This window comes from Mus musculus, chromosome 10 (genome assembly GCF_000001635.26).
Source record: "Mus musculus strain C57BL/6J chromosome 10, GRCm38.p6 C57BL/6J".
Taxonomy (NCBI): Eukaryota; Metazoa; Chordata; class Mammalia; order Rodentia; family Muridae; genus Mus; species Mus musculus.
The window spans coordinates 31,324,383-31,446,278 of NC_000076.6; the positions used below are offsets into that span (position 1 = coordinate 31,324,383).

At 40.4% G+C, this 121,896-nt stretch overlaps 3 protein-coding genes across 13 annotated transcripts in view; 1 reads left to right on the plus strand and 2 right to left on the minus strand.

Moving 5' to 3' along the window:
- Positions 1-3,822, plus strand: part of Hddc2 (HD domain containing 2) — a 14,875-nt gene extending 11,053 nt beyond the window's left edge. For 2 of the 5 annotated variants that reach the window (XR_003948793.1, XM_030245252.1), the window contains one exon: positions 1-1,633. This exon is cut by the window's left edge and continues 2,844 nt beyond it. Coding sequence is in view for 2 of the 5 variants with exons in the window: in XM_030245251.1 (XP_030101111.1) it covers positions 1,640-1,778; positions 3,499-3,596 (237 nt within the window). In the remaining 3 variants the exon portion in view is untranslated. The other 3 variants (XR_003948792.1, XM_030245251.1, NM_027168.2) reach the window with 3 other exon arrangements.
- Positions 3,823-7,990: 4,168 nt separating this feature from the next.
- Tpd52l1 (tumor protein D52-like 1) lies at positions 7,991-121,605 on the minus strand. 7 transcript variants are annotated; one of them, NM_001359364.1, is made up of 8 exons: positions 121,330-121,576; positions 54,833-54,948; positions 33,490-33,638; positions 22,229-22,330; positions 18,630-18,644; positions 16,758-16,796; positions 13,803-13,863; positions 7,991-8,587 (listed from the first exon to the last, which is right to left on the minus strand). In NM_001359364.1, the coding sequence occupies exons 1-8, from the start codon at positions 121,346-121,348 to the stop codon at positions 8,459-8,461; spliced, it is 630 nt and encodes a 209-aa protein (NP_001346293.1). In that variant the 5' UTR covers positions 121,349-121,576; the 3' UTR covers positions 7,991-8,458. The 7 variants fall into 7 exon arrangements, with proteins under 7 accessions (NP_001346293.1, NP_033439.1, NP_001346294.1 ...); NM_009413.2 differs by lacking the exon at positions 18,630-18,644; NM_001359365.1 differs by lacking the exon at positions 13,803-13,863.
- Positions 89,344-90,053, minus strand: Supt4b (SPT4B, DSIF elongation factor subunit). Its single transcript, NM_011509.2, has one exon. The coding sequence runs from the start codon at positions 89,781-89,783 to the stop codon at positions 89,430-89,432; it is 354 nt and encodes a 117-aa protein (NP_035639.1). The 5' UTR covers positions 89,784-90,053; the 3' UTR covers positions 89,344-89,429.
- Positions 121,606-121,896: the final 291 nt, after the last annotated feature.

Consider the following 121,896-nt stretch of genomic DNA (forward strand, 5'->3'; position numbering starts at 1 on the left):
GTAAGATTCAGCTCTTACCAAATTCAAATGACTGCCTTTATAAGAATAAGGCTTCAAATGCAACTAGGACGCCTTTGAGTGATTTGTTTATCGTGTCTCACTGCCAAGAAAGCAGGACTAAATTATTATCTGAACACATCTGTGGTGGAATTACACATGGGAATTCTGTGGGGAACCAGTTGGGGATACTTTGGTCTTGATAGTGAAAGACTCTGAGAGGAGCCCCTTGCTCAGGCCTCAGGACAATAGCGGACACCCAAGAACTCATGATAGACGGAGCTTGTTGCCAACTACATGAGGCTTTATTCGGGGAAAGCCAGAGCTCTGGGGACAACTCATATCCCATGCAGGGGTAGAGGAGTCAACCTCGAGGGGAAAGAGGACCCAGTTTTTATAGGCCCTCAGGGGGGAAAGGAGAAGTGGGGAGTAGGGGATTTCCAGATCTAAACAATATCTATTCTAAAAGGATTGATTCCTCAAGAAATGGGTATGGGAGGGAAACAAGGAAAGAGTCTAATGAAGGTGCAGCAGTTGGCCCCAACTATGGTTGCTGGGGTGATTTTCCCAGCAACCAATATCACAAACACCTGGCAGTGAGGTGCAGCAATGGGCACACACCTGGTCAGAACATTGGCAGACACACAGGTTCGAGGAGTGGCCAGAGCATTGTGCACCTCTATTTTTCTAAATCAGTGAAGCTAGTTCTGCTAACAATGAAGTCTATTTTGCCAATTTCAGGGCTTCTGTGACCTTTTATATTCTGTCAGGATCTTTCAATAGAAGAATGATTCTGTACAGCATTAATTGGAACTTGTTGTGGCAGGTGATGTGTTCTGCTCTGAGAATGCCCCTGGAACTCCGTTTCACTCAGAAGGGACAGTGGGAAAGAAAAGGTAGAAATGTTCCTCCCCTCCCACCAGATTCACCATCTCCTGCCATAAAAATGCATACACAGTAGTGTCTGTAAAATTCATAATTCTCTCTAATGTCCCAAGTAGTTGTAACCCAGAGGGTCTTAACTAATTATTCTAGATGGACCACAAGGAAGGAAAGAAGGGAGGGAGAGAGGGAAGAAGGGAAGGAGGGAGGGAGGGAGATTAAAACCAAGAATGGTGAAATATGCCTGTAATCTCAAGTCCAGGGAGGCAGAGATGGGCAGATCTCTGGGATTCCCTGGCCTCCTCGCCCATGCAGCAAACCACAGGCTGATGAGAGATCCCACCTCTGTCTCAAACATGGTAGACAGCAGTTACAAACATGTTCATCTGCACATGCATACACACCACACACACACACACAGGCACCCATACATATAATTAAATTTCTTTAAAGGAAAAAAAAAAAAACTGTTGACCTTGAAACCAAGACAGGAAGAGAATTTGGAAGTGTCTGAGACTTCCCCCAGGGCACTCTGTGGTCTTTGTGGAGTGATAATGAATGTCCTTGCATGGAGTCCTAGTGCTAATCTGTGCCTGCAAGACACGTGTCTCTAAATATCTGTACAGTGTGGAGAAATGCAGTTGGGATTGAATATTCGTTCCCTAAGCTATGATTCTGACTCCATGTACTCAAGTAGGAAATTCCCTAGAACCCCCTACCTGGCAGCCTAATCATAACCTTTAAATGTCTCTTTCCTTAGGAGTATGAGACTCAGTCTAGCGAAGAAGCCAAATTCGTGAAGCAGCTGGACCAGTGTGAAATGATCCTTCAGGCCTCAGAATATGAAGACCTAGAGAATAAGCCTGGGAGACTTCAAGACTTCTATGATTCCACAGCAGGTACTCATGCGCGTAGACTTTTTTGATTGGTTGGTTTGGTTTGGCTTACTCTTAGTGTGAGGACTGATGATGGGATGTTATTGAGCACATCGGTTCCCTCTTCTGACCTTTCAAGTAGAGCATCTGGAAATGGAAAATGGGAATGGCGGGATGGTTGAGATGCCAGTGGCACTTGGGAGCACTGTAACATTGATGGCTGAGCACCATTTTCACATTCTGCCCTGCCACCTGCCAGCTGCTGGTCTCTTGATGTCTCACAGCCCATTGCCTCATCTGAAAACTACGAACCAAAATTCCTTTTTCAAGTCCAAAGTTGGTTTTCAGGGGGAGATAATGAATGTGAAAGGGCTCTTGTCTGTTAGTGCTTTAGACCTGTAAGGTTGGAGTAAGTGATTTAAATCAGGTCTTCCACCTCCTTGCTCCAGGTGGGCATTATAGTACCTCATAGCACAGCCCTGGCCTCCGAAAGTGTGGGTTTGAATCTTCCTTATGCCATGTATATCTGTAAATCTCCATAAACACTTAGGCTCTTGGAGCCTTTGTTTCCTTTTCCTTGCAGTGGGGATAGCTAAGTCTGGTGCGGTACATGCTCACACTCAGAAAGTCAATCCAGAAGGGTTGAGTTTGAGGACGGCTCAGTTAAATAGTAAGACTATCTTTAAAAGGAAGAGCTAGGGATATAGTTCCGTAGCAGAGCACTTGCATGCCATGTGCAAGGCCCCAGATTCAACCATCCAATATAACCTGGGAACACTAGAAGGACTTACGTTATAATATTGTGTCTAGATGTTGGCGGATAATTCTTGTGATCCGCTCAGAGCAGCAGCTGGCACTGTTAGCTGTCTTCATTTTGATAGTTTACAAAACAAGAAGTTACACCTACCGTGTTACAGATGGTCATTCCTATAGCTTCAAATATGACTCCTTGTTCGTTTCCTGGGAGCCCTTTACAGTCAGCTCTGTGTCTATTTCTTCTGAGAGGGTTGTAAGGACAGGCCTTTCTCTGGTCTGCCATGATCCTTGTGTGGCCTTAGCAAAACAAAATCCTGGCTCACAGACTAATCTCCAAATTATTATTTGCTTGAAAATGAAACCGGTTCAGTTTTCTTTTTCCAGCTCTGTTTCCTCTAGACAGGGCTGTCATTATTTTATACTGAGCTATTGCTGTGACTTCCCTTCAGCTTTTCTTCCTCCTCCTCCTCCTCCTCCTCCTCCTCCTCCTCCTCCTCTGTGTCCTCTCCCTCTTCCATTTTCTTCTTCTCTCTCCCACCTTCCTCTCCACCTTCCCTTTTATCTGCCCAATCATCAGCTCCCCTTTATTTTACAAACTAAGGTGGGAAGCAAGATTACAGGAAATCACCTGAGTGCTGACTCATTCCTTGTTCGCAGCCCCTCACAGGAGAATGGAATTAACATCAAATATAATTAGCCCCAGGCTATCAACAACCCCCTCAACTCTCACCCAAGCTTCCCCTACCGTTCCTGATAAAGGCGCTCAAGGGCTGCTGTGTAGTGTTCCTCCAGTTCTTCCTAACTCATGACTCTTTGATTCTCATCTTTGCCCCATCATAACTGTTCTCCTTTACCTTTCCTTGATGTAGAATCTCCTGCTTGGGGATATGGTCCAGCTCAGAGAACAGGGCCCCTGAGAGCCATGGGGTCAAGCTGAAGAAGTGGGTGTCTTCTCTCATCAATATGGAAATGTCTTTTTCCTCCTCAGGAAAATTCAGTCACCCTGAGATAGTCCAGCTTGTTTCTGAGCTGGAAACAGAAAGAAATGCCAGCATGGCCACAGCCTCAGCGGAGCCGGGCTCCTGAGATCGCCTTGCTGCTCCACAGTGCTGCTTTCTCTGTTTCCTGGGGTTTTCCCCAAGATGAGAGTCTGTTTTCTGTGATCTGGTCTTGAACAAGAAAGGTGAGATAATCCAGACCCTAAAAGAAGCCACTGAACTGGAAATGCACAGGAAGATGCCGTGGATGAAGACTGGAGAAGAGAATGCTTTTCTGTGTGAATTAAAAAAAAAAAAAGCTGTTAAACACTCCAGACTCTGTCTTCTGTTTTGCATTTCTTGAATTCCTTTACTCAGGCTTACTACTAGGCTATATCCTTGAAGGTCAGATTCATTGTAATTTAGGCTTTTTAGGTATAATTACTTGTAAGACCTGATTCTTCTTCAGATGTGGCAGGAAGCTACCACTGTGCACGTTAATCCTGTGTTGTGTCCCCCAGGTGAGAGGCTCATACCACACCGTCTCTAAGCTAACTTTTGATGCTGTTTAAGAAAATGTTTCACTCTGGCTGGTACAGGCCACCCTAGATCCTCTTCTCACCACGCCCAGCTAGAGCCAGATTTTGAATTTAATTGTGTGCTGCTTTAGGCCCCTGACTATAGATTTCTAAGCCTGTTAACAGGCTTGCACTGTTTCCCAGTGCTTCATCATGTGCGGATTTAAATTGGGGCATAATATTTCCAACACCATGTGTCTTCCCCTTTAGCTTTTTTTTTCTCTGATTTCATGGCTTGATTATAAAAACAATCATGAGTGGTGATAAAGAGTGTTACTAGAGTATTTGCACCAAAAGTAGATATCTACCAACTTCAGTCTCCCTCTTATTTCTCTTTGGTGGGAATTCATTCCACATGCCTTTGCTTGTGTACTCCATTGAAGAGTGTGGAAGGGATGACCATCCATGCAAGTCTTCCTGGGAGGTAATTCATTGTGGAGTGATGAGCCCTGTCCCTTTAAGACTGATATGGAACATTCTAAGCAGCGCTTCTCCAGAAACTTTGCAGTATCCATGGATACCCAGGTGCAAGAAGCAAGGTGCACTATCTCTTCAAAAGTAACTCATGCGTATGTGTATTTACTGAGTGGAAAGGTAAGGAATGTGAAAACACTGTTTTTGAAGGTTTGATTAGTAGAGAAACAGTTCTGCCTGTTAGTATTATGGAGCCTTTTCATTTGGTTTGAATTTGACACAAAGTACTCTCAGATTCAGTTCAAGTGTTTGTAACCAGAAACTTCTCCATGGCCCTGGGCTTTGTTTCCTTCATGACCAGTTAGGACCATCTCGAGGTGTTTCAAGCCTCTGCTGACTTAGACCCTGCACTCTGGGCTTCATTGTTCTCGCAGGTTTTCACTTTCCTCCCAGTAGCAGTTCACAAGGAGACTTTAACTAAACTTTATTTCTGAGCAAGAAATAAATGTGATAGTACTGCTAGTAAAAAGCAGAATAAAAAACACACCGTAAATAAGAAAAGATAACTGTAGAATCCACCAGTAATGTCTACAAATATTGGAACATTGTTGCTTAAAATACTTTTTTCCTTGGGGGTTCTTGCAGCTTGGCCAGATTGGTCTTCTGAATAAGTCCTGTAATTATGATGTACAGTAAATATCCTTGGGTTGAATTTAACAAAAAATATTTTCATCAGTGTTTGCCCTGTGGCTTGGCATTTCTCCAGCTGTGACAATTCTCTGTGGCCTTGTGCTTGGAAAATGTCAGTTTGTCTCAAAGACTTGTGGGTGATATGTGTTCTGAGGCCAGTGACTGCTGAAAGGTGTTCATTGTGAGGAGGCAGTCCTTTGGACTCTGTTTTTTTATGTATATAATTTTACAGTTTGAAAATGGAGAGCAACGATCTTTATGGGGGACTGGCTGCTGCTGCAGGGTATACATGTGCCTGGGCTAAAATGCTGGGAGCCCAGGTTAAATACAGTGTAAGTGTCCAGGTTTATGTGCTAGGAGCCTGGGCTTGATACAATGTATGTATCTAGGCTCAGGATCTAGAAAGCTGGGTTCAATAAGTAGTGTGTCCAGGTGTGTGTCCAGGTTTCAATGCTGGGAGCTTGGTTCTCAATGTGAAACCTTTAGATTCTGAATTTAACATAAGATATGTATGTCATGAGAGCGTTTCTCTCTAGTAGTATTAATGCTACTCTTAGTGGAATGAGTTGTTTTTCAAGAAGTTATGAAAGAGCCTGGCCCTCTCATTTTGATCACTGTGTGATCACTTTGTGACAGCTTCTCTTATCAGCCACAAGGCCATCTCCAGAACTAAAGAGATATTCCTGAATTTCCAAAATTAGGAGATAAAATACACCTATTTTTTCCTTATAAAGAATTCAGCCTCAGATATTTGTTTCATCAGCAACAGAGGACAGGCTAAGACATTTATGGTTAGTTTTGGTTTGCCATGATATGAGCTAAACCCTCTACCATATGAAACAAAAGTATGAATGAAGGGCAGCAGGATAGCTCAGTGGGTAAAGGAGCCTGCTGCCAAGCCTGATAACAGGAGTTCAATCCCTATGGCCCTACATGGTGGAAGGAGATAACCAACTCTGATTAAGTGCCTCTGACCACACTGTAGCATGTGTGCCATCTCACCTCCCCCAAGCCCTTTGCAAATAATTTGTGGCAACCGAAATACATTATTGGTTTAGGTATTCTTCCTTGTGTGTAAGGTTTCATGGAATCATTTTGACTTGTTAGTAAAAGGTTCTGTCATTGCGTACACATTCTTCTTTAGACTTGTCAAAAGATTTTAATGCATGTGAGTGAGCCCAGCTGGGCATTACTGACAAACTCAGCAGACTTCCAGATCAGGATGAGCTTGTACATGCAAAGCCAGATAGAAACAGGCCAGTCCTACTTAAGATGCTCATGGGGAAGGACGGAGATCTGGAGGCTGGATTACCCATCTCATTTTATTAAGATAGCCCACCTACATATGTCAGGTATGGTATTCTGATCCAAGTGCTGTAAGTTGCTCATGGGCATGACAGTGTGCAAGGATGCTCACACAGTCCATTGGAAAATGTCACTCCCAGGTCAGAAGGAATAAGCAGCTTTAGCTTAATAGAGTTGTGCAGATATGAGCATAGAGGAGTGTGTTTCGTTTCATTGTGAGAGTGGGTCTCAGGTATCCCTGGCTAGCTTCAAACTCACAATTAGGGCAAGGATGCCCTTGAACTCCCCCTCCTCCCACCTCCACTTCCTGAGTTCTGGAATGATTATGGTTTATTAACAAAATTGGTAAACTTAGAATTTTGATGAATACATTAAGTGCTGTGGTTGTTGTATTAGAAAATTTGAGATATTAATATATTAAGTTTTTTTAACACTTTTCTATGCAGTTTTAAATTCCATGTTTTCGAATTGTAAGGGTATGAGAACGCTTATGGTATGAGAATGCTATGTCTGTCACCGTTCAGTGTGCCAACTGTAGTTTTAAAAAGAAAGGGAGAGTCACAGAAGCTGAACACTTGGAACTGACTGGCAGCCAGAAATTGGGTGGGGAGGACTGTGTCCATCATTTTGTGGCTGGAGAGCTGCCTGCCTTAATACCAGCTAGACAGTTGGCTTCCTGCCAGAGACTGTGGGCACCACTGCCAGAAGTGCTGGGTGTCTAACCTGCCCACTGTGGATCAAGTATACAGACCAGTTCCCTATGCTAATGTGCCTCAGCAGGTCATGTGACCTTGAACCAGCTACATTTTCACTTGTATCTATGGTCTGGATAGATTGCCGTGCTATGTCAACTGGAAGAGAAGACTTTCAGGTTAGCTTTGAACTTACTGTGTAGCTGAATTTTGCCTGGAACTTTTTGGTTTTCCTGTCTTCATTTCCTGGGGACTGGGGTTGCAGGTGTGAACCACAATCCCTAGTTTATTCAGCGTTGGGAGGTGAAAGCCAGCACTTTGTGCATAGTAGATAAGCACTCTACCAACTCCTGGAGTTACATCTCCAGTCCATTGTATGTTTTTATTATTATTATTATTATTATTATTATTATTATTATTGTGAATTGTTTTAATTAATAGGTCTATTGGTATATTTTAAAAATATGTCATAGGTTTTAATCCCTGATATCAAACAACAACCAGGTTACCATTGTAAAGAGAAGTATATAATATAATATAAAGGATAAAAGTCGCTGCTGGAAGCTCAGGATAGCTTTATATGTGTGAACAACATATAAATTGAGGATTTGTTATAACCCAGCTTCGCCTGTGGCTCTCTTCTCAGACACTCTACCTGAGTATTTACTGGACTAGGCAGTTCGGAGGGAATTTTAGAGTCAGAGGCTGTTTCAGTATCCTTAGATGATAATTGGGCTTAGAACTTCCTGGTCATTGGGTTAAAAATTGATTTAAAAGTATCTCTATAGAATTATTGCTTCCAACAAAGAAATAAAAGATCCAGCCATCGTTAAAATGAATTATTTTAATGACTTAAATAAATGCACATAAAAATCACAAGCAATTTGGTGAAGTTTGTAGGATTTGCGCCCTGCTGGAGACCGTCATAAATAGTGTCACCTGTCGATCTACAGACTGGCAGGTGCACTCTGAGACATGCATATTGGTTTGGAGACCAAGTCAAAACCAAAGCTAATAATCAGTATCTGCATGATTGGGAAATACATTGAGTTCCGCAGACAAGAATTCAGAACAATTATGACCCTGCTCCAGGTTGTCTATTTTTAAAGATGACATTTGTAAATACTCCAGAGTAGTGGTCATCAACACAAATGCAAAAAGAAATCATTTTATTAAGCTTTTTGGAGACCCCATTTAAATATCAATGTCAAAACTTGGGGTTCCCAGTGGGATTTTGGTCTTCATATCAGAGGATGAGCAGGCAGATTGACCAGCAGCAGCCCAGGCGGGACCTAGCACTGCAGCTCCTCGTCCTTGGTCTGCCGGGAGCCTGCTGAAGCATTCTGTGAGCTGGCGTGTGCTGTGGAGTTCAGGACCTCCTCAAAACTGCCACCACCGTGGTTTGTCCCACCTACTTTCGTCTGAAATGAACAGGTAGATGAAAATCCAGTTAGTTTTTTTCATTATAATTTTTGTAATACTTTTTAAAAATAAAAGTGCCAAAAGTTTAATTTCCTTTGAGTTTAGACATAACCAATTTTCTTCAGAGGCACATGAAGTTAGCCGATGTTAGTTTCCTTTATTTGTCAGAATAGTATTAATCTCGGTTCTGGGATAAGATTTCGAACTTTAATTTCACACAAGTTTGGCATTCTTCTCTTTATCCCTTCTACTTGTAAAATTCCAATCCCTGTATGAATATAATCAGATCTGCAGATGTGCAACATCTGTCCCTATTTATCTAGAGAAATTCATTCAATCAAATTGAAATTGGATCTTAGATTAATTCTTTTACAAATGTATAAACATCCCTATGTGACTTCTACTTAGGTTTCTATTTAAGACATAACTAGAAGCCAATCCTAATTTCTGAAACTGTCTTTCCTTTGTTTGTATGTGTGTATGCATCTTCATGTGGTCGTGAATACAAGTTGTGTGCAGGTGTGCATGTACATATTGTGTGTATGCATGTGGAGGCTACAGGATAACCTCAGGTATTTTGCCTCAGGTACCATGCCCCTACCCCCTAACCCCATCCCTTTTCTTTCTGACAGTCTTTCTTTGGCCTGGAATTCTCCAGAGGCAAGCCTGGCTGTCAAGAAACCCTCAGGGATGTATTCGTCACCACCTTCCCTGAGTAAGAATTATAATTGTACATCACTATGCCCTGAATTATTAACAGGAGTTCTTGAAACTGAAATCTGGTCATGGTACCTGCAAAGTCAAGAAGTACTTTATCTACTGACTTCTCTCTCCAGCCTACCTCTGACCCTACTTTTTTTTTTTTTTTTTTTTTTTTTTTTGAGGGTCTGGGTTTTTGTTGTTGCTTTGTTTTGTCCTAAGCAATACGAATTTCATCAAAATCCTTGAGAATACTATATGCGGTGGTTTGAAAGAAAATGGCTCCAATAGAGCCATAGGGAGTGGCACTATTAGGAGATGTGGCCTTGTTGCAGTAGGTGTGGAGGAAGTATGTCACGGGGGGGGGGGGGCAGTTTATACTCTTACACTCTAGAGTAGAGTAGATAGAGGGCTCTTATACTCTATACTCAGTGTGACGCAGTCTCCTGCTGCCTGTGGATCAAGATGTAGAACTCTCAGCTCCTTCTCTAGCACCATGCCTGCCTGCTGCCATGCTTCTCGCCATGATGGTAACCTATGACTAAACCTCTGAAACTGTAAGCTACCTCCAATTAAATGTTTTCCTTTATAAGAGTTTCCATTTACCACCAATTATGTGGCTTATAAGATCCTTTATAAGAGTTGCCATGGTGTCTCTTAATAGCAATCCTAACTCAGACACTATGTGGTGGGCCTCTTTTTTGTCCTTTTTTAATGACCAAGTAGAAACAGAAGTCAATTTACATTTTAAATTTGTGCTTAAGTATTCTGAATTCATTAAAAAGCTCTTCAGATCAATGTTTTATATTCTAAAATATGTAATGCAAGTCTCAGTACTCACACTGGCCTTTCCTTATGCATCCACAATGTATAAAAACATCAAGGAAAAGGAAAGTAGAGAATAGATAACTCTGCTATTGCTGACTCATTGTCTATGCCAAAGTAATACAGACATGTGCACAGCATGGGAAGGGCTCCATGCTGTCTGCCCTGCCCTTGCAGAGAGATTGCTCAGTGGTTAGGAGCACATTACTCTTGCAAAGGACCCAGGTTTGGATCCCATCACCCACATGGCAGCCTATAACCATCACTAACTTCAGTTTCAAAGAATCTGAAGCACTCTTCTGACCAACAAGGGCACCAGGCATACTTGTTTGACATATATACAGGCAAAACATTCACACATATAGAAGAAAGTAAAATTAAAAGGACATTTATAAAAACTTAACCAGGGCTTAAAAGCAGTTCACTCATTAAAAACACCTCTTAACTCAGCATAAAAATCATTTTGCCTTTTAAATTCGGTTATTAAATTGAATTGACTTTTCTACATTGCTTAGATCATACTTTTTATTTATATATTTATTTTCCCCAGACTATGTACCCCAGACTGGCCTATCACTCTACACAAGCCAAGCTGACCTCAAACTCTTACTTCCTCCTGCCTGAGCTGGTAGTACGGTTTCTTTCCTAAGAGGAATAAGTAGGATTAATTTAATATAACCTACTGTGTTAAAGTACTAGTTGCTTTGGGGTTTTAAAATTTTGAATTCTCACCAGACCTTGAAGCACATGCCTTTAGTCCCAACACTCAGGAGGCAGAGGCAGGTAAATCTCTGTGAATTTGAGACCAGGATGGTTCATATAGTGAATTCTCGGACAGTCAGGGCTGCATAAATAGATGCTGTCTTAACCTCCCACCCCCAATTTAAATTTTCTTCTAGCTTCTGTTTAATAATAGAAATCACATAGTATTATGTCAGATGAATTTTGATGTTTCCCCTTTAGACTTTTCTTGATATCTAGTTTTTTTTTCTTTCTCAAATCAACATAGTAAGATTAAAAAGGTGCTTTTTAAAAACTCACTCTGGCAAACGAGTGGGCTGCAGGTTTCCTAACCAGGTGTTTTTAATGCCTGCACACTACCATGCTCTGGGTGGCAGACTAATTCTTAGTTTGAACAAAGACTCAAACAGTAAACCTCTTTTGTACCCCTCTATGGTATTTTTTACATCTAAGGATTCATCACTTTGTCCCCTGAATTATAATTGCTCTTTGCAGCCAATTTCATTTGAACTGTAGGGTTGGGCTACTACTCTGTCCACATAACTGTCTAGGAGAACACAAGGCATCAACAAGCGTCATGTACTGAGTCTGTCTTCAGTTTTTGAGGGTCTGACTCAGTCCATGGGATGTATTCATTAAGAGTAAGCACACTAAAGCCATGGTCTGCGCCACAGAGAGGAAGGGTGGGCTGGGTGTTGGGGTTTGTGATGAGACAGAACATGGTTGGATACACAAAATATGCTTTCGCAGACACTGGCTCTGCATCTGTCTACTTAGGGTGGAATAGCAAGAATGCTGGCTGGACATACAGGTGACACCAGACAAGGTGTCCTCGAGTAATATACATTGCCAGTATGTTGGCAGCACTAAATTCTTTATGATTATAATGAACTGGAAAGTTCCCCATGGAATATCAAAGTGTTCATTGAACTGGAGAGAGGAGAAAAACTGGCTTGGAATAATGCCCTGTGGAGTGTGCAGGTTGCTTGTATCCTTCACAGTAGGACATTTTATTCTTCCTAGACCATAAGCATGACCTTAATTCTCTGTCAGGAGTTTAAAATCCAAACATAAAGTGGAGTTTGTACCTGGAAATGCAACAGAGACATCCATTCTTCCTTATTAAACTACTCAGTCCCTCCAGAGAAAACAGCCTCAAGGCTCATAAGTAGAGACTGATATGGAAGCTTAAAAGATTTAGAACGAAAAGAAGCTATAGACAGGAAGTAGGCTATAGGAAAGGAGACTTTACGATATCTATTATTTGGTATGAGTAGCGGGAAGTGAATGAGAAGTTTCTGTTGATGAAGTGGGAGGCTTCATGCAACACCTGGTGATGCACTCTCCTCCTCTGCCTGGCTGGGCAGAAAGAGCTGATTCATCTTTGGCTGTGAGAGCGCAGATATGTGGGTGTGAGTATTAGTAAAGCCATGAGCAGTTGCACAGGCACAGACTCTGCTTTCAGGAGGTCTCAGCATAGTACAGCCTTAATAGGTTATGTGCCTGTCTGAAGGAGGAGTGGAGCAGTATGCCTTCTGGCTCCATGAGGAGGAAACAGTAAGAGGCTGAGATTGTGAACTCGGACCCTTTCACTGCATGGGAACCGTGACCTTACCCATTTCCTAAAAGCAAAAGAAAGCAGGTTGTTCTTGATTTCTTCCTTGGCTTCTTTATATCCCCTTCTGCTAGAGGAGATTGAAAACTAGAACTCCTCCTATATCAGAATTCCTCTAACAAGAAAGAGAATCTGTACTTATGAGCTGATGTGAAGCTTAAATGCAAGTGTCGAGAAAGTGACTTGGGATTTGGGGGCCTTTTATTTTGATACAAGATACGTAAGATACGTACACAACACACTGTACTTTTCTTTTTAAAGGCCCTACTTTATGGGACACCGTAATGGCTCCTTCTAATCCTTAACAAAGAGAAAAAGTTGGCAAGTTCTAAACAATGCTGACATGTGAAGAAGCCAATGGAGGCATAACCATCACTGAATGATGAGAGTTTATTCTTCAAAAGCTGGTCAACGACCTAGGAAAGTAGACCTTGTATAAGACCCTGGTTTTAGAAAGAGCCTTCAGATCTAAATCATTGAAAATACCCGGGGCCTGTGGTTAGGAATAATGGACATCCTGTCAGCCATGTAGCAAATGTGAGATTGATGTGGTGAGGGTCTGGAGGCAGCTAAATCATTACCATTTGGATCTATAGATCCCAGTAATAGTAAAATATATGAACGGAGTGCCTACAAGATAGTAATTATATAAGATGTTATTACATATTTATTTAGGTGGCACTTCCAAAAGATTCTTGTAATAACTGATTTTCCTGTTTTACATTTATGCGTTTAAAGTCAAGACTAGTTTTTCTTTTGCCGCCCCACCCTCGTTCTGTAGATTAGCACATGTGCTTGGACAATTTATGAAAGTTTATCACCCAGCATGAAATGGGCATAATTTCAGTTACTACCCAGAGAGCAAATACATTATGGGAAAACAATGCATTTGCTTAATTTTCCCACTGTAATCACCATACTGTGCTGTGGTCAGTATGTAAGCTTAGTAAATAGTCTGGGAGGTTGATGGTATACGGTGGCATTATGACACATGGCAAACTGTTTGACTTATGTCCAAATCAGAAGATCTGTGAGTTATTATAGAAACTTCATTAAGTGATATGAAATTAAGTGGTGACTGAAAACCCAATTCACTTTCATGAGCACTCTATCCCTGAGTGGCTTATAATCAACTCTAAGGATGCAGGAAGACTCGTGGCTGCTGACTTTATCAATAGATCTCTATGGGAGGAAATGGCCTGTCTTTAAGCACATCTACCACCCTAGCCACACAGAAGGGTGATGGCCCTACCTTGCCTGTAGCAATAATGGTGCTAAGACTAGGCTGTCCTGATGAAATGGACCCAATCATACATAAGTCACTGCATCTGTACCTTGAGGCTTGCAACAGTTGTCTCAACCCTCTCCTCAAATGATTTGAAAGTAGAAGAATTCCTAAAATAAGAAAACAGAGGTCAGCTCTTAAGGCTCAGTGCCTTAGCTACCATGTTGTTTGGTTTTCAGCTCTTATTTGTAAATAAATAGCACTTCTGCACCAGAGCTGGCTCTCGGCTTGTGACCTGGACCAACTGTGTCTTAAAGTGTTTATTCCTGCTCATGAAGGTCCAGAAACAGCATAGCATATTTCAAAGTAAAATGGTCAGATACCGGCCTGTGCAATAAATAACATAGCACATGGCAATGATCCAACTGTAATAAGTTCATATATTGGGGGAGGGGAGTAGTGTTAGGAAATTAAGTGGTGAATGAAAACCCAATTCTCTTTCATGAGAACTCCATAGTCCTCCTTAAGTTATTTTCATGGAGTCAATGGGCTGATAGCTAATTTTATATTTGTTAATGTATTGTTTTCTGCCACAACAGTCCTTTTCCTAACTCTTCTCTTTGTTTGTTTTAATGGTCAGTGGAAGAGCTGTTTACATGTCATGCATAAGATTTCCAACTTGGAATGTTAAAGTGTTGTTTGTTTGTTTGTTTGTTTGCTTCTAGTAAATAGGAGACAAGAAGGACAAAAAATAGCTCAAGGAGAAAAAAAAATGTTCCTGGCTTTTCTCTTTCTGTGCCTTAAAAAATAATGATGTTGACTAATTGTAGGAAATAGCATTTCTAAAAGTTGATATTCTTCTTGTTATATGGTGGATGCCCCATCTCCACCACCTCTAAATCATTTCTTTGTTAGCTTCATATATTATTTTCCCATCCTCTTAGGAGATAGAGCCTTCCTACCTGATAGGCATTTTATTTATGACTCAAATATTGTATCACCTGTCTTCCATCTTCTGGGTTTCAGTCATTTGGTGCTTTCTTTGTTGCATTTGCCCACAAAAGTATCTCTACACCACACTGATTACACTGATACTACTAAACCTAATTAAAGAAATAGAAGATAAACTAAAAGATATATCTTAAATGTTGCATATCACATTTCAGTAACAATTGTCATTATAGTCAAGTCAAATATTTCAATTAGACTTTATTATATTTGATAAGCTGCTTGTTCTTGAGTACAGAGGATAATAAAGTAAGAGGAATGACTTAGAGAATCTTGATAAGGGAGTGTGGCTAGGACATTTGGGTTTTGCTTTAAGGTGTGGGATGAGCCATGGCTCTAAGATGGTCAAGAGGCAGTCATCGTACAAAATATATTCTCTGGGTCTTTGGCTTTGTTGAGGATTGTTTCTGCAACTTTGTCAGTCCCCATGGCAAGAAATGTACCCCCATTCCAGCTGCAGGGCATAGCTTTGTACCTTGCTCATGACTCAAATATTAGTCAAGTTCCTATAAATAATTCTTCATAATAACCCTGTTTCATGGTGAAATTATATTTGTATGGCTCAAAATTATATAGTGTGGCACTTCATTTTCTCTTTGGGTTTTATTTGGCTGAGCCTGCCTACATGATATCCATCAGTTATGTGGTCCTACAGTGGGTAGGCAGGTAAGATGGATGTTTTGTGGATCTAAGTTAGATTAGTAAACTTAATTTCCTCTCAAACCTAACTTCAGGAAATTCATGAGATTGCGTTTGCCCTTTAGGCCACAAGATGGATTTCTGATTTGATTCACAGAGTGGGACTTTTGTTTTCTCCAATCCTCCTTCGGACACCCAGATGTAAACTTAGCCTTTCCAAGAGCTACATGCCTTGTGTTGGACTAATCAGCCTGGGTACCTTATGGGAGCTGCTAACAATTTGGTTGAAGATGAATTAAGCAATCTTATTTCTACCAAATATGGAAAACCAAACACAGTGGTTAAATTTCCCAACCAACTAATTGAAAAATATCCCCAGCATAGAAGAGACTTCATCAGACATTAAAGAATAAACATTTCTCTAATTAAATTATACCAGAATGCATGCTAAAGGACAGGGAGAGCTGGTTAAGCAAATTTAATTACCCATGTACAACTATAAACTCTTGGTACTACAAATGACCCTAGGAGAATTTGGTTCCCAGGGTCTCTGAAACTGAATTCCCTCCGCGATGACTCTAAATCATAATGTACACTATGAAGCAAAGGGTGTCCAGATTCCGACTGAAGTGTGGGAAGGTCCTAGAGGCTTGATGTGCTCCTTTATGCCACAATGACAGGAGCCCAGGCTGCTGGAGCATCCCTCAGGGGCAACATGGGAAGAGCAGCAAATCTGGTTCCTGCTTCCTTTTTTTCTATACAGTACAATTGATCAGTGAAATGGTTTTAGCAGGTCTGTAACATTGATTGTTGTCAGAACTGTGCTACAGCCTGCCTTTCTTCATTCCCATGTCTCCAGACTATTACCACGAGGAATTTTGTTTTAATCATAAGCCATGTTTCTCATCAGTAATCTATCCAGGATTGTAGTCGTCTGTCATTGTTAAACTCTTGACAGACAACTGATCTCAAATTTTAATGACATCTTTAACAGGAATGCCACCCTATGAGTCTCCCATTCTCTTTCTCTCTCTCCTTTTTCTCCTGTGTTTGCATTTAATTATGCAAATGTGTTTAGAATGTTCCAGGCCTCTTGTTAGTGCTTATATAGGTAATTATGTTTTGGCCTCATAAATTCATGCAGAGCAGCTCTTAATACTTTATAGCATGTGGTAAGGAAATGGCAGTTGATATAGATGAAGCCCTTGTCTCTGGTCTCAAGAAGAATTGAATTTAAGGCCGAGTGTGTCAGAAACCCAAGTCCAGAGCAAGATAGTCGGAAAGAAACATGAGACATAATAGGTTACTTCAGCTAACTCCTTTCACATAAAGCAATATGGGGAAGGAACCTACAAGTAAAAATAAGTGCTTCAATACATTCTGCATTAAAGTGATGTCAATATTTTGTGCACATTACCTCATGGCAGGCATACTTATGGAATGGCGGATGGAGTACCTTCAGGACAAAGCACATTAAGAAGATAGCATAATTTAGGTTTGTGGAAAAGTCCTGGTTTAACAGTTCTAAAGCAGCAATTTTAAATATCCACAGTATTCCTTGCCCACCCAACCAAGATGGTATTTGTTTTCCCTTGGCATAAGTAGCCACAGTCAGCTTCTGAGGGTATAAGGAAAAATAGGCGAGCAATGGCCAAAGCCTCCCCTCTTTCCTAGGGGCCCTGCAGGAAATCTGAAAGGGTTGGAATCCCTCAGCCTGACCCTGGTCTCCACTTCCTTCTCACACTGGGGAAGAGTGAAGAGCAGCAGCCAGGAAGGACAGCCAGGTGGGTAGATGCTAATGATCCATTGTACAGAAACTGTCCAGAGGGATGCAGATGGCTAAGAAAAGGCATCCTAGGAAGCACATGCTAGGCTAATACAGTTCGCCCCCACAACGAAAACACACACACACACACACACACACCTCTGCTGGAAGGAGAGGACTTCTACATCCATTCTAAACTAACTGTCAGGAACAACTGGTATAAATATAACCACACCTGGGAGTTTCAGGATCTTAACCTTAGAGTAGCTGACTTGTCATCTACCCTCTCATTGTGTGGTATTATCTACTGAGTTTTCTCCAAAACTGGGGTGAAGGCAGTGGGAGGAAGCAAACTGGATTCCGTTGTCCTGGGCTAGGGATTGTTCTCCAGCCACATTTTAAACGGATCCTGCTTTCTCTTCTCCCTAGAACAGTGGTACTCAACTTGTGGGGTTCAACCCCTTGCTAGGGTCGAACAACCCTTTCTCTGGGTTGCCTATGAACATCCAGAAACAGACATTTATATTATGATACAAAACAACAGCAAAATTACAGTTATGAAGTAGCAACAAAAATAATTTTTGGTTTAGGGTCACCACAACATGAGGAAGGTTGAAAACCACTGCCCTAGAAGCTAACAGGTTTTAGATCACGTATCCCAGAAACTATCACCTAAGGTCATTGGGATGGGCAACCTTCTACTGAAATGTCAAAAGTCATTCAGGCAGATTTGTAGTCTTCCAAAGACCATATATAGAAATTGCATTTAAAACACACTGCTTCAGGAAATCAAGTATTACTGATCTGCTCATCTCATTAAATACAATCTAGGGTGAGGGCTGCGGTGGATTGGGGGTGCATTAAATTCATACTGTGATTCCAGAAAAAAAGGGGGAGCTTATGTTGAAGTCCTCAGTGATAGGTTTTCTTCACTGATGAAATCAGCCAATTCAAGCTGAATTTAAAAGTATATAAAAGCAGGTTTTTGGGGGGCAGCCTGTCACTCAGGCTGAAAGCCACTAACTTATTAACATAAGTATTGTCCAGTAAAAATATGGGAATGGAAGTTCAGACATCAGTGTGTCAAATTAAAAAAAATACTCGAAGAACCACTGTTCTCCGGAAATATAGGTGGAAAATGGTTCTCTGTTTCTCAACTCTGTGTTCTGCAAGTTTTATTCAAAACAAAACAAAGAACCTCAATTTCTTCACGTCTTTGTATTCTAAGGACCAAGTCAATGTCAGAAGAAATGGTGCTTACAGAAGAGATCTCAAGCTAAGAGACTGTCCAGAAAATGAAACTGATAGGGAAATTCACAAGTGAGATGAATGTGTGGTTGAATGAACACTAGTGGACGTAGTGCTGCATAACTGGCCTCTTCCTTGTTAACACGCATGCTAGAGAAAATGGTCTTGTTTTTCTGGTTGTGGCACAGAGTGAAGGGAGCTGAGGGCCATGAGTAGAACGGATAGGCAGGGGAGGAGGAGTCACACAGCCTCACAGACTCAACATAGTGTGCTTACCCAAAAGAGTGAGACCTGCAGCCAGGCAGCATGGGAGAAAAGAAAGGGGCAGAGTTAGCAGACTGTGAAGAAATGCCCCCCCTGTGGCTTTCACTCCTTTGTAAGAGGCCAAAAAGAGAGGTTTAAGCAACTCCTTTTGCTGTTCTTTTGAGTACGCAGTTTGCCTTCTGAGGGGAAGGGTCCCAGGACTGAGTAGATATGGAAATCACAGGATGTTTAAGTCCTTGAATAGAGTCCTTCAGTATTTGCACACAGCGTCTATACTTATTACTTGCATTACATGTGATACCTAACACAGGGTAAAAATCATATAGCATTTGCCATGCCTTGTTACTTAAAGAATGTTAGTACAAAACTTTGCACATGTTCAATAAAGATGAATTAAAACCTTTTCAACCTGTGGTTGGTGGAACCCACCAATGTAGAAACAACAGCTAATAGTGCTGACTTTTTAACTTGTCTTAAAGATTTTTCTTTAACACTGTTAAAATTTTCTTCAAGTTGCATTTTGCCACAACAATATATTGATGGCAAGCCTCCATCATATGCTTCCTCTTAACGTTTGGCCCCCACTGGATCATGGTTTGGACAGATTCACTGAGAACTTCTGAGAGGATTCCAATGTTATAAGAACTATCCGAACGGGTGACACTTCCTCAGACTTCACCTCATGGATATCACATGACTTTAACATACACGTGGGCCAAGCACTACTAATGCTGTTCACAGTTGGAGAAAAAGACTGACCATGGTCATGAATTTGGTCCTAGAACACACAAAGGAATTTTATAGTATAATGGATACAAATATAGGGTAACAGCATACTTTAAAGCAACAGAAAGTTTAAAGGAAAGTACATTTTAACATTTCCTTGGATTGTTTTATAAATTGACACATTAGTTTGAACAAAACATAAAGACATTTTTTTTCTCATTTGAGGGTATTAACCTGAAGAAACTTTTAAATGGCATCTACACATTACTTGTTTAGTAAAACTTAAAACTAAAAAGTCTTTCTAAAACTTGATAAAACTAGAAATATATCTCTGACTTTTTCTAACTTTATAAAAATTTTCAGAATTATATTTGAATCTCTAGAAACATATACTACGTGTCCCAGGATTTTTAGTCACTATTCGTTTGAAAGCAATGAGGCTAGAGTCCCAGGGCTCACCAATGCAATTGCTTTACTACTGACATAACTCTAGCACATGAACAGCCACTTCACAATGAAAACTGTGTGTCTTTATGTGAAGTTGTAATTAATGACTAGCGTGGAAGTCCTGGGTCAAGAGTTAGGCACTGTGCTAAAACAAAACACCTTAAAACAGGAGAAAAGGCAGTTGACAACTGGTTATCATATCCTGTTACAATATGAACCAGAGTATACCAACATACTCTCGCAACAGCCTTTGTTTCTCACTATTTAGAGAAAGATGATGATAGATGAATACTGATTTCCTTCATGTTAAGGACCACCTTGAGATGGTCATATAATAAACTAACATTTAAATGCACAGTACATGCCATGCTCTATAATACCCTAATGATGCTGCTACTTGGGTTTCCCTCACTTTGATTTTATTGGATGAAACCCAAGAGCTCCCTCATGTATGTAAAGTAAACTGTCCACTACTGAATTACAGCCTTAGCCCACCCTCCTCTCCTCCTCAGTTCATGAGGGAACACATCCAGGTAGAAGATGGATCAATTACATCTGAAGCAGTCACTTCCCCACGTGCCTGATACAGAGGCAGATTCCTAACCTCCACCCAAGCCCCTCTGAGCCCAATCTTGAAGAAGTGCAATTTGGAAAAACATATTTTTAAAACGCTTGAGAGATGTTTATATGGACTCATGGAGATGGAGGGACACTACTTGGCAGTAATGCTCTAGTGTTCAAGAGAAAGATTTCAAGTGCACATGTAAAGACCAAATTTCATAAACATAGCCAAATATATTTTCTCATATACAATGGGCAGAAGGATCTTTCTTGTATAAGAGATACTTGTTCAAGTAAATAGTTTGAATCCACTGATACAACTTCAAACTTAATAAAATTAGAAATAACTAAGAATACAAAAATCACATGCTGCCTCTGAAGATGTCAATGTCTTTTGATAATGTGGTATTCATAAAAATGAAGACAAAACACTGGAGAGTGTCCACATCCATACCTGTAATTAACTATCCGCATGAATACTTCACTAAAATGGTTCCTGACTATGATGCATAACCCAACCACCTTTGATGTAAAACACTAAATACAAAGACATGAATATTTGTTTCTAGGTATCAAAGCTTCAAAGAAATAATAGTTTAAGAAATTTATGACATAAACTTTTAAGAGGAGAAACGTAAAACTTTCCAACTTAAAAAAAATAATTTGGCCTGGGCACTGGTGGTACATGACTTTAATCCCAGCACTTAGGAGGCAGAGACAGGTGGATCTCTGAGTCTGAGGCCAGTCTGGTCTACAGAATGAGTTCCAGAACATGCAGGGATATACAGAGCAACCTTTTCTCTGGGAAAAAAAAAATTGGTCTAAGAGAAAAATAAAATTGATTTCTAAAGAAGGATCACCTAAGCCACATCAGTCAAATTCCAAACAAGTCAACAGGCATTTAAACAATACAAATAGAACAGTAATAATATTGTGAAACCTTTCCCATACATATAATATAAAAAAGTAAAAATATCCTATACAACAGGCTTCCCTTGTTCTACAGTAAGGATGTTCGGTGTAGTCCTCCTTACTGCTCTGTAAACTGGCAAATGTCCCATGGAGGGTAGTTACTTAAAGTTTTTACTGCTGTTATGACATATATGATGATTCAGTTATTAAGCATGAAGGTGTAAAAATGATTAATATATCTTGGTATTCTGGTAAAGGAAAGAAAGAAAACTACCAGAAGTATAAGACAAATAATACCATTTTATAATATGAAATAAGCCAGATGGTTGAATAAAAAATGTAACCTATAATAATTTACCAGAACATATCCCACGGAATATTTTCCTGTATCATTTAAATTAAGAGATATGATGCTTAATATGTATTGTCAATTTGATTAGATTTAGAATTACTATGGAATGTGTCTGGATTACTGTGTCTCTGGTTGCATCTAGAAGGCTGTTTCTATTCACTAGCCCATGGGCTCCAGGACTAAAAGGAGAGCTTTGGCATTCACAGCTCTCCGCTCCCTGACTACAGTTGCCTTGAGACCAGCTGCCTCAAACCCGTACCGCTGCCGCCATGACTTCCTGATGGGGATAGACTACACCTTCAAACTATGAAACAAAATGAATTCTTCCTGGCTTTATCTTTTCTGTTCACAGTAAAGGGAAAGGTTAATAAAATCAGTCAGGTTCTCTGTGCACTGGGTTGTTTTGAAATCCCTCCTCATTCCCTCTGCCTTTTGCTTTTATTGGTAGAAAGAGTATGGTTGGAGCCAGGCTTCTAAATCAACCTTTAGACAGAAAATATCCCAACACGAAAATGTATTTCTGTCATCAATGTCATTTAACCATTATAGAAAAAATACCCTCCCTACACACAGTGCTTTTTGGCAGCGTTCCCGTGTTTTTCTGCCGAATTACCTCATATCTCCAAACTTCTTGCTGATGGCAGTTCCCACGTTATTGAAAGCTGCTGTTGCCTTCTGCCCTGCGTGGCTCAGGGTTTCGTGCGTTTTCTTGTACCTAGAATGAAAAGAGAATCATGGTAAGAGTCAGAACACAGTCCAAGAGTGGAGTCATGTGAGAATTCTGAGTTCCTGTGAAAAAACTCCAAGATGACAAGAGATTCGTGTGGTGGTTTGAAAGAAAATGGCCCCAGGGGCCTATAAGGATGTGTCACTATGTGGGGGGCAGAGGCAGGCAGAGATGGGATGAAGGGTGTTCAGAAGTCCTATGAGTACTTAAGGTAAATAAACCACACCTTGACCAGCTATCAGGAGGCAAATCAACTTTACTTTGAGTGACTCAAAGCTTTTTAAAGTTTTGAGGGACTGACGGTAGGAACATTGAGGATGGGCAAAGGTCATTGGTTGGGGGCTTAGGGTACCTGAGATGCCTTATTGGCATGGGGAAGCACTTCAGGAATCTTAGGTGCCAGATGAACAGGTTTTGTCAGAAGAAAGGAAATTGATCTAATTGAGGCTATGTGACATTCCTCAGGTAGAGGCATAAGTGTGGGTTTAGAATTCCCCAGGCAAGGTCAGAGAAGGAGAAGCCATGCTAAGGAAGGGAGGCAATCAACCCATGATGGTGGACTTCAACTGTAATTAGAGTTTTACTACCAGGAGGTGTGGCCTTGTTGGAGGAAATGAGTACCTGGGGATGAGCTTTGAAGTCCAAGAAGCTCAAGTTAGGACAACTGCATCTCATTCTTTGCCTGCTGCCTGTGGAACCGGATGTGGAACTCTCAGCTACCTCTCCAGCACCAAGTCTATCTACATGCCACCATGCTTCCCACCTGGATGATAGACTAATGCAAGCCCCAGCTCTATATTTTCCTTTATAAGAGTTGCCATGGGCATGGTGTCTCTTCCTAGCAATAAAACCCCAAGTCAGTGTTATAACCTCAATTTCTTCAAAACACAGAATTGTTCTTCGAATGTACTTTCATACTCCTCCCAGGTGTAGTGGATTGGAGTGAGTTTACTCCAGCTGTTGTTATTAATGTTTCTCTGTGGAAAAACATGTTTTTGCCATGTACAGCTTGTCCTTGTGACTAGTACACTTTACTCAACTTACTCTACTTAACCCTCAGAGTATAAGTTATCTGATGCTGAGTAAAGCTGTCTCATGCTCTGATTGCATGAGACTTTAGTCTACCTCACTTTTAGCTTCTCCACTTTCCCAGGTGCAAGCCACCAACTAGAGCTGTAAATGATAAGCAATGAAACAGAATTGAAAGGCAAGGTTGAAATTGAAAAAGGGGTTGGAGAGATGGCTCAGATTGTTAAGAACACTGACTGCTCTTCCAGGGGTCCTGAGTTCAATTCCCAGCAACTACATGGTGGCTTATAGCCATCTGTAATGGGGTCTAATGCCCTCTTCCAGTGTATCTGAAGGCAGTAACAGTGTAGTCGCATACATAAAATAAATAAATCTTAAGGAAAAAAAGGACAAGACGAATTATGGGGATGTGGGAAGTGAAAGGAGACCCCTACTTCATCCTAGAGTTCGGCTGAAGTCTCTTGCCAGCTTGGAGCCAAAAGTTCTTTCACAATTAACAAAATTCACTGTGAAGGTTGCTATGTGGAGACAACACTCCTTTTAGATACTTATATTTCAAGGAAAAACATTAAAATAGCAACAAGCCACACTTAAGACCTTGGAGTTTAACCTTACTTCTTTCCTGGCTGTGAACCTGTAAATTTCAAAAGTATTTCACGAGTAAGTCATTGACTTGGAGTTTATGTCTCTGAAGAACAGATTGTGTGTATGGTGAGCCCTGGCTGGTAACAGGTCACACAGCTAAGGAGTAGTCAGAAGATGGAAGAAAGGGACGTCCAGAAAAATCTAACTTTATTTATTTAATTTCTGAAAAGGTCTGAAGATAGCATATTCAAAGTCTAATTTTACTTTCTACATTTTACACATATAACTTTTTAAAAATTGTAGTAAAGCTATGACCAATTGAAACCAAACATAAACCTGGCAGTTTATACTTGAGATAAAATATTAAAATACAAGTTGCTGCTAATAAGGCAGTTAGCATAGTATTGACTATAAAAGATTAGTAATAAGAATGTTAAGCATTGTCACATGATTTTAGAGCTCTCCAATCACCAAATGGCATGAGCTGAAATTCTTTAGAACAAACTAACCACTCAAAAGGATCCAGAAGTAGTATACTGAACACTAATGGACTGGACTCAGCAGTGTTGAAATGTAACACCGTTGGCCTTAAAAATAAAGAGTCTGGGGCTGTAGATAGCTCAGTGGGTAAAAGCATGCACTGCTCTTGTGGAGGACCACGTCAGGTAGCACCCACATCAGGCTGCTCACCACCGCCTAGAAGTTCTCCAGTTCTATGCACACACACACTTGAAAATACTTTAAAAAGAAAATTATGAAAATAAAGACATTCTATGTACCAACAAATCAAAAAATCTGAAATTCCTACCCCATTAGATTTCTAGGATGCTGATAGACTTTTCATAATGTAGTAATTGGGTCATGAAACCATATCTACAAAAAGTAGATTAAAAGACAGAATGGGGGCACCGTGGAGGAAAGAAAAGCACAATATGTATATGAGACATATCCATGCACTAGAGACTAGGATTTAGAGTTAGCTTTATTGGAGAACTCTGTACTAATACTGATAACACAATTCTGGGAAAAAAATCGAGAAGCAATTTTTTTCTGTGCAAAATCTCTCATGCACAGTGGTGGGGAAATGAAACAATCCATTAGAGGATAGGCCAGCATCACTTTTGACCTTTGTTCCTCTGCCTCCAATCCAGCAAGGAACCCTTGTGTCTTATTTCAATTTTCACAGCAGAACTAGAACCTGCCAATTCTCTCACCACCTCCACTCTCTACCGGGCACCAGCACATACCTGGGCTCTTGTAGCAACAATGTCCTAACTTGTCTTCCCATTTCTACCTTTCTCTCCCTACAGAGTCTCTTCCACACACCAGCCAGAAAGAGCCATTAAAACATCAAGCCAAGTCTCAATTTTCTTGACACCGTTCACTAGCTTTTCATTTCATGTATAGAGAAGTCCAAAGCCCATACTCCCAGCCCCTCTGGTCTTTCAGCCTAACCCACTCACTCGGCCTCTTTCCTACTTGCCCAGCTTCAGCTGCCCTAGCTGCCCCACTGCTCCCAAGGATTCCAGGCTCTGTCAAACCCGGGGTACTCTGCTCTACTTTTTCCACTTTGTGATATCTGTAAATTTGGCAAGGAAGAGGTCAGGTTAGTGGCAATGTTCTATTTGGAAGGAATAAAAAGCCTGTACTCCAAGGAAGACTAGAACCCACCTTTCTCTATTCAATAGGGCCATAGCTTGTTGGAGCCTTGACCATGTGAAAGGCAGTATAAACAGATTAAGCCCTAGTCAGGAAGGCTGGAATAGGAAAGAAAAGGCAGTCCTGGAAGGCTGAGAAAAATGTCTTTGGGAAGCCTCTCAGCCCCGACTTGAGTGGCCCGAAAGATACTTCAAAGGACACAGAAGAAAACGGTGACAAGGGTGATCATCACAAGGAGCTGAGTTAGCCTAGATGATTCCTTCTGATGTGTCAGTTTTGCATGCTTTAACAGCTTCTTGCAATTATCCTGCATTTTTACTACTTCTATGGGCTGGTCTATGTAGTTTAGCCCTGTGTGTTTGAGAGGGCTTTGAATTGTGATATAGACTTTTTTGCATATATGTATGACACTGAATTTGATGGCTTAATTTGAAACTGGCTAGAAATAAGGTCATTGTCTTAGTCAGGGTTTCTATTCCTGGACAAAACATCACGAACAAGAAGCAAGTTGGGGAGGAAAGGGTTTATTCGGCTTACACTTCCATACTGCTGTTCATCACCAAGGAAGTTAGGACTGGAACTCAAGCAGGTCAGGAAGCAGGAGCTGATGCAGAGGCCATGGAGGGATGTTCTTTACTGGCTTGCTCAGCCTGCTCTCTTATAGAACCCAAGACTACCAGCCCAGAGATGGCCCCACCCACAAGGGGCCTTTCCCCCTTGATCACTAATTGAGAAAATGCCTTACAGCTGGATCTCGTGGAGGCATCTCCCCAACTGAAGCTCCTTTCTCTGTGATAACTCCAGCCTGTGTCAAGTTGACATAAAACTAGCCAGTGCAGTCATATTGTAAACAGTAAGTATTACATTGCTTTAAAGTCATTTCCAATAATGAGAGTTAGGTGCACATGAAGATCTGTGGACTTCTGTGTTAGTCACACTTATGTATCAACAATGAAATATGCATATCATTTATTTCCACTTTTAATTTCAAAGTCACAGTGCAGCCTATGCTTGTCTCAATGCAGTATTAAAGATTCCAGGACTCATTATTTCTGAGGAATAACTGGTAACTCCATTTTGTTCTTTTTATTATTTGTTTTTCTTTCCTTGTGCTCATGTGTAGTACTGAGAATTGAATTTTGGGCCTTGAGCCCTTAATGTTAATTCTGAAGGCCATTAGAACCGAGTCCTTCAGATTACACATGATGAATGGTAGGATGGAAGAGTGTGGTAGCTCCATGATGACAGAGTTGGTGACTCCCTTCCCCCATAATGTCCTTTCACCTTGGAGATGACACGGAGATGAGTTGGGCCAGCTTTTTATAGCAACAGTTTCATGTAGAGAAAATAAGACCATGTTTTAAGAATTTTATGATGTGCAGGAAATTCTGTCTCAAAATAAAGGTGAACAGGGCCTGAGGAACACCACCTGAGGTCTTCTGGCCTCCACATACAAGTGTAAACATGCACACAAGCAATTATGCACACAAATGCACACATGTGTGTATGTGCGTGCACACACACATGTGTGTATGTGCGTGCACACACACACAATTCTAAGATGTGTGTATATGTATGTGTGTGTGTTTTGTTTTCTATCTCTTCATTAGGCAAACTGTTTCTTAAGAATAGTTAGTAGTCATTTACATGGTGCCTAGAGTCAATAACCAAAAAAGATCTCCAGGTGTAGGCAGTGAGAAGAAGTTATATGTGGGAAGTGATTACCAACACCATAGCAACCAAGGGCCTATGAGAAATAGGTCATTGAACTCCCAGTACTTAGAAGCTCTAAGGAGCACCACTTACAGCATAGTCTACATGAAGGGTACCTCAGGTTGTACATTGTTCACCCCCTGTAATTTTATGTGGAGTCCTGGTTGAACTTGATCTCAAACTGAGTGAGCTCTGCTGAAATGTTAAGCACTTAACAGCCAGGTGAGCTGGTTTGCCGGTACACAGGGCATCCTCTGTAGAACTTTTTGAAGACCTTCTCCAAGACAAATACAAAGAATTTTATTGGCTTTTTACATAGATTCCCTTGGTAGTTCACATAGATCACATGATTTATGATTTTAAAAGGCAGTGCTAATAATCAAAAGGACAAAACAGTATGTGATTTGGACTTAAGCATTTTCTACATATAACTAGAAGAAAGGACTACAACATCAACTGTTTTCTTACAAGGTATTTTACAGCATGAACATATGTCTCCTAAGAAGAGATTTAAAACACTTCATTCCCTTAATGACTGTCTTTTTAACATCTCACCAAGGACTTACAAAATTATTTAGGATAATTTTCTTTCAAGGCATCCTAAGTATGTTATTAAAATATTAATTTAACACTTCTGTCTGGAAGAAAAGAATCTACTTCCAGGTTTGTGTAATAAATAGCACCCTGAAGATAAAGAGAACTAAAGCCAAGGGAGATTCGGCATGCACAACTTTTAAAATAAGGTTTTTAATCTTCATTGATACATCTGAATGCAGCAGAGCTACAAAGTGCTCCTCACAAAGAGATAATTGTCATTCAGACCATGGTGACCCAAAAAAATCAAGCCCAGCAGCAAAGAGTAACTAAGTCCTAAACTGAACCTCACTTTTCAGGCACTGTGAGTCTCTGAAAGGCTGCAGGTTAGGCTGAATTCTTTCTGGGTAGCTTAGTTCCTGTGCTTTTCAAAAAACAAAAAACAAAAAAAAACAAAACAAAACAAAACAAAAAAACATGGAGGAGTTAAAATTCCTTTTGAAAACCTCCTACCTTCTATGGACCTACCATTAGGCCTTTGGTACAATGCACAGAGGTTGATTGGTGGAAGAATTTCATGGGTTCACAAAGCAGAACATTGAATAAATAAACAGGTTTACTGGCTCTAAGCCACCTACATGTACCCTGCCTCCTTGACCCTAAAAGACAATAAAAGAAGTCTAGATATGAACAAAATGGGCAAGAATGAGAACAACTACCCCTGCCATTGCCCCCTCCCTCACACATATACACAGATAACCCCTTGTCCTGCTTCTGTATTCCTGAACTATTTCTATAAAGGAGATGATCTGAGTCCATTATGTAATTATTCTTACTCACTTGGGACCTATGGCAATTTGAATCCTATTGCTGAGGAAAACATGCCAAGATCTTTCATTAGCATACAAGGATTTTTCTTTTCATTATTAATCAAATTAAATAGACTGTGATTGCCTAATCATTATGCAAAGTATCACCTCTGGGCATCACACTTGTTCTCTGAGAGCTGAAACCCTTTGCAGTGCTTTGAAGTCTAATTTTTCCGCAGCTAACTCACCACAGCTCATCATTCTCTCATCTCAACATTTGTGTCCAACAGAATGTGTGCTAGGATGGGAGTCATGAATACTAAAGAGTGGTATTTAATTAATTCAGGGTAAAAAATATTTTTGTTATTTCTCTTCCCAACATATTATAAGCTCCCTCCTCAACTATCCCTCAGCAGCCAAGGAAATAGGGTTAGTCGAAGACTTTCTCCTAAAATTATACAGTTGATAAACTTTTTGCTCTTCACTGGTAAGAAGAGGCTCTGATAAGGTTGGCTCTTCTCTACTAAGAGGAGTTCATCTTCATTCTTAAAGGTTAGTGAAACCACAGACATTGGACTTATTATATAATCTCCAAGGCCAGTCTAACAATGATACCCATGAGCAAATAACTAAATACACACACACACAGACACACACACACACACACACACACAGACACACACACACACACACAGACACACACACACACACACACACACACACAGACACAGACACACACACACACACACACACACACACACACTCATGTATGCACACACACATCTCTGGCTTTAACTTTGGTCAAGTTATCCTCTCTGTCTGAAATTTGCTTATGGGGTAGTTCAAACATTACCAAAATGTTTGATACAATCATTGAGTGTCAGATCTACCTCTGTGTCTCAGTTTTCCTAATGATAGCATAGAGTTACCACAGGCCTACAAAGCATTGGACATCATCTTCCTACAATATTTAACTTCATTAAATCCTCACTCCATATCACCCTGGTACTGACAGGGTCTCTTTCCCTGTGTACACAGAATCCAAGCTGACATATCTGCAGCCCATGAGAGCAATGCTCTCCTGACACTGAGGCAAGTGGAATGGGTACTGTGTAATCCAAGAATACAAGAGGGTCTCATTTGACCACTGCTTCCCTCCGCATTTACCTCCAAACCATTGGGACTTCTTGTCAGACTCACCTCCAGATCCTTCCCCTGCTCCATGCCTCCCTCTTACAACAGTCTCAGAAATGATTTCCCAACTCCCACCCACTGTTGTAAATTATGCACTCTGCCAACCTGCCCGTCAGTGACTCAGCAGCAGCAGTTTGTGTCATCAACTGCCATTGCCAGGTGAGGCACATAAAAGGCCTGGGTCACCTCAGTCTTGCTCATGTGTTCCCACCCTCCCTCACCCTCCTCTTTTCTTTGTCATGTTTGCTCTCTCTCTTTCCCTCTAGCTACTCCAAGGCACCCTTTAGTTCTCCCCTTCCCCCCATAAACCTCCTGCTCTAGGTCTGTTGCATGGTGTGACTGACAAAGGTACTTTTCCATCACTTTATCCTAACACCCTTACCCCTCCATGATCTACTACATAATCTAATGTTAATGATCCATACATGTACATCAACCTAGGTCATTTCCTGTTCCAAATCTTCCAGTAGCATCTAAAGCCCTTGGCATTAAATTCTCACTCTAGTCTCAATACACTACAGACATACTGTCTAGACTTTTTAAGAGACATTTTTTTGACTCACTAAAACTGAAAAGCTAGTTCCTGCCTCAGAGTCTTTGTATCAACTTTTTCTCACCCTGAAAGTTCTTCCCTAGAGCATTTAACACTGGGCATTTCCAGTCTTTCAAGTCTCAGCTGAAATCAGGGTCTCAAGAAAGATTTTCTTGACTGGGACTCCATCCCAGCAGCTTCCACCCTCTCCTCTGTCGCTCACTGGCAAATCACCGGATGCTGGCTTTGTCATAGCGCATCCTGGCAATTCCTCCCGGGCAGCTCCTTGCTTGCTTATTTCATTACTTGTTCCTTGCTCAATTTTCTTTTCCCCTTTCAACACTGAATTAAAAGTAGGCACCATGCCACTCCTATTATCCTGGAGTCTAGATTAGCCCGTAGGTAATATATGCCTAACAGTAGACATTCATTAGCACTTGTTAGATAAATGACTGGATAGGACCCTTTGACGATCTCTATTCCCTGCAGAAGGAAGGTAACTCTATTAACTGAGCAAGCACACTAACTAGATGCTCTCCCTAGGGGTAGAACCTATAGTTCTTCTGAACCATAACCAGTGTGTGTCACTCTCAAGAGCTACCACCTGCCTCTCTCAGACTGATTACCTTTAAGGACTCCTTGGAAACCCTGCTTTGTCCCTAGAGGGGTATTATCGCCAGGCAAAACTCCTATCCCAATTCACATCCCCACAGTGCTCTGTATTTATTATTCATGAAAAAACAAACAAACAAACAAAACTCTTATCTCTTTGATTGTATTGTAAACTCCTTAACCCCAGGCACTGAATCTGTGCTATTCATTTTATACACCAAGTAGACTGCTTGGCTACACCAATTTCTTCTTCAAACTCAAGAAACAGAGACTACCCATTCTTTCCCATATGACTAGGCTAGAACAATTCTCTTACAACCTCCCTGCTGTAATTCCACATTCAAGATACATATGCCTCTCCCTCTTGCTGCCTCCATCACAGCTTGACTCTATGGATACACCGTACACAACTATTCCCTCCTCTTCTTCCTCCCCATCTTCAGCCACAAAAATACTCCGTCCATATTTGGTTATCTAACCCCTGAAATGATTATGGAGGTCAGATGAAACAATCCTTCCTATACCTCAGAAGGAAGTTGTTCAGACATTCACTGTCAGGGCAACTCGGTGGTACTGGTCACCAAAAGGTGAAATCAGAAGCTCAGATTACTGACTGATTCCCACAGGTATCAGACATAGATGAAGACAGGATCTTTATATTTCACTGAATGGAGCAGGCAAGAAACGTATAAGTCAAAGACAAAGAGTCTCAGTGGCTGAACTTGGGGTTAAAGTTAAGGTTTTGGACAGGAAGTCCCTCTGATTGCCTATCATTTATTAATACTCAATACACAGAAAAGAAGAAAAACCTCTTAGGTAACAACCTTTTTCATATAAGATCACCTAACAAGAAAAATAGTTTAAATAACAAGAAGTCCCATCCCAATGCCAAGTCACCTGGTCTTGCCAGCCCATGATAATTAGCAAACACCACGGTTATAGGCTCAGACAGAACGGTAACAAGTGTGCAAAGGGCAGCTCCTGATTTCTTGGGAAGCTTCTGCCCATTCCCAGAAGATAATGAGCTACCAATTCCCTCCAGTCAGAATGGCTAACATCAACACATCTGACAGCAGATGTTGGAAAAGATGTGGAAAGATAAGAATATTTATTCACTATTGGTGGGGTGCAAATTAATGGGCCATTGTGAAAATCTGTTTTGATATTTTCCAAATATTAAAAATAGAACCAGGAGTGGGGGGGGTAGGGGAGTGGGGGGTAGGGGAGTGGGGGGGGGGAGTTTGGGGGACTTTTGGGGTAACATTGGAAATGTAAATGAAGAAAATACCTAATTAAAAAAATAATGAAGAAAAAAATAGAACCTACATATGACCCAGCTATTTCATATCCAGAGAACCCCACTACCTACCACAGAGATATTTGCACCCCAGGTTTATTGCTGCTTTATTCACTATAGCAATGAGTTGGAATTAAGCTAATTATTCATCAACAGATAAATGGATAATGAAAATCTAATACAGACCCATGAACTAATGGAATACTATCTAGTTAACTCTAAAGAAAATGTAATCAGAAAATTTTCAGAAAAATAGATGGACTTAGAGTGTGTAATATTAAGTGAGGTTCCACAATGTCTGAAATAAAAATATTTCATACTCCCCTCTTATACAAAATCTACCCACAAATAAATATGTGGGGGGGGGCATAACATGTAGAAAGACGAACAAGAAAGGCTGAATGTTAGAGGATACAGAGGGACTGAATTTGGATAATGGACACAATTATGAAAGAGGATATAAAGCTACTTGTTTTGGTAGTCCTAACTCTGTCACAGGATTTTGGGGTTTGGTGGTGGATATGTGTATAAAAATATATTTGATAGTGAAAGAATAAAATCCAGTGTACACAGCATCTTTTTCAAATGACTATTCTAATTGGATAGAAGGTAACTGTGATATATAGACTTTGGATCAGGTTAATTTCAGTATAATTATCTTTTGCAAAATTTTTATAATAAAATCTAAAAATGAAACAACAATAAAAGTAGTCTAAATTGAGTTGTTTGGTTGGTTTTTGTGGCAAAGTCTGGTGTTTCTCAGGCTGGTGTCTAAATTGGTTGTAGCTGAGGATGCCCTTGAATTTCCGATCCTCCTATCTCTACTTCTCCAGTGTTAGAAGGGAAAGAACGCCCATCACACCCTCATGCAGCGTTAGTGACTGAGCCCAGAATTTCCCGTATCTAGGCAAGCACCAGCTGAGCTACATCCATCCTTAGCTCCTGGAATTAAGAGTTTTGATCAACAACGGTTTATTGAAGGGAGTTCTTTTATAGTTTACTGTACACGCAATATATTTAATAATCACTCATACTTCTTTACCTTGCTCCTAAAGAAAATATCATCTTCATGCTACAAGCACCAAATCAACCTTGTAGGAGAAGCCAAAGAGGAAACCCGGAAGCGGAATCGGGGCGGGACTGAAAACTCCCTAACTTAACTCAAGTTCTGGAAGATACTCACGCAGTCGTGGTCTGCATGTCGTGCCAGCTCCTGCTGAAGTTCTGCTTTAACTCATTCATCAGATTCATGCCGAGTTTCTGTTTGATCTCAACCAGATGTCTTTCTTTTGCTGACAAAACTTGTCGTAATGTTGTGATTTCGTCTTCTAGCTAGAGGTGAGAGAAAAAAATGGTGGGGTGAAAACATCAGAGAGGGTGAAAAGTGCATTTCCACAGATTGGAATGCCTCGGCTAAGTGACCTCAACAAGCAACTCCATGGAGTGACCTCGCGGATTGACTTTTCAAAGTGACCTCACCACGGAGTGACCTTAAAGAATGACTGGTTATAGAATGCTTAGGTTTAACATTCCCAGGGTACTCAGTGTCCCTTCTGAATGGTTTAGATTGGGCACCAAGATATACAAGAAAATAAAAATCACCAGGAAGCCTACTAGGAAATTGGCATTTTATTAGATTTACTAATGTGCATATTTGGAGAACTGAGCTGTATCCTGTGGGTGTTAACATGCTAAGGCTCGTGTGTGGAAGTCAGAGGATTATTCATGGAAGTTGGTTCTCTCCTTCTAATATGTGGGTCCTGGGACTGAGTCTGGTTGTCACCTTGTAGCTGGTGCCCGTGCTGCCCTTACTGATGGAGCCACCTCACTGCCCTACTATGATGTCTTGTTGTAGCTCTCATACTATTTAACAAAATAACTTCTTTTCATGTGTTACTATCTAATGTTTGCTTAGTTTTGCGAGACATGTTACCATACTGGTAATATAAATAAATCTGGCCAACACTGTGCTTTTTCCAAGCCAGTGCCATATAAACGGAGGAACAAGAAGGATAAGAATGCATGCAAGAACATGATTCAGGTTATGTTCTCTTTAACGATTTATTGGCATGGAGCTGACACACAGTAAGCTGCATGTATCTAAATACGCAATTTATGTCTATGTATAAGCATATATATACATGTAATATATGTTTACATATATATATATACATATGTATATATGTATATACATATGTATGTACACATATGCATATATGTATGTTTGCATGTTTGTATGTATGTACGTATATATGTATCGACGCTGTCATCCCCTACTACTGGCGCCTGAAAAAAAAATATATATATATATATAAAACCTCCTAGCCATTCTTTGTAGTTCCCTTTCCCCATTATTCCCAGTCCCCCTAACTCTTGGCCTCACTAGGCAACTGCTAACATTCCTTCTTTCACTAGAGTTGAATTTGCAGTTTCAATAATGTTATAAAATCACGTTATAATGCTGTGCTTATTCATTTTGTTTGGCTTCTTTCACTTAGCACAATTATTTGCTACTGACCCATGTTGCTGCATTAGCTACGGTTCCTTTGCTTAAATAAAACCACTACAAAAGCTACCTACATACAGCTTTGTATGGAGAACATATTTCTTCTCCCCCCCCACACCCCCCAGCTGTGCACAAGTAGACCACTATAAAGTTGTCTTTGCAAGTTATTTTCTAGCAACAAAATTACTTAAAATACTCAGAGTTTGGGGAATTACAATATCCTATCACATAAATTTAAGCTTCCCAAAGTCTGACTTAACTACATGCTATACTTTGTATTACAACTATGGGGAGAGCTCTGATATTAGTGATTACTCTCCTGGCTCTGCATTACTCTCCCGGCTCTGCTTCTGGGGTGCACAAAACTGTTTGTGCTTTCCTTCAGCAAGGCAAGTCTTCTTGAGGATGTCCTCAGTCCTCCACGTGTACAGAGGTAACAGATCTGCCAGATCCTTAGAGTTCTGAATTTTTAAAATGGGGAGCTTCATCTCATTTACATTCAAAATATTGCTGAACCTCTGACCACAACTTGTGGCTAGCCCTGCCAGGCACACTGCAAGCACATTCATTGCATCATTGGAGAACGAGCTGTCTTTTCTCTGGCACAGGAAGACTTTTTCCCAGTGCTAAACGGTGGGAATCATGTTCTGACTTTCTTCTTCTGTTTTTGCCATGGTGAGGATTGAACTTGCAGACTCATGCATGATAAACATGTACCGTCCTACTGAGTTGCTCTGCCTGATAGGAAGCCGCCTGACACAGATAATCACTTCAGGAAAAGATGCACAAGTACAGATTAGAAGCATCTTAAATAGCACACTATGAAAGAGCAATAGCTTGGGGCTTTTACTATCAGGGAAATGTTCTTGAAGGGTTCATTTCATGTTATCCAATTGACATAGTCATTAAATGTTTCTGAATGTTCTTAGAAACCTTTCCAGAAAAGAGACTGAATCACACATTTCATATGTGTTCATAATCAGTAGCATGTCTTTTTCTTGATGATTGTGTCTTCTGTATGTATGCATGCTTAGGCAGATAGCTACAGAAGGAGGATGCTCAGGACCCCCCCCCCCGGGGGGGGCATATACTTTATTCTCCCTGTGTCTTAGAACATGCTGCTATTTCAAAACCATATTTCTCTGTTCTTGATTATCATGATATATTCTACATCTTCATCTTTGTCAAAGTGCCTTCCTGTATGTCATCTGCTGCTTAAGAAACTACTGTTCTTTTACCAGAGAAAATGCTTGAGTGCCATGTCTTCCTTGACTCTTTGAGAGCTTCAGGTGTCCTGCTCTTTTTTGTTTTGAGTTACTGAAACTACTGGTTCTTTCTTGGGGTGGGATGATGTGTAGGATGTTTCTGTAGTATCTACTGTGTGATAACAAATCTTGGGGAACAATTGAACTTGCAGAAATAAATTACCAGTGTAGGGAAGGAGAAAGGGCTAACCTCTCGCTATTTCAGCCTCCCATAAAGCTGCAGAAGCACAGTGAATTACTATTGTGTGGTAAGGGAGAGAAAAGGGTAAAAGAAAATTTGCATTGGAGTTCTTAATAAAATTTGGACCCTTCTCACTAGTTATCACTCACAGTTTCTATAGTTTGGATCTGGAGCATGCCCTCAAAGGCCCATATGTCAGCATCATGATTTCCAGCCAGGGAGAGGATGGAAAATTTGTAAGCCTATCGGGAGGGAGAGTCTGCATGTGCCCTCAAGGATGATGGAATGCTGGCTTCTTCCAGTGGCTTCTAGCCCACCATGATGTGAGCAATCTTCTCTTCCACTATATATATAGGAAGAGAAGATTGTGTACACACACACACACACACACACACACACACACACATATATATATATATATATATATATATATATATATATATATATATCACCATAGGCCTATAGCAATATGGTCAAACAACCATGGATTAAAATTTCTGAAACTATAAACCCAAATAGCATAGCCCTGATAGCCCTGAGGATTGGGGGTTCAATGATAGCAGTGACTTAACAGCAGCTCATAAAAATTACCCTGAGGGCATATGTAAAATACAGGATCCCATGTATGTAGCCCACTTTCATTATCTCAAATATCTTGAAGTAAGTCAAGCAAGGTCAGACATTTTATATCTAATAAGTACCCGCAAATAGTCTGCTGCAGGCGACATGTACAGTCTACATTTCTGTTTGTCACATAAAATAAAGATTAAGTGAAGGTAAATCACTTTGACCAAAGCATTTAGAATATTTTCTCGCCTTCCAGTCAGCGCCAGCACCAGGTCACCTTGGGCACAGAGTCAGCGGACACCAGTAGAGTACCAGTCCAGTAGAGGACTCTCCACGAGATCTTAAGACCACTACAACTTCTGTTGCAATCCAATTGCACAGGACCTGAGACAGCATTAGGGAAGCAGGAAACCCGGTCTGACTAGGGTCACAAGTTCCTTCAGGTCTGCACCAGCACTGGGTCACCTTGGGCGCAAGGTTGGCTGACACCCCCAAGGTCCCTAGAGGACAGCTTCTGAGACAGACCCCTTTTTGAGCTTCAAACATCCAGGCACCTTCCCTGCCAGAGGAGAGGAGTCTGCCCTGCCCGGGAGGGCTTGGCCAGAGCACCTGGGGGAACCACCTTAGTTCCCGGATCCCTCTGAGACTATTCTGTGCAGGTGAGAGTGTGGACTACAGAAGCTAACAGCTTCTGTCACAGGCCGAAGCAACACAGCTTATGGGACAGGTCCTGTTTCAGGCCTTCATCTTCTGCCAGGAGGGAGGTCCGAACGCCAGATATCTGTGTACCTTATCTGTAAGAGGAGAGCTTGCCTGTAGAGAATGCTCTGACCACTAAAACACAGAGGAGAGAGCTAGTCTCCCAGGTCTGCTGATAGAGGCTAACAGAACCAAGAGAGGAACAATCTCTAACCAGAGACAACTATAACAACTAACTCCAGAGATTACCAGATGGCGAAAGGCAAATGTAAGAATCTTACTAACAGTAACCAAGACCACTCACCATCATCAAAACATCAGCAGCACTCCCACCTCACCCAGTCCTGGTCACCCCAACACACCCGAAATGCTAGACTCAGATTTAAAAGCATATCTCATGATGATGGTAGAGGACATCAAGAAGGACTTTAATAACTCACTTAAAGAAATACAGGAGAACACTGCTAAAGAGTTACAAGTCCTTAAAGATAGAGGAAAGCACATCCAAACAGGTGATGGAAATGAACAAAACCATACTAGACCTAAAAAGGGAAGTGGACACAATAAAGAAAACCCAAAGTGAGGCAAAGCTGGAGATAGAAACCTTAGGAAAGAAATCTGGAACCATAGATGCGAACATCAGCAACAGAATACAAGAGATGGAAGACAGAATCTCAGGTGCAAAAGATTCCATAGAGAACATCAGCACAACAATCTAAGATTATGCAAAATGCAAAAAGATCCTAACTCAAAATATTCAGGAAATCCAGGACACAATGAGAAGACTAAACCTATGGATAATAGGAGTTGATGAGAATGAATCTTTTCAACTTAAAGGGCCAGCAAATATCTTCAACAAAATTAAAGAAGAAAACTTCCCAAACCTAAAGAAAGAGATGCCCATGAACATACAAGAAGCCTACAAAACTCCAAATAGACTGAACCAGAAAAGAAATTCCTCCCTACACATAATAATCAGAACAGCACAAGCACTAAATAAAGATAGAATATTAAAGGGAAATAAGTAACATATAAAGGCAGGACTATCAGAATTACACCAGACTTTTCACCAGAGACTATGAAAGCCAGAAGAGCCTGGACAGATGTTATACAGACACTAAGAGAACACAAATGCCAGCCCAGGCTACTATACCCAACCAAACTTTCAATTATCATAGATGGAGAAACCAAAGAATTTCACGACAAAACCAAATTCACACATTATCTTTCCAAAAATCCAGCCCTTCAAAGAATAATAACAGAAAAAAACCAATACAAGGACGAAAACCATGCCCTAGAAAAAGCAAGAAAGTAATCCTTCAACAAACCAAAAAGAAGACAGCCATAAGAACAGAATGCCGACTCTAACAACAAAAATAATGGGAAGCAACAATTACTTTTCCTTAGTATCTCTTAATATCAATGGACTCAATTCCTCAATAAAAAGACATAGACTAACAGACTGGCTACACAAACAGGACACAACATTTTGCTGCTTACAGGGAACCCATCTCAGGGAAAAAGACAGACATTACCTCAGAATGAAAGGCTGAAAAACAATTTTCCAAGCAAATAGTCTGAAGAAACAAGCTGGAGTAGCCTTTCTTTTTTTTTTTTTTTTTTTTTTTTTTAAAGATTTATTTATTTACTATATGTAAGTACACTGTAGCTGTCTTCAGACACTCCAGAAGAGGGCGTCAGATCTTGTTACAGATGGTTGTGAGCCACCATGTGGTTGCTGGGATTTGAACTTCAGACCTTTGGAAGAGCAGTCGGGTGCTCTTACCCACTGAGCCATCTCACCAGCCCCTGGAGTAGCCTTTCTAATATCAAATAAAATCAACTTCCAACCCAAAGTTATCAAAAAAGACTAGGAGAGACATTTCATACTCATCACAGGTAAAATGCTCCAAGAGGAACTCTCAATTCTGAATATCTATGCTCCAAATACAAGGGCAGCCATATTCATTAAAGAAACTTTAGTAAACCTCAAAGAACACATTGTATCTCACACAATAATAGTGGGAGACTTCAACACACCACTTTCATCAATGGACAGATCATGGAAACAGAAACTAAACAGGGACACAGTGAAACTAACAGAAGTTATGAAACAAATGGATTTAACAGATATCTACAAAATATTTTATCCTAAAACAAAAGGATATACCTTCTTCTCAGCACCTCATGGTACCTTCTCCAAAATTGACCATATATTGGTCACAAAACAGGCCTCAACAGATACAAAAATATTGATTGTCCCATGCATCCTATCAGATCAACATGGACTGAGGCTGATGTTCAATAACAACATAAATAATAGAAAGCCAACATTCACATGGAAACTGAACAACACTCTTTCTTCTCAATGATACCTTGGTCAAGGAAGGAAGAAAGAAGGAAATGAAAGACTTTTTAGAGTTTAATGAAAACGAAGCCACAACATACCCAAACTTATGGGACACAATAAATCATTTCTAAGAGGAAAACTCATAGCTCTGAGTGCCTCCAAAAAGAAACTAGAGAGAGCACACACAAGCAGCTTGACAACACACCTAAAAGCTCTAGAACAAAAGGAAACAAATTCACCCAAGAGGAGTAGACAGCAGGAAATAATCAAACTCAGGGGCAAAATCGACCAAGTGGAAACAAGAAGAACTATTCAAAGAATCAGCCAAACGAGGAACTGGTTCTTTGAGAAAAATAAAAAACATAGATAAACCCTTAGCCAGACTCACTAGAGGGCACAGGGACAGCATTCTAATTAACACAATCAGAAATGAAAAGGGAGACATAACAACAGATCCTGAAGAAATACAAAACACCATCAGATCCTTCTACAAAAGGCCATACTTAACAAAACTGGAAAACCTGAATGAAATGGACAAATTTCTAGACAGATACCAGGTACCAAAGTTAAATCAGGATCAGGTTAATGATCTAAACAGTCCAAATCCCCTAAAGAAATAGAAGCAGTCATTAATAGTATCCCAACCAAAAAAAGCCCAGGAACAGATGGGTTTAGTGCAGAGTTCTATCAGACCTTCAAAGAAGATCTAATCCCAGTTCTTCACAAACTATTCCACAAAATAGAAACAGAAGGTACTCTACCCAACTCATTCTATGAAGCCACAATTACTTTGATACCCAAACCACAGAAAGACCCAACAAAGATAGAGAACTTCAGACCAATTTCCCTTATGAATATCGATGCAAATATCCTCAATATAATTCTCGCTAACTGAATCCAAGAACACATCAAAACAATCATCCATCCTGACCAAGTAGGTTTCATCCCAGGGATTCAGAGATGGTTTAATATACGAAAATCCATCGATGTAATCCACTATATAAACAAACTCAAAGACAAAAACTACATGATCATTAGATGGGGAGAAAGCAGTTGACAAAATCCAACACCCATTCATGATAAAAGTCTTGGAAAGATCAGGAATTCAAGGCCCATACCTAAACATGATAAAAGCAATCTACAGCAGGCCAGTAGTCAACATCAAAGTAAATGGTAAGAAGCTGGAAGCAATCCCACTAAAATCAGGGACTAGGCAAGGCTGCCTACTTTCTCGATACCTTTTCAACATTGTACTTAAAGTCCTAGCCAGAGCAATTAGATAACAAAAGGAGATCAAGGGAATACAAATTGGAAAGGAAGAAGTCAAAATATCACTTTTTGCAGATGATATGGTAGTATATATAAGTGACCATAAAAATTCCACCAGTAAACTCCTAAACCTGATAAACAGCTTCAGTGCAGTAGCTGGATATAAAATTAACTCAAACAAGTCAATAGCCTTTCTCTGCACAAAGGATAAACAGGCTGAAAAAGAAATTAGGGAAATAACACCCTTCTCAATAGTCACAAATAATATAAAATACCTTGGCGTGACTCTAAGGAAGTGAAAGATCTGTATGATAAAAACTTCAAGTCTCTGAAGAAAGAAATTAAAGAAGATCTCAGAAGATGGAAAGATCTCCCATGCTCATGGATTGGCAAGATCAATATAGTAAAAATGGCTACCTTGCCAAAAGCAAACTACAGATTGAATGCAATCCCCATCAAAATTCCAACTCAATTCTTCAACGAATTAGAAAGGGCAATCTCCAAATTCATCTGGAATAACAAAAAACCTAGGATAGCAAAAACTCTTCTCAAGGATAAAAGAACCTCTGGGGGAATCACCATGCCTGACCTAAAGCTTTACTACAGAGCAACTGTGATAAAAACTGCATGGTACTGGTATAGCGACAGACAAGTAGACCAATGGAATAGAATTGAAGACCCAGAAATGAACCCACACACCTATGGTCACTTGATCTTTGACAAAGGAGCTAAAACCATCCAGTGGAAAAAAGACAGCATTTTCAACAAATGGTGTTGGCACAACTGGCGGTTAACATGTAGAAGAATGTGAATTGATCCATTCCTATCTCCTTGTACTAAGGTCAAATCTAAGTGGATCAAGGAATTCCACATAACTGCCTCAGTACAGGGGAACGCCAGGGCCAAGAAGTGGGAGTGGGTGTGTGGGGGAGTAGGTGGGGGAGCAGATGGGGGACTTTTGGGATAGCATTGGAAATGTAAATGAAATAAATACCTAATAAAAATAAAATAAAATAGTCACAAAACTAAAAAAAAAAAAAAAAAAAAAAAAGGAACTCCTCATAAAACCAGAGACACTGAAACTTATAGAGGAGAAAGTGGGGAAAAGCCTTGAAGCTATGGGCACAGGGGAAAAATTCCTGAATAGAACAGAAATGGCTTGTGCTGTAAGATCAAGAATCGACAAATGGGACCTCACAAAATTGCAAGCCTTCTGTAAGGCAAAAGACACCGTCAATAAGACAAAAAGGCCACCAACAGATTGGGAAAGGATCTTTACCTATCCTAAATCAGATAGGGGACTAACATCCAATATATATAAAGAACTCAAGAAGGTAGACTCGAAAAAAATCAAATAACCCCATTAAAAAATGGGGCTCAGAACTGAACAAAGAATTCTCACCTGAGGAATACTGAATGGCTGAGAAGCACCTGAAAGAATGTTCAGCATCCTTAATCATCAGGGAAATGCAAATCAAAACAACCCTGAGATTCCACCTCACACCAGTCAGAATGGCTAAGATTAAAAATTCAGGTGATAGCAGATGCTGGAGAGGATGTGGAGAAAGAGGAACACTCCTCTATTGCTGGTGGAATTGCAAGCTTGTACAACCACTCTGGAAATCAGTCTGGCGGTTCCTCAGAAAATTGGACATACTACCACCGGAGGATCCTGCAATAACTCTCCTGGGCATATATCCAGAATATGTTCGAACTGGTAAGAAGGACACATGCTCCACTATGTTCATAGCAGCCTTATTTATGATAACCAGAAGCTGGAAAGAACCCAGATGCCCCTCAACAGAGGAATGGATACAGAAAATGTGGTACATTTACACAATGGAGTACTACTCAGCTATTTAAAAGAATGAATTAATGAAATTCCTAGGCAAATGGTTGGACCTGGAGGGCATCATCCTGAGTGAGGTAACACAATCACAAAAGAAGTCAAATGATATGTACTCACTGATAAGTGGATATTAGCCCAGAAACCCGAGATATAAGATATAATTTGCAAAACACATGAAACTGAAGAAGAACGAAGACCAAAGTGTAGACACTTTGCTCCTTCTTAGAATTGCGAACAAAACACCCATGGAAGGAGTTACAGAGACAAAGTTTGGAGCTGAGACAAAAGGATGGACCATCAAGAGACTGCCATATCCAGGGATCCATCCCATAATCAGCCTCCAAATGATGACACCATTGCATTCACTAGCAAGAGCTTGCTGAAAGGACCCAGGTATAGCTGTCTCTTGTGAGACTATGCCGGGGCCTAGCAAACACATAAGTGGATGCTCACAGTCAGCTATTGGATGGATCACAGGGCCCTCAATGGAGGAGCTAGAGAAAGTACCCAAGGAGCTAAAGGGATCTGTAACCCTATAGGTGGAATAACATTATGAACTAACCAGTACCCCGGAGCTCTTGACTCTAGCTGCATATGTATCAAAAGATGACCTAATCGGCCATCCCTGGAAAGAGAGGCCCATTGGACATGCAAACTTTATATGCCCCAGTACAGGGGAACGCCAGGGCCAAGAAGTGGGAGTAGGTGGGTAAGGGGGACTTTTGGGACATCACTGGAAATGTAAATGAAGGAAATACCTAATAAAACTTTTTTTTAATTTAAAAAAAGAATATTTTCTCCCTCAGTTTAAAATTATTCTTCATTAGAAATGGATAATTTGTTCTTTGATTTCTTTTTAAATATTTAAATATTTATTTATTTGAGACAGGGTCTCACTATATAACATTGGCTGGCTTGGAACTAACTATTTAGGGTTCTTTGATATATACATATACATATATATACATATACATATTCATATTCATATGCATATACATATATATGTGTGTGTGTATATATATTCACATGAATCTCCATGTGAGAAGCATGTACGACTAAAATGAGTAATTTTAACTGATTAAATATGGTTAGCAAGAAAACCATAAGCACTAGTGAATGAATGAATGAATGAATGAATGAATGAAAACTTTACTTGTTGCTGATAAAATACTAAGAGAGTTTCAGCAGAGAGCTGATCCTATGCCACAGCACTCCATACCCAAATACCACCAGGAGAGAGCTGGCCTCCCAGGAATGCTGACAAACCTGTGAGTGCAGGTAAGACCACCACTTCTGCTGAGGGACCTGCTCAGAACTCTCAGGACACAGGAAAAGAGGAACAGCCTGGGACAGGAGCCTTCGGGTTTCCCTCTGCACCTGGAGCTGATCCTATACCACAGTGCTGCCTACTCAAATACCAGCAGGAGAGAGCTGGTCTCCCAGGAGTGCCAACACACCTGTAATCATAGGTTCAAAATCTTGGCCCAAGATGGAACCTCCCAGAGCCATCATGACACAGGAGCCAAGGAACAGCTGGGGACAAGATCCTTCTGGTTTCTGTCTACAACCTGGAGCTAACCCAGGAGTACTGACACACAGGATTGCAATAGGGAAAAGTCACAGTCAGAGACAGCAAGACCACATAACACCAGAGATAAGCAGATGGCAAGAGGCAAGGACAGGAACATAAGCAACAGAAACCAAGGCTACTTGTCACCATCACAAGCCAGTTTTACCACCACAGTGAGCCCAGGACTTCCCAACATACCACAAAAGCAAGACTCTGATTTAAAATCACATCTCATGATGATGATAAAAGACTTTAAGAAGGACATAAATAACTCCCTTAAAGAAATACAGTAGAACACAGGTAAAGAGGTAGAAGCCATTGAAGAGGAAACATAAAAATCCCTTAAAGAATTACAGGAAAACACAACCAAACAGGGGAAGAAATTGAACAAAACCATCCAAGATCTAAAAATGAAAATAGAAACAATGAAGAAATCCCACAAGGAGATAACCCTGGAGATAGAAAAATCTACGAAAGAGATCAGGATTCATAGATGCAAGCATCACCAACAGAATACAAGAAATAGAAGAGAGAATCTCAGGTTCAGAAGATACCATGGAAAACATTGACACAACAGTCAAAGAAAATGCAAAATGCAAAAAGCTCTTAACGCAAAACATCCAGGAAATCTAGGACACAATGAGAAGACCAAATCTAAGGATAATAGGTATAGAAGAGATTGAAGATTCTCAACTTGAAGGGCCAGTCAATATCTTCAACAAAATTATTGAAGAAAACTTCCCTAACCTAAAGAAAGAAAGAGATGCACATAAACATACAAGAAGTTCACAGAACTACAAATAGACTGGACCAGAAAAGAAACTGCCCCTGACCCCGCAAACTTTCATATAATTGTCAAAACACCAAATGCACAAAACAAAAAACAAACAAACAAAAAAAAAAAGAGTATTAAAAGCGGTAAGGGAGAAAGGTCAAGTAACATATAAAGGCAGACCAATCAGAATTACACCAGACTTCTCACCAGAGACTATGAAAATCAGAATATCCTAGACAGATGTTATGCAGACACTAAGAGAACACAAATGTCAGCCCAGGATACAATACCCAGTAAAATTCTCAATTACCATAGATGGAAAAAACAAGATATTCTATGACAAAACCAAATTTACACAATATCTTTCTATCCCGAGCTTATCCCCGTCCCGCGGGAAATAAACACAGGACACACCAGATTCTTCCACGGTTAACTTTTACTTCTATATCATATTGAGGTAGACAAAGAAAGCTCAGAAAGTGTGTGGCTTAAATACTTTTGGTGACGTGTCTAAACTAGGACTGGTAGCAACACCCATGATCCTCATGCACCCTGGGGATAGGTTAAAGCCCCCAGGGGTTGGGCAAAAGCCCTGGAGATGGACTGGTGACTTTGGCTGGCTGTGCTCTCGCAGCTGCGCACAATGAGGTTTAGAACCATCTAGTGGCGGCACGTAGATTGCAGCCCTTTACATCTTTCCACAAATCCAGTCCTACAAAGGATAGTAGATGGAAAACTTCAACACAGGGAGGGAAACTACACCCTAGAAAAAGCAAGAAAATAATCTTCTTTCAACAAACCCAAAAGAAGATAGCCACACATACATAATTCTACCTCTAACAACAAAAATAACAGGAAGCAACAATCACTTTTCCTATGGACTCAATTCTCCAATGAAATACATAGAATTACAAACTGAATACGTAAATAGAACCCAGTATTTTGCTGCATTCAGGAAACACACCTCAGTGGCAGAGACAAGGACAGACACTACCTCAGAGTAAAAGGTTGGAAAACAATTTTCAAAAAAAAAAAAACGGTCCCAAGAAACAAGCTTGAGAAGCCATTCTAATATCAAATAAAATACACTTTCAACCAAAAGTTATCAAAAAAAGGTAAGGAAGGACACTTCATACTGTTCTAAGGAAAAATCTACCAAGGTGAACTCTCAATTCTGAACATCTATGCTCCAAATGCAAGGGCACCCATACTCATAAAAGAAACTTTACTAAAGCTCAAAGCATACATCACACCCCACATAATAATAGTGGGAGACTACTTTACCACTCCACTCTCATCAATGGACAGATCATGGAAACAGAAACTAAACAGAGACACAGTGAAAACAACACAGGTTATGAAGCAAATGGATCTAACAGATAGCTACAGAACATTTCATCCTAAAACAAAGGAATATATCTTCTCAGCACCTAATGGTACTTTTTCCAAAATCAACCATATAATCAATTAGTCACAAAACAGGCCTCAACAGATACAAGAAGATTGAAATAATCCCATGCACCCTATCAGATCACCATGGACTAAGGCTGGTCTTAAATATTGACAAAAACAATGGAAAGCACACATACACATGGAAGCTGAACAACACTCTATTCAATGATAACTTGTCCAAGGAAGAAATAAAGAAAAGAAATTAAATGCTTTTTAGAATTTAGTGAAAATCAATACACATCATACCAAAATTTATGGGACATAATGAAAGCAGTGCTAAGAGAAAAACTCATAGCTCTAAGTGCCTCCAAAAAGAAACTGGAGAGACCTTACACTAGCAGCTTGACAGAACACCTGAAAGCTCTAGGACAAAAAGAAGCAATTTCACCCAAGAGGAGTAGACAACAAGAAATAAACTCAGGGCTGAAATTAACTAAATAGAAACAAAAGGAACTATACAAAGAATCAACAAAACCAGGAGCTGGTTCTTTGAGAAAATCAACAAGATAGATAAACCCTTAGCCAGACTAACCAGAGGGCACAGAGACAGTATTCTAATTAATAAAATCAAAAATGAAGGGAGACATAAAAATGAAAAATACATTAAAATAATTATTCTTTGTTGAATATTAACAGTTGAAATATTAAAATTATATTCTACAAACAAAAAAAGGATGGGCTTTGGTGACTAGCTTTAGGAATGTAAGCTAATGATATTTTAGCAAGGCAGAGGAAATGGCAAAGAAGGGCAAGGCCTGCCAGAGCCATGTTTGCCACTCTTGGGCTTCTAGAGTCATTTTAGTCTTTCCTAAGCATCAGAACCCTTGCAGAGTTATCTATTCTTTATTTCTTTCCAGGTTCTGGTAACTGCTATTCAACTATGTATTTATATGATTTCAATTTTTGACATTTTTAAATTTTTATTTGTGAATAAGCATGTATGCAATTGTGTGTGTGTGTGTGTGTGTGTGTGTGTGTGTGTGTGTGTGTGTGTGTGTGTGTGTTTGTGTGTGTGTATATACACTTACAGAGATCAGGAGATGTCAGATTTTCTGAGCTGAGTTAGGCAGTTGTGAGCTGTCTGCCATGAGTGCTGGGAACTGAATTTAGGGTCTCGGCAGGAGCTGCTCATGGAGCCACTTTCCTAGTTCCAAGATCAACTTTTAAACTTCTGCACATAAGTGATAACTTGTAGCCTTCTATATGTTCATACTTTCACTTACAACAATATCTTCCAATTTCATCTTTGCTGCTGCACACCTTATTTTTACAAATGAATACTATGCCATTGTATGTACATCACAGGTTCTTTATCCAGTCACCTTTGTATACATAGCTGGGACAAATTTTTGTTGGTTTTTATTATTTTTTAATTATTTTATTGTGTGTCAATTTGATACAAGTCAGGGTCATCTGGGAATAGGAAACCTCAGCTGAGAAAACTGCCTCCATAGATTGGCCTTTAGTCAGTTTTATAGGTGGTTTTCTTGATTAATGATTAATGTGGGAGGGGCCAGCCCACTGTCCGTGATGCCACCCACTCCTCAGCAAATGGCCCTGACTTGTATGAAAAAGACACCTAAGCAAGCATGAGGGGCAAGCCATTAAGGATCCCCCTCCATAGCCTCTCCTTCAGTTTCTGGTTCCAGGTTCCTGCCCCAACTTTTCTCAGTGTTGAATTATGACGTGGAAATGTAGGCTGAAATAAACTCTGCCTTCTTTAAGTAAAAAAAAAAAAAATTCGACAAATGGAAACTCATAAAATTGCAAAGCTTCTGTAAGGCAAAGGGCACTGTCATTAGGACAAAACAGCAACCAACAGATTGGGAAAAGATCTTTACCAATCTGACATCCGCTAGAGGACAAATATCCAATATATACAAAGAACTCAAGACATTAGACACCAGAGAACTAAATAACCCTATTAAAAAATGGAGAACAGAGCTAAACAGAGAATTCTCAACTGAGGAAACTCGAATAACTGAGAAGCACCTAAAGAAATGTTCAACATCCTTAGTCATCAGGGAAATGCAAATCAAAACAACCCTTAGTTTCCACCTCACACTAATCAGAGTAGCCAAGATCAAAAACGTAGGTGACAGCAGATACTGATGAGGATGTGGAGAAAGAGGAACACTTCTCCATTGCTGGTGGGATTAGAAGCTGGTACAACCCTCTGGAAATCAGTCTGGTGGTTCCTCAGAAAATTGGACATTGTATTACCTGAGGACCCAGCTATACCACTCCTGGGCATATACCCAGAAGATGCTCCAACATGTAATAAGGACACATGCTCCACTATGTTCATAGCAGCCATATTTATAACAGCCAGAAGCTGGAAAGAACCCAAATGTCCCTCAACAGAAGAATGGGTACAGAAAATGTGGTACATTTACACAATGGAGTACTACTCAGCTATTAAAAACAATGACTTTGTGAAATTCGCAGGCAAATGAATGGAACTTGAAAATATCATCCTGAGTAAGGTAACTAAGTCACAAAAGAACACACATGGTATGTACTCATTGATAAGTGGATATTAGCCCAAAAGTTCAGAATACCCAAGATTCAATTCACAGACCATATGAAGCCTAAGGAGAAGGAAGAGCAAAATGTGGATACTTCAGTGTTTCTTAGACATGTGAACAAATTACTCACAGGAGGAAATATGGAGACAAAATGTGGAGCAGAGTCTGAAAGAAAGACCATCCAGAGATTGCCCAATCTGGGGACCCATCCCATAAACAACCATCAAACGCGGAAGCTATTGTGGATGCCAGGAAGTGCTTACTGATGGAAGCCTGATATGTCTCCTTAGAGGCTCTGCCAGAGCCTGACAAACACAGAGGTGGATGCTCACAGCCAGCAATTGCACTGAGCTCAGGGGTCCCAGACGGAGGAGTTGGAGGAGGGACTGAAGAAGCTTACAAGGTTTACAGCCCCATGGAGGGAGCAACAGTATCAGCAGGCCAGACCCCCCCACCCCCACCCCTCAAAGCTCCTGGGAAATGGACAACCAACCAAAGATCACCAACAACACATGGAGGACCCATGGCGCTGGCCACATATGTATCAAAGGATGGCCTTGTTAGACATTAGTGGAAGGAAAGGCCCTTAGACTTGAGGGTGTTCGATGCCCCAATGTAAGGGAATGCCACGATGGGAAGATAGGAGTGGGTGAGTGGGTGGGGAGCACCCTCATAGAGGCAGGGAGGGGGATGAGAGAGGGGACTTCCAAAGGGGAGACCTGGAAAGAGGAAAACATTTGAAATGTAAATAAAGAAAATATCCAATAAAAAAGAAAAAAAGTGAGAAAAAAAAAGATGGTTTCAGCACTGTAGAAAACTGTCTGGTTTCTTGAAACTAAATAGTGAACTGCCATTTGGTCTAGTAGTGCTATTTCTACACAGATACCCCCAAGAAAATGAGAATCTGTATGTTCAAAGCAGCACTGTTTATTACCATGAGGGAAACAACCCAAATGTCCCACTCTGGGCGATTATCTCTGAAGCATCCAGAAGTAAAACAGAAAGTATTAAAGGCCAGTGCACAGTAAAGGATGGAACCATGAGACCCAGTAACATGAGCACAGTTACAAAAGATTTGATGCTACCATCAGGATTCTGAAACCCAAAGTCTTGGAAATGAAACTTACTAAAAGCTTACTGCTATGACCAAGAAGACAGGGAATTCTGAGAATGTTGTTGCTGGCAGTTTGCATTCAGGAAACATCCTTCTAAAAATCAATGCTTATGGTTTCCTTGCTAATAAGAATAATAAGAATGTCCACTGTCAGATTTATAGAACATAGTGATTTGATAGATATATGAATGCACAGCCCAATAATCCCAGAACCCAGACAAACCAAGGCACTTTACAATGGTCGCTCTGGTACAGAAGCCTTCTTGAACTGATACTGAGAGCTCGTGTAGTGAAGGATGTATACACATAAGAAGCTTCAAATCAATTAGCCTATCCCAGTTTACAGAAAGTAAATTTTTGATATTATACTTGACACACACAGGTTGTGAAACAGACTCTTGAGTCATTAAACTGTGTAAACTTAGCCTGTTATCCACTAAGGCCACCTGTGTTCTGCACTCTGACATGTCTGATCACTCAGTGGCCATATACAGAACTAGCAAAGACAGCCAGAATATTCTGTTTGATGAGGCACAGCGTATACTTGCTGAAATACTTGGCAGTTCTGTTAGAGGACCAAGTTGCTCTTCTATTTTGAAATGAAATTATTTTGAAGGCAGGCACACAGAAACAAATACTACATGATCTCATCTGTATTTGATCCAAAAAGCAAAGAGGCAAGAGTAAAAATGTTTTTAGTGGAGGCTGAAGAGGGAAATGAAGACAAAATGATCAAAGGGTAAAAATTATTTTAGGTAAGAGTTAAGTTCTGATATCCCACTGGGCGATAATACTGAAATAAGAGACTAAATTGTCTCACCACAAAGAAAAGCTAGGTGTGTGAGGTAGCACATATATAATACATCCCTACTTGACTACCATGCACTATTTACATGGATGCCATATATCATGCTGTACCCCATAAACATAAAATGGAAACTTATAGCAGGGTGTATTGGTAAACATCTATACACCCAACTCAGAAAACTGGCCAGAAGGATTATTAATTCCAGGTCAGCCTGGGATACACAGCAAGACTTGGCCTCAACAAAATATAATGTAAATAATGAAATAATAAAATTGAAAGCAATGTGCTTCCTTCCCTGTGAACCAGATATGGAAGGGATGGAGGGTTGAATCTCTCCTATCCTCCTGCCTTACTCTGCTCCAGGAGCCCTTCTGTAGCCCTCTCCAAGAAGAGGCACCTCTGTCTTAGTTAGGGTTTTACTGCTGTGAATAGACACCACAATCAAGGCAAGTTTTATTAAAAAAAAAAAAAAACCATTTAATTGGGGCTGGCTTACAGGTTCAGAGGTTCAGTCCATTATCATCAAGGTGAGAGCATGGCAGCATCCAGGCAGGCATGGCACAGGCAGAGCTGAGAGTTCTATGTCTTCATCCAAAGGCTGCTAGCAGAAGACCGACTTCCAGGCAACTAGAGTGAGGGTCTTAAGCCTACACCCACAGTGACACACTTATTCCAACAAGTCCACACCTCCAAATGGTGCCACTCCCTGGCCCAAGAATATACAAACCATCACATTTCACTCTCTGGCCCCCATGGACTTGTTCAAACACATGAGTCTATGGGGGATCCATACTTAAACATAGCATAATGCAAAATGCATTTAGTCCAACTTTCAAAGTCCTCATAGTCTATAACAGTCTCAATGATAAAAGTCCAAAGTTCAAGGTATCTTCTGAGATCCATCCAGAAACTTACTTAACTGTCATCCCCAAAGCAAGGCAGAAAACCAGCTGGGCAAACTCCAAACTCTGCATCTCCATGGCTGATGTTAAAGCGGTCTTCAGATCTCCACTCCTTTTTCATCTTTGTTGACTGCAACAGACTTCTTTCTCCTGGGCTGGTTCCACTCCCTGTTAGCAGCTTTCCTCAGCATGTATCCCATGGCTCTGGCATCTTTAACATCTTTGCGTCTCCAAGGCAATTTCAATGTTACAGCTTGTTTAAGTGTCTGAGATTCCACTTGATCTTTTCTGCTCCTCGTAAGGGCTGGCATCACTTCTCCAGCTCTGCCTTCTGTAGCACTCTAAGCTCAGGTTGATCCACTCCACTATGGCTGTTGTTCTTGGTGATCATGGTACTGACATCTTCAATACACTGGGGTTTTTCACTCCAACTTGGCTTCACCAATAGCTTCTAATAGGCTCTCTTCATGGTGGCAAACCTCCTTTGCATGACCCCTTCAGTCCTGGGCCATCAACTACAGCTGAGGCTACACCTCCAATGGCCTTCCATGACCTATCACAGTGCCAAGTCTCAGCTGTTCTTCATGACACCTTCATGCCTTAAAAACCAGTACCACCTTAGTGACTCTTTCCCATTACCAAGTACAGCTGCAGTGGGAGGTACAATCTTGGCTATCTCTGGAACACAGCTTCATTGTGCTCCCAGAAAACAACTTCTAGAAGATTTCACCTTAGTGATGCTGGTCTCTTCTTAATCATTGCTAGTTTCTTAGTTGCAGCAAACCAGCATCAATTGTCCCAGTAGTTCCTTCCATTCTTAACTCTAGAGCCAGAGCCACATGGCTGAATCTGCCAAGTTCAGCTGCTTGCAGGAACTAGAACATGACCCCCTTGTACTAATACATTATCACTGGCTTTATGTTTTCCAAATCCCTCACTGCCTATGCTTGGCTGTCCTGGATTTTGCTCTGTAGATTGACCTTGAGTGCAAAGATCAGTATGCCTATCTCCTGGTATTAAAGGTGTATACCACCATGCCTGGATCTAAATTTAGCTGGATAGGATCTTACCCCAAAGTCCCACTTCCTTAATCTGTTATCTCCTAGAACACAGTATTTTGGTCCATTTCACTTCCTGGTACCCCTTTAATACTCGAAGCATATATTTTACATTTTTCCTTTCTAAGCTTGATATACTTGTTCAACCTTCTCTTCATAAAATTTAACCAGAGAACAAAGTCTCTGCTGGGCTTTTTTTGAAACTTCCTTTGACAATGCAATTAATCTGAGTCTCTTCACCTTAGTCTCAGACAGACTTTTCAGACAAGGGCAAAAAGTAGCCACATTCTTCACCAAAATACCACAAAAACAGTCTTTATGCCACGTTCTGAAATTTCTCTCCTTTGAAATCTCTTGGGCCAGGTCAACACAGTTCAAATTACTCCCAGCAACAAAGTCTTCTATATTCCTACTAGGATGATCCATTAAGTCCCATTTAAAGCATCCCACTGAGTTCCAAATCCAAAGTCCCAAAGTCCACATTCTTTTAAATAAAATCATGGTCAGGACTATCACAGCAATACCCCACTCCTTGTATCAATTTCTGTCTTAGTTAGGGTTTTACTGCTGTGAACAGACACCATGACCAAGGCAAGTCTTTATAAAAAAACACCATTTAATTGGGGCTGGCTTACAGGTTCAGAGGTTCAGTCCATTATCATCAAGGTGGGAGCATGGCAGCATCCAGGCAGGCATGGCACAGGCAGAGCTGAGAGTTCTATGTCTTCACCCAAAGGCTGCTAGCAGAAGACTGACTTCCAGGCAACTAGGGTGAGGGTCTTAGGCCCACACCCACAGTGACACACCTAGTCCAACCAGGTCATACCTATTCCAACAAGTCCACACCTCCAAATGGTGCCATTCCCTGGTCCAAGAATATACAAACCATCCCAACCCAACGCAGTGAGTCAATGGTTGAGAAGAGACCACCCACAAAAGGCCCGCTACAGACCTGTATATAGGATGAGCCTGGCATTTTCTCTAGGATGGGCTCCTACAACAGCTGCTAAAGTTCTAATTAAACCCTAATTAATTGTAGCTTATTTCCCCACTCCCAGAACCTTATTCTTGTGCAAAAGAGCCCAACTAGATGCTCTCATGATTGGAATTTTCATTAAAATAATAAAAATTTTGAAGAATTCCTCTTAAGGAGATTACACCTATGTTATGGTTACTTTGGTTGTGTTTTTTGAGACAAGGTCTGATTATGTAGCCCAAGCTAGCCTAGAATTCATCCCATATCCCAAGCTGACCTCCAGTTCTTCATGTTCTTGCCCCAGATTCCTGAAAGCAAGATTAGCAAGCATGTGCAACCACACAACTGATCTGTGCCATGGTTTTCAATACATTCCATCTGGTTCATAAGTGATTAACATTCACACAACATCTCCATACTAAGGAAAACAAGAAGCACATACTTAACACTAACTGTTATTGTTAGTATAACAATATGAAAGCAGTATAGCCACCCACTTTACTTTTAGCACATGACCAGCATTACAAAAACACCTTGGGAAAATGAATCATTCTGCAGTGTATCCATTTATTATACTTTATTACAGGAAAGATAGCACAATTGCAATATGGGTCCTGTTGTGAACTAAAGATAGAAAGAGAAGATTGCTAAACATACCTGAATTAACTCTGCCTTTAGCTCTTCCTTCTCCTCCTCAGAGAGCATGCTAGAGAAGTCAGCACTGCCTACTGCATCCCCATCTCTTCCTTGTAGCGGTTCCGTCTCCAACAAGCCTTCAGACAAAAGTGACAACGCATAAAGTAAGGATTATGCATTCAGCCATTGTCCATTTCTGCAACCCTAAAGACTCCATATACTGATTTACCCTCACACTGAAAACCAACCAAAATTCTGACACCGACCCCCGCCCAAAACAACCAAAAACAAAAGAAAACAAAACTAAACTAAAACTAAGAACAAAGCCCTCATCCTAAACTTGTGATGATCTCCAAGAAAGCAAATATTGATAAGTCTAAAACAAAAGAAACAATTTTCTTAAAAAATGTGAATTAAAAGGGGTATCCAGAATGTAAACAAGGGGCTGGAGAGACTGCCCAGCGGTTAGTAACATGTACCACTCTTATGGAGGGCCTGAGTTCAGTTCGAGTCAGATAGCTCACAGCTCCCTGTAAACTCCAGCTTGAGGGCATCCCATGCCCTCTTTTGGACTCCCAGGGTACATACACTCACATGTACACACCCCTCTCCAATGCATACTTATACACATAATTCTGAAAATAAAATACATGATTTTAAAAATGTGAACAAAGTAAGCTGTCATAGAATTTGCCTGTGTCATATAAGTTCACCTTTCACTGTCTCATGGATTCAGAGAGTAGAGTCTGTATCCCACTCAGGGAGAGAGACATGATGTGAGACTTCAGATAAGCCTTCCTTCCCAGCACAGTCTCAAGGCAACTTGACTATTTTTCAAACTCAGAGCTGAATGACAGACTACATAAATAAATATGAATGGAAAAATGGATGAAAGAATACAATTAAAACAAAACCTTTCACTGAGAACTTATAATCTTTAGTGGGAGGCATGGGACCTGACTGCTTAGATGCACTTTGATTACAAACACCCTGAGGCCAGAAAATATTTTCTATTTTTGGTCTGATAACATGCAGAGGCTAGAACAGCCATGCTTCAAGGAAACACAGGAATACATGGTTCTCCAGAGAAGAAAAGGTGGGAAGCATTTGGGGTCCTGATGCTGTCCTTGTACCACAGATTAACCCCACAATAACTCAATCTATAACTTTTTCATGTGATAAAGAGGCCTTCATGCTTAAGATGCTTAATACCTGGGAGGGCCTTGAGCCATCTGGCTGACACTTTCACTGGCCTGTGGTGCCTGGAGAACCCAGAGCATACACACAAATATGTTCAGAAACTTTACTTATTTTTGAAATGGTATGTGGCAGAGCTACCATTTATACATCTGCAGTAATAGGAGAGTCTTGTAATAACCATCCTGCCAATAATATTATCCCTGTGGAAACAATAATATACACATTCTACATGACTCACAGGACAAAACTGAAAATCCCAGAAGACAACCAGTTCATATATAACAACCTTTGGAAAGTACAAGATTTCTCTAACAAGACACAGAGCAAAATATGTAAGAGCGATTAAGAATGTCTCTCCTAAACACTACCAGAGACAGAGAGGCAAGTCACACATCAGAATGTATCTTCTGTGTAAATGATTAATGAAAGATCAGGTCCTAGAATATGTAGATCAGTTTGTTTGTTTATTTATTTATTTATTTTAGAAAAAAATGGGGCTCAGCAGTCTTCACTGTCTTTTCTGTCCTACATTTAAAACTCTCCAGTCTCATCTCCAGCCCTCAAGCAAACTCCTTAGAGGGGCCGGTATCTCCTGTCTGACTGCACTCTCTGGGGACTCTGCCAGACCTCATGGCAGACCCAGTTTTCCTCCTTCCTGTGGACCATTTCACACAAGCTCTTCTGGCCCAGTCCTAGTCTGTTATGTAAGGGTTGGATGCATAGAAATATATTCCTTCCAGGAACCCCAGGAGACACACCTGCAGGGTCTTAGAAGTACTGCTTACCAAACAAGCCACAGCCAGTACAAGTTTCTAAGATCTAGAAAGGGAAACAAAAAACAAGGAGCAAAAGACCCATTCAATATAGACAAGACCATAAACCAACACATAGAATCACAATCACCCCAAATCCAGATGCCTAGACACCAGCACAAAAACATAATCATTTATACCCATGACATATGTCTCCAGCAACACTACTACAGTAGGCCCTGAGAAATGCAGTATAGCTAAAGCACAAGAAAAGGACATCAAAATAGCTATTAAGGATATGTTCACTTGCCAGATCCCTATCAATTACTCACCAGATCCCTATCAATTACTGTAATAGACCCAAGCCTACTTACTGTATATAATTAGATTGGGGGAGGGGATAATAAATTCCAGCTGCAGGCTGGTTTGGTTTTAACAGGCTGTCAACCCAAACTGGCTGTTAGCACACCAAGGATGTGGATCTCTCATCGCCCAGAAGCTGATATTACAGGTCTGCCAGTAATGTGCATTAACGCTAAAGGTTCATGTTTGCTTAGTCCCCAGTTGAGGAGGAAATAATATTTCTAGCACCATGCCTGTGTGCTCTGGGTAAAATGGATTAGCCTTCAAATTGTAAACAATTGTTAGATCAATGCTCTTGGGCTTCTTTGGTTGTGGTATCTCAGTAGAACCAACATGGCCAGGTTAGTTTCCCTGTTGGGCTGGCATACAAGAAAGTGCCCAGGGCAGAGATGCCTATCTAGGGTCTCCAGGCATCATTGCTGGTTTGTCAAGCACAGTTGACTTCATTTTTTCCTTCTTGTATGTGTGGTATGTATGAGTACCTTTGGGATCCAGATGAGGCATCAGGTTCCCTGGAACTGGACAACATGAGCTGCCATGTGGGTACTACTGAACCAAAGTGCTATGGAAAAGCAACCAGTGCTCTTAACCACTGAGCCATCTCATCTTCCCAGCCCCCAAATTTTTAAACCTAATATTTCAATAAAGTCTTATTCTCTTGAAGAAAAAAAAAGGATACGTTCAAAGATATGTTAGAAGAAATGAATAATCATTTAATGAAGTCTATAAAAATATGACCAGTGGAATAAAATGATGAGAAAGATGAAGATACAAAAGAAGGAATAGAATCACAAAGACAAAATCAAAAACATGAGGAAAAATTAGAAATAAAAACTTGAAGAAGCCAAACAAAAAACTCACAGGTAAGACTAACCAAAAGAATATAAGAGATGGAAGATTCAATATACAGAAATCTATCAACATAATCCACTATATAAGCAAACTCAAAGAAAAAAAATCACATGATCAAATTATTAGATGGTATAAAAACCTTTGACAAAATACAATACTTCCTTATGTTAAAAGTATCAGAGAGATCAGGAATTCAAGGCCCATACCTCAACATAATAAAAGCATTATACACCTAGCCAATAGTCAACATCAAAACAAATGGAGAGAAACTTGAAGCAATCCAACTAAAATTAGGGACAAGACAAGGCTGCCCACTCTCTCCCTATCTATTCAATAGTTCTTGAAGTTCTAGCCAGAGCAATTAAATGACAAAAGGAGGTCAAAGGGATACAAACTGGAAAGGAGGAAGTTAAGATATCACTATTTGCAGATGATATGATAGAATACATAAGTGACCTGAAAAATTCTACCAGAGAACTCCTAAACCCGATAAACAACTTCAGCAAAGTGGTTGGATACAAAATTAACTCAAACAAATTAGTAGCCTTCCTCTACTCAAAGGATAAACCAGCCAAGAAAGAAATTAGGCAAACTATGCCCTTCACAATAGTCACAAATAATATTACATACTCTGGAGTTTATTATAATGGAGCCATGGCTCCAGATATGTATGTAGCAGAGAATGACCTTATCTGATATCAGTGGGAGGGGAGGCCCTTGGTCCTGTGGAGGATAGATGCCCCAGTGTAAGAGATGCTAGAGCAGTGAAGCGGGAGTAGGTGCCTGGGTGGAAGAGTACCCTCATAGAAGCCAAGTGGAGGGCAGGGGATGCAATGAGGTGTTTGTGAAGGGGTAACTAGGAAGGGAAATATCATTTGAAATGTAAATTAATAAAGTGATTAATTTTTAAAAAGAGATGGAAGAAAATCTCGGACAGCGAAGACACAATATAAGAAATGGATACCTCAGTCAGAATAAATAGAGTACTGTTGGTCATGTGAGAACTTTGGAATCCAAATAGACTGTAAAGCAGCAGTCAAATGGCTGTATGTATGCTTTTGAAATACCAAAAACTAACCTGAGATGTTACATTTAAGTCACACATATAAATGAATCCTGATCCAGCTGAAGAGTTACTGTTTTGGCCCCACAGTGCCAAGTTAGTGGCCCAAATTAAGGTTAGTCTAGCTACAAAGCCTATGTACTTGTCTGTATTTTACACTTGTTTGTGCTCCAACAGATCATAGATGTGGTAGATGTTGGAGTGGGTCAACTCAAAGCCCTGGACTGGGGCCTGGGAGGTAGCTGGGTTAGTAAGTCCACTAGCTTTCCTACACCTGCACTACCAGAGTGAGCTCTCCAGGACTGGCTATCTCAGCCAATGCCATAGGGCCCGCTCTCCTCAGTGCTACAGCTAGTTATGGATAGGACCAGCTCTCCAACTCTCCAGCTCTCCTACCTGCTGGGGCAGCAGGGGATGTGGGGAGGGAAGTAACTAAATTAATTTATGAAGACAGAGGTTTATGTCTTATGGTCCTAAAGGCTGAGAAATCAAAAGCCAATGGGGCTCACATCTGGAAAGCATCCTTCTGGCAGCATTATCCCATGAGATAGTGAGGGCAGGAAAGAGCAGAATTCAGTAACACATGTACTAAACTTCTTCAGCAATAGCAGTGTATGATGACAGAGCCCTTGTGCCCTCACCACTTCTAAGTCCTATGGTACTAGAATTAGTACTATTACTACTACGACCACCTCAGGAGACCAGTGCTTCCATGTATCTGCTGGAATAGGAGCCATCAATCTGTTGGTAGTTTTAAATCAAGAGATGAGATTTAGGTTAAAGTGTCACCTTCAACACCGTGAGGAAATTGGCTATTGGCACTCTCATATTCTGAGTATCTTTTCAACCACCCCTGTGGATTTGGTACTGACTTTGTGGCCTCCACTGACTGAAGCTCTGCAGACAGTAGATTCTATGATATGGTGAGATGATCATAAACTGTTTTTGAATCAGTGATACACTGGTAGCAGAAATTAGGGAATTGCAGATTTCTTTGAAATACAAAATAACCTTGTACTATATGAGTGAAGTGAATATATCTAACTATATAACCAGCAAGGGAAGAAAGGTATAGTCTTTCAGAAAAAGCACAAAATTGTCCCAAGACTTAATAAAAGAAGGAATGCAATAAAACAGCTTAAATGAAAACTTACTCTAGGCGGTGGTGGCACACGCCTTCAATCCCAGCACTCAGGAGGCAGAGGCAGACGGATTTCTGAGTTCGAGGCCAGCCTGGTCTACAAAGTGAGTTCCAGGACAGCCAGGGCTATACAGAGAAACCCTGTCTCAGAAAAGAAAAAAAAGAAAACTTACCATGTCATAAATAATAGATTTCAGACTGTAATATTTATTACTTAATTATATTTTCTTCATAACAGTGGTAAAAAAAAAACTAAAATATGTTTATTATCAAAGGGATAAACTATCAAGCTAATCTCATTACTATAGAATTTATGGTTGCATTTAAATGTACAAAGAATCTAATATAAAGTGATGCATGGAAATTAATGATATAAAACATGTTTATTTATTAGTACCCTACGCTCTGCACATTTACTTAATTTGTCCCGCAGACTGAAGTGTTATTTTTCATGGACCTCCATAACTCAACTGCTTTTCTTTCATCTGCTCATAGCTCTTATCTAATCTGCTCCTGTATTGTGTTTACTATTGCCCTGGAGTTCTGGCAGAGGCTTCAAATGCCAGGAGAGGTACAATGGTTACCTTTAGCCTCACATCCTGAATTCAAGGCTTGAAACCTGATGCAGAAAATGCCAAGAGGTCTTAAAACTGGTACTTCTGAAGCTGAGAATCACTCACTCTGGCCTTTGAGACTGGGGTTAGAGTCGGGCAGAGAGACAGGGTCATATGGGGAATTTCCACTCACACATAAGTAGCCAGAATAAATAAACCAGAGCCTTGCCTCTCAGAAATCTTCAATAATATCACCATATCTTTTCCACATACTGTACAGTGTGCACACTCTTCCTTCCCATTCAGATATCCGAGTGCCTTTTAATGGCAGTGTGTTAATTGATAGCATTCTAGTCTTTCTTAGTGTGTATAAAGTGATAGATGACCTAACATCTTTGACATTTTAGATCTTACAAATCATGCAGCACTCATGCAATCATGGGGCACTCTTTGTGGAGTTATATGTTCCAGTGACTTAGTATTTGCATGTAACCAACGCAGTTCTCCCTGATACGTCAATCTCTGAATAACCTATAAAATATAACGCAACGTACGTGTTATATTACCTATAAAATATAACACAATGTAAGTTTTTACATTGAGTCATTGAGGAAATAATAATAAAGGGGATGGTTTTACATGTTCAGAACAATTAAAAATATTTTAAATACAGTTTTTATCATTTACTTCTTTTCTGGGATAAAACTTCATGCCCAATGTGACATAAGAGGACTTATTTAGGTTTATGGTTCTAGAGAGATTAGAATCCATCAGCGCCATAGCAAGCATGGTGGGAGGAGTGCAAGGTGAAAACTCACAGCTTGAGCCCCAAGTATGAGGCAGAGAAAGGAAACTAGAATAGTGAGAATCTTTAACGCTAGACTCTACTGACTTCTTCCTCCAGCAAAGCCATACCTCCTAACCCTCCCGCAAACAGTTCCAACAATATGGGGACCAAGCATTCAAATACAGGAGCCCATGAAAAATATTCTCATTTAAACCACCGCACAGATGGTTGAATCTGTAAGAAACAAGCAGACATAGAGGGCAAACTATCTAAATCCACAACTGTATTGCAAAATGAAAGCACACTGTTCTATAATTTGATCTTTCTTTCCATATAACTTTCTCCTCTCATTCTTAGTCATCTTGCTTGAAAACTGACCATATCAGTGGTGCTCAGTTGGTCCCACAATGTAAAACTGACTTTTCTCAACCTTGTCACAACAATATATTCATCTGTTTGCTATGGCTTTTTTTTTTTTTTTTTTTTTTTTTTTTTTTTTTTTTTTTTTTTTTTTTTTAGGTATCTCTGTGGACCTCTAATAAGTCCTGAATGAGAATTGACTCAGTTCTGCAGATTTCATCACAACATCTTAATTAATGGTTTATTGAGTGACTACAAGTCAACAGAGTAACTGGAAAGAGTCTATGTCCGGGGAACACACTGCTGCAAAACAAACTACTTTTCAACTTTGTACCATAATGTTTGAAACCTGCCTTTTCATCTGGAACATAAGGATAATAATGTTATTCATGAGGGTAGCTTATGAGGGATTACAGGTTTGCCAAAGGTCCAGTGCTGTGCCTGGCACATGATAATCAGTAAGTACATTGGTTCCAATTTGTTAAAATAAAAATATATATTATGTTTATTTGAATCATTGTAAAAAGTTCAGGTGTTGTAAGAGTAAAAATGGAGTTCTTGCCATGACTTCAAGTTACTTTAAAAATTTTTACTATGGATATAGGTTACTAACATATTGTCCCTAAGTAAAATCATTACATAGTAGGATCAATGAATTAATTCACAAATCAATGCCCTCATCCATCACACTGTGCTTCATCATCTGATCCTGAGAAGGGTGCTCTTTGTTCATTGCGTACTACCCTTCCTGGTCATTCATTGCTTCCAGAACTAGATGGACATTTAAGTAGCCTGTGGTATCCATGCTTGGAGTTCTGAACTAAGGTGGAAAGGCTAAGTAAACAAGGTTGACTCTGGTACCAGCACAATGCTAGAATTCTCCTATGGTGGAAATCTCCTGCAGAGCTGCCCTGTGCCCTTTCCTTTGAACAAAACATTAGAGAAAACTAAGCTCACAGGCTGCTCCTTTCACTAGATGTACTTACCCTTCCTTGCTGTGAGGCCTGTTTGTCTAACTTCTAAGGGTCTGAGGGTTTTTCCTTTATCCTTAAAATAAACCTCAGTTTTCATTTGAGCTAGTCACAAAGACTTAAAAAAAAAAGAAAAAAGAAAAAAAGAAAAGAAAAGAAAAGAAAAGAAAAGAAAAGAAAAGAAAAGAAAGAAAAAGCAACACTGAGTTAAACAGAGGCATAGCATCACAGAATCTAGGAAAGAAAAAAAAAAAACAACATAATCGTGAACTCCTTTCTGTATTTAGCTCTTTACTGCCAATGTCTAGCCATGACCTCAAATTAAATTAGTTAATCAGGCAACAAATTGGCTTTTCCACAAGCCAGTTAGTCATTTTTATAGACTTTAAGATCTTTTCTAATATAATGGCCTATTTGCCTAAACTACTCTTGAACAACAAACAATATTTCTCTTCTTTACTCTCCCTGAGTCCATCCATCCCCCTTGACTTTGCATGAGATAAGCAGTCAGTCACTGCCCTGTCCCACAGTCTCCAAGGAAGCAACATTCCAGGCATTTTAATTTTCAAAGACAGACGGGGCTGCAGTTGCCAGTCATTGATCTGTGGTCAACATGTGAATTGTGAAGGAAGATCTTACCATTAAGGATTTCAGCAGTATATCTGGAAACATCTAATTCATGCATAGTAGAGAAATCCCAGTGTGGAAGATAGAAAGCCAGTGGCCCCCATAAGCTCATATATTTAAATGCTAAGTTCATAGTTAGTAGAACTGTTTGGAAAAGAATAGAAAGTGTGGCCTTATTGGAGGAGATAAATTAATAGGTTGGACTTGGAGTTTCAAAAGCCTACACCATTCCTAGTCTGTCTCTGTCTTTCTATCTCTATCTCTGCCTCTAAATTGTAGATAAGATGTAAGCTCTAAGCTACTGCTCCAGTAACACGCCTACCTACCTACTGCCATGTATTTCGTCATGATGGTCATGAACTCACTCTCTGAAGCTGTACATAAGCCCCCAGTTAAATGCCATCTTTTATAAGTTAAGACAACTTATGGTGTTGCTGCACAGCAATAGAGAAATAACCAAGACATCCAGGTATCCTGACTAACTCAGAATGGAGGCAAAAACTTTTGCAACCTTTCGGACTGCTTGAGAGACCAACCAGGAAGTTACAGGATAGATTTTTTGGGAGTTTCTCTGGGGAGTCTCTATTTGGGAAAATTGGTACAGACTTCACCAATGAGGACTTTGCCTTAGGAATTGTGATTCTTCTTATCTTGTTCTAAAATGCAGCGTGTGAATACTCTCTCTTTACCATTTTGTTGTTGTTTGTTTGTTTTTCAAGACAGGGTTTCTCTGTGTAGCCCTGACTGTCCTGGAACTCACTCTGTAGACCAGGCTGGCCTCGAACTCAGAAATCCACCTTCCTCTGCCTCCCAAGTTCTGGGATTAAAGGCATGAACCACCACTACCTGGCTCTCTATACCACTTTTGAGGACTCAGCTTATCTTGCCTGCCCATTCATAGTGGGGGCTACCTGATAGCACAGGCCAAGTCAAAAAACAAGGGTTCAAGTTTGGTTATCTTACTGTAAGTGACAGCTGATAGTTATATGTTCAAGTTGTTGCCAGGAGTCATTCAGGATTAAACCTTGAAGCTCAGGTCCTCAAACAATTTTTTTTTTCTAAGAAACTAGTTAGCTACAAGCAGATCATGTCTGGTTGTAGTAGCCTAAAATTGTTTGTAGGGAATTCATAAATAAAGCTTTCTGAGCAATATCATTATCACCCAGCACCTGTACCTCTCTCGAGCCTTTCTTTCTACTTTCTTCCTTATGCTGTGTGTAATTGATTTCACATCTGGCACCCCTCTCTAGATTATAAACACCTAAAGAGCAGAAACCTGCTTTCCTGCTCAAGCATCACAACACATTAGTTTAGCATGGTGATCTTTCCTCGAACGACAATAAGAGTAGGGGACCATAGCTCCCAGCAGCAGCTTCATCCACTGATGGCAAAAGGTCTCCAAACACAGTAACCTAAGATCCATACCTAGATGTCACAAGGAGACAATAGGTGCCTGTAGAATTTCAAGATACCCACAAAGGTGAACGTCCTCTTCCACCAGTCCTTTCTGTAACCTTCTAGAATCTCTCATGAGAATAGTTTCTGCCATTTTACTGAGAATGCTAGGAGATGGTAGCTTTCTTCTCTTCCCTGGGTTTCCCTTTCTTTTCTTATAAAGACATAGATGTCTATTATAGTGCTATCAGATTGTATTTCATGGCTTTCTACTGATAATGCACTGGCCTTGAGAAAAGTTAGTGAGAGACCCCAGAGACCCCAGCCTGTCAAATGCAAAAAAAACAACATGGCAATTTTTGTTCTTAAACTTTAGGGGGAGAGTGTTCTTTCTCTGAAGCATGCCCAATTTACATACACACACACACACACACACACACACACACACACACATACATATGTGTGTGTGTGTGAGAGAGAGAGAGAGAGAGAGAGAGAGAGAGAGAGAGAGAGAGAGAGAGAAAAGGGAGACCAGAAAAGATAAACAACAAAACAAGGCAAACAATAAAACAAAAACAACTCCATAAGAGAGAGACTATATAATATATAATATTAATATATATTATAAATGAATATGTAAATGTATATAAATATATAAATGAATATAAATGTATACTACATATTCATTTATAATATATAAAACCAAAGTCCTCCCTCACCCTTGAGAAAGCTCCAGGTAAGTAAGAATATTAACATTAAACTAAACAAGGCTGTACACCACATGACAACCTTGGAATTTTAATTCCATTCAGTAACAGGAGACAGGCACAGCAAGATATTATCTAAGATCCTAACAAGATGCATCCTAGTATTTGTCTGGAACCATTTGCATTAGAATCATTGTATATCTTAAGACCACAGTGTATTAAGCTTTCAACCCTTATTTATCATTTATGTCAATGATAATCTATCCATTTCTTTTAAAAGCTTTAATTGACTGTGAAAACTGTTGACATAAAAAAAAAATAAAGTTTTACAATGAGGTCAAGGGAACAAGTATAGAAGAATCAAATTTTCTAAAAATGAAAAAAACAAAAGTCAGAACAGATGACTTTCAGTCTCTTACAGGTAGTGTGATGGGTGTTCGTCCAGGAAGTGCCTCTGACCTTCACTTTGGTGCGACTGACTTGACACACAACCAGTGGAAGCTCCTGAACTCTAGCTTTTATGCCTGATGTGAGGTCACGTGACCTTGTCTGCTGATGTTAGTATTCCAACAACCACACTCAAAACCAGGAAGACACACTGAATCAGTTTTCATTAGGAGGTATTATAAAATATTTATCAAAAACCCAAGCTTCTCTAATCTCCCACATTTCAAAGGCAAGATTAAGTCATTTTAGACATTGTTTTTTGGTTTTGAAGTATTATTTGCTACTCTGGAAAGAAATCTTTGACATCCATAAAAATAGAAGCACACTAGATTAAACTACAAGTCAGACCAAAACAACCCAAAAATAAAGTCATAGGAAGACAGCAGCCACAAGTTGATGACTAAAATGTAAATACACAACTGTAGAAAAAAACTATTTAATGCTCCTGAAGGATAGACTCCAGGAACTTCCTTCTGAATGAACCCTCATATTGCCCCGGGGAAAGGTTATAAACTATTTCAGGAATGAGTACTAAGCAATGCAGAACAGATGACCCCGAGAAGCCTGTACATCATGTGCCTTCTCTCTACATCCCACCCGAATTTCACAAAACCCACCCTCCACAGTCAAGATCAGCTAATGGGGCTGGAGGGGTGGCTCTGTAGTAAGAGAGCTTGCTATGTGAGCTTGAGAGCCCAAGCTCAAATCTTTAGCAGCCATATGACAGTTTGAGCTTGGCTGTCTCTGTGCCTCTTACCTCTCTCCACTGTGGGAGTGAAGCCAGGAATCTCATTCACAACTGCTGGCTGCCAGTTTAGCTCTAGGTTCAACAAGAGACCTTGTCTCAAGGTGACAGAGCTAAACTCCCATAATCCTTATTTGGCCTCTGCACACACACACACACACACACACACACACACACACACACACACACACACACATTTGAGCCTGCACCAACACACCCGCAGTCACACACAGGTCTATACCACACACACACACACACACACACACACACACACACACACACAAAACACTTGCCCCCAAACATACCTCTCTACCAGCTAATCATTTCCCATCAAAGCTAGAAAGGGAAGTCAAGCCTGAAAGAAGATAAACCTCTGATTTCAACAAGCCTTGTAATTTTACCCCAAGCAAATATCTTATTTATATTCTAAACGTCTCCAGGGCAATATATATATTTTTTTAATTTAAACTCACTAATAAAAGCTAGCACCTATTCTACTTAAAAAAAGAAATCCCTTCTTGTCTTTCCAATTTCTTCCTTTACAAAGAAAAGTATACCAAATGTAGACTTCAGAACTGGTCTTCCCATTTATAAATTTGATGATATGAGTTTTTCCAAGATATCCAGTCAACAGAAATGGGCTCTGGGTATTTTTTTTAATCACCTACATCCCCTGAGGGAGCGCAGCAGAGACAAGCCTATGCATGGACAGGCTACATTCCACCCTAGGCCATTACTTGAATGTTCTCTCACCTTTTTAACTGTGGGGTCAACTCAGTTCAGGAAAAAACAATAACAGCATTCCATTGCCCATGGAAGATAGCCATTGTAAGCATAAGGCAGGATAAAATATAAGTTTCTTCCATGATCTAATTGAGGAAGGGATAGGTAGTAAGGGAGACCTTCTTAGATGGGCCAGGCTTTCTAAAACTAGTTCTTAAGCAACGGCATGGCTGGGAAAGGATAAAGGAGCATAGCACTCCATGATGATGGATGCTACTGAGCATGTCCACGTGATAATTCCTTTCACCCCTTTTAAGCTACACAGAAAAACCAATGTGAAAGGACATGAGAATAAACATTTCTACACTGTGCAATGTTTTGCAGGAATAAAACATGCAAGAGTTAGAAAAGTTTACGGCAAGTCTTAGATATGAGAATGCAATGGACAAGAGACAAAAGACAATCCACTGACTAGAATGTTAACATCAAAAAATATGTGAATTTACATCTAAGCCATTATTAAATGTTCAAAGCAGGACAACAGGTTATACTGAGAGGGCTCTGTGCATCATCTGATTCTGCACTGTGACAGGGCTTAAAGAGCCTTTGACCTAACATTCCTGCTTTTGAAAAATGAATCTGTTAGTAAAAAGGGAATAGATCTAAGAAGATGGATATAAAATATTAAAGTACTGCCTGTAACTGTGAAAGAAGTACAAAATTAAACCAAGCACCTTCCATTCAATGGTTATTATTTTTTCAGTTATTGGAAATAATGTATTGAGGGGCTGGGGGAACAGCTCAGTGGTTAAGAGCACTGGTTGCTCCTGCAGAAGACCCTAGTTCAATTCCCAGCACCCACATAGCAGCTCACAACTATCTGTAATTCTAGTTCCAGAATATCTGGAGCCTTCACACAGACAAACATACAGGAAAACCACCAATGCATATGTACCATCAATATATATTTATGTATGTATGTATGTATGTATGTATGTATGTATATATATAGTATATATAACTATATACTGGATGCAAAAGGGGGAGTTACTGGGTTGTTTGCATATGACCTATTTCTGGGAGGAATGAAAATACCTTTGATGTGTAAACATGACTCTCTATAATTACTAATCTGTATGAAAACAAGGAAGGTTAGTGTTGTAACCCCCAAATTACTTCAGTGTTGTGTACAGACAGTTTGCCTCTGCGTGCCCCCACCCCCACCAGGGGCTCCCATCCTCCCTCCAGCCTGGCAACCAAGATACAGAGACAGCTGGTTTCTGTGCTGCCTTCTCCTATAGCAGCCTGGGGCTCCCTCCCCCTCCCCTAGGGTTAGAATGACCCTACCCATAAAACTCCCTCTTAAGGAGGACATTCTGAGGAGACAGGAAGAGACATCCTCCCCACCTTTGTGTCTCCAAAAACCAGCACTCCTCCTGATAACTCTCCAGGTGCCTGTCCTAGAGACTTTAGAGAAATAACAAGCTCAAGGGAGACTAGGGGCTTGTGTTTAAATCATGGAGAAAAGGTAATCAGAGGTCAGGTCACAGACAGTTACAACTGGCCATAAAATTAGTCCCAGAACAGACATCCATTAACCCCCCTCCCACTTCAGTACCATTCCACCAAATGATTACTTCTATGCCCCTTTTCTGTGAACATTCAGGGGATTTCTAACTATTCTGTATATAAACCCAGTGTTTTCTGGACTCAGGGTCGCTTGCCAGCATTCACGTGGTGAGTGCAAGGTGGGTGATCCAAGTTCAAACCTGAAACAATAAAAGACTCTTTTTCGAGTTGCAGCAGACTTTGCAATTCTTGGGCTCCTCTGGGTTTCCTATGGACTCAGGGCACAACAGTGAGAAAAAATGCACAGTAAATAACTAAATCTTGGCAACAGCAAAAGATGATGTTGGAAGGAAGAAGAAAACCCTAAGCCTATTATGACTTGCTATAATAGGCACACAATTATTAACTTTTTGTGTATATTTTAAATGAAAGTTTTAATATAAATGAATAAATAAGAAAAGATTTTAGGTAACCGTTTCAGAGGTAGACATGAGATGCTGCAGTCAATTATGATAAAAGGTTGTGCTTAAATTCTAGCTGTTGAATTTTTTTAAGTATCCAAATAATGAGACATTTAATATGGTCCCATAAACAGTATAGAAAGAAAGTCTTTCCAAACTTTTAGCAGAAAAGTACTCACATACCACTGTAGCAAAGGCATCATTTCTTTTTTTTTTTAATTAGATATTTTCTTTATTTACATTTCAAATGTTATCCCCTTTCCTGGTTTCCCCTTTGAAAACCTATCATCTCCTCCTACCCCCTGTTCACCAACCCACCAACTCCCCCTTCCCTGTCCTGGCATCCACCTACACTGGGGCATTGAGCCTTCTCAGGATCAAGGGCCTCTCCTTCCATTGATGTCCAACAAGGCCATCCTCTGCCACATATGCAGCTGGAGCCATGTCCCTCCATGTGTACTCTTTGGTTGGTGGTTTAGTCCCTGGGAGCTCTTAGGGGTACTGGTTAGTTCATATTGTTGTTCCTCCTATAGGGCTGCAAGTTCCTTCAGCTCCTTTGATCCTTTCTCCAGCTCCTCCATTGGGGACCCTGTGCTCAGTCCAATGGATGGCTGTGAGCATCCACCTCTGTATTTGCAGGCACTGGCAGAGCTACTCAGGAGACAGCTATATCAGGCTCCTGTCAGCAAGCACTTGTTGGCAGCCATAATACTCTCTGGGTTTGATGACTGTATATGGGATGGATCCCTAGTCTCTGGATGGTCTTTCCTTCAGTTTCTGCTCCACACTTTGTCTCTGTATTTCCTCCCATGGGCATTTTGTTCCCCTTTCTAAGAAGGACTGAAGTATCCATACTTTGTTCTTGCTTCTTCTTGAGCTTCATTTGGTGTGTGAATTGTATCTTCAGTATTCCAAGCTTCTGGGCTAATACCTACTTATCAGTGAGTGTACACCATGTGTGTTCTTTTTGTGATTGTGGTTACCTCACTCAGGATGATATTTTCTAGTTCTATCCATTTGCCTAAGACTTTCATGAATTCATTGTTTTTACTAGCTGAGTAGTATTCCATTGTGTAAATGCACAACATGTTCTGTATCTATTCCTCTGTTGAGGGACATATGGGTCTTTCCAACTTCTGGCTATTATAAATAAGGCTGCTATGAACATAGTGGCGCATATGTCCTTATTACATGTTGGAGCATCTTCTGAGTATATGCCCAGGAGTAGTATAGCTGGGTCCTCCAAGAGTACTATATCTAGTTTTCTGAGGAACCAACAAATTGATTTCTGGAGTGGTTGTACTTGCAGTCCCACCAACAGTGAAGAAGTGTTCCTCTTTCTCCACATCCTCGCCAGCATCTGCTGTCACCTGAGTTGTTGATCTTAGTCATTCTGACTGGTGTGAGATGGAATCTCAGGGGTGTTTTGATTTGCATTTCCCTGATAACTAAGGATGTTGAACATTTCTTTAGCTGCTTCTCAGCCGTTTGCTATTCTTCAGTTGAGAATTCTTTGTTTAGCTCTGTATCCCATTTTTTAATAGGCTTATTTGGTGGTTCTCTGGAGTCTAATGTCTTGAGTTCTTTGTATACATTGGATATTAGCCCTCTATCATATGTAGGGTTGGTAAAGATCTTTTCCCAATTTGTTGGTTGTCATTTTGTCCTATTGACAGTGTCCTTTGAAAGGCATCATTTCCATTCATTTCCAGCAGTGACTTGTTCTTTCAACTTTTCAGTGGTCTCAAAGAACATGTGAGCTCATAACAGCACAGATGTGGATGTAAATATGGAATCGTTAATCCTTCAAATAGATTACATAGATAGAGGACAGTAAATCCATGTGTCATAAAATATACTAATCCAGGAAAGCAACAAATGAGAAGACAAAACTCAAAATACCATGTGTATTTAAAATATTTATATCAAGTATATTCCTCTGCATAGAAAAAGATTGTAAGAAGAAAATTCACAGGAAATATTATTGGGAGGTGAAGCCCTAAGTGAGTTTTTCTTATATTTTTCAGATTGTCTATAATAAATATGTATTAAGAATGAACAGATTTTTGTGGAGCTGGTACCCTTGGGTCCTCAGTCCTCCCATCTCACCTAGTAACCGTATGCTCTGCAGCATCCCACTGGGCCTCCTATGGCATTTCACTGAGAGTAAATTGAAATGCAGTCTTGTCAACAGCATCTGAGCCATGAGTGTCTCTGCACTGGGTGCCTGCAAACATTCTCCATCAGGAGCCCACTGCCAGCCATACAACTTCATTTTTCTGACACCTTGTCCTCCCTTGCAGCAGCTTGTACACTTTCCTGCAATTTTATTTGTGTTTAACTTCACTTCATCTTTAAAGCATAATCCAATAGTTTCCAAACCGACTTTTTCTCAGAACTGACTGCTTCCTCCCATACACCCCACCCTTTATTCCTCGCAGCACTTAAAACATGATTAATGGGTATTATCAGGAATTTCTCATAGTCTCTGCTAGAATAGACACATAGCCTTAATCATCTCTCATAGTTGGAGTATACCTGAGGTGTGAAAAAGTATTTGAGCCATGAAAACATATACATACCAGTAACATTATAAAGAATGAAAAGGATATACTTATGTGTTTAGGAATATGCATGTAATATGTGTGTATGTACATATACACATACATAGGAAGGTGGGATAAATGGGAGGGGGATGAGAGAGGAGAGAGAAGAGATAAATAATGAATTTATATTATAATCTCAAAAGATTTATAAAAAGTATTTGGTAAATAGTCAATGTATAGCTGAATAAAAATAAAAGACAATATTTTATTGTCTGATATCATGAATATTTATGATAGTCCTTATCCTCAACTCATCAAATAAAAGAAAAAAAAAACGAAGAAGGTACACAGAGTTCCTCCTAAATGGGTGTGTCCTAGAAGCCTAAGCAAGAGAGACTTCTAAGTTTGACATCAGAATCAAATGTCATTTTCTCCCACAAAGGGTCAGTTAAGGTGGGCTCAGATTTTATAGGGTGGCTGAGAAGACATTGTCTTGAGAAACTAAGTGCACATACATTCCTACTGCCACTGGACTCTGCTGCCTGATCGGGCTCCCAGACATAAAGTCTTCACTCATGCTGGAAGTAAATGACTATTGAGGAGCATTTTAAAGCTAGGGCATGTTGAGTTATTGAGAAATGACATCTATTTTGTGTGTGTGTGTGTGTGTGTGTGTGTGTGTGTGTATGTGTGTGTGTGTCTATTTTCTGAAAACACTTTCTGCATTGCAAATGGTTTTTTTTTCAAGGAAAACACATCAGTGAATCTGTTGTAAATGCAGCTGTAGTCAATTTTGAGTGCATTTTTCACTGACTGAATCCTGAAGTACTTTTTTAAAAAGAGAAGCTTAAACTTTCTTCAGAATTTACGACAGCCAATGCATAGAAGCAGGAAAAGGTCTAAGTGCTCTTGCAAAATCCATCCCTGACATCAAACATAACTCAACAATGGAAGTCTGACACAGTGAATGAATGCAGAGCTTTACAGAATGGGTGCTATGAACATACAACACACAGAGAGAGACACACACACACACACACACACACACACACACACACAAATGTGCATGCACTCCCATACAAAGGCATCACATCAAAAGAGGAGGAGCCTAGAAACTGCTAACTGTGCCAACAACCACTGGTCTTTCCCTGAGTTCTGGGACCTAGCAAGGGCAGTGAGGCAGGAATCCACTAGGAGACCTCATCCAAGGTAATGGACCTCACTGGAAACATGATGGAGGTAAAGCCAGGAATAGCAGTCTCAGACGCTGTTGAGAGGTCTTCATTTTAATTTACTCTCAGTGAAATGCCATAGGAGTCCAACTAGAAGTTGCTGTGAGCCTGCAGAAGACCAAGCCTATCAATATTCTGTCAAGATCAGAAATGGATTCACAGAGACTTAGCCCTCTCTGCTGAACTATTGGCTACTAATCAGTTCTGGGAGATTGACAGCTATGGTCTTTAGTTAAGTACTCACTGTGCCCTAGACCATCCACTGCCTGACCCCACTTGTCCTTGGGGTTGGAGTGGAATCAATGACACAGACTCTTGGAGCAGGTGAGAAACACAGCAGCAAGCTTGTCTGAACACTGCTGCAAGCTCCTTTAATATCCTCCACCAGGGCCCTATTGGTCCCAAAAAAGCATCTCTTCTAAAAAGCAGTTCCTGATTGTCAGGAGCCACCATAGGACAAGCTAATAACTAGTAAGTGATCGTTCTGAGATGGTCTGCCTTGGATTTTATTCTGGAACAGATTTGCTTCATTGGCAAGGCCCAGGAGAAATTCACTTTAGGAAAGATCCCTGCTATTAATATGCTTTTTGTCCTGTTATTATTTAACATATATAACAATCACTAGGTATTTGCCAACCCTTTTGAGCAGATCACTGAAGATGTCCTGTCTTGTAGTGATGCTATATAAACCAATAGATGACTTCTTAATTCTTAATGGTGATCCTATAAGAATTCCTAAAATTATAGCAGTGATTATTAAGCTCTTTTATAATGGGACTGCTATTAGATCCTTTTCTGATAGTCAAAACTGCAATGAGACCTCTGTCAGTCATCCATGTTTCACCAGTTAATTGCTTCTAGATAGTAACCAGATTTTCTACTAGTTAGAGCACATTCTAAGAGGTTGTAAAATAATTAACCAAAGGTCATAAAAAGGGAACTAATGATTTACTATAGGTGCTAGGACAGAAGATAAAGTATTGACTGGGTTTATCTATACAAAACTTCATTAATAACTTAATTCTGGTTTTTCACTGTCAGAGAACCTGTGGAGCTGTGACAGGTGATGTCCGATAATTACTTCTAATGGATATGCATATAAACATTCTCTGTTGTAAACTTTTATTTCAATTTTTGACATGAAATTTTATGTGTGAACATGTGATGAACTTTTTACCACGTGATCATGTAGCCTGAAGAAAATGTATAAACAGGGAGGGCAAGGAGTCAGGGAACTGAGCTGAGGAGAACGTTTTAGACAGAACTGAACTCAAGAAGAACTTAGGAGTAAAGGCAGAGCATTGGGAGAAAAGACATTGAGACTAAGAACATTACTGTGACATCAGAACAGGAGGAGAGAGCAAGATTGGAAGGAGAATGCAGAGTGGAGTAACTCTGAAACCAAAGGTAACAGAAAACTAAGAAAGCAATGTGAAGAATACAGAGGGAAAGAGGAAAAAGGAAGCTGCAGAGAGCAGAAGGAGCAGTCAGGCTTCTCCTTACCATGGAACAGAACATGTCTTTTCTTAATAACAAGGCAGGCTGAGTCTTACTAAAGGAACAAAGCTTTCTTCTTACAAACTTGTGTTTAATTCATTTAGCATTAAAAGGGTAGAAGCTTCTTCTTTCTCTATGCAATAAAGATTGGAGCTCATTTTTCATCCAGAATGAGTGAGTTCTTCCTGCACTGGTGCTTGCTCTTTTCCTCCCTATGCATATGCAAGTATGGATGTGTGTGTATAAGTATGTAATTATGAGCATGATGCATGTGTGTTTGTAAGTATGTAATTAAGAGAATACATGCAATCTAGACCCAACTGGTTTGAATGGAAATGTATAAATATGTATGTGAATTTTTATATGAATTTATGTGTCTATGCATATTTGCTTATGTAAAAGTTTTTCCTTCTGCAAGCATTTTTCTATTCTCCTGGTTCAATAGAAGTTTATTGCTCCTAGCCAGGTGGTGGTGGTGCATGCCTTTAATCCTAGCACTTGGGAGGCAGAGGCAGGCAGACCTCTGAGTTTGAGGCCAGCCTGGGCTACAGAATGAGTTCCAGGACAGCCAGGACTACACAGAGAAACCCTGCCTCAAACAAAACAAAACAAAACAAAACAAAACAAAACAAAACAAAACAAAACAAAACAAAACAAAACAAATTCTACATATTGCTGGGTGGTGGTGGCTCATGCCTTTAATCCCAGCACTTGGGAGGCAGAGGCAGGCAGACCTCTGAGTTTGAGGCCAGCCTGGGCTACAGAATGAGTTCCAGGACAGCCAGGACTACACAGAGAAACCCTGCCTCAAACAAAACAAAACAAAACAAAACAAAACAAAACAAAACAAAACAAAACAAAACAAAACAAAACAAATTCTACATATTGCTGGGTGGTGGTGGCTCATGCCTTTAATCCCAGCACTTGGGAGGCAGAGGCAGGCGGATTTCTGAGTTCGAGGCCAGCCTGGTCTACAGAGTGAGTTCCAGGACAGCCAGGGCTATACAGAGAAACCCTGTCTCGAATAAACCAAGAAAAAAAAAAAAAAAGAAGAAGAAGTTTATTGCTCCAAACTTCCCCCTAGCCTGACAAGCAAGAGGCATCTGGACAAAAGGGAATAGGCTCTAGAAAATAATTCTTTACTTAATCTACTGCTGTTTTAGGATGAGGTACTTACTGCCAGAGACTGCAGTTTCTGGCCTCAGAGAAACACAGAAGGCAGGTCAGTTACAGTAGCAAAGTAATTTAGACTTAGATAAGTAAACTTTTTATTATTATACAGCAACCCTAAATATCTCATAAGACAAAGCCTTACCCTCCAGTTCTTCCCCCTCCACTGCCTCAAGAGGAACTGACAAGAAAGCTGGCCCCTGGCACCTGATTGGCTGGCATTGTCTGTGTCAGCAATCCTTAGTCTCTCAAGCAGTCCTCAATTAGGTCCTCAAGCAGGCATCAACATGCCTTTGTGACTGCACAGCACTGGAGTTTATGCAGAGGCAACAGACGCCATTCCTCCTACATTTCCACCCTTTTGTTTTTAGATTTTGACAGCCTAGTGGGAGCTGGTGTGCCATTGCCTCGGCATTGTTGACCCTACCTCGGATGAGTCCCAGTTTACTGTTGAGTCCCAGTGTACTGCTAGTCTTGGCTTGAAGTTCAGCATGCAAGCCTCCTTTCTATGAAAGCTTTGATTGTATTAATCTCCCAAGATCTTAACCCCAGGAGTCAAGGGATCACTCAGAGGCTTCAGAGCTAATCTGTTCTGTAGATTGCCCCGTGCATATGATCTGAAACTGGTAAGTATCCAGCGCCACCTAAGTACACTATATCAGTGAAGCCAGTTACCCTGCTGTGTGGAATATCTTGTACCTCCTGTCTTGGATTTCTTCCTCTGGAGATACCAGAAGCTCTGCTATTTCAGGTAGTAGGCACCCACATGCCTATTCAAATTCTCAGAACTGAAGGGGCAACGGCTAATCTCCAGGGTTTGTTGCTCTTTGCATTCCCTCTGACTGTAACCACCATTTTCTTAATCATGCATACTCTCCTTAGTTCTTGCCATCTGCTGTATCTGACCTTTTAGCATTGACATGTCAGAGAAAGCAACTACATAAATGGTTACAGTCTTATGGGGAGATCACTTTGTTGAGACCAATCATTGACAAGGGGACCTTGTTTATAGAAAGTGGACTAACTATAAGAAATATTGAATTATATTCTATTTTATACAGTGATTAGCACCTATTATATTCTACTTCTCAGAGGAAAATGAATTTGACTCTTTTACTCATTCTCACACTTAAGGGTTCTGCATCTACACTTTGTAAGAGTCTTTACTTTTGTATGTGGCAGACAAGAAGAAAGGAATGTCTCTTGATTTGGAGGCAAAGATTTCCTGAAGTTCTTTCTAGTGGGAAAATGAGTCAGCAATAAAAATTAGCTGCAGGGGGAAAAGGAGAAGGGTAAGGAAGGAGGGTGACATTTCTTATACTTTTGGATTTCTGAACTCAACTCAGTCCTGCTCCATGTTGAGTTGGCTGGCACAAAAGATGTGGGGTTTATACCTATTAACTATTAGGAGGAGAATGGACTGCACATAGAGGAAATAATGAAAAGGCCTGGAAGGCCAAAGTGATAGGACGGAGGAAGATCTTCATATGGAAAAGGGCTGCAGCTGGGGACTCTGTGAAGAAGGCTTACTTAAAGAAAAAGGTCCCAGCTCTTTTCTCACCAAGGAATGAGGAAGGTGGGCTAAAATTTTCAGTGGGAACAATTATGAGTCTGTTTCAGGAAACATTTCCACATTATAAATTAAACATAGCTCCTTGTGGCACAGAAAAGATTGAGGACATCTTTTTCTGCCACCAGTGAGAGACTGCATGTTCATGAAAGCTCAGACCTGGTCAGCTATTTTTGAGGCGTATTTCTTTTCTGGTGTTGTTTCTTCTTGCTAATCATTTTGGGATGTGGCATTACCTGTAATGCTAAGGGGAAGGGATGAGAAGGCTACACCTGGTTACTCATTGGCTAAATGGTTCTGAGAGTGATTCGTACCAACTCTCACCTCTGTGCCTTAGGTGTCAAATCAGGTTGACAACATGTCATAGCTCGAAGTCTGCTTCGATACCATGGTGACAAGAGATGTGCAGAACCTAAGAATAGTCTGATACCAATGAAAAAGTGCAGGGAAAAGGGGAATTCTCTTTCAAGGCAAATGTGTTTTATATTTTAACAGAATCAAATAAATCCTAAAGTATATCTTATGGTAAAAGCGAGCACCTATTTCAAGTTGTTAAGTATCAGGAACTTTTAAAAAGTCAGCATACAAAATAATCCCTTGACATTTTCCTATAAGTACACAATTGCACTTTGCTCTAATTCATCCACATCACCATGCCTTGTCCCAGCACATTGGTCCCTTTTCTCTTCCACAGAGTCCTCTTCCTGATTTCATGCAAACAAATATTTTAACATACATTCCACATATAAGAATGTGACACATCCGCTTCCGTTCTTCCTCCATCACTTCCTTAAGACCTCTTCCTCCCTCTAGCTTCCCATTTTATTTCTATTTTCATACCCCATGTGTGTATTAAATCTGGATTCTGTACATGGGAGGATTCTGTACAAAGATTAAAAAAATATATCTTCCTGAATCTCGCATATTTGCATAGTTGGATGATTTTCAGTTCCATCCACTTTCCAGGAAATATCATGTACTTTATATAAGCCAACAGAAAATATAACTCAATTTTCATTCATTAGGCTGTATATTTCCTAGAAGTAATTAGTCTATGGTTGAGATGGCAAGAGTCTCCATGGGTAAAGGGTTTGTACTGGTTTAGATCCCAGGGGTTTGCTGGTCACAGTCTAGCCAAAGTAGTGAGTTCCAAGTCCAGTGAGAGAATCTGACTCAAAAATGATAGAGAAAGGCATCTCTCTTTCTCTCTCTCTCTCTCTCTCTCTCTCTCTCTCTCTCTCTCTCTCTACACACACACACACACACACACACACACACACACACACATGCTGTCCTCTAGCACCTTTAGTATCTATACTAACATGCACAAGCAACCTTCCTGAACCATACATGCATACATGTATACAATACACATACAAACACACAATACGTGAAAGCAATAGATGATTATCAATTTTACATGGAGAAATAAGTCCAGATAATAATTATTTGCATTTTCTTTATTGGTAAGGAATATGCCAAACCTTTTGGGGGTTCACAGCTTTTTAAAAACTGAAATATAATTACATAAACCCCTTCCTCTCCTCCTTCCTATTCCTTACACATCCACCCACATTCCATCTCAAATTCATGGCCTATTTTTCTTTGATATGTATACACACACACACACACACACACACAAATATGCAACTGGCTGAATCCATTTAGTGTTGCTTATATGTATATACAATTTCAGGGATGAGCATTTGGTATTGGATAACTAATTAGTGGGCTCATCACAGGGAAGACATTCATTCTCTCTCTCTCTCTCTCTCTCTCTCTCTCTCTCTCTCTCTCTCTCCCCCCCCCTTGCAGCAGTAGTTAATTGTCTGTAGCTATGCATCTAGAGGTAAAGCCCTATGGTAGTTTGAATGAGAATGGCCCCCATAGACTCATGTATTAGAATACCTGGTCCCCAGTAGGTAGATCTATTTGGAAATGATTAGGAGGTGTGTCACTGGGGATTGGTTTTGAGGTTCTAAAAGATTCCCAGTGTGATTCCCAGTTAGGCCTCTCTGCCTGGAGGATGTGCATCAATTGCGAACTCTCAGCTATTTCTTTGCTGTTCTATCATGAACTCTAACTCTCAAAAACCATAAGCCCAATTAAGTGCTTTTTTTTTTATAGATAGCCTTGGTTATAGTGTTTTATCACAGCAAATGACAGGTCCTCTGAGCTCCCCCATCTCCATTAGCATGTCTGTTGGTGTGGTCACTGTTCAGACAGTCAGCAAAGGTTTTTCCTGCATAAAACACAAGTTATCCCCTATATTAATGAAGCATTAACTGAAAGTTTGGATATAATTCTGGTCCAGGCCAGTGCCCTGAGTAGACCTTGGGCACAAACTCCACAGCCAGTCCCACAACAACCAGAGGATGCTCCACTCCCAGGAGCTCTAATATGCCCAGGATCACAGGATCACAGGAGCTTGGCCACACCAGAATCTCAGGGTTGCAGGGGCAGCTTGACTCCCAGGAGTTCAGGACCAGAGAATCTCAAAATCACAGGATTAAAGAGACAGCTAGACTCTGAAAAGTTCTGACACAACCAGGATCACAAGAAGGACAGACTCCAGTCAGATATAGTGAGGGCAGGTAGCACTAGGGATAACCAGATGGGAGGAGGCAAGGTAAGACCATAAACAACAGAAATCAAGGTTAGTTTGCATCATCAGTACTCAGTTTTCCAACCATAGCGAGTCCTGGATACACCATCACACCAGAAAAGCAAGATCCAGATCTAAAATCACTTCTCATGATGATGATAAAGGACATAAATAACTCCCTTAAAGAAATACAGGAGAACAAAGGTAAACAGGTAGAAGCCCTTAAAGAGGAAACACAAAAATCCTTTAAAGAATTACAGGAAGCACAACCAAACAGGGGAAGGAAATGAACAAAATTATCCAGGATCTAAAAATGGAAATAGAAGCAATAAAGAAATCACAAAGAGAGACAATACTGGAGGTAGAAAACCTAGGAAAGACATCAGGAGTCATAGATGCAAGCACCACAAACAAAATACAAGAGATAGAAGAGAGAATCTCAGGTGCAGAAGATACTATAAAAAAAAATATGACACAACAGTCAAAGAAAAAGTGCCTCACCCAAAACATTCAGGAACTCCAGGACACAATGAGAACACCAAACCTAAGGATAATAGTTATAAGAGAAAGCAAAGATTCCCAATTTAAAGGGCCAGTAAATATCTTCAACAAAATTGTAGAAGAAAACTTCCCTAACATAAAGAAAGAAATACCTAGGGCTAGAGAGATGGCTCAGTGGTTAAGAGCACTGGCTGCTCTTCCAAAGGTCCTGAGTTCAAATCCCAGCAACCACATGGTGGCTCACAACCATCCGTAATGAGACCTGATGCCCTCTCCTGGGGTGTCTGAAGACAGCTACAGTGTACTTACATATGATAAATAAATAAATTTTAACAAAAAAAAAAAAAAAAAAAAAAAAAAACAAGCCCCTTCCGCTCCACTCGAGCCCCGGGCTACCTTGCCAGCAGAGTCGTGCCCAACACCCGCAAGGGCCCACACAGGACTCCCCACGGGATCCTAAGACCTCTGGTGAGTGGAACACAGCGCCTGCCCCAATCCAATCGCGCGGAACCTGAGACTGCTGTATGTACATAGGGAAGCAGGCTACCCGGGCCTGATCTGGGGCACAAGCCCCTAATGCTCCACTCGAGCCCCGGGCTACCTTGCCAGCGGAGTCGCCTGACACCCGCAAGGGCCCACACAGGATTCCACAGGGGATCCTAAGACCTCTAGTGAGTGGAACACAACTTCTGTCAGGAGTCTGGTTCGAACACCAGATATCTGGGTACCTTCCCTGCAAGAAGAGAGCTTGCCTGCAGAGAATACTCTGCCCACTGAAACTAAGGAGAGTGCTACCCTCCAGGTCTGCTTATAGAGGCTAACAGAGTCACCTGAAGAACAAGCTCTTAACAGTGACAATTATAACAGCTAGCTTCAGAGATTACCAGATGGCGAAAGGCAAACGTAAGAATCCTACTAACAGAAATCAAGACCACTCACCATCATCAGAACGCAGCACTCCCACCCCACCTAGTCCTGGGCACCCCAACACAACCGAAAATCTAGACACAGATTTAAAAACATTTCTCATGATGATGATAGAGGACATCAAGAAGGACTTTCATAAGTCACTTAAAGAATTACAGGAGAGCACTGCCAAAGAGTTACAGGCCCTTAAAGAAAAGCAGGAAAACACAACCAAACAGGTAGAAGTCCTTAAAGAAAAACAGGAAAACACATCCAAACAGGTGATGGAAATGAACAAAACCATACTAGAACTAAAAGGGGAAGTAGAAACGATAAAGAAAACCCAAAGCGAGGCAACGCTGGAGATAGAAACCCTAGGAAAGAGATCTGGAACTATAGATGCGAGCATCAGCAACAGAATACAAGAAATGGAAGAGAGAATCTCAGGTGCAGAAGATTCCATAGAGAACATCGACACAACAGTCAAAGAAAATACAAAATGCAAAAGGATCCTAATCAAAACATCCAGGTAATCCAGGACACAATGAGAAGACCAAACCTACGGATAATAGGAATTGATGAGAATGAAGATTTTCAACTTAAAGGGCCAGCTAATATCTTCAACAAAATAATAGAAGAAAACTTCCCAAACATAAAGAAAGAGATGCCCATGAACATACAAGAAGCCTACAGAACTCCAAATAGACTGGACCAGAAAAGAAATTCCTCCCGACACATAATAATCAGAACAACAAATGCACTAAATAAAGATAGAATATTAAAAGCAGTAAGGGAGAAAGGTCAAGTAACATATAAAGGAAGGCCTATCAGAATTACACCAGACTTTTCACCAGAGACTATGAAAGCCAGAAGAGCCTGGACAGATGTTATACAGACACTAAGAGAACACAAATGCCAGCCCAGGCTACTATACCCGGCCAAACTCTCAATTACCATAGATGGAGAAACCAAAGTATTCCACGACAAAACCAAATTCACACATTATCTTTCCACGAATCCAGCCCTTCAAAGGATAATAACAGAAAAGAAGCAATACAAGGACGGAAATCACGCCCTAGAACAAGCAAGAAAGTAATCACTCAACAAACCAAAAAGAAGACAGCCACAAGAACAGAATGCCAACTCTAACAACAAAAATAAAAGGAAGCAACAATTACTTTTCCTTAATATCTCTTAATAACAATGGACTCAATTCCCCAATAAAAAGACATAGACTAACAAACTGGCTACACAAACAGGACCCAACATTCTGCTGCTTACAGGAAACCCATCTCAGGGAAAAGGACAGACACTACCTCAGAGTGAAAGGCTGGAAAACAATTTTCCAAGCAAATGGACTGAATAAACAAGCTGGAGTAGCCATTTTAATATCGGATAAAATCGACTTCCAACTCAAAGTTATCAAAAAAGACAAGGAGGGACACTTCATACTCATCAAAGGTAAAATCCTCCAAGAGGAACTCTCAATTCTGAATATCTACGCACCAAATGCAAGGGCAGCCACATTCATTAAAGACACTTTAGTAAAGCTGAAAGCACACATTGCACCTCACACAATAATAGTGGGAGACTTCAACACACCACTTTCTTCAATGGACAGATCGTGGAAACAGAAACTAAACAGGGACACAGTGAAACTAACAGAAGTTATGAAACAAATGGACCTGACAGATATCTACAGAACATTTTATCCTAAAACAAAAGGATATACCTTCTTCTCAGCACCTCACGGGACCTTCTCCAAAATTGACCATATAATTGGTCACAAAACAGGCCTTAACAGATACAAAAATATTGAAATTGTCCCATGTATCCTATCAGACCACCATGGCCTAAGACTGATCTTCAATAACAACATAAATAATGGAAAGCCAACATTCACATGGAAACTGAATAACACTCTTCTCAATGATACCTTGGTCAAGGAAGGAATAAAGAAAGAAATTAAAGACTTTTTAGAGTTTAATGAAAACGAAGCCACAACGTACCCAAACCTATGAGACACAATGAAAGCATTTCTAAGAGGGAAACTCATAGCTCTGAGTGCCTCCAAGAAGAAACGGGAGAGAGCAAATACTAGCAGCTTGACAACACATCTAAAAGCCCTAGAAAAAAAGGAAGCAAATTCACCCAAGAGGAGTAGACGGCAGGAAATAATCAAACTCAGGGGTGAAATCAACCAAGTGGAAACAAGAAGAACTATTCAAAGAATTAACCAAACGAGGAGTTGGTTCTTTGAGAAAATCAACAAGATAGATAAACCCTTAGCTAGACTCACTAAAGGGCACAGGGACAAAATCCTAATTAACAAAATCAGAAATGAAAAGGGAGACATAACAACAGATCCTGAAGAAATCCAAAACACCATCAGATCCTTCTACAAAAGGCTATACTCAACAAAACTGGAAAACCTGGACGAAATGGACAAATTTCTGGACAGATACCAGGTACCAAAGTTGAATCAGGATCAAGTTGACCATCTAAACAGTTCCATATCACCTAAAGAAATAGAAGCAGTTATCAATAGTCTCCCAGCCAAAAAAAGCCCAGGACCAGACGGGTTTAGTGCAGAGTTCTATCAGACCTTCAAAGAAGATCTAATTCCAGTTCTGCACAAACTATTTCACAAAATAGAAGTAGAAGGTACTCTACCCAACTCATTTTATGTAGCCACTATTACTCTGATACCTAAACCACAGAAAGACCCAACAAAGATAGAGAACTTCAGACCAATTTCTCTTATGAATATCGATGCAAAAATCCTCAATAAAATTCTCGCTAACCGAATCCAAGAACACATTAAAGCAATCATCCATCCTGACCAAGTAGGTTTTATTCCAGGGATGCAGGGATGGTTTAATATACGAAAATCCATCAATGTAATCCATTATATAAACAAACTCAAAGACAAAAACCACATGATCATCTCATTAGATGCAGAAAAAGCATTTGACAAGATCCAACACCCATTCATGATAAAAGTTTAGGAAAGATCAGGAATTCAAGGCCCATACCTAAACATGATAAAAGCAATCTACAGCAAACCAGTAGCCAACATCAAAGTAAATGGAGAGAAGCTGGAAGCAATCCCACTAAAATCAGGGACTAGACAAGGCTACCCACTTTCTCCCTACCTTTTCAACATAGTACTTGAAGTATTAGCCAGAGCAATTCGACAACAAAAGGAGATCAAGGGGATACAAATTGGAAAAGAGGAAGTCAAAATATCACTTTTTGCAGATGATATGATAGTATATATAAGTGACCCTAAAAATTCTACCAGAGAACTCCTAAACCTGATAAACAGCTTCGGTGAAGTAGCTGGATATAAAATAAACTCAACCAAGTCAATGGCCTTTCTCTATACAAAGAATAAACAGGCTGAGAAAGAAATTAGGGAAACAACACCCTTCTCAATAGTCACAAATAATATAAAATATCTTGGCGTGACTCTAACTAAGTGAAAGATCTGTATGATAAAAACTTCAAATCTCTGAAGAAAGACATTAAAGAAGATCTCAGAAGATGGAAAGATCTCCCATGCTCATGGATTGGCAGGATCAACATTGTAAAAATGGCTATCTTGCCAAAAGCAATCTACAGATTCAATGCAATCCCCATCAAAATTCCAAATCAATTCTTCAACGAATTGGAAGGAGCAATTTGCAAATTTGTCTGGAATAACAAAAAACCTAGGATAGCAAAAAATTTTCTCAAGGATAAAAGAACTTCTGGTGGAATCACCATGCCAGACTTAAAGCTTTACTACAGAGCAATTGTGATAAAAACTGCATGGTACTGGTATAGAGACAGACAAGTAGACCAATGGAATAGAATTGAAGACCCAGAAATGAACCCACACACCTATGGTCACTTGATCTTCGACAAGGGAGCTAAAACCATCCAGTGGAAGAAAGACAGCATTTTCAACAATTGGTGCTGGCACAACTGGTTGTTATCGTGTAGAAGAATGTGAATTGATCCATACTTATCTCCTTGTACTAAGGTCAAATCTAAGTGGATCAAGGAACTTCACATAAAACCAGAGACACTGAAACTTATAGAGGAGAAAGTGGGGAAAAGCCTTGAAGATATGGGCACAGGGGAAAAATTCCTGAACAGAACAGCAATGGCTTGTGCTGTAAGATCGAGAATTGACAAATGGGACCTAATGAAACTCCAAAGTTTCTGCAAGGCAAAAGACACTGTCAATGAGACAAAAAGACCACCAACAGATTGGGAAAGGATCTTTACCTATCCTAAATCAGATAGGGGACTAATATCCAATATATATAAAGAACTCAAGAAGGTGGACTTCAGAAAATCAAATAACCCCATTAAAAAATGGGGCTCAGAACTGAACAAAGAATTCTCACCTGAGGAATACCGAATGGCAGAGAAGCACCTGAAAAAATGTTCAACATCCTTAATCATCAGGGAAATGCAAATCAAAACAACCCTGAGATTCCACCTCACACCAGTCAGAATGGCTAAGATCAAAAATTCAGGTGACAGCAGATGCTGGCGTGGATGTGGAGAAAGAGGAACACTCCTCCATTGTTGGTGGGAGTGCAGGCTTGTACAACCACTCTGGAAATCAGTCTGGCGGTTCCTCAGAAAACTGGACATAGTACTACCGGAGGATCCAGCAATACCTCTCCTGGGCATATATCCAGAAGATGCCCCAACTGGTAAGAAGGACACATGCTCCACTATGTTCATAGCAGCCTTATTTATAATAGCCAGAAGCTGGAAAGAACCTAGATGCCCCTCAACAGAGGAATGGATACAGAAAATGTGGTACATCTACACAATGGAGTACTACTCAGCTATTAAAAAGAATGAATTTATGAAATTCCTAGCCAAATGGATGGACCTGGAGGGCATCATCCTGAGTGAGGTAACACATTCACAAAGAAACTCACACAATATGTACTCACTGATAAGTGGATATTAGCCCCAAACCTAGGATACCCAAGATATAAGATACAATTTGCTAAACACATGAAACTCAAGAAGAATGAAGACTGAAGTGTGGACACTATGCCCCTCCTTAGAATTGGGAACAAAACACCCATGGAAGGAGTTACAAAGACAAAGTTTGGAGCTGAGATGAAAGGATGGACCATGTAGAGACTGCCATATCCAGGGATCCACCCCATAATCAGCATCCAAACGCTGACACCATTGCATATACTAGCAAGATTTTATCAAAAGGACCCAAATGTAGCTGTCTCTTGTGAGACTATGCCAGGGCCTAGCAAACACAGAAGTGGATGCTCACAGTCAGCTAATGGATGGATCACAGGGCTCCCAATGGAGGAGCTAGAGAAAGTACCCAAGGAGCTAAAGGGATCTGCAACCCTATAGGTGGAACAACATTATGAACTAACCAGTACCCCGGAGCTCTTGACTCTAGCTGCATATGTATCAAAAGATGGCCTAGTCGGCCATCACTGAAAAGAGAGGCCCATTGGACAAGCAAACTTTATATGCCCCAGTACAGGGGAGCGCCAGGGCCAAAAAGGGGGAGTGGGTGGGTAGGGGAGTGGGGTTGGGTGGGTATGGGGGACTTTTGGTATAGTATTGGAAATGTAAAGGAGCTAAATACCTAATAAAAAATGGAAAAAAAACAGTAAAAAAAAAAAAAAAAAAAAAAAAGAAATACCCATGAACATACAAGAAGCATACAGAACTCAAAATAGACTGGACCAGAAAAGAAACTCCTCCCCTCACATAATATACCATATGCACATAAAACACCAAATGCACAAAACAAAGACCGATTTTTAAAAGCAGTAATGGAAAAGGGTCAAGTAACATATAATGGTAGAATTCTCAAAATTACATCAGAATTCTTACCTGAGACTACAAAAGCTAGAAGAGCCTGGGCAGATGTCATATAGACCCTAAGAGAACACAAACATCAGCCCAGGCTTTTATACCCAGCAAAACTCTCAATTGCCATAGATGAAGAAAACAAGATATTCCATGACAAAACCAAATTTACACAATATTTTTCTACAAATCCAGCCCTAGAAAGGATAATAAATGGAATAATAAATGGAAAACTCCAACACAAGGAGGAAAACAAAGCCCTAGAAAAAGCAAGAAAGTAATCTTTCAACAAAACCAAAAGAAGACAGTCACACAAACACTGGTCAAAGGAAAAATCTACTAAGATGAACTCTTAATTCTGAACATCTATGCAAGGGCACCCTTAAAAAAAGTTTCTTCATAAAAGAAACTTTACTAAAGCTCAAAGCTCACATCATACCCACACAATAATAATGGGAAACTTTACCACCCTACTCTCAGCAATGGACAGATCATGGAAACAGAAACCAAACAGATACACAGTGAAACTAACACAAGTTATGAACCAAATAGATCTAAAAGATATGTGTAGAACATATCATCCTAAAGCAAAAGAATATACCTTCTTCTCAACATCTTATGTTATCTTCTCCAAAATGGACCATATAATTAGTCACAAAACAGGCCTCAACAGATTAAAAAAAAAAAAAAAAAAACAAAACCCTGAAGTAATTCCATGCATCCTATCAGATCACCATGGACTAAGGATGGTCTTCAATACCAACAAAAACAAAAGAAAGCACTCAAACACATGGAAGCTGAACAACACTCTACTTAATGATAACTTGGTCAAGGAAGAAATAAACAAAGAAATTAAAGACTTTTTAGAATTTAATGAAAATGAAGACACATCATACCAAAACTTATGGGACAGAATAAAAGCAGTGCTAAGAGGAAAACTCATAGCTCTAACTGCCAGTTTCTAAAAGAAACTGGATAGAGCTTACACTAGCAGCTTGACAGCACACCTGAAAGCTCTAGAACAAAAAGAAGTAAATATATCCAAGAGGAGTAGACAGCAGGAAATAATTAAACTCAGGAATGAAATCAACTAATTAGAAACAAAAAGAACTATACAAAGAATCAACCAAACCAGAAGCTGGTTCTTCGAGAAAATCAACAAGATAGATAAACCCTTAGCCAGACTAACCAGAGGGCACAGAGACAGTGTCCAATTTAATAAAATCAGAAATGAAAAGGGAGCCACAACAACAGAAACTGAGGAAATTCAAAAAATCATCAGATCCTACTACAAAAGCTTATACTCAATAAAATTCGAAAATCTGGATGAAATGGACAATTTTCTAGGCAGACACTAGGTGCCAAATTTAAAACATATCAGATAATCCATCTAAACAGTCCCTTAGTCCCTAAAGAAATAGAAGCAGTCATTCATAGTCTCCCAACCAAAAAAAAAAAAAAAAAAAAAAAATCCAGGACCCGATGGGTTTAGTGGAGAATTCTATACAACCTTCACAGAAGACCTAATACCACTTCTCATCAAACTTTTCCACAAGATAGAAACACAAGGAACATTACCCATTTACACTGTATTTTCCCTTGGAGATGGAATGGTTTCTGTCTAATCAGGATCTTGTCAAAATTTTCTTTCATACAGAACTTCATAAGAGATTTTTTTCTACTTCTTTTTTTTTTTTTTTTTTTTTTTTTAATGTTCCAAAGGCTCGCTTTATTGGTATTTGAACCAAAGTCCTGCCCATAGACAAAGGCAAAACCCTGAACACAGGTGGGAAATCAGCATCTTCCTCTGTTGACACAGCCTCTGAGAATCCGCCCAGACACTCCCACTTCACCAGTGGGCAGAGAAAGTGAGATGACTTAAGGCCGATGTGCTGCTTTCGAGGAGTCTGCTGATTCGGAGATGGAGGGCGGGGAGTCTTTGGGGTCCCACCGGTTTAGTTCCACAAGAAAACAAGTACAGAAGTGAAGAACAAGATGCTATGGCCTGCACCTAGCTAGGTCTTTATTGCTGTGTCTCTGGATTTGTAGGCCACTCCTCGACTTTTCAGCTCCCGCACGATTCCTTGGGGCAGGCGACCAGTGACGGACACAGCATATACACCTGGCTTAAAGTTACTGACTCGCTGCCACTTGGAGACCCAGCTGTCCTCTGGACTCATCATCGCATTGATTCCATCAAATGAAGAGCTGGTGCAGTCATAAACCATCTCTCTGTTGCCCTTCATTTGTAGGTATGCATCGCAATTGTCACACCCATCATATTCAAACTGGTCTATAGTCTTGACTAACGAGCACAGCAAACAAGCCCGCAGATGCCGCAGGTCCTTCGGTACCGTCTCCAGGGCCATCCTCACCGATGCGACAACACAGGTTCCTCCAGCCGCTTTTTTCTACTTCTATCATGTTTAATGTTCCAAATAGATTTTTAAAACTGGTTGAGTGTGTATTAGTCTTAGCTTCAGAAGATATCATGTATATTTAAGAGGCATTTAACTACTATAAATTATTTTGATGACTTAAAAATGTTAATACTGAGTTGTATATTTTTAAGTAAATTTCATTAGTTTAATAAAAAAATCAATTTAAAAATAATTTTTATTGATCCCTTTTTGTACCTAAAATGTATATAAAACTTCCAAATTTATTTTCTAGTTACTGTGTTTGAATTCTCCAGCTAATAACTGGATAGTTTTGGGGAAAAAAAAAGAAAAGAAAGAAAGTTTGGATCTGCCCTAGAAATTTCTGGGGTCAGTGCAATTTCATCTTTCATTTATTCTTCTCTCTTCAACAGTCACAAGGAATATGAGATGAAAACATAAAACATAGAACCTTCAAAATATCCTCAGCTTTGGAAGCTATAGAAAGCTTAGTTTGCCTTGTCGTCAAAAGTCTTTAATGACTCATCCATGTGAAACCAACTTTAAGAGCATCATTGCTGACCTACCAAATTGGAACCTTTGAGGGTCAATCTTAAAGATGCATGTGTTTTCATCTCTGTGGGTGACACTGATGGTCAGCTAATGTTCAAGATCACTGATTTTAATATAAAAATATTATGATGTACCTCTTTTGGCTCAGCATTATTTTAGGTCTCAGAGACACAGTCCACATTATAACAGGCAGGACCCAAGTGCTCTTGAAGTTAGAGAGATGTGAAAAACAGAGAGACCTCAACTTACTTAGCTGCCACAGTGCCATCAGGACACTGGAGTAGGGTGACAGCAGAGAGACTTCTGTACCAGTTCAAGACCAGGAGTGATTTGAGAAATCCTGCAGAGCTCTTTTGAGTTGAGCCAGTTGCTCTGCCCTTATGAAACCCCAGTAAAAAACAGCTTCCTAGGGAGGAGTTAGAATCAGCTCAACTGCCCTGCTTCAGACATATATGGAGATTTGTTTATTTTGTTGTTGTTGATTGAGATAGGGTCTCTTTATGTTGCTCAGAACTGTTGGGTCTCAGGGTATCTCTGGCCTCAGCTCCCTGGATAGTTGTGACTACATTTTCACTAACATGCCAACAGTTTCCAGAGTTTTAAAGAGACTCCCCTCACCCCCAAACACACACTTTCTTATCTGACATACTGAAGAAATGCCAAGAATGTAACTTCAGCTGCCATTTCAAACTGATCATGAGGTTGAAATTTGCAATGGAAAAAGAAATGTCACACTTACTATTAATCTTATAATAGATTATAAAACCTAGTCCATAAATGGTCTCAGACTGTTCTAATTTGTTACTAGCTGTTTGTTGTTCTTTCCCCTAATATTTAAAAGAGTCTTTGAATTCTGAGTTTGAGTTGTGATATCTAAAGTATCCACCTCTAAACTACACTGACAGGGTTCTCCAGAAAAGCGAAGACCTGGAAAGCTCTGTCAGAGCTGGAACAAATCCTCTACCACAGACCCTCAGTTCCCCCCAGAAAATCACCTAGCAGCTGCACAAAGAGAAGGTGGTATATTACGAGTGCACACCACTTTCTGTTCTTCCAACACTCATGCTGCACTCAGAAGACAGAGAAGGCCATCTATGCCTAGATGTACACTTTTACATATATTTTACTAATTATATCTTATAGCTACATGTGTTTTAATTGTTTATATGTACCCATTTTTACATGTAGGTGTTCTACACACATGCACATGTGTACACACACACCTGTGCGCACACATAAATACACAGGTAACAGATCCAAGTAGCAAAGGGGAGTTTGTTTCTATCAATCCATGCAGTAGGAAATACAACTCAGAATATTAATGAAAATCAAGATATGTGACTGAACTAAATAATAATGGTGCAAAAGTCACCACCAACAAAATCTGAAGCCTGCAAAGAAGAACTTAAAGGGAGAAACCCATAATTTGAATTTAAGGTCATAGCAAGATTCCATGTGACACACTGAATCCAGTGTGTAGGTAGAGGGAACAAGGATACATAGTTTCATATTGATTCCTTAACAAGAAAATGCTAGACCAGAGCAACTGATACTTTCAGCCATGCTGATATACACTGACCGCGTTGGTTTCATGGGCTGCCTGCTAACAACTTCTGGGGGTGACTCCCATGTACCATTTTAATTCAGTATTGTTTTCAAACAGTATAACCCAGGAAATCAACTGAAAACTGCACTACAGAAATGGAGAAATAGCAAGAATAGTTTACTTCACTCTGGGTGGTCAACTTTAACAAGTTTAATATGTTATATTTGTAGAGTCCCACACACCAAGCCAACCAACCAAAGAAAGCACATTGAGTCCTGCCACTCACAAAGACACAGCTGGCAGAAAGTTCAAATTATGACCAGAGTGCCGTCCACAGTGGGAGGCTATTTCTATTCTGGTACTGTAAGTGACACCACAGTTAAACATTCAGTTACAGATGGAAACGGCAAGTGACCTAGGAGCAGAGAGCTTTCTCTGTTCTATTTGTTCTAATCCATAATACTTCAATTATGTAGAGATTTCTAGAAAGGGACCAACAGTGGGAGGCTTGCGGTTAGGGTTAATCCCTTGCCTCCTTGCACCTTGCTGTGCCCTTTGTTCTGCATTTTGCCCCTGAATGTTATTGCTGCTGTTTCTACTTTACATTCTTCTATGAAGGGTGCTCAGTAAATAACTTTTTTAATGGCTTATTTTACTTCAAATATTCATACAGTGAGGAAATAAAAATACCTTGCCCCAGTATCAGATTTGGAAGGACTTCAGAGTGGAAAGGAAATAACCATAGGCCACTGAAAGGAAGCTTGTGGAAAAATACTAAGCAGGGAGAGGTTCTCAACTGCACTCACCATGTGATGGATTCACTTTGGACAATGCCCACGAGATCAAAGGCACTGATGTCAATCAGCAGGGAAAAAATGTTAGATTAAAAACTAAAATCCAAGGCAGTTTATAATAGATTTTGCTTCCAAGTGAATATTCACAAATGTTTCTTAAATTTGGCATACTATAAAAGGTAGAGTGGATAAGTCCACTGTCCCACCTGGACATTCTGAAAATCTTTGCTCCACATCTGGTTAAACATAAAATACATCACTTTCCTTTGAGGCCTGAGAGTGACTCAGGCTTTCTACTTTAAGGACTTAAACATCAGTCATCTTTGAGTTTACGACCCACACAACTCCTGTATTTGGACAGAGTGTACAAATGGTCTCTAGTGGCCCCCAACGAATTATGTTAGCAATTTGCCCAAAGAGGGGAGTCATTAAAATAATATACATAATTGTTATTTAGTTCAAAACATTTTTTTCCTTTGACAGACTTGAGAATGTTGGTTTGCTTGGCGTTTTGCTTTTATTTTATTTTTTTAACTTACTCACTTTACATCCCACTCACTGCCCCCTCCCTGTTCCCCCCATCCTCCCTCCACGCCCCTCCCTTTTTCATTTGAGTGGATGGGAGCCCCCTGAGTATTCCCCCATCCTGGCACATCAAGTCTTTGTGGGGCTAGCTGCGTCTTCTGCCACTGAAGCTAGACAAGGCAGCCCAACTAGAAGAACATATCCTGTAGACAGTCATTAGCTTTTGGGATAGTTCCCTAGAGCATGTTGCACCTCCTGTTTCTTTCTCCTGAGGTCTGGGATTACAGACATGTACTGCTTTGCCAAACTTCAAACTGATTTTTTCCAGCCAGTTATGATAAAGCTAGAATTTCCTCCCACTCTATTACATACATTCTATTCTAGCAAATTCAGAGACTGTTCTGGTGTCAGTGTCTCAGTTTTGATGATAATGACTACTCTTGTGCTGGTATGTTTTTATTGCCAATTTGACACAAGCTAGAGTCACCTGAAAAGAAGTAATCTCAGTGAGGAATTATCTGGATCATCAGGCTGGCCTATGGGCATGTCTCAGAGTTAATTGAGGCAGGAATGTTGAATGTTGGTGGCATGATTCCATAGACTAATCCTTGGCATGCATAAGAGTTAGGACAGCTAGCTGAGCAGAAGCAGAAGCAAGAGTGTATATGTACTCATTCTCTCTTCCATGGCCAACAGATGTCATGATTCAATGCCTGGTTTCCTGCCTTAACTTCCCCTCAATGATGAACTGCAACCTGTAAGGATAAGCCAAATAAAACCCTTTCGCCTTCAGTTGCTTTTCCTCATGATATTTTATCCCAATGTCAGATGTGAAGCTAGAACAATACATATCAATAGCCCCCAGGACAATCTCTACTAGTTGCTCTGTTTACATTCACAATTTGTCTTCCTCAGTCTAATCGCACTTAATACAACTACAGAAACACTTTTGTTGGTGCTTTAAGAGAGACTATACTAAGTAAAGTTACTGATTAGTCTGCTATGGTTTAAGGTCATCATTTTGGTAGTTTATATACTTGTATGCTTACTCTAGTTCAAGGGTTGGCAATCTAAGGTCTGCCGTCAACTCTAATCTGTTGTCTGGATTTGTTTATTTTTTGACATGCTTGAGACTGAATCCACAGCTTTCGCATATTATGCAATCACAGTAACACTGAGCAACATCCCTGTCATGATAGTGTGTGTGTGTGTGTGTGTGTGTGTGTGTGTGTATGTGTGTGTGTGTTTGTGTATGTGTGGGTGATTGTAGAGACCAGAGGTTAACATGTGAACATGTGGTCTCCTTCCCATATAGCTCTTGTTGAGTCTTTCACTGAACCTGGGACCTGCCAACTGGACTAGTCTAGCTAACCAACTTACCTTAGCTTAGGAATCCCGTCTCTACCTCCACAGTGCTGGGGTTTCAGAGAGTCACTATTCCTGCCTGGCTTTTATGTGGCTACTAAAGCTCCAAATTCCTATGTTTTCCAAGCAAATGCTTTACCACTGAACAATCTCTGTGCCCTACCCGAGCCACGCTTTACAAGTTGTTTTGTGTATATGAGTGCATGTACACATGTGTGTATAGGGTTGCACTTACCTATGCATTCACATAAGTCAATGGCAGGTATCTCAATAACCCCCACTTTACTTCTTGAGACATTGGCTTTCATGGAAGTTGCCAACTAGGCTACGTTGCCTGGCTAGCTATCCCCAGTGATCCCCCTGTCTCTGACTCTCCAGTGCTGGAATTATGTGTGTCAGCAAGCTCAGCTTCTCTTTACATGGGCCCTGGAGATCAAACTTATATCCTCAAAACACACTTTTATGAACCAAGCCATTTCTTTTATTCTTTTCTAGCTTCTTAAGCTTGGACTGTTCTAGTTTGTTAGTCTCAGGTTCCTATGTTTCCTTGGTTGAGGATTGACTGTGTGGTGCCACCCTTGCGCAGGTGGTCCTGGATTATACAAGAAAGCAGCAGGCAGTGGTGGCGTACGCCTTTAATCCTAGTACTTGGCAGGCAGAGGCAAGTGAATTTCTGAGTTCAAGGCCAGCCTGGACTACAGAGTGAGTTCCAGGCCAGCCAGGACTACACAGAGAAACCCTGTCTCAAAAAAACAAGGGGAAAAAAAAATTAAGAAAGCAGGCTGATGCATGGGTCTGACCTAGGCCCTCTACATATATGTTACATATATGTTACATATATGTTACAGGTGTTTAGCTTGGTCTTCTTCTGGGATTCCTAACAGTGTGAGCAGGGGATATCTCAAACTCTTTTGTCTGCTTTTGGAACCCCTCTCCTCCTACTGGGTTGCCTCTTCCAGCCTTAATATGAGGGGAGATTCCTACTCTTATTGCAACCTTATAGGCCATGTTTGGTTGGGATCCCAGGAAGGCCTGCCCTTTTCTGAAGGGAAGTGAAGGAGTGAATTGTGGGAAGAGGAGAGATTGGTGGGAGGGAGGAACTTGAGGGAGAGAAAGAAGAGGAAAGTGTGGTTGAGATATAATATACAAGAGAATAAATAAGTTAATTAAAAAAAAGAAAAGAAAAAGGAAGAAACCAGGCTGAGCAAGCCATGGGGAGCAAGTCTGTAAGAAGACTTTCTCCATGGTCCCTGTTTCAGTCCTTGCCTCCAAGTTCATGACTTGAGTTCCTACCCTGACTTCCCTTCACGATGGAAGGGAAATCCATCCGCTGTAAGATGAAATAAAGCTCTTCCTCCCCAAGTTGCTTTTGGTCATGGTGTTTGTCACAGCAACAGAAAACAAACTAGGCTATAAGTAAATTAAAATCTCCTAAAATCAAAACACCAAATATTAGCACTACAGTGAAACTAATGGTTGTCACATATAAACAAAATTCTAACTGTTCCAGGTACATTATTGCCAACCAGCTTTCCTATTAGCACCTTCAGAATTTCAGCTGGGATTCCTTCTCTGTGACTTGCTTGACGCCAGCCCTGTGTGCTCTTTTTACAGCCAAGCACACTGAAGTTGACATCAATGCTCTGTGGCTGGGTTTCCAGTGTCTTGACCTTAGCAATAGATGCCAAAGATAAGGTGTGATCTCTCAGTTTCTAGTACTGACACGGAGACACAGCACAGTTCTGGAGCCAGTGGCAGAAGTCGCCACTTGGGAACTAGGCAGATCCTGCAGACAATGACTTGCTGATCCTAACAGCTTTGTAACAGCCATGCCAGCAGCCACAGAGGGTCCTAATTCTGTAGACTAGCACTGAGAACTGGTCATGGAAGTTTAATCTAAATCTTCAGTTTCAGTTGGGCAATGATCCTGAGACCATTCAGGATGGCTTGGTTACAGATTACTTCCTGTTTAAAACAGCTAGGTAGATTCCAGCCCCAGCAGTGAGACCGACTGATAGATGTTTCCTATTTTCTCCTCACAGACTTTTCTAATGCAGCGGTTCTCAACTTTCATAATGCTGAGACCCTTTGTAGTCCCTCATGTTGTGGTGACCCTCAACCATAAAATTACTTTGTTGCTACTTCATAACTATAATTGTGCAACTGTTATTAACTGTCATGTAAATATCTGATATGCAGGATATCTAATATGTGACCCACAAAAGGGTTGCAACCCACAGGTTGAAAACTGCTCCATTGCTCTAAGGCTTTACCAAAACAATAACTTAGTACTTGGAGTTGTAGACTCATGAGTGCTTACATGGCTTTATATTACACCTTCTCCATCACTATCAGCATTCATTTACATTTAATCAACATTTCAGAGCCAACCAAGTTGCTAGTTATTGAGTTTTGTGAGAGGTGGGGGATATGAGATCTCTTTTATTGTTCCATATTAGTCACCTCACAGACTTTTTAAAATATTTTAATCTCACACAACCCAGTGAAACATCATTCATTGGTTTTATTCAAAGTCTTTCTCTGAAGGTCTTTCAGTGACTCAGAGGAAAAGCAACCACACTGCTGCTCTCTTTAAGGTACTTTGCTGGTCACATTTCATCCATCTGGTTCAAATATTTATAGTCGACCATTTCTCACTACAAACCCACCTCTGGAATCACCTTGTCAAGGTTTCTCTTCCATATCCCTGACCCCAGCTGGCCATCATAGAATCTTCCACTTTTTAAATATCCTTCCCCTAGTGTGCTGGCCTGGAATTTTCTAGGCATCGAAGTACACTTTCTGTATATCCCTAATCATAGCTGTCCTTCCTAGAATTTTCTGGATACTGAAGTTTTATGCTCATAAAACATTACTATCCAAATACCCTTTCTATTTTGGCTTTATTTTCTAAGAACTATTTGTATTGGAAATTCTCTTTAAAAGGGGACTTTGTCTGCTTGTTTGTCCTAAGTTTCTAACACTGTCATTGGCATAAACTACATAAAAAGAGCACACAGGCATCCCATATCTTCTTAATCTCTATCACATAAATACTTGTGTAATTACATGCTAAATAAACATATACAGTAAATTGTGAGTGTTTCTCACACATGTAACTCACATTCTATAGGAATGTGTAAAATGGAAAGTACCCTTGCCTACAAGATAGCTGAGTCTTGGAGGTTACATAGAGTTCTAGATAACAATACATAGCTTTTGTCCAAGACCACAGAGCCAAAAGGGTTGTAGACCCTCTGAGAGCTAATCTTGGGCTCTTAGCCACCTAACTCCCTAAGATTCTTCAATGAGGTTACTGTATCTGCCATTGTATCTACTCCAGAAGCAAAGGCAAAAAAAAAAAAAAAAAAAAAAAAAAAAGCCAAAGGTAAGAAGCTATAGCCAGGGCTGGAGAGATGGCTCAGTGGTTAAGAGCACTGGCTGCTCTTCCAGAAGACCCAAGTTCAATTCCTGGTACCTTAAGGTAGCTCATAACTCCCTATAACTCCAGTTCAATAGAATCTGGTAACCTCACACTGAGATACATGTAGCTAACACACCAATACACATAAGAATAAATAAAATATTTTTTTTAAATGAAGAAGCTGTATCCAATGCCTGGAATACAGTCTCACATCCAGTTGACAGGTCCCCTCCCTTTCTACCTTAAACTAGCTCCCACAACCACTCCCTCAGCACTCCTCTGCTACTATTAGAGGAGGACTCACTCATCTTCACCCCATTCTCCCCGAAAATGCAACGCCCACAAGTGGCTAATAACTTCAGCTCACGACTCTGGAAGAAGGCAGCTTGTCCTTATGTGTCATGAAAAGTGAGAGTGTGGTGTGCTTCTACAACATTTTCATGCTTCCCTCAAGCCCGTCGGTGCTTCTTGATTTCAGTACCCCACTTGCAAGAAGGTCCTGATCCGATCTGAATGGTTTTCTACAATGCCCAGACAAGTAAACCTCACTGCAGAAGTCAAACATCCTGTCTGTCTCCTTGCCCTTCTCATACTTTTGGTTAATATTTATAGCTGCTCTCTAGAAAGTACAGCTACAATAAGTTCATTAATACCTCCCTAGGTCTCAGAGGTACCCTTATTAGTAAATTATACAACAGCGCTCCAGTGATTTCTTTTGTGCTCTTAGACTCTAAGCCCACAACTGCTCAAGTGAACATCAGAATTTACTAACATCACAAGAGGAAGGTGGAGTCAGCCCAGAGAGTTTCCCAGAGACCACCATATCATCTCTTGCCCAAATTTCTCTTTTCAGTCTTGAGGTAGCTTGACCTATTTCCTCTGTTTCTTTTTCTCCCACAAAGGCATCTTTGCAGATTTTTCTCTCCCCATTTCCTATATTTACCTCTTAACTTTTACATAGCACCCTCACTGGTTTTTTTGTTTGTTTGTTTGTTTGTTTGTTTGTTTTTTGTTTTGTTTCTTGGATAGGGTTTATCCTAATATCCCAACTCCCAACTTATATTGTCTTCAAGATTTCACTATCAGGAACATGTAATAGTAGAATACTGAACTTTTCTTTTATTTTTCCTTTCTTTTATCTTTTTTCTTGTCTTTGTCAAGTACTGAAGATTGAACCCAGAGCCATGTAGATGCTAGGCAAATTATCTAATATGCCAATTGTGTTTTGATTTCCAGACAGCATCCTTCCAAGTTGCCCAAGCTGACTTTGAATTCACTCTATAACAAAACCTCCTGCCTCATTCTCCTCCCTGGGCCTACAAGCAGCTGGACTGAAAGCCTGCACCACTAGACACCTCCTGAAAGTTCCTTTTCTAGAATGTTTAATTTTGTTATTACACCATTAATTTATTTATTTTGTATATGTGTGCATGCATGTGTGTGTTGTACATGCCTCCTTTTCTGTAGTTTAATTTTTCATTCTTTATTTGTTTTTATTTAGAGAGAGAGAGATTGTGTGTGTGTGTGTGTGTGTGTGTGTGTGTGTGTGTGTTGTACATGCCTGTGGACGTCAGAGGACAACTTTTAAGAGTTTTGGTTCCTTCTACCATTTGTTTTCCATGGATCAAAACCAGATGATCAGGCTTGGTAGCCTTTACCCACTGAGCCACCTTAACAGCCCTTAAGACTCTAAATACTATTGTGGCACATTAATAACATTTGTTATCTTTAATTTTAGGAGCTCTTTGTATAAAAAGTTACAATAATGTTTTAAACAATTCAGGAGTTGGAAGATTCTTATCCTGTCCCTAGCTACTGTGATTCTTTGTGATTCTGTCCTTTAAGGATCATTCATTCATTTTTCATTTCATCCTTTTTTGTTTGTTTGTTTTTAGAAGCACTTAACAAGTATATTCCACGAGCCAATCATTGTTCTAGCTAAATTGAGGAAATATCAATAAAAGAAAACTGCCAAATTATCTATACTTATTGAGCCTATTTTCTATACAAGAGGAAAGGCAAACACATAATTGTATATAATATAAAATATCACCAACTAATGAAAGAAAAAGTCAGAGCAAAGGCTTTATAATGTATGTGCATACATTATATACTACATACACATATACCTATGTGTGCAAACATACATATTAAAAGGTTTGTGTTACTATAATTAGATTTGAAATATCTGACATAGCCAGAGCTGCCTTCCCAATTTGTCATTAGATGTTCTCAGAACACTCAGAGGCCTCAGCATGCTGCTAAGCAACAGATACCAGGATGCTTGATGTCCTACCATCCAGAGCATGCACCTTACTCAGTAGGCAGCACACTGATTGGGTGAACCTGAGTCAGGAGAGAGTAGAAATGGGAACTGTGAAGGAAAGCAATGAGCATCTCTGGCTGTTCCACTCCGGCATTATTCAATTTTTGTAAGATAAGCAATATAATGTGATCAAAACATCCAATGTGCCCATTCTCGCACAAAATGTCTAAACGATGAACACTATATCTTTAGCATCTTAGAAAATAAAAGACCCAAAGTAGTAACCATGTTAAAAAAATGATCTTATAAGCAAATTTCAATGGGCTTAATAAGTAAAATTAATGTTCTGGAAAAAGAAATCTTGCATAGAGGCCAAATGTCTGAACTTCATTAGCATTTGTATCTATTTCTACCTTCAATCTATTCATTTTTCCTTCAACTACCCCCTTACCATTGGGGTAGGTAGAGTATGCAAATCCAAGGGAGTTTTCTTATGAAAAAATATTATTTAAAACAGGAGCTTAATACATAGTGTGTACAACAAAAATGGAGGAAGGGACGCTGGAGAGATGGCTCAAAGGTAAGGAACACTCACTACTCTTCTAAAGGTCCTGAGTTCAATTCCCAGCACCCACCTGGCAGCGCACAACTGTCTAATGCCATCTCACACCTACTTTAGGATCCAGCACAGAAGCTGTTCAATAAACACTGCATGGGGAATTAATAAAAGATCATCTTTCATTGCTGTGACAGTGTTCAGCCCATCACAAGCACTTCTCTTGGATCCTTGTGCTCCTTCCTCAGAACCCACTAGGAACACTGCCATGTTCTCTCTTGTAGATGAGCAAACTGAGACATGGTAAGTTAAAACATACTGAGGAAATGGCTGAATAGGAGGAGAAATTTCAAATCTACAACAACAATCAAGGCAGCAGTTACCAAAACCCTTGTGTCAGGTGTGTTATCTTCAGTAAAAGAAGGGGAAACTAATAGTGTACTTTTCAGCTGTGACACCCACTAAATCAGTGATGTTTAAGCTCCCTAAAGCAAGCAAAGCAAGAGGAACTTGGGATTTGGCATGTGGTTTTGGATGTTGTTGGGATATTTTGTCTTATTAATTTTTGTTTGGTGTTTTGTTTTGCTAGGACAGGAAAGAGAGACATGCAGACAGATAGAGAGACAGAGACAGACAGAAACAGATGTAGAGATGACAGAGACAGGGGGTTGTTATGAAGGGCTATGATTTTGCTCTGGAAGATGATCTCACATCTGACTTGATTCTGGGATCTTCCAATGGCATTTTATGGTATGAGGGTTTTTCTTTAGTAACATTTTCCCCCTTTGTCACTTGCAACCATCTGAAATCTCACTAATCATACGGGATACATTACCATAGTCTGCAAACATGTTGGCCTTACAGCCTAATCTGTCATTCCAAAACAAGGCTGCTGAAGGAGCACAAGGATGTGGGAAGCAGAACACACACGTCAGGCTTAACAGACATCCAGGTAAGGGCCAGGAGTTTATTTGCCTTCTCTTCTCTTGGCAGTGATGCCTACCATTTTAAAAGGACTAAGCATAGTCTTGTCTTTAAAGGGAGAGAGAAAAGAAAACTGGGCACAGATTAACTGAGGAACACTTCACTTTCTTCCTTTCGGATTCCTTCTATAAGTGTGTTCTCACACTCACACATACACACACAGGGCACCCAGGCTACTGCGCACCATCAAGAGACTGACCCAGAGAAATGAAGTGTTGCATGCAATAAGACTTCTGGCAGGTGAACACTTGTCTCACAAGAACAGCAAAACTGGGAATTTTTTTTTTTTTTTAATGGAAAGAGGTCAAAGAATGGAATCCAATTTTTCCATTTCCTTAAGGATTTTTTTTTTTCCAGAGCTGAGGACGGAACCCAGGGCCTTGCGCTTGTTAGGCAAGCGCTCTACCACTGAGCTAAATCCCCAACCCCTCCTTAAGGATTTTGTTTAAATTATTTTTTTTTCCTCACATTTATTTTTCCATTCATGCAATTCGCTGATACTGCAAAGACAGCAGTAAGAGCCAGCTGACTTTAGCAGAGCTTGGAGGAACTGGCTAACTTTCAAATGAAAACCATGGCTTCGTCTGTTCTACAAATACTGCCTGAACCCCGATGAGATGCTCAAGCTGTGCTTTAGAAACTAGAGACTAGACAGCAGCCACCAAATCAAATTATCTTGGCCTTTCAGAACTTACCTGTGGGAGGTATGGGAAGAAAAAAATGAACAAAATAAATTAAAAACAGAGCACATTAAATGCAGGGCAACTACAAAGGGCAGGGTAGGATATATTGAATGTGCCTGGGTGTAGGGAGGAAACAATGTGTGGGACCTAGAAATGCCAGGACAAAACTGTCAATCATGCTTACAGGATGCAAACCTGGTTCTCAAGGGAATTTCCCAGCCTGCCCTCTCTTCCCACATGGACTCCTACACTACATTCCTGGTTGCTGCTTCTGCTTGCAGCAACATATATATTTTTTTTCATTTCTTTAGGTCAGAAATTGGGGAACAACTTAGCAGAGCTCTCTGTTCAGAGTCTCTCTAGAGGTAACAGCTGCCAGGGTTTGCATGATCACCTAGCAGCTTAACTTGGAGAGACTATATCAAGGGTCATATAGGCTGTTAGCAGACTCATTTTCTCAAAGCTACTTGAAGGGCCCAGGTTTTTAATTTCTTAGTTAGATCCTAGAAACATTGCCATAGTTTCTACAAGTTAACCTGCAGGGGTTCCTTGGCAGGTAAATTTCTACAGTATAGCTACTCATCTGCTCACAAGGAGGACCTCTAGTCTTGGAAGCTGGACTCCTTACTCTATATAATATAAACAGGGGAACCACATCTCAGCAGGCCTGTTAGTTTTATTGGCTGAGAGGAAGCCATATTTTGTCTATGCTCTGCAGGGTGGGATATATGCAAATAAAACACAAGTCAAAAGACACTAGGATTCAGCAAGGTTCTGTCTTGCACTGGCTGACATTCTATCCATATGCATGTGGGCTGGTTCTGGATGGATGAACTTGCATAGAGCATGCATTCAAACACCAGTGACCTGTACCCTGAGTTTCTGATTCAGTTAGCCTGGGGAAGGACCTTCACGATTGCATTTCTAACAAGTTTCTTGGTGAAGCCTAAGATACTGGTCAAGAGAACATACTTTGAAAACTAATTCCTAGATTAGTTCAGTCAACTCCTTCTAGGACCCCATATCAGTCAGTTTGTCATTTCCTCTCAAACCTATGAATGGGCCATTCACCAGGAGGCTCTACGTATAGAAGCACTTGTAATCCTGACCACACAGCAAAGCTGTTTAACCAGGAAATGGGATTCACACAATCTAGAAGAGAGAACATAGACTCAAACTGAACAAATAAAGTTCTTACCTTAAACAACAGCTCATCCAGAACTACATGGATGTGGAACTAACAAAAAATGCTCAGGACGGGGGTCAGGGATTCTGAAAGGCCAAATTTTACTGTACTTACAAGTTGAAAATTAGCTGTCTAGCTTTGTGGGTGCTGATAAAAACAACACAATGTCTTGGTTGGCTAAAGCCAAAAGACAATTCACTACACCTAGCAATGGCAGTTGTCAAAATAGCATCACTGCACTAGTTCCCTGAGCTATGACTCCAAAAGCCTAATGTAATCAATTGATGAAGGCCATGGCTATCTGTTTATACAGTGGTGTGTGTTACAGGAGAGTACCACTGAAACTGGGAAGTCTTGATTCATATAAGGGCTACAAATATGTTCCATATCTCCAAATAAGCCTGCCCTTAAGGAAAGTAGTTTTTGTCATCCAGAGATGCACACAATGGGACAACCTAGTTAACCTGTCCAGAAGAATAAAAGAAAGAGCCTTAAATTCTTAGAAGCTGGGCATAAGCTTGGCATACCAATGGAGAGCTTCTCTCCCCCACCCCACCCCCAAGAACAGGGGTCCAGCTGCCAGGTCTGCAGGTCATGCTGAGAGGACTGGAAAGGGATCAAAGAAGGTGAGAAAACCACTGAGGAGAAAAGCTGAGGAAGAGAGAGGGGGAAAACTCAAGGGTTCAAAAGAGGAGCAAAGAGCGAGAGCATTGATTTGATCATGTCTGTCGAGATTTCAAGAGCAAAGAACAGCCTGAGAGATAGCAAAGAAACTACCTGTTAAGGAGTTCTGAGAGGACAGGAGAGAAATACTGCTCTGTTCCAGAGTGGGATAACCAGTGGCAGGTAAAGAAAGCTACTCAAGTCTAAGCCTACTTTGGAAACAGAGTTTTACACACTGGAAGTCTACATGTTGCATGTGAGTTAGACACTCCTGCGGACATAGCAAGAGGACATTTGAAACTGAGGAGCAAGGTCCTGGGTGGAAAAACTATACTTGGGAATGGTTAACACTTTGAATCCAGAACTGTATTTCGGGAAGAGATGGCCAAAAGAATGAGTATAGGCATAAACAAACGACAAAAACAACAACAAAAACCACAAACCAAGGGTCTTAGGGTAAACAAGAGAAGAACAGAAGGTTCCTGAAAGAAAGAGGGGAGAGGGAGGGATGCTAGGATACTGAAACTCAAAGGAGGGAAATGTTGGTAATAGTCAAATATGATAGGGCTGAGGTGTAATATGTGGACTGTGTGTGGAAAGAGAAAGAAAGGAGAAAAAGGAACGGGTACTGTCTTAGGGCTTTACTGCTGTGAACAGACACCATGACTGTTGTGGATAGCCCTGGGGCTAATTATATTTGATGTTAATTCCATTCTCCTGTGAGTGGTTGTGAATATGGAATGAGTCAGCACTCGGGTGATTTCCTGTAAACCTGCTTCCCACCTTAATTTGTAAAATAAAGGAGAGCTGATGATTGGGCAGATAAAAGGAAAGGTGATCTGGAAAAAGGAAAAAAAAAAAAAAAAGAAGGAGGTTTGAGCGAGAGGGAACTCAGAGGAGGAGGAGGAAGAAGAAAAGCAGAGCAGAAGCACAAGGCCTGGAGAAACCACAAGTTCTAAGGGGTCTCTTAGATGGTTAAGATGGTAGTGTAGTGGTAGGTCTGCCCAATCTAGGTGCAAAGCGTGTATTCATATTTAATGTGTTGTTTCCATTGCCGGGGCATAATTGGGTTGGAGAGATTTATCAAAACAAAATGGCGCCAACGTATTGATTTGAACTCAATTAACCTGAAATAAAAGCTCACTGTCCTCCAATCCCTGAATAGGGCTTGGGCAGCGATATAGGCTGCAGCAGTGTGGATTTCAAATTGACTGAGTCTGAGTGGCCTATAGAGAATGGCAGGCTCCTTCCCCCAAATCCCAGACAGAGAGCAGCCAGGGGCAGCACCTCACCCTGGACCTGTAGAGAACACAACTGCCTGTGAGGACAGCCTGTCTGGGTCTCCTGACTGCTTGTTTATGCTGCGGATTGCCTGAAATTAGCACACAAGCACACGCTGCCAGCTGCAACCCAAACCAGGGACCCAGAGGACCACCAGGGTCTTTCTACACTCAGCCCCCTGTGGAGATAAAGGCACAAAGGACTCCGGACTAGGTAATTTATTGACATAAAGAGACACGTATAACCTTTTGATACTTAAAGATGGGAAACACAATAAATATCTTTTTGACTTTATGTGATGATATTTTGAATGGTTTGACAGGGATGGATTTAAAGGAAATAGACACCTTATCATTTATCAGTATGGCAATATTTATTCTCTTGATTTACTATGTCTTCTCAAAAGACCGGGTCCTAGATAAAAAATTCCTTGCCTTAGAAAAGAGATTACAAGTAGCACTAGAACTAAAGGTTCAGGATTTCATAGGTCAAAATAAGCAACAGAAAGAGGAGACTGAGGGTTGGAGACAGGAGCTGGAAGAGATGCTAGAACAGAAATTTCTGAAGTTCACAGATGAGTCTGAGCAACAGAGAGAGAAGCTTAAGACTTGGCAACATAGTCTAGAGGATAATTTATTAAAGCTAGCAAATCAAAATAAGGCAGATGCTGCAATATTAGAATTACAACATAAAGAGAAGCTAAGATTATGGAAGCACGGTTTAGAACACAAAATACAGGAAATTATAGAACAGCATGAACAACAGAAAGAGAAGTTTAAGACTTGGCAACATAGCTTAGAGGAAACACTAGAATTGAAGACACAGGAAATTATTGACCAAAATAAGAGACAAAAAGATGAAAATGAACTAAAGGTTCAGGATTTCATAAGTCGAAATAAGCAACAGAAAGAGGAGAATGATGGCTGGAGACAGGAGCTAGAAAAGATACTAGAATAAAGGATTCAGCAGCTCACAGATCAGACTGAGCAGCAGAGAGGAAATAATGAGAATTGGAAGTCAGACTTGGAGAATTACCTTTTAAAATTAATCAATCAAAATAAAATAGGCAGCAGACTATCAGAATTGCAATATAAAGAAAAAAATCAAAATGTGGAGGCTGAAACTTGAACAGAGAATACAGGAACAGGAAGAGTGACAAAAGGAAAGATATGAAGCTTTGACACAGACCTTAAGGGAGGAATTTAAATGTTCAATTAAGGAAAATGCTCAGGTAAAGGCAGAAGATAAAATTAGAGAAAGCCAACCAAAGGTTATTAGAAAACAAACTTTAGTCTACCCAGTTAATATACAACAAAGACCTCCACAGGGTTATCAAGAATTTGAATGGCAACCTGTGGATGTGTTAGATCTGAGAAAATTTAAGGAAAGTGTCACTAATTTTGAAATACATTCGCCAATTGTAAAATGAATCCTGACTTCTTGGGCTATTAAAAAGAGAATAATCCCCCAAGACTGGAAGGATATGGCAAGAGCAGTACTAGAACCTGCTGCAAATTTACAATGGTTTGAATGGTGGAAAGACAAAGTGAGGGAGACAGCAGGAAAAATAGAGCCAGGGGTAGAGAAATTTCCACAGACCAAATGCTTGGTGAAGGTCACTTTGCTGAGGTAGAGATGCAGGCTGTATATGATGAAGAAACTCTGTCACTGTGTTGATTATCAGCCTTAAAGGCCTGGGACAAAGTAGCAGAATCAGGGAAAAGACTTGAACCATTTACTCAAGTCAGACAATGTCCACAAGAAACCTTCCCTGACTTTTTATAAAGGTTAACTTCAGCTCTGGGAAGGAGTATATCATATTCATCAGCAAGAAAGGCAATAATTGAGTCTTTAGTCTTTGAAAATGCAAATGTTAAATGCAAGGAAGTAATCAGACCACTGTGAGGGCAAGGTCAGCATCAATAGATGAGTGGATTAGATATACAGCTGATGTTGGATCTCACTCACCTGATATGACTATAATAGGAGAAGCTGCCAAACACCCAAGATTTCAGATGTTTTAATTGTGCTGATCAAGGTCATCTCAGAAAGGATTGCAGGAAAAACCAAAGTAATACCAAAGGGGGACCTATTCCTTATGGAATATGTTAAATGTGTGCCAGAGGCCGACATTTAACTAGGGAATGTAGAGCAGCCACAAACAAATGGGACAACACTGTGCCAAAAAAAACCTCCCGGAGGGGTGGGGGTGGGGGTTCTCTCAGGCCCCAATGCCAGACATGAAGAGTTCTCTTCCTCAGGACAATTAAATGTCACTACCTCAAAAACAGATGTTCTGAGACTAGACAAGGCTAAGTCAAGGCTTTTAAAGATGATATAAAGATATATTGCTCTAACAAGTCTTACAAGATACTCATTCTGTCTAATGTGGGCTCCATGGGAATTTTGGGTTTGACAAGCTGCCTCTTATAAGCAGGTATAGTACTTAAAGATGGGAAATTTCACCTGTGGTTCAGACCTAGACAGGGAATATTAGTCACTGACTCCAAGTAGAGAGCAGTGATAATCACCTGCTATGAACAGGTATTAATAAATAGAAGTCTGTGGCTCCAGGTAGAGAGCATAACAGATAGATATTATAATAGGTATTAATTAAATAAATGTCTGTGGCTCCTTGTAGAGAACACAACAGATAGAGGGTATAACAGATATTAGTGGAAGTTTGAATTAATTGCTTTAAAGATGGTATCAAGATATATTGCTCTAATAAGTCTTACAGGATACTCATATTCTAACATAAGCAGGTATAGATAGAAGTGTGAATCAAATGTCTTAAAGATGGTATAATAAAGTCTACAGGAGACTCATATTCTCTAATGTGGACTCCAAGGGAATTTGGGCTAAAATCCTGACATGACAAATTAGAAAGGTCTAAATAGGCTAAAATGTGTGTGATTTTGAGTATTGCGGTTGTTTTATTGTTCCTCTGGGACAGAGGGCAAGCTACAGGTTTTCCTGGTTACCAGTTGAAGGATATGCTAATTTAAGGAAAGGGTTTGTCTTTGTATTTTTGGAAAAGGTAATTAAAGTATTTACACTTCCAGAGTCATATGGATCAGATTTGATAGAAGGAGACCCCGTGAAGAACTAGATTCCAGAGAATAAAACAAAAAGGTTATTTGATGATATTGATGTTTTGTTTTTAGATTTATATATTACAGAATATACAGCCTTGGTGAATTTCATCATCAGACATGCTGAACGGACCTGCCTGAACTCCTGATGTCTTGGGTTTTCATCCAGATCCAGTCAGGACACAGACATCAGAGACAATCATTGGTGTGGCCTTCCTAAGGCCAATGAATTCCCCCATTTTTCCCTACCTTCCCCCCTCTCTTCAAAAATACCTCAATGTCCATAATCAGCTTGAAGAAGTTATGAAGAGTCTTTATTCCAGTTCCCCGGGCTTTGGGGCTGGGGTGGTTATTATAGGTTGTCTTCGATAGTAAAAAATTTGAAGTACAAGGCCAAGTCCTTCTATTGCTGTTATTAGAAACAGATCTGAGATTTTAAGCCTGTGAGTTAAAGCCCAAATAGGAAATTCATGACTCTAAGATTATTGTTAGGGTGTTTTCAGTTATTTTAGTCAGAAACAGCTGAGAATAGGTAACAGAGAATAGACTAGATTGCTTTACATAGATAGTTAGTTTTCAAAAACACCAGAAGTCCACAGAAGTGACATTTAATGTTATTTATTCACTTGTTGTTGAGGCTAGTCTGCTCCTGACAGATTTCCCTGTCTTGGATTCAAAGAAGAAACTGAGTAGCTTTGTGTTACTCCAGTTGTGGTGAAACAGCCAGTAAGCAAGAACTGCCTCATTTCATCTACAGATATATTACTGTCCAAAGAAAGGACACAATTACAGGCTAGGACAGCTTGATTCTGTGGAGGCAGAGTAGGCTAGTCCTTAGTATTCCTATTTCTCTAAGTCTGTCAGATGACCCTGGCCAGTAGGCTAAAGACGGATGTTCCAACGTGTAGAAGTAAGGGACTGTCCAAGTGATCAGTAGTCTCTATACATTGACTAAGTTTTGGAAGCTGGGTTAGGCTTCCTATATATTTTCAGTTAATATCAGTAGTTCTTGTATTTCTGATGGGGTTGGAAAACTACATAATCTCCTAGTCAACCCAGGCTTTTTTGCTTTGAGAAGAACAGCTCTGGGAGGATGGTTTCCAGATGGCATTCAATCTAAAGCCAAGCCATAGCCAGATGTAGAATTATGTCTTTTAAGTAAGGATAGATGACAGAGGTTCTGTTTAATTAACAAAGATGGTGGACTGGGTGTTAGGTCTCTTGTACTTTATAAATTACAAAACTGTAATAGTTATGTTCATTTATATCTAAGATAAAATAGTCTTTTAATTGGACAGAAAATGGAAAGTGTTGTGGATAGCCCTGGGGCTAATTATATTTGATGTCAATTCCATTCTCCTGTGAGAGGCTATGAACAAGGAATGAGTCAGCACTCAGGTGATTTCCTCTAAACCTTCTTTCCACCTTAATTTGTAAAATAAAGGAGAGCTGCTTATTGGTCAGATAAAAGGGAAAGTGGAGCAGAAAGAGAGAAAAAAAAAGAAGGAGGTTTGAGAGAGAGAGAACGCAGAGGAGGAGGAAGAAGAAAAGCAGAGCAGAAGCACAAGGCCTGGAGAAACCACAAGTTCTAAGGGGTCTCTTAGATGGAGAAGATGGTAGTGTAGTGGTAGGTCTGCCCAATCTAGGCGCACAGCATGTATTCATATTAATTGTGTTGTGTTTTCATTGCGGGGGCATAACTGGATTGGAGAGATTTACCGCAACATAGGACCAAGATGATTCTTATAAGAATAATATTTAATTGGGGCTGTCTTACAGGTCCAGAGTTTTGGTCCATTATCATCAAGGTAGAAGTATGACAATATCCAGGAAAGCATGGTGCAGGAGGAGCTGAGAGTTCTACATCTTCATATGAAGGCTGCTAGTAGAATACTGACTTTCAAGTAGCTATGATGAGGGTCTTAAAGCCCATACTCACCTACTCCAACAGGGCCATACTTTCTAATAGTGCCACTCCCTGGGCTGAGCACATACAAACCATCACAGGTACTAATTCTTTATTTCCAAATCAAATAGAAACCAAATTTGTAATTATTATAGGAAACTATTATGAAACACTGAATTCTGAGGACAGAACTAGAACAAAGCTCTGCCAAGGTAGACATCTCTCAGTATCTGAGAAGACAAGTGTTGTTCTATCTGGTGCTTTAGGGCTTCATCTGAGGGGAATGGGTGACATGCTCTGTGCTAGTCCAGAGTCAGCAGAACAATGGCTCTGAGCTCTGTGTCTACCCCACAGTCAGACCTCTGCGATGCAGGTGCCTATTTTCATGTTACAAATTCTTCAGTTGCTGCAATCAAGTAGATTCAATAGTGAGTATACTAAACATGGGATGAAGCTAGATATGAATGGGTTTTTACTTTCTCCTACTAGAAAAAGGTTATCAAAATCTCAATTTACATCTAAGATGCTGGATGGTAAGATATAAAGGAGTAGTCCTTGATATAATTAATATTCTTGCTCAGATCTCTTAAGGAAGGAGATAAACAACTTTATAAACAAGTGAATTCAAAATACCATGTCTCTCACTCCTTTCAACCCTTGAATCTCTTCCAGTTGTTTGAAACAAACTTTGCAGGCAACATAAATATCCTAGAATGTCCTGAAATCCTTCAGCAGTTAAAGAGAAACAACAGGGGGCAGCAACTATATTTTCCTCCTGGCCTGCCCTGTGAGGTCATTATGTAGAAAGGAATCTGTTTTGGAAGCTGGAATGTTGAGAATTATACAGTATGGTGGTTATTTGTCTGTTTGTCTGGTTGTAGCTCCTACCATTGCTGCTCTCAGTCCGTGTATGTGTAAAAGAAAAACTAAAACAAAAACAAAAACAAAACTAAAACCCAGACTCTAAAACAGAGCTATCTGCAAGCACTCCCTCTCACTCCCTTCATCTCAAAATTTCCTTTCCTTTCAAACGAATTGATTCTACTTCCTAGATCCCCTGAGAAGATGCCCTTGCTATCAAACCCACAGGGAAAAAACAATTCTAACTGAAAGAAAACCCTATTTTGCAATTTCCCAGGAGTTGAAGAGGATCCCACATTTTAAATCTATGTCACAGAAAATGCAGTTTGTCTAGGGTATAAATAACCACCGGCAACTTTGGAGACAGGTCTGACGCTCTCACACATTTTCAAGTATATTTTCTGGTTACAGTAAAGTACCAGTTTTGTCGCTTGCAAAATAGAAACAGTTTGTTGATGACTAAGAGTATTGTTCATTTGTGGTTTTATTCTGGGAATTTTACTTCTTATATATCAAAGTGCAACATTTATATACCAAACACACCATGAGAACCTCTTTACAATGTATTGTTATTGAAAGACAGGAAGCTTCCTTTTAGCTTCAGCTTTATTCAGATGCATCAAGAGGTTTGTTGCCTGCAGGTCGGTGGTGGCACACGCCTTTAATCCCAGCACTAGGGAGGCAGAGGCAGGCCAGCCTGGTCTACAGAGTCAGTTCCAGGACAGCCAGGGCTACACGGAGAAACCCTGCCTTCCCTGGTACATTTTTTTTTTTTTTTAATTTATATGAGTACACTATAGCTGTTTTCACACATACCAGAAGAGGACATCAGATCTCATTACAGATGGTTGTGAGCCATCATGTGGTTGCTGGGAACTGAACTCAGGACCTCTGGAAGAGCAGTCAGTACTCTCTTAACCACTTAGCCATCTCTCCAGCCCCTGTAATAATTGTTAATTGAATGGATATATTTTAAGTAAATTACATAATACTTTGTAGACATTTGATAGACTACAGCATGAAATGGCATGCTTGGAATCTCTACATTACACCTTCAGTTTTCCTGTGTTCTTAACTGTATCATAACTCAGTGTGTTTAGCAAGTGGCTTCCAAGAATAATTTTGAGAATTCCGAAACAGCTGTAATGGTGACCATCTGCATACATTGAGGTCTGTCTTTGAAAATACAGTGAATAGAGGAAGACTGCTGGGCTACACACACACACAAATATGCATACATTCATTTACGCACACGAGAGAGAGAGAGAGAGAGAGAGAGAGAGAGAGAGAGAGAGAGAGAGAATTTAAAAACACTGACATTCTTAGATAAAGAAATGGAACATTTAAACTATTTAAACTGACTATTCCTAGATCTAGTGGTAAAAATTCTGTACTATTTCTGTGAAGCACGTACTGGGCGATTTAACAGAATTTTTCATCGGGCAATAAGCTGATAACCTCAGCCATATTATGAAGAATATTCTCAGAGGTCTCAGGGATACCAAATTACCTTTAGATTCTATGACCTAGGCCCTAAACAGATACAGAACGAATAGTGCAATTAACTTCTGCCCTTCAAAAGCTCTGAGTGTACGGACTACAAAGTGAGTTCACTATTGCAATTTGGTGCGCTGGCTGACTGTTCTGCATGCCAACATGAGGGGATGGTTCAGAAAGTAACTAAACCTTCGGGTACAGACTCAAGCTCATTTCAAATCCAGGCTCTGACATTTTTTATTTAAATTCAAAAATATTTTGAGAATTTCATACATTGTGACTGTATCTAAACCATTTGTACATCTCCCCATTCCCACTCCTTTCCTGTCTGTCTTTCACAGCCTTTCAAAATTTTTGCATTTTATATATATATATATATATATGTATATATATATATATATATATATATATATATATATACACACATTCCACTGAGTGCTCATCCTTAGAGGAGAACTGATTCTCAGCCTCTCAGCATCCATTGATTTCCTGTATTTCCTGTATTTCTTCAGCTAGAAGTAGGGCCCTGTGAAATTTCTCCATCCACATTGGCACACTCCAACACTTCAAAAGTTTCCTGAGATGAGGACAGTTAAGTAACCATCCTGTAATTCTATATCCTTACCTAGAAAATGAAAGCAGTATTACCATCCTTGTAAGTTGAATATGCTTTTTGTTGAGATTTGGTCTGTTGCTATATATTTTAATACTAAATGCAGGCCCCCAAGACCCAAGTTGCTCCAGAGATGAGTCTGCCACATAGACTCAAGTGATGCTATGTAACCTTGCTTCCAAGTTATTTGTGATTGGTGAATAAAGATGTCTACAGCCTATTGCTGGGCAGAATTGAGATAGGCTTCTTGTTACAGGCCTTGAGTTCAGAGTAGACCATGAGGAAAAAAAGAAGGTGGAAAGAGAAGATAACATGGGTTAGGAGTCAAGAAAGCATGGCCAAAGAGGGTTATCCAGTTAAGAGTTAAGAGCAGCCCAGATTAGCCATAGTAAGTAAAACTCGGGGTTATTGTTAAGAAAGCAGATTCTAATAGCATAGTGGGTAGATATCTGTCCAGCATTAGTGCTAATTAAGGCTTATTGTAAATAATAAAAGTTGTGTATCTTTTATCCAGGAACTGAATGATCAAAGACAGGATAGAAGCCTCAGATTGAGATTAAATATTTTCTACAACTTTTTAATAACACAATGGCTCATCTTCAGCGTGTACATTGCAGAACTGGGCATAACAAGTCTAAAATATTATTAGCTTCAGTGTGAATTAGTTCTAAAAATTCCATTGGGATGGAAATAAGCCATCTTTTTGCTCTATGAACTATTACTCATGGTGATGAATTCTTAACTCTGCTACCTCTCATTTCTATAAGCTTTGGAGCGTGCTTGAATCCATACTGAGAGACAGTGGAGTGCCCCAGGAAAGCGCATGTTCAGCAGAACTGGAGTTAATTTTGTCTTTTTTACTTCATTTCTGACCTCAGTTTTCCTGTATGCAAATGAGTTAAAACTAAATATCCCTACCTTACAGTGCTACTACACATTTCCATAAGATACTGAATGCACAGGCAGGTCTTGGCATGGGAGGGAGGCCACAAAAAACATTTACACAGTGCTTACCACGTACAGAGCACCATTCAAACGCCTCGCATAAGTTAACTCACTGAAGCTTCCTCAGGTCCCTAGCACATTAGACCTATTATATTTAGTCCACATGTGAAGAAACTGAGGCCCAGAGAAACCAGTACGTCACCAGAATCAGCTGAATTTTAAGGTTAGGGTGGTAGAATTAAAATTTGGACAGGTTTCCTTGATTCCAGGATCATAACAACTACAGATGCCCCAATGCCTACTGGAGCCAAGGGTTTGCCATATGTATTATTACTAGCACAATCAATACATATTTTATGGAATATTTATTTAACCAAATTAATAGTTTTTTTCTGTTCAAAAGAGCAAGTTTCTACTTTATTTCTTAAAATTGGATATTTTATTTGTTTACATTTCAAATGTTATCCTCTTTCCCAGTTTCCCCTCTGCAAACCCCCTCTCCCATACAGCCCTTACCCTGCTTCTATGAGGGTGCTCTCCCACCTACCCACCTGCCCCCACCTCACTGCCCTAGCATTCCTCTACACTGGGGCATCAAGCCTTCACAGGACCAAGGGCCTCCACTCCCATTGATGCCAGATAAGGCCCCTGCAGCTCCTCAGTCCTATCCCTAACTCCTCCATTGGGGTCCCTGTGCTCAGTCTGATGGTTGGCTGCGAGCATTCGCATCTCTATTAGACAGGATCTGGTCAAGCTTCTCATAACCAAATCAATATTTTCTGAAATGCTTATTATCATTAGCTGCTATAGAATGTTTAGCTTATCTGCCAAAATGGACTCTCTGTTTATAGGGGTTTTTTGGAAGAAATTTGTAAGTCTGTTTATTCAGAATATTAAGAAACTAAGTAAATGTTATGGAGAACAATTTAAGATGGGTTGCATCTGTCTACAGGATCTGTATTATCATGTTCTTGAATTTCAACAAGAATATGCAATATGACCATATACATATATGAGATGGTTTAGCAGTAAAAGTACTTGCTACCAGGCCTGGTAAACTGAGTTGGATGTCTAGAATCTACATAGTAGGAGTACCAATTCCCAGAGATTGTCTTCTGACCTCCACAGGCATACTGTACAATATATGCATCCCCCAACAGTAAATAAATAAATTTATTTACAAAATTTAACAGTTAAATTCCATTGATCTAAACTTACAATTTTATTGCCTGAAATGAAATGAAATTTTTGAATAAAAAGTTAAATTTCTCCTAATGTAATCTAATCATATAGAAGCCTTTTGTTATTTAGCAGGGAAGGAAGAAATTACTCTATAATAAAATGGCACAGTTGTTTACAAAGCAAATCCTCACTCATTGGGGAACTAGATCATTGACTAATGGATAAAGGTACTTGCCAGCAAGTCTCATGACTTGAATTCAGCCCCTGGAGATCACATGGTCAAAGGAGTGAACCAGCTCCTGAAAGCTGTCCTCTGATACATGCACTCACACACACATAAAATAAATGAATGCTATAAAAAAGTTTTTACTCACTTTCTGAAAAGTAAAAACTATACAACTGTGTATATGTCACATATCATCATCATTCCTGCCCTCATTTTCTGTTCATATCCTTCTTTATTTCCTTTCATTCGTTTCTAATTTATACTGACCCATTGTGTTTTATCTATATCCATATAAACTGTTGTTGTAAGTCCTTCCTGGCACAAGAGTCTTGAGTAAGTCAATAAGACACTGTTGTCTTAATAGGATTTGGAAACAGGTAGGAATAATCCAGTATTTATTATTTCATGTCATTCATGGACTTTTAGCATTCTCCTGGGCTAAGTGGTCAACTGAAAAATGGCAATACTGTAGTAGACTGAATAATTCTAAACTCAAAAACCTGCAAATATTAATGAATATGAAAAAGTTATCATTACAAATGTGGCTAATTTGAGGCTCTTGAGCTGTGTAATTTAGCCAGGTTTAGCCAGGTGAGCCCTTAATGCCAGTGCAAATTTTTATAAGTTAGAATGGGGGACATGCTGCACCTGCGTCCTCAGAAGCAGAGATCGGTACCTCTACCAGACAAGACTTCTTCGGACACCTGAAGCCAGTAGAGGTTCAGCATGGATTCATAGACATGCCCTGTTGACTCAGTCACTATGTCTCTCTGGTCTATAGAATTGTATTGTTTCAGCTGCAATGTTTGCAGCAATTTGTAAGCCATAGGAAGCTAAAGCCACTAGTAATTTGATATGCAAAGGTTAAACAACAGCAAGGTTTTCCTTTTAGCAAAAACAAAAACACCCAAAACAAACAAATAAAAAACAACAGTAAATAACAAAAGATAAAAGCAAACATAAAACACCCTGAGAAACATAACAATGAGGTTATTTTAATTACGAGGAAAAAAACATCAAGAAACAGTTGACTGGGATCAGGAACTTTCATTTTTAAATGGCTGCTGCATATTTCATAAACTGAAAATGCTATAGCATGAGAAGAGTCTGAAGCAATTTAAACTATTAAACAGCAGAGCTTAGCACCATTGCTCACTGTAGCTAGGTCATTGCTCATCTGTTTCATATATCACCAAGTGGTTGACTAGAAACTGTAGCTGGCTGCCATAATCTAGCATCAAAATACTTTGGGCCAGTTAGCACTCCTTTCTATGACAAAATACTTGAGGAAACAACTTGTTGCATGAAAATATTATTCAGGTTTGTGGTTTCCATAACTTTGGCCCATGGCCAGCTTACTCTGTTGCTGTTGGGCTGTAATGGACAGTTTCAGCAATTTCAGCTCTAACCACAGTTAGAGCTCCTGTGGGACACAGTTGCTTCCTTCATTGCAAGCAGTAAACAGAGCAGGATCCCATTCAATGGAAAAGTCTCAAGGACCCATGTCCTTATCTGGGTCCCACTTCCCACCAACTCCCAGTACTGTCATCAAATTATGAAACCATCCACAGATTAACACTTTGATAAGGGCCCAGTCCTCATGACTGAACCACCTCTCAAATGATTGCAATCACTATAGAGAAATGAAGCATTCCATATACAAGACTACAGGGAGATAATTCATAACAAGACCATAATAAATACTATACTGAATCACAAGTCTGAGATAAAAATTAAGCTTGTGATACAGTACTGAATGCCCATCTCTTTCACACTATTGTAAGGTTGAAACCCCTTCACCAGGAACATGTGAAGGACAACTTCTCTGGGCCAATGAAAAGCAGCTAGCAGTGCTGGCCTCCTGTGGGTTGAAAACTCCACAGTGCTGTTCAAGAGCCCCTTTTCACAAACTCACCCACTCATAATCCCCCTGTCCCCATCCTGCCAAACTCCTTAGGGTGTCTTCTTGTTTTGCTGGAAATAATTTAGTATTTTCACAAAGCAAAAGAATGCGTGTGGAGAATTTCACTTTCGGGAGGCCTTTCAAAGACCTGCTTCTGCACTTCTGAGCTACTTGGATAACCCATATCTACGCCCCTTAGTGCAACAAGGGGCCTCTAGTAACCAGATGCAGGTCTAATCTTGTACACATTTGGTTCCCTTTAGATTTAGAGGCACAAAGAGAGGAGGTAGAGAACCATTTCCAGCTCAGAAAACTGTCAAGTAAACCACAGGTAGAAGCTTACACCTTGGACATCACAGGACTATTTTAGAATCTAAGAGCAAATGCCCATTTAGGGTTCAATCCAGTTCCATCCAGCTGTGAGGGCAAGGGGAGAGTGATGCAGGGCGGCTGGAGAGGCAGTTAAGACTTTTATCTTTCCGGTTAAGAGTTTTATCTTTCCAGGGTCTGAGTGGGATGGGTGCTCGCAGTACCAACTTAGTTACTCAATGTCTGTTTATCTATAATCTAGCTTCTGTCTCATCTCCTCTGCAAAATGGAAAAGACAGCTCAACTTACCTCCTCGGGCGCTACCGTGATGTCAATCAATACATATAAAGCATTGAGAGTAGAGACAGGGAGAAAATAAACAGACTAAGCTACTTTGACTATTGATAACTGGCCCTGAAGTCTATGATTCTCTCATTGGCGTATGCAGCTCACTCTCCTGTCAGTAACATGTGGTGGTTTTACATCTCAGTGTATGAAGTAAGTGCCACATTAATAAAACCATCTCATCCTCTGCTGTGCATTTCATGAAATAGAAATCAAGCCTGGTTTCGCTGTTCCTAATGCTCTGTCTAGAAGACAAAAGCACTCAAATATTTGCTCAAAGATAAAGCAAACTAGTTACACGGGCTCTTAGTCTTCAGGAGCCTTTAGAATTCAGGTGGGTGCTTTTTAGCTATTATAATTCTTTTCCTACCTCAGTGGATAATAGAATTATGTGGATAGCTTTCAAGTATTCTCAGGCTCAGGCCCCAGGGGTTCCAAAATGACAGCTATGGGATCAGCCCAGTCCACTTAACTCCATATCCATGGGGGTCTTCAAACTTGGACATAATTAAGTACAGATAAATAATACTTGAAAAAAACCTATCTGAATGTGTACCGACTTTTCTCTATTGTCATTATTTTCTTTAAAAATACAATATAATTATTTGCATGACAGTTTAATAAATGATCCAAAAACTATTGAAAGTGTGCTGGATATGTATAAGAGGTCCTAGGCAGATATACAACACACTTGAGATCCTTGGATTTTGATATATTTTTTCAAGTAAGTGGTGTGTGTGTGTGTGTGTGTGTGTGTGTGTTACCCAAAGAGACCAGAAGAGGACATCCAATCCACTAGAGCTGGAATTACTGGCAGTTGTGTAGAAGACCAAACTTTGCAAGCGCAGTACAGGCTCTTAAGCACTGAGCTCTCTCTCCAGCAGAGACTTTGGTGTCTTTTTAAGGGTCCTGGTGTCAATTCTCTATCAATACTTAGAAATAACTGCATCTAGTCTGAAAGTCAGGTCAGAAAACTCCAGTATTGTCAGTATCTGCTTCAGTTCAGACACAAAGGCACCTGCTGGACCTCGACTTTCGAATCTGACCAGCAACCAAGGCTCTCTGCTTGCTGAAGGTCAGCAGGAACTTCCCCTGAGGGCCATCTGTAAGCTTTTGTTACATGTAGATTTTCTCAAAGAACTCTGCTCTATCAGTTTAGCCACACACACTCCTCATCTTCAGGATCTGGGCAGTCTCCTCATCCTCCACAGACTCCCTCTCACCCCCAACGCATGTTTGACCATGTGGCCTGCCTCAATGAACTTTTCTTAGTCCAGAAGGGTTTTTGCAGAATCCCTCTTACTCCTTCCTAATGCTTCTTTGAGTGACCCTGCATCCACTGACCCGCACACTGCCCACACATCTATCTGGACTTGTTCACCATTTTGGGTTTTGGGGTTGAGCCTAACTCCAGGGTCTGGAACTGCTTAGTTAATTGCACACTCCTTTCCTATTAAGCTGCAGCTTCCAGGCGGGACCTTGGCTGATACGACCAAAGAGGAGTACGGTTCATGCTGTTCAGACTATTGTGATCCTGGCAGCAAACCAACTGAGTGGCTCTAGTCCTATACACTGCCCAAACTGCCCTCATTCGAGCTGCTTTTGCCCTTAGAATGCATGAGGTCGTGAATCTCTTTACTTCATTTGAAGAAAAAAAAAAGCATTATGTATTTAAAAGGGCACCACAAAATTCCTCAGTGCGAGGAAAGGTGGTCATGATGGCATTAATGCAAACCATTCCTTCTGAGTGCTGCTTCCAAAGTGAATTTCCGAGAGCTTTCGTCCTCCCTGTCCCTCACTCCACATAAGACCATCTCTGGGCTGATGAGATGGCTCGGCAGGTAAAGGGCCTGCTCTAAACTGACTGCTCTTCCGAAGGTCCTGAGTTCAAATCCCAGCAACCACATGGTGGCTCACAACCATCCATAATGAGATCTGACACCTTCTTCTGGTGTGTCTGAAGTCAGCTACAGTGAACTTAGGTATAATAATAATAATAATAATAATAATAATAATAATAATAATAATAATAAAGGCAATCTCTGATCCTTTCTAAGATCCCTTTACTCTTATTTTGAATGATCCTAGAGTTCTCTGGATTCCTCCAGCGAACACCCTGAGCACGGAGAGCAGGTGACCAACCCTCAATTAAGGCAGGCACTGGGTGCGGCTGGGGTGGGGGGTGAGGTGGGGTGGGGTGGGAAAGCGACTCTTCTAAGAACACGAAAAACTGGGATAGGGTTATCAATCTGGATGTCGGGGGCGGGGTTGGGGGTTGGGGGGAAATGTGAAGCTCTCTTGCCTTTGAAGGCCAATCCTCCCACGCTGCAGCCCTCGAATAGCAGGGACACTGAGTCTCCACAAAACCACCACCTCTCGGGTCCGCGTCACCCCCGCCCGCATTTGTGAACTGCAAGAGGTGAGCCCCAAGGCCGGAGTCCAGAAGATCCGGCTCTCCCCACGCCTCCCCGGGAAGAACAGCGCAGACATCCGGAGCCTGAACAACAGGTCCTTTGAACACCTTCCAGGACGAGGAAGTATGGCCCACTGACTGCTGGAAGGGATAGTGCAGACAAGGACACAATCCCTGCAGACCCGCTACTCTGTTTTCAGTCCTCAGCCCTTCCCTGGTCCCCAGCCCCACCGCAAAATCTGAGTCAAGCAAAGGATCCCGAAGGCGCGCGTAGGCGCAGAGTTCCGTCTGCGTAGGATGTCCCTGTCTGTCCCGGAGTAAAGTTAGGTACTGAAGGAAAATAGTCTCTCTGTACATCTGAGGACCAGACCTCGGGGGCGACCGGCGACCACCCACCTTGTGCCTGCGCCTCCATGGTGGCCGGTTTGGAGCTGAGCACCGCGGAGAACACGCGGACTCCTCGCAGAGCAGCAGATGGTAGCGATTCCCGAGCTCGGAAGACAGCTAGCCCCGCCGCCCGTGCCCTCTCCCGGCGCGCGTGTCGCGAGCATTCGTGGAGGGGGCGGGGTACTGGCGGCGGCCACCACTGGCCGCTGCTGGTTACCTCCGCCCCTTCCAATCCACCTAGGCTACACAGCGCAACCGAGAACGCCAGGTCGGGCGCCACCTGCCGGCCGCTCTGCGCACCCAGTGGGAGGCTTCCCCTCCAGCACACAAACGCGCAGACAACCAACACCATAGCCCAGAAGCCCACAAGACACAAATGCCTTGGCAGGAAGGAGGTAGGGAGCGCAGGGGTACAATGCTGAGCCATTGGTCCTGGTGGAGACAGTCAGGTTAGGTTCCTGGGCGCCCCAGTACCATATTCTTTTTGTCAACTGACCATTATATAACTTTGTTATATGCCCATTTATAGAACCCTTACTTAATGTAATTGGCTCATTTAACATTGAGCATACAGTG

Coding starts and splice junctions, on each gene's coding strand:
- Supt4b (NM_011509.2), bottom strand. CDS start 89,783: ATGGCCCTGGAGACGGTACCGAAGGACCTGCGGCATCTGCGGGCTTGT.
- Tpd52l1 (NM_001359364.1), bottom strand. Junction 13,864..16,757: donor ATAAGTATGCCTGCCATGAG/GTAATGTGCACA, acceptor TTCTTATTTTAG/GAATTCTTCTACTTTCAAAT. Junction 8,588..13,802: donor CAACTGTTGCAAGCCTCAAG/GTACAGATGCAG, acceptor TGTTCATTTCAG/ACGAAAGTAGGTGGGACAAA.